A 111,686-nucleotide genomic window follows, 5' to 3' on the forward strand; every position below is an offset into this window, starting at 1 on the left:
TGCCCGCCCGTACTGTACCCCGTGTTATACAGTGACGGCCCTCTGCCCGCCCGTACTGTACCCAGTGTTACACAGTGACAGCCCTCTGTCCGCCCGTACTGTACCCAGTGTTATACAGTGACAGCCCTCTGCCCGCCCGTACTGTACCCAGTGTTACACAGTGACAGCCCTCTGCCCGCCCGTACTGTACCCAGTGTTATACAGTGACAGCCCTCTGCCCGCCCGTACTGTACCCAGTGTTACACAGTGACAGCCCTCTGCCCGCCCGTACTGTACCCAGTGTTATACAGTGACAGCCCTCTGCCCGCCCGTACTGTACCCCGTGTTACACAGTGACAGCCCTCTGCCTGCCCGTACTGTACCCAGTGTTATACAGTGACAGCCCTCTGCCTGCCCGTACTGTACCCAGTGTTACACAGTGACAGCCCTCTGCCTGCCCGTACTGTACCCAGTGTTATACAGTGACAGCCCTCTGCCCGCCCGTACTGTACCCCGTGTTATACAGTGACAGCCCTCTGCCCGCCCGTACTGTACCCCGTGTTATACAGTGACAGCCCTCTGCCCGCCCGTACTGTACCCAGTGTTACACAGTGACAGCCCTCTGCCCGCCCGTACTGTACCCCGTGTTATACAGTGACAGCCCTCTGCCCGCCCGTACTGTACCCAGTGTTATACAGTGACAGCCCTCTGCCCGCCCGTACTGTACCCAGTGTTACACAGTGACAGCCCTCTGTCCGCCCGTACTGTACCCAGTGTTATACAGTGACAGCCCTCTGCCGGCCCGTACTGTACCCCGTGTTATACAGTGACAGCCCTCTGCCTGCCCGTACTGTACCCAGTGTTATACAGTGACAGCCCTCTGGCCGCCCGTACTGTACCCAGTGTTATACAGTGACAGCCCTCTGCCCGCCCGTACCGTACTCAGTGTTACACAGTGACAGCCCTCTGCCCGCCCGTACTGTACCCCGTGTTATACAGTGACAGCCCTCTGCCCGCCCGTACTGTACCCCGTGTTATACAGTGACAGCCCTCTGCCCGCCCGTACTGTACCCCAGTTTTATAGTGTCACAACCCACTTCCTACAGTACTGTACCCCAGAATTATACAACAGTAACCCTATTCATAACAGTACTGTACACTAATGTTATGCAGTGACAGACCTGCCCCCCACCAATACTGCACCCCAGTGTAATACCGTGACTGACCTGTCCCCACCAGTACTGTATGCACTTTCTGCCCTCCCTCAGTTTAGCCTGTTCTTACATTATGATGAATATAAGAAATAGATGTGGTGAGACTTCAATATCTCACTTCATCTCTGCGTATCCGACACTTTCTGGTACAAAATCTTTATCGTCATCCCTTAATATATTTTTAAAAATAATTTATGCTCCGTTTTCAATATACTCAGCAGCTAAACCTCCACATTTCTGCAGAGAGAAAAGTCAAAAGATCTCTGTAACCTCAGCTGAAGTCTAGATACTGCTGAAGGCTGGACAGAGTGGACATTTCCATCGGTGGGAAATCCGAGGGCACAGTCTCATAACAGAGAGACGTTCCATTTAACCTAAGATGAAGAGGAATTTCTAACGACAGAGTCGGCAAATATGTGCTGCAAAGAGCAGTGTGTGTACTTACGGCAAAGATTGATAGGTTTTTGGTTGGTGCGGGGGAGGGCTGTTTAAGCGATAACGGAGAGAAGGCGGGAGAATGTGGTTCTAAAAATCAACGATGGCTGAATGGCGGAACAAACTCAATGCCTTAGTCACATAATTCTGCTCCTGTATATTATACTTTTATGAACTAATAATACAGATTAATCTCTCATTTCACGATAACCCTAATCTCTGCCATCAATCCACCTAATCTTGATTTGCTTTATTGTCAGATTTGTTTGCCGTGTTGTCACCACCTTCCTTGCGTGCAATTGGTTGGATTTTGAAGCAGACTGTTTGTGATTCGTGCGGCAACATGTCAGTCAAAGGATTCTGAATCAGGTAATGCTGAGAGTTAACATGGTATCGGAACAGCAGGCTGAGAGCTGGACCGAGGAAGCGACCTGTCCGGTATCACTGGAGTTTGAGCACAACTTCCGCCCCTTCTATATCACACGGTGTTGCGGAGAGAGACTTCTGCCTGGAATGTAGGGAGGAGTTCATGGGAAAGAACCCCAGAGCAAATTGAGCCTTAATGAGGCTGGCCGAAAAAGATCAAATTTTAAACCGGAGTCCACCACAGAAGGAAAATATATTCCTCGTCGAGAAACATCGAGAGCAACTGAAGCTGTTTTGTGAAACTAACAAAGAACTTCTGTCTGTGATCTGTAGAGATGCGCAGGTACGCAGGGCGCACCGCTTCCTGCCGATTAAATAAACTGCTGAATTCTACAAGGTAAAAAGGCGACATGATTAACCTCATACATTTTTATTCTCTAATACTGTTCTTCCATGATCTCCTACACATCCCAGGATCAGATCGCTCATACAGAAGAAACTGGCCATTGTCGAAATGGAGCGGCAGCAGAAAACGATTACACGAGAAAATCTGGAGATGCTGGAAATTCAAGCAACACACACAAAATGCTGGTGGAACACAGCAGGCCAGGCAGCATCTCTAGGAAGAGGTACAGTCGACGTTTCGGACAGAGACCCTTCGTCAGGACTAACTGAAAAAAGAGATAGTAAGAGATTTGAGAGGGGGAGGGGGAGATCCAAAATGATAGGAGAAGACAGGAGGGGGAGGGATGGAGCCAAGAGCTGGAAAGTTGATTGGCAAAAGGGTTACCAGACTGAAGAAGGGAGAGGATCATGGGACGGGAAGCCTGGGGAGAGAGAGAAAGGGGGAGGGGAGCCCAGAGGGTGGAGAGCAGGCAAGGAGTTATAGTGAGAGAGACAGAGGGAGAAAAAAGAGAGAAATAAAGGGAAATTTTAAAAATATATTAAATGAATAAGAGATGGGGTATGAAGGGGAGGAGGGGCATTAACAGAAGTTAGAGAAGTCAATATTCATGCCATCAGGTTGGAGGCTACCCAGATGGAATATAAGGTGTTGTTCCTCCAACCTGAGTGTGGCTTCACCTTGACAGTAGAGGAGGCCATGGGTAGACTTATCAGAATGGGAATGGGATGTGAAAAACAATTTCTGGGATTCAGGTAAGCCTCCCCGTCTGACTGTCTGGAATCTGTTGTTTTATCTCAGCTATTACATTATACACCAATTTGGAACACACAGAGCAGTTAGAAATTGACAGGTAAGACATTGGCATCACGGAGTCATCTCTGAACAAAGATCACAGTTAAACATCCAAGGGTGTACATTGTATACAAACGAAAAACAGGCAGACAGAGGGGGTGGAGATGCTCTATTGGTAAAGCAAAATGAAATCTTCAAGAGAAAACCTTTACCAAGAAGTATTGCAAGATCAGAAGATATAGAATGCTGTGGGTAGAGTTAGGAAATTATAAAGGTAATGGGAGTTATATATTTGCTTTGATTCACATTAGGGCAGGGTTTCCAACCTGGGGTCCACAGAGCCCTTGGTTAATGCGTAATGTAAGAGTGTACAGCTGTGCACACTGGGAGGAAGAATGAAGTTGTAGACAATTTTTTTAAATGAGGAGAGAATTCAGAAATCAGAGGTGCAAAGGGACTTGGGAAGACTCCCTAAAGGTTACCTTGCAGGTCGAGTCGGTGGTAAGGAAGGAAAATGCATTGTTAGCATTCATTTCAACAAGACTAGGATATGAAAGCAAGGATGTAATGCCGAGTCTTTATAAGGCATTGGCCAAACTGTGAGTAGTTTTAGGCCCCTTATTTAAGAAGGAATTTGCTGACATTGGAGAGAGTCCAGAGCAGATTTGTGACAGTGATTCCCATGATGAAAATGGCTAAAATATCAGGAGTATTTGACTGCTCTGGGTCTGTACTCCAGGAGCTTTGAAAGATCACATTGAAACCTACCGAATGTTGAAAGGCCTGGATGGAGCGGAATTGCAGGGAATGGCTCCAGCGGTGAGGGAGTCTAGGATCAGAGGGCACAACTTCAGAACACAAGTACATCCCTTTAGAAGAGAGTTAAGAAGAAATTTTGTTAGCCAGAGGGTGGTGAATCTGTGGAATCCATTGCCACAAATGGGTATGGAGGCCAAGTCATTGGGTATATTTAAAGCAGAAGTTAATAGGTTCTTGATTAGTTAGGGTGCCAGAGGTTATGGGGAGCAGGCAGGAGAATGGGGCTGAGGAACAAAAGTAAATCAGCCATGATCAGATACTATGAGATAACATTAGATGACCAATTTTTTTTCAGAAGTGTTGCTTCCTCAGATTTTTTAAATTTATGATTGATCACATGAAGCTGAATACAAATATCAGATTCTTGCATCATGTAGGAATTTGGAGAAACAAGGAATTAACTTTTATTGACTGCAATGCATTTAATTGCATAGTGGTGCTGACGTTTTGCAAAAGTTCAATTGAGCTAAAAATATTTTGTTGATGATTTTCATTTGTACACAGTGTCTGAGGCTTCTCACATAAGTGTCCAAGAATAATCAGCCAGTATTGAGAGATTCCAGTTGCCCCAAAAACCTTAAAAACAAGAGGCATAGGGTTAAGGTGAGAAGTAAGGAAATTAGTAGGGAATTGTTTTCATGTGGAGGGTGACTGAGATCTAAAACACCATCTAGATCTATAGACCATGGTAAGGCAGATACCATCACAGTGTTTAATGAATATCCAGACAATCACTGGAAACACTAAGCCACAGAAACCCATATACCAACCACTGGCAATTGGATTCATATAGATGTAGTCACAAAGACTTTGTTAGAACTTTAAGAAGATTTGGTATGTCACCAAAAACTCTTTGAAACTTCTACAATGGAGCGTGTCCTGTCCAGTCGTATGTCATGGGGATTCCACTGCAGAGGGTTGCAGGAGGCTGCGGAGGACAGTAGACTCAGCCAGATCCATCACGGGCACGATCCTCCCCACCGTCACAGACGTTTCCAAGAGACGGTGCCTCAAGCAGGTGGCATCCATCACCAACAACCCTCACCATGGTCCAATGCCCTCTTCTCATTACCAACAGAGAGCCTGATAATCCACTTTCAACATTTCAATAAGAGCCTCTTCCCCTCCGCCATCAAAGAACCCAAACACACTACACCCTTCTTTTACTTTGCACTGTTTATTTATTCTGCAGTTGATGGTAGTTTTATATTTCTGCACTGGACTGCTATTGCAAAGCAGAAACAAATGTTCACCATAAGGCAATGATAATAAAGCTGATTCTGATTCAGACTCTGGGGTACTTTATAAGCAGACATCCCACCCTGCAAAAACTCATTTCAGGGAGGTAGCACCATCAATTTGCGGGAGACTCCCGGAACTTCCGGGAGAGGTGGGATGTCTGCAATAGAGTACCTCCTTAGCAGCCAGCCAGCTAGTTTAAATAATGTTAGCTATGCTAATGAACGAATGACAGCTGTTAAACTCACCTCAACGTGTCTTTTACAGTCTTAACCTACCATGGGCAATAGAAAAGGCACTGTTGCAAACAGTGCAGCGAGCAACACTGTCATTATTTTGACCCCTACTAGGCAGGGGTACACTTCAATGTAGTCTGGGGTGACGTACATTTTATATATTTTTTGGAACACTCTGCCATGGCGCGCTCTCGCTCTCGCGCTCTCTCTCTCTCGCGCTCAAAAAAATTGATTTCCGTGATATTGTATATAATTTGCGGGCATCAGGGAGCCAATATTAATATGGGGGAGACTCCTGGAACTTCCGGGAGAGGTGGGATGTCTAAGTGGGGATGTGAGGGGTGAGATGCATGGCTCCACGACTCTCTGTAGTTCTATGAACTCTGAACCCTATGTTCAACATTGTCCTCATTTCTTTATAAGGATCTTAGTATTATGATTTTTATTTCCACAGTTTGTCATATTCTGCACATAATTACTTGACAGTCTTTGCTTACATACAGTTTTTTGTAAGTTATATTTTATTTCTTTATTTTCAAGTAAGTGCCTGCAAAACAAAACAACAAATTTGAAGGCAGTATATGGTAACATATAAATAATTTGAGAAAAAATTTTACTTTGACTTTTTATTAGCAATGGTTTTTCTGCATGGGAGCAAACTAGCTGGGATACTTGGTGCTGTGAATGGGGAAAGGGAAGGGAAAAGACAGATATGCTTTTAAGAAGCTGAGACTACCTGTGAAATTTGTAATTAGGGTAAAGTGCAAATGCAGGTTCTATGTGGGAACCTGTTGCGATCCCAGCTCTCTCTTCCCCTCTGTGGGATACGTGGAGCAATCCTTGTTTCAGTGCCTGCTGATCCCATGCTCACTTCTTTCCCCAGTACAGTGATGCACAGGTCAGTGTTGGCGCCTACTCTTGTACCCAGTTGGAAAGTTTCGTCACTCTCGCCCTCAAATTGCAGCAAATTCTCACTTTCAGCCACTCTATTTCTGAATCCTCACTTTCACTTGCTCTATTTCTGCCTCTGCCCTTCCCTAACTAGCTTTTTCCATCTCGCTGTCAGCGTCTCAGCTAGCTACCAGTATCCACTGCAAGCTCATAGATTCCAACAGTTACCATGAATGAATCTTTTCCTATTCTGCTCCCTTTGTGGACTCATTTCATCTAACTAGCATATGTGGTTCATTCTGTGTTCTGATGATGAATGTATGGAATAGGAGCAGAAGTCAGCCATCTGTCCTGTTGTGCCTGTCCACAAAGCAATGAGATCATGAGTGATTGGGCTGTGGACACAGTTCTGCCTATGCAAACTATGCAAATTTTTATCTAATGGTGCCTTAAACGTATTGAAGTAGACTCTACTACTTCCCTAGACAGAGAATTCTACTAAAGCTCTCTGGGGAAAAGTTTCTCCTCATCTCTGTCCTAAATCTATTCCCCAAAATCTTGAGGCTTTGTCCCCTAGTTCCAGTCTCAGAACGTTACGTTTATTTATGGAGCCTTGAACATCTCAAGAGCCATAGCCCCTCAGAACTACAGCCTGAATTTATAGCTTCAATACACGTGATTTGGAGATGTCTTCCTTTCTTGTCAACCATTGATTCCCCTCTAATGCAGCTGAAAGGACCTTCCCACTTTGACCTCTGTCTTTGTCTTGTGGTCTATTCCTACATGTCTCACCATTGCATCACATCTTCTGAATGGACATATTACAGTCTACAAGACTCAACTCTGAATTAATTTCTTTATGCTAATTAGTTAGTCCTCGTACCTCGCATTCCAGGATATTTGGTTTTCATTCTGACTCGCACAACAATTTCTAATTCAATTCCTCCTTCCTGTTTGCACTGCCGCCAAGTTCACCTTTATCATGCTCTTTCAACACCGATACGCACCATATGTCATTCACATTTCCCCAGGATTTGTCCTACCAGACCTTCCCCTCCGCCCCTTCCCTATTTCTCTGCAGCAGAACAGAAAATGGGTTTTCCCGGGATTCGTCCTATCACAGACCTTCCCCTCTGTCCCCTCCACCTTTTCCCTATTTCCCTGCAACAAAACAGAAAACGAGGTTCATTTCCAATTCTTTCCAGTTCATTGAACTGAAACATTAATTTCATCTCTCTCTCTCTCTCTCTCTCTCTCTTTCTCTAAAGTGGATGTGGCCTGATCTACTGGATATTTCCATCATGATTTTAACGGAAGAAGGCAGGTGCTTTACAATGTGGACCAAATATAAACTGTTGGGAAAACTCACTGGGGCAAGCAGCATTTGTAGAGGCAAAGGGATGGTGGATGTTTTGAATCAAGAACCGTCCGGGTGCAATATCTCAACCCAGAATGCTGAGAGTCCACTTGCCCGTATGGATGCTGCCTCTTTTTATTAAAACTACAAAAAAAAAGTTTTCTAAAAACTCCATTTAAACTTCATCATCTGCACCTTGAGTCTTCAGGAATTTAGGACTACCTGAGTCAGTGGATTTTAGGACCCAGTTTAGGGGGAAGATGACCCAGAGGTTCAGATCCCGCTGACTGTGGCTGCAGCTAAATACATGGAGCCCACAGGAAAGGCAATTGTTTCAATCTTTAAACGTTCAAAGAGTATTTCTCCTCAGTACAGAATGCAACTTACAGATTAAAGTCAAAAAAAAATCAACAGCTCCAATTTTAGTTACTATTTATTTTGATTCCCTACATTTCATTGGTTTTAAATTCTGCCTCTTTGGAACTGCAGAATCTCGGAACAAAATGGAACCAGTTCAGCCGCAACTTGTCAAAGTAGTTTCTGCTTGACAACTCCTGGACCCCGCAACCCTACACTTTTATGGGTCCAGATTAGAACTGGAGCAGACTCTCAGCCAGCCTTCATCCCCAGTGCCAAAGAAAGGATAAAGTGTCTCCATGAACTTATTCCCAGAGTAAGTGTGGAGATGGGTCTTGGTTTCCGCATTGTAAAATGAAACTGTGCCGGATTCGTAACTGAGATAAATTCCCACCCTCCCGGGGATGGGACCAGGAAGGAGGCGAGACACAGGGGAGGTGGGAACATAAAACTTGAAACCGCCCCGCCCAACAGTCCACACTCCAGTCTCTGGGATCACGTCTTCCTCTCCCTCTCTCTCCACAGACTCCGTGGCAACTCCCACACTCCAGCGCTGATTCCCTGCCACCTCCACCTCCCAGTAATGTCTCCCCGATGTGAATCCCTCCGACCCCAGCACACAACGTGCAAATGTGAACCTCTTCCCGGTGTCGGGGAGAGCCTTCAGCCTCTCGGTCCATCTCACACTCTTCCGATCTTCAGACACCTCGAGCCCCGGGCCTGCTGTTTCCACATCCAGCGTCACAGAATCTGGTGGGAGAAGCAGAGAATTAGAGAGTCTCCGGCCATCAGAGAGGGGTGGGACTCATTCAGCACAGCCTTGGATCTGGGAGAGAAATTACTCATGCAGCCATCTTCGCAGGAAGGTTGAGGAGTGCTGAAACCAGGGAAAGGGATGTTAGGGCTGAGTGATCAACTGAGAAGGAGAGTGGTCAATTGTGTTGGTTTTCACAGAACAACAATAAACTAATGACTTCTAGGTATTAGATTCATGGGCTCATATAGCAGGGAAACAGGCTATATGCCCCAACCATTCCCTGCTGACCAAGTTGACTGCCTGAGCGAGCCCCAGTGGCCCTTTTCCAACTAAACCATTCCTATCCATGTATCTATCCAAATTTATTTCTCAGCATTGCACTTCTACCCGACTCTAACACTTCCTCCAGCTACTTGTTCCACAAACCCACCTTTTTTTTTGAGGGAAAAAAGTTACACCTTATATCCTCTTTGAATCTTGCCTGTCTCACCTTCGGGTCCTAACACCGCAGGAAAAACGACATTCATGTTATTTATGACTCTCCTGATTTTATATAACTCCATAAGATCACTCCCCAGCCTCCTGCACTCCAGGGCAGAAAGCAATTGAGTGAATGTCAGCAGCTCCTGTCCTAAGCACTGATGGGTTGCCATTAAAAAAATATAGAGACAGCTCACAGGTGACTGACATCACTCAAGAATTTGTATGTCTTTGGACAGTGGGTAGGTCAGAGCACTCCACATTCAAATTGGAATTTGTCAATCATGCACAGCTGTGATGAAAAACTTCCTTGCAGTAACAACAGCACAGACACACAACATTAACTAAGCAGAAATCATAAGGAAAACGAATTAAACACAAGCTTAACGAAGGCAGAATCTTGGAGCCTGTCTATTCTTTAAATAATGCAGAGATTTTTCATTCCAGCAACCTGGACAGTGTTTCCTGTTTATGAACTCAACTTTCTTTGTAAAACTCAGGGCCCAAACCTGGACGAAGAAATACAGACAAAGAGGAGAGACTCTCTGAGCACCAGGGAGAAAATCTTTGGATCTGGAACTGACCTTCTGGGAGTTTGCAAGAGATGTTCACACCCCAAAGCCAAGCGCTGGGGCTTCCAATGGATCAATCAAAAAATAAGTCATAGGAAACATAAGACCATTAGGAGCATAACTAGGCCATTTAGTCCATCGAGTCTGCTCCACTGATTTATTATCCCTCAAAATCCCATTCTCCAGCCTTTCTCTCTGCGACCTCTGGCACCCTTGCTAATCAAGAATCCAGAAACCTCTGCCTTAAATATACCCAATGAACTTGGACAAATATTTGCAGAAATGGGAACTTCCAGCTTGTGAACTGAGGGGGAGGAGAATTATTACAGGAATGAAATATTCATGCCAGTTAGAGTTGACTTATTTTCTTTATTAACTTAATGCATGGACATTCAATATGATAATTTTAATTAAAATGAAATATATACTGTAATATACAAATATACAATATTTACCAGGCTGAATGTCATCAAGTATCTCCCACAAAGCTGTGAAGGATGAAGAATCGATGGATTTTTCCAATGATAGGGCCCCACCCGTGGCTGAGTCTGAAAGCTCGCCTCTGATCCTGCAAGTATTAAACAGATGGTTATAGAACATGGAACATAAAAGAGCTCAGCACAGTACAGGTCCTTCAACCAGAGGTTGTGCTGACACTTTACTACTCCAAAGTCAATCGAATCCCTCTCTCCCTCATAGGCCTACATTTTTCTTTCACCCATGTGCCTATCCAAGCATCCTCCCTCTGCAACTGGGTTCTTGACTTCCTAACCAGAAGATCACAATCTCCGTGGTTCGGAAGTAACATCTCCTCCTCGCTGACAATCAACACTGGCGCATCACAGGGAAACGTGCTTACCCACTGCTCTACTCTCTCTACACGCATGGCTGTATAGCTAGGCACTGCTCAAATGCCACCTATAAACTTTACAAAATCTACACCCATTGTTAAGTGCTGCGCGTGGCCAACTGGTTAGGGCGTTGGGCTCACGATCTGAAGGTCGTGGGGTTCGAGTCTCGGCCAAGGCAGCGTGTTGTGTCTTTGAGCAAGGCACTTAATCTCACACTGCTCCAGTCCACCCAGCTGAAAATGGATACCAGCAAATGCTGGGGGTTAACCTCGCGATAAACTGGCCTCTTATCCGGGAGGAGAGTCTTGTACTCTCAGTCGCTTCACGCCACAGAAACTGGCATAAGCACCAGCCTGACGGGTCACAAGGCTCGGGACAGACTTTAACAGCCATTGTCGGCAGAATTTCAGATGGTGATGAGAGAGTATACAGGAGCGAGATTTATCAGCTAGTTGAGTGATGTCGCAGCAACAACCTTGCACTCAGTGTCACTGAGACCAAAGAGCTTACTGTGGACTTCAGAAGGGGTAAGACGAGAGAACACACACCAGTCCTCATCGAGGGATCAGAAGTGGAAAAAGTGAGCAGTTTCAAGTTGCTGGGTGTTAATATCTCTGAGACTCTAACCTGGTCCCAACATATCGATGCAGGTACAAAGAAGGCGTGACTACAGCTATACTTCGTTAGGAATTGAGGAGATTTGGTATGTCAACAAATACACTCACAAATTCTGCAGGTGTACCAGGAGAGCATTCTAACTGGCTGTATAACTGACTGGTATGGGATGGGGGGGGGGGGCTCCTGCACAGGATCGAAGCAAGCTGCGGAGATTTGTAAAACTGAGTCAGCTCCTTCATGGGCACTAGCCTTCATAGTATCCAGGACATCTTCAAGGAACGATTCCTCAAGAAGGTGGCATCCATCATTAAGCCCCCCCCCCCCACACATCACCCAGGTCATGTCCTCTTCTGATTGCTACCATCACAGTTTTTTTCCTATTATCATGTACAGCATTCTACTGCTGCTGCAAGGTTAACAAATTTCACGACAGGTGCTGGTGATATTAAACTTCATTCTCATTTTAAATTATAGTAAAAAAAATAATAATTTATAAATATAAATTTAATAACATTATAAATTAACTATTATTTTCTCTGTTACTCTTTACAAAGTTCTACATTTGCAAAGGATACCATAGAACCATAGAACCATTGAAACTACAGCACAGAAACAGGCCCTTTGGCCCTTCTTGGCTGTGCCGAACCATTTTCTGCCTAGTCCCACTGACCTGCACAGGGACCATATCCCTCCATACACCTCCCAGTACATGCCAGTAAAGCAGCATCCATCACCAAGGCCCCCACCATCCAGGCCACGGTCTCTCCTCACTGCTGCCATTGTGAAGGAGGTTCAGGTTCCTTAGGTCCTACACTACCAGGTTCAGGAACAATTACTCCCCTTCACCATCAGTCTCCCGAACTGGTGTGGATAACTTCACTCACCTCAACTCCTGCTCACTTTTAAGACTCTGCAACTCGTGTTCTTAATCTTATTTATTCACATATTAGTTTATTTATTATCATTTGCATTTTTTTGTATTCACAGAGTTTGTCAAGTTGCATGTTGGTTGTGCATTAATTTTTGTTTGTGTGTAGTTTTTCATTGATTCTATTCTATTTCTTTGTTCTACAAGAATGTCCACAAGAAAATGAATCATGCTGATATACGCTGTACCTACTTTGATAATAAATTTGCTTTGAACTTTGAAGTTGTACAAAGTATAGGTTAAAAAAAACCTGTCTTACCTTCTCTTCTGTTTAGCTTCTCCCTGGAAGAAATAAAACACAAGCTGGAATAAGTGTGTATCGACTGCCCCCATCCAGGCAGTAGGATTTACATTACACTTTCTGTAAATTGCTGATAATCCCAAATTCTCCCCACCAGCAACAGATGGGAATGGGAATACTACAGAAGGAGTAGAGAAGTACAGGAGAATGTAAAAAGAAGATTTACAAGAATGATGCTGCAGGTTAGAGAATAAAACTAACAGGAAATACTGTGCAAATTTAAGGGAGGAAAGACTCATCTTACCAAAGTATTGATTGAAGACTTCAAAGTTATGAATGGATTTGATAGCATAGATGTGGGAATTTGCATGCAGCAGACGGGATAAATTGCAGAGTAAAGATATTTAAAGGTTACCTCTATTTGTCACATATACTTTGAAACATAGTTAAATGCATCATTTGCATCAACAACCAAAACACTGCAGCCCCCACGTGTCGCCATACTTATGGCATGAACATAGCATGCCCACAACTTACTAGCCCTAACCCATACATCTTTCAAAAGTGGGAGGAAACAGGAGCCCCCAGAGGAAACCCACACGGTCACAGGGAGAATGGACAATGTCCCGACAATGAAGAACATTGTCTGGAATTGAACCCTGATTGCTGTTCACTGGTGCTGTAATAGTGTTACACTGACCACTACGCCACCATGCCCCCCACCCCGAATGGTAACCTAGCAACCTGAATTAATGGTTTGGTGATGTATGCTCAAATCCCAACACAAGAGCTGAGGAATGTGAAATCTGTGAGTTGAATAAATGTGCGATTTGTTAGGTATAGTATATCTGCAAGGAGAGTGACGAAACTGTACCCACAATAACAAGGCCGTTAGACTGTGCTGACATTGTACAGTGAAACAGGCTTGTGACCACAGTCCAGAAACTGAGAAAAATAAACCCTCTGCATCATGCCTTGAGAAAAGCAAACTTTTAGAAGGCTCTGAGCAGAAATGGAGTAGCAATGCGCCACTTGGTTAGCCAGCCGGGGTGTTTGCCTAGCAAAGTATTAGGCTTTGTAGTTAAGTTTACAAAATACGTGCTCTAAGTTTGAATTTTGTCCAGGATAGACTTGCACAAAGTTTTGTCTACATATGATATGAGTTTAGCTTGTTTCAACAGTAGGTCCAGAGAACTTTAAGAGCTTTTCTTTCCTCACTTACAATATGCCTCCATTGTGCATATTAAGATTTTGTCAATCAGCTGACAGTCCTGATAAAGGGACCTGGCCCAAAATGTTGACTCTTTATTCCTTTCCAGAAATGTTGCCCGGCCTGCTGAGTTCCTCCTGCATTTTGTGTGTGTTGCTCTCGATTTCCAGCAGCTGCAGAATCTCTTATGTTTAGAGAAATGGCTCAGAATGGTTTGTTCAGGTCATGCAAGAAAGGGGGAATCTCAAAGACTAAAGGAAACAAAAGGAATTATGCTGTTTTTACTGGTTGTGAGGGTGGGAATTTACCTTAAAAATGACCCCAGGGTCAAACTTCCAGTGGTTAGATGAGATAAAATCAGGACCTTCTAGCCACAGTCAGGACAGAGGCTATAGGAGATCAAGGTTACTGCATTATTTAGGGCAGTGATATATATTATTAAATAAGTTGTTCAACAACAGCGAAAACAGTGAGGTAGTGTTCATGGGAAGGTTCATTATCTGTTTAGGAGACTGATGGCAGAGGGAGAGAAGCAGTTCTTAGAACATCAAGTGTGTGCCTTCAGGGTCCTGTACCTCCTCCCTGATGATAGGACAGATTGAGTATCCCTTATCCGAAATGCTTGGGGCTGGAAGTATTTCAGACTGCGGATTATTTTGGATTTTGGAAGATAGCTTGGGATCGCCATCATTTCTACTACTGAGTGTATGTGCTGCTGGTGATCAGTCTTTGTCTCACATTTGTTCATCACAAATATGTGCTGATGCAGCCATTTCCTTAGCGATGATCTTGGCAAACTCTTCAATGAACTTCTCTGCTGCTTCATGATCAGCAGATGCTTTCTCACCACAAACCTTAAAAATTTAATGCTATGCCTTTTCTTAAACTTCTGCAACCATCCAACTGAATATTCAGAATTAACCTCAATTTTCAGTTTGTCATGATAGGTATTTGCTTGTTTCACAATGAGCATACTATTAAATAGCATTATGTTCACTCTGATTCTGACAAATCCGCACTTTCAATACACGATCAAGAGCTTCATTTTTTGCTTTAAGCAGTGCTTTCTATTTTTCATTATACAAGTCAGGTCACTTCTCAGAATTGTCTGTGCTGCGCAGAGACTTGCACATCACCTGGGAACTTCCCAAGCACCTTGTGGAATTTTCCATTTGTGACATCATGTCAGCACTCAAAGAAATTTCAGATTTCAGAAGCTTTCAGATCTTAGATTTTCAGATAAGGGGTACTCAACCTGTGATAAGAAGAGAGTATGTCCTGGATAACAGGGGTCCTTAATGTTGGAGATTTATGGATTTTGAAATTGCAGATAAGGGGTACTCAACCAGTAATATGAAGACAGCATGTCTTGGATGATGGGGGTCTTTAACAAAGGAAGCCACCTTTTTGAGGGCATTGCCATTTGAAGACGGCCTCGATGCTGAGAAGGTGAGTGCACGTGATGGAGCCCTCTGCAGCCACCCATCATCTTCACCCGGACTTCACCACTCGGTTGCACCAGAGGCAATTTACAGCAGCCAATTAACCTACCATTCTGCATGTCTTTGGGACGAGGGAGGAAACTGGAGTACATGGCAGAAACCCACGTGGAGCTTGAAAACTCCACCCACACAGACTGGAGGTAAGAATTGAATTGGAGGACTTGCTGGAGTGGTGAGAGCTCATTTTAGGTCAGTCGTGGCACTGTGCCACTTAGGGTTGGTGAGCTGGTCAGTCAGCAGCTGGTGTCAAAGTTCAACAGTTCATAGCTCAAACTAAATTTATTATCAAATTATGTACCTGTCGCAATATACTACCCTGAGGTTAATTTTCTTTCAGGCATTCAGAGTGGAATAATGAAATACAGTAGAATGAATGGAAAAGTACACACAAAGACTGACAAACAATGTGCAAAAGAAGAGAAACGGTGTAAATAAAAACTAGGTAGGTAAATAGATAAGTAAATAAATAAACAGATGCAAGGGTGTGGGGATAGAGAGAGAGAGAGAGAGAGACAGACAAATAAATAAATAATGTTGAGTACAATTTGTAGTCTTTGAAAGTGCGTCAGTTGTGGAATCAGTTCTGATTTGAGGTGAGTGAAGTTATCTACGCTGGTTCAGGTGCCTGATGGTTGAAGGGTAATTACTGTTCCTAAACCTGTTGGCATGGGACCCAAGGCTCTTGGACCTCCTTCCCAGTGGCCGCAGTGAGAAGAGAAGAGAGCATGGCCCAGATGGTGGGAATGCTTGATGATGGATGCTGTTTCCTTGTGACAGTGCTCCTTGTAGAGGTGCTCAGTAGTGGGGAGGGCTCCTCCTGTGATAGACTGGGCTGTGTCCGCTGCACCACAGCAGCTACACCAGTGAGACAGTGCCTGTAGTTAGGGAGTCGAACTGCTCATTCACCCCATCATTGGAGGCTTTATTGACCCCTGGTTAGTCACAAGTATAAACAGTTGAAAGTGAGAGATAGAGAAATGAAAAAAAGTGAGATAGAAATGAAGATTACAGTAATCTCTTAAACACATATAAAAGGCATTTCCCTACAGAATAAGGAATTCTGGATTCTACAGGCAACGAAGCTGCAAATAAGAGATGTTCTCCTGCCACACAACCAACTTTCTCTGAATGGGACATGTGGCACATATCGATGAGCACGTGAATGGCTGGAAGAGGTAATCAGTCAGAATGTTGCAGTACATGAATTTTTTTTAAAAAAAAGATACTGGGAACCTAAACTAAGGACTCTCCAACTGAAAATTTTCTTTTCCACTTAAAAAGAAATCCTGATCAGGACTTTTGAGACAGCTGGCACACATTATATTACTGACCCATTCTAAACAAAAAAATGGTGGGAGAATCCAGCCCTACACCAAAACTGCTAGACTGTAGTAAAATTGCTCAGGGAAAGAAACCTAAAGCAGCATTGAGGTAAAGCTTCTGGTGCAGTACGTGAAAATTGTTACACGTCCCAGTCGTATTTACTGTAAAAAAATAGAGCAGCACATTTTCTTTTGGAAAAAATAATCAGACCTCATGTTCTTTGATCACTGGTTGACTGACCATCAAAACCGCCCTTTGAAATGGCCAAACCAGTCACTCAAAACAAGAGCAACAGGAATTCTGCAGATGCTGGAAATTCAAGCAACACACATCAAAGTTGCTGGTGAACGCAGCAGGCCAGGCAGCATCTCTAGGAAGAGGTACAGTCGACGTTTCAGGCTGAGTCCTCCCATACAGCTTGGCACCAGTGTCATCGCATAGCAATGTGTGATTAGGTACCGGGGCTCGAACTCACGACCTTCAGCTTGCTAGTCCAATGCCTTAACCACTTGGCCATGTGATCACACTTTCTTTACTAGCTACCTCCTAAACCTAATAAAGAGGCCACTGAGTGTATGTTTGTGGTCATCTGCTGCTGTAGCCCATCCACTTCAAGGTTCAACATGTTGTGCATTCAGAGATACCCTTTTTGCAAACAACTGTTGTGAAGCATGGCTATATGAGTTAACATTGACTTCCTGTCAAATTAAACCACACTGGACATTCCCCTCTGACCTGACTAATTAAAAAGATGTTTTTGCTCATGGAGCTGCCCTGGATGTTTTTGTTGCTTCTCACAACTGTTCTCTCTAAATTCTAGAGACAGTTGAGCATGAAGGAGGTCAGCAGTTTCTGAGACACTCAAACAACCCTGCCTGGTGCCAACAAGCCTTTCCCAGGCAGAGTCACTTGGGTCACATTTCATTCCCATTCTGATATTTGGTCTGAACAACAACTGAACCTCTTGACCAAGTCTGCATGCTTTTATGCAATGAGATGCTGCCTCATGATTGGCTGATTAGATATTTGTATCAATGAGCAGGTCTACAGGTGGACCTAATAAGATGATCACGTGTCGTATTTCTGCGCTCTCGCCCATAACAGAGCAGCCAACTGAAACGCAACCCCTCACCTTCAGAGATCCAAATTCATCCGTTTGCTCCATTTGCTCCTGCAACAACGAAAGTTCCACCTGAATAGAATTCAATTTTTCCTGAATTTCCCGAAGATTTTTCTCCATTTTATCTATGATCTTCTCCTCTTGTGTCCTGAGATCTCTGATCAAAAGCTGTTCTTTCTCAGCGAGTTTCTTGCGTATTACAGCAAAGACTGCTGCGACGTGGGATTGTAAACAGCGTGACTGGCCCTATTAAATAAAATGCAAACATGGTTATGCAGCGCCGTGAATGAAAGACCCAACCGATATCTCAGAAAATCAGGAGTTTACCTTAATCTCAGAAATCTTAATTCTTTGTTGCTTCTCCAGTTTTAGAATTCCCAGTATTTGCTGCGTAAGTGCTTTCAGGGAAGATTCCGCCGGATCCTGGAGTGTGAAAGAAAATTATCGAAAGAAAGAGTTCAAGAGTAAGTTTGACCTGGAAAGGTGATGAAACTCCATTTTACCTTGTAAGTTTCCAAAGCTTCTTTAATCGGCAGGAAGCGGTGCTCTCTGTGTTCCCTGGCGTCTCTACAGATCAGGCAGAGCAGTTTCTTGTCAGTTTCACAAAACAGCTTCAGTTCTTCCTCATGTTCCTCGCACTGAAGTTTATTTCCCTTCTCTTTCGGGTTCAGGTTTAAATTTCGAGCTTTCTCTGCCAGTCTCACCAAGGCCCGATTCGCTCTGAGGATTGTTTCCTGAAACTCCTCTCTACATTCCGGACAGGAGTTGTTTTCATCGCCTTCCCAGCACTGTGTGATACAGGAGCGGCAGAAGTTGTGTCCACACTCCAGTGACACCGGATCGGTGAAGAAATCCAGGCATATCGGACAAATTAATTCATCAATCCAACTCTCGACCTGTCCTTTCGAAGCCATGTTAATTTCCGGTAATGCAGTTTCCTTTGACTTTCGGGAGCTGCTGAACCCCTGCAGTACCGCGATTCTCCACTAAACATGCTGCAATACTGAGATAATCAGCACCAAATACATCATTTTGCAAACATCACACATCAAAGTTGCTGGTGAACGCAGCAGGCCAGGCAGCATCTCTAGGAAGAGGTACAGTCGACGTTTCGGGCCGAGAAAGGCGTGAATGTATCCTATTAAATCGCATCTAATCTCGGATAGGGGGAAGAATAGCGAAGCATTAAACAACCTTGAATATAAATGAAGCATCATGTTCCGGTAAATACACTTTCAGCTGGGTTACACCCATTGTCCAAAACTGCATGTTTCCAGGTACATGTAATAAATAAACCCTTCATTCCTTCTTTCTTTCACTTCTTTTCTTCCTTTCTTCCTCCCTCCCTGCCTTCCTTCCTTTCTTCCTTCCTCTTTTCCTTACTCCCTTCCCTGTGTTCTGCTTGTTCGTCACACCGATGGGATGTCCGGTTCATCTGATGAGATATTGGACCTGTTCGACACTGGAATCCTCTCTTCCGGTTCTGTGTTTGGAAACTGGCATGAGACAGTTTGACTGGTCCAGAGTTTTCCCTAGTCTTTTCTTCGGCCCCTTAATCCCCCCCACACACACACACACACCCCCACCTCCGCGCCCTATTTTGCATTCCTTCACTTGCATTTATTGGTGTAAAGTTACTTCAAAGTTAAAGTTATTATGAAAGTTAATGCAAAACTGAAATTCATTTTCTTGTGGGCATACTCAATAAATCCATAACGACCATAACAAAATCAATAAAGACCGCAGCAACCAGTGTGCAAAAGACAACGAATTATGTAAATACAAAAACAAAGAAAGAATAATAACAAATAAATGAACAATAAATCAAAGGTCCAATTTAATGTTAGAGAAATGATACAATATACACCCCGAAATGCTTTTTCTTCACAAACATCCACAAAAACAGAGAAGTGCCCCAAAGAATGTATGACAGTTAACCGCGAGAACCCCAAAGTCCCCCCCAGATCCCCCCTCCCATGCGTAAGCGGCAGCGAGCAACAATCCCCCCTCCCCCCACCGGCAAAAAAACAAGCATCAGTACCGCTACCGAACACTCAAGTGTGAGCAAAGCACATGCTGGAGCCTGAGGCGACACAGAAACCATATGGCTCCCTCATCTGCCTATCACTACCCTCAACTGAATCCCCACATTACCCACCAGCTCTTACTCCACCCATCTCCACCATTTTTAGTGGCTTTCTCCCCTCTCTCTTTCCAGTCCTGATGAAGGGTCTGGATCTGAAATGCCAGCTGTCCGTTTCTCTCCACGGATGCTGCCCGACCTGCTGAGTTCCTCCAGCAGTGTGTGTGCCTCTCCCACCACTGTCTTGAGGGTTTTCAGAGCCTGAGCCTCAACTGGCCTCTTGAGGTGAGAGTTCCAAATATTCCCTGTCTGCCAGTGAAGAAATTTCTTTGCATCCTAGTGCTTAATGGCAAATCCTCTTCTAATATATCATCAAGGATAAACAAAAATTACTTCATCCACTCTACATTTGGAAGCAGACCAATCTTCGGCCCGAAACGTTGACTGATCGTTTCCACAGATGCTGCCCGACCTGCTGAATTCCTCCAGCGTGTTGTGAGTGTTGCCCTATTCATCCATACTAATGTTTCTCTGTTGGAAGGGGTATGGAGGGCTATGGTCCCAAAGCAGGTCAATGGGACGAGGCAGATAAATGGTTCAGCACGGACTCGATGGGTTGAAGGGCTTGTTTCTGTGCTGTAGTTCTGCCTAATCAGAAATCTGTACTGGGAACAATCTGCCACTGTAAGAATAGATGGAGAAGTGAGTCAGTTTATGAAAATCAAGAGAGGCGTTAGACAAGGGTGTGTTTTCTCCCCTGATTTGTTTAATGTATACAGTGAACAATATTACAAAAATAAGAGACATCTTGGGAATCAAAGTTGGCGGTGAAAACATCAATAATTTCAGATATGCGGAAAAAACTGTGTTAATTGCAAGGATGGAGGAAGAACTACAAAACTTAATTGATATAGTTGTTGAAGAAAGTGCAAAACTGGGTCTATCTATCAATCACAAAAGGTGAGGTTGTGCTCATGGCTTTAATGTCCATTCAGAAATCAGATGTCAGAGGGGAAGAAACTATTCCTGAATCATTGAGCCTTCCTGATGGTAGCAATGAGAGGAGTGCATGTCCTGGGTGATGGGAATCCTTACAGATGGACACCGCTTTTTTGAGGTACCATTGCTTGAAAATATCTTGGATACTATAGAGGCTAGTACGCATAGCAGAGCTGACTAAGGTTACAAATCTGCAGCTTATTTTGATCCTGTGCAGTATCCCCCATATGAATTATTATGACATTGCATTAAATTTAGTAAATTTTGTGAGTGTTTTATTATGTCTTTTGTTTACTTCAGGAGGGATCCTGTCAGAAGAGGAGGTAGGACAGATTCTTAGCTGAAACCCTTCAGAACTTTGTAACATTAATGAAGGAACCTGTCCAAGTTAAGTCAAACCTTGTAATATTCACAGGGTTGGAGATGACCAGACACCTCCAGTCATGGATGGGGCTCTCATGATGGAAGAATTCACTGGATCATTACCATTCCCAGTGTGGAGGGAAATGTTCGATGACATACATTCTGGTAAATATCATATGATTTATTTAATCGGAATCAGAATCAGGTGTCGTGAAATTGGTAGTTTTATGACAGTAGTACATCGTAATACATAATAATAACACTATAAATTACAACAAGCATATATAATTAATTAAATAAGTGGTACAAGGTGAGAGAAAATACAAAGGCAGCTTTCATGGATTCATTGTCAATTCAGAAATCTGACAACGAGGAGGGTGGGGGAAGCTGTTCCTGAAACAATTAGTGTGTGCCTTCAGGCTCCTGTACCTCATCCTTGATGGTAGCAATGAGAAGAGGGCATGTCCTGGGTGATGTGGGTCCTTAACGATGGACACTGCCTTTTTGAGACATTGCCTTTTGAAGGTGTCATGGATGCTCGGGAGACTGCTGCCCATGATGGAACTGGCTGAGTTTACAACTTTCTGCAGCTTATTCTGATCCTGTGCAGTGGCCACTTCATATCTGCTGGTGATGCAAACAGCTAGAATGTTCTCCAGGGTACCTCTGTAGAATTTTTCAAGTGTCAACAGTTTTGGGCCCCATATCTCAGAAAGGATGTGTTGCATTGGAGAGAGTTCAGAGGAGAGTCACAAGGATGATTCCAGGAATGAAGGGGTTAACATATGAGGAGCATTTGGCAGCTTTGAGCCTGTACTCACTGGAATTTCAAAGAATGCTGGGTGGTGGAAATACGATTGAAATCTACCAAATGTTGAAAGGACTAGATAGGGTGGATGTGGAGCAGATGTTTCCTAAGGTGGGGGTATCCAGAACTAAAGGACCTCAAAATTGAGGGGGGGGGGGAACTCTTAGAACATAAGTAAGGAGGAATTTTTTTATCCATAGAGTAGTGAATCTGTGCAATGCTCTGCCACAGACTGCGGTGGAGGCCAAGTCCGTGGGTATACTTACAGCGGAAGTTGATAGTTTTCTAATCGCTCAAGGCATCAAAAGATATGGTGAGAAGGCAGGTGTATGGGGTTGGGTGGGATCCGGGATCGGCCATGATGGAATGGTGGAGCAGACTCGATGGGCTGAATGGCCTAATTCTGCACCTATGTCTGATAGTCTTATGGTCTTTGGTGACATATTCTCCTCGAACTTCTAATAAAATATAGCCACTTTCATGCCTTCTTTGTAATTGCATCAAAATGTTGGCCAGGGACAGTTCCTCAGAGACGTTGACATCCAGGAAATTGAAACTTCACTGCCTTTTCTCCTTCTGAATGGTGTGTGAACCATCGACTTCCCCTTCCTGAATTCCACTATCAATTGCTTGGTCTCACTGACGTTGAGTTCAAGGTTTTTACTGTGACACCACTCAAATCACTGATCCATCTCACTCTCATCATTATCTGAAATTCTGCCAACAATAGTTGTGTCATCAGCAAATTTATAGGTGGTATTGTGTCCTCAGCACATTTATAAGCTATGCCTAACCACACAATTGTGAATGTGGCAAAAGCAGAGCAGTGGGCTATGCACGCATCCTTGAGTTCACCAGAGCTGAATGTCAGTGATGAGATGTTATTTCCAATCCGCACTGACTGTGATATCCTGATGAAGAAATCAAGGATCTAGTTGCAGAGGGAGGTACCAAGGCCCAGGTTGTGGAGCTATCTGAGCAGAACTGAGGGTATGATTGTTTTGAACACTGAGCTGCAGTCAAAACAGCAGCCTGAGGTAAGTATTACAATTGTCCAGGTGATCCAGGGCCGAGTGGAAAGCCAGTGAGTTTGCACCTGCTGTTGACCTATTGTGGCAATAGGGGGTCCAGGTCCTTGCTTAGGCAGGACCTGGACCTGATTCTGGCCATGACCAACACCTCAAAGCATTTCATCACAGCAGACGTGAGCTACATTGTGGCGAAAGTCTTTGAGGCAGCTCATCCTGCTCTTCTTGGACACTCGTATGAATGTTGCCCTTTTGAAGCAGGTGGAAACCTGCGACTACAGCATTGATGATGTCCTTGAACTGGTTGGCACCGGTTTTCAGCAACCTACCTGGGTATACCATCAGGACCTAACTCCCTATGAGAGCTCATCCTCATGAAAGATGTCCTGATGTCTACTTCCGAGAGAGGGAGATCACAGGGTCAGCGGATGCTGCAGGGATTCACATAGATGTCGCTTTATTTTCCTTGCAAAGTGTGAGGATCTGCTTACTCCAGTGATCTGCAGGTAACTGTTGTTGGAAGACGCTCTGTTTCCAAGTGGGTTGAGAGCGTCTTAAAATATAGAACAGTACAGCACAGTATAGGCCCTTCGTAATGTTGTGCCGACCCTCAAACCCTGTCTCCTATATAACCCCCCACCTTAAATTCCTCCATATACCTGACTAGTAGTCTCTTAAATTTCACTAGTTTACCTGCCTCCACCACTGACTTAGGCAGTGCATGCCATGCACCAACCATTCTCTGAGTAAAAAACCTCCCTTTAATATCCCCTTGAACTTCTCACCCCTTACCTTAAAGCCATGTCCTCTTGTATTGAGCAGTGGTACCCTGGGGAAGAGGCGCAGGCTATCCACTCTATCTATTCCTCTTAATATCTTGTATACCTCTATCACGTCTCCTCTCATGCTCTTTCTCTCCAAAGAGTAAAGCCCTAGCTCCCTTAATCTCTGATCATAATCTATACTCTGTAAACCAGGCAGCATCCTGGTAAATCTCCTCTGTACCCTTTCCAATGCTTCCACATCCTTCCTCTAGTGAGGCGACCAGAACTGGACAGGGTACTCCAAGTGTGAAGTAACCAGAGTTTTATAGAGCTGCATCATTACCTCGTGACACTTAAAATCTATTCCTCGACTTATGAAAGCTAACACCCCATAAGCTTTCTTAACTACCCTATCTACCTGTGAGGCAACTTTCAGGGATCTGTGGATATGTACCCCCAGATCCCTCTGCTCCTCCACACTTCCAAGTATCCTGCCATTTACTTTGTACTCTGCCTTGGAGTTTGCCCTTCCAAAGAGTACCACCTCACACTTCTCTGGGTTGAACTCCATCTGTCACTTCTCAGCCCATTTCTGCATCCTATCGATGTCTCTCTGCAATCTTTGACAATCCTCTACACTATCTACAACACCACCAACCTTTGTGTCATCTGCAAACTTCCCAACCCATCCTTCTACGCCCACATCCAGGTCATTAATAAAAATCACGAAAAGTAGAGGTCCCAGAACCAATCCTTGTGGGCACCACTAGTCAAAATCCTCCAATCCGAATGTACTCCCTCCACCACGACCCTCTGCCTTCTGCAGGCAAGCCAATTCTGAATCCACCTGGCCAAACTTCCCTGGATCCCATGCCTTCTGACTTTCTGAATAAGACTACCATGTGGAACCTTGTCAAATGCCTTACTAAAATCCATATAGATCACATCCACTGCACTACCCTCATCTACATGCCTGTTCACCTCCTCAAAGGACTCTATCAGGCTTGTTAGACACGATCTGTCCTTTACAAAGCCATGCTGACTGTCCCTGATCAGACCATGATTCTCTAAATGCCTATAGATCCTAAATCTAAGGATCTTTTCCAACAGCTTTCCCACCACAGATGTAAGGCTCACTGGTCTATAATTACCTGGTCTATCCCTACTACCTTTTTTGAACAAGGGGACAACATTCGCCTCCCTCCAATCCTCCGGTACCATTCCCATGGACAACGAGGACATAAAGATCCTAGCCAGAGGCTCAGCAATATCTTCCCTCACCTCGAGCAGCAGCCTGGGGAATATTGCGGCAGGCCCTGGGGACTTATCCATCCTCATGTTTTTTAACAACTCCAACACCTCCTCTCCCTTAATATCAACATGCTCCAGAACATCAACCTCACTCATATTATCCTCATCGTCATCAAGTTCCCTCTCATTGGTGAATACCGAAGAGAAGTATTCATTGAGGACCTCGCTCACTTCCACAGCCTCCAGGCACATCTTCCCACCTTTATCTCTAATGGGTCCTACCTTCACTCCTGTCAGCCTTTTGTTCTTCACATAATTGAAGAATGCCTTGGGGTTTTCCTTTACCCTTCTTATGCCCTCTTCTTGCTCTTCTCAGCCCCTTCTTAAGCTCCTTTCTTGCTTCCCTATATTCCTCAATAGATCCATCTGATCCCTGCTTCCTAAACCTCATGTATGCTGCCTTCTTCCACCTGACTTCAGTGAATATTTCCGAGTTCTCACTAATTACCTTTCTCCTGGATCTCGCTGTGTTGATTTAAGTTTAAGAACTGCTTCTGTTCGAGAGACAGTTTTTTTTTGTTTTAATAACTAGGTGTCCGGTGCAGAGAGAAGTTCAAGAAAATACCGATCCTTTCTTACGCATGAACGGCGCAACCTCAGTGCAGTTTACAGCTCATTATCACGCTTGTATGCGCTCATGCGCGGGCACAAACATCCAAAAAAGTTGTATCTGTCTGACTCAGTCACTCACATGCAGAACTGAGTGGAGGTAATGAAGCCCTTGAGTTGTTTCCTCTTTTTCATTCCCAGCCTTAGCTAATTCTCTGCTTCTTTCCCCGCACCCTGAATTCGGCATTGTAAAACCCCAGTGAGCCAGGAAATAAAACGGGTGTAGATACAAACATTGGGAGAATTTCTTTAAAAGGCTTTGATATCGGAAATGTTTAATTTTATCGTGTTGACTACACCCGTCAACAGAATAGAAGTTCCTCTGTGAAAATACGGACTTTGAAACAATTCCCCTTCCCGCGGGCTCCGCTGATTCAGCAGCTGGGGCTGGTTGTTTCAACCTTTATATATTCACATCAGCATTTCTGATCCACAGCTTAGCTCTCCGGCTCTCCCGATTCATAACCACGTTATGAATCATTCTGAACTCCCTTGATTCATAACCACGGCAGCATCGCGGTTCTTAAACACTTAAAGGCGTGTTGATGCCTGCAATGCCCACTTTCTACAAATTAATTGATGTTATTTCACTTAGTCTCTCTGAATGTTGCGGAATGACGTTTTAAAGCGGCAGGTGTTTGAAATGAATTAAAAACCGAAGCACTCGCCAAGTCGTACGTTTTCTGTAAGGAGACATTAACGTTTAGATCCAGGACACTTCATTTAAATTTGGTAAATGAAAAAAAAAGTTTACAGTAGTTTTCCATTGCAATGAGAGGTGAGAACATCCCTGATGCCGTTGCTATGGTGATCCCTTGTTCAAATCATCCAGATGCCGAGGGCTATTCCCAAGGGAAAGCATGTACAAAATAGTTTGACATGACGGAAGCGGGGAAAGGAGAGAGAGAGAGAGAGATAAACGAAGAGAGGCAGGGAAGAGAGAATCGGAGAGAGAGAGGGAAGGGAAGAGAGGAGAGGGAGAAAGAGAGGGAGGGAGGGAAGGAGAGAGAGAAACGAAAAGAGGGAAGGGAGAGAGAGAGGGAAGGGGGAGAGAAAGAGAAAAGTAAAGGGGATAAATGATGTGAAAGGCGAAGCGGTAAAAATGCAGGGCAGCTCAGGAAAAAGAAAAACTGATCTAATACTGCCGATGGATGTGCTGCCGTCGTACTGTCCTCTCTGTCACACAAATAGTGTAAGTGAGTTACGTTAAATGGCGACCTGAATATAGAGTCCAGCCGGCTGTCAAGTGCAAACATCGCGCCTCATTATCAGATCAGGTCTCTGTCATCAGATCTAATATAAGGCACGCCCCCTACTCCCTTGCATCCAATCAGCGTGGCAGTCGGATTGTGCCTGATTGGCCGAATTGTGTCAACGGGCTGGAGTTTGGAACAGGGAGCGAGCGAGCCAGCCAGCCCCGGAGACCGAGAGCTGCAACTTGGGCAAAGGCTGGAACACGGGCCGGTGCAGTGGTGAGGTTGAAGAGCCTGGCGGATATTCCATGAGGTGTTTCAGCTAGACGGAGGGTGCCCACCTTTTCCCCTCCGGGGAACGGGGCCTGTGCTATGTTGCTGCCTTCTGCTGTTGGATCTCAATGGCAGACACACAACACCTGCCGAACACATCGCAGAACGAAAGGTCCAGACCAGAAAAGGCACCTTTTGATCCCAATCTTTGCTTCCTGCCAGTCAGCCAATCTTTAAATGTTCAGAGGCTCAAGTAAAGAACATCCACTGACTCTCCTTAGAATTCCAACAGATTTGTCAGGCAAGATTGTCCCCTAAGGACACTATGCTGACTTTGGCCTATTTTATCATGTGCCTCCAAGTACCCTTAAAATCTATCCTTAATAACGGACTCCATCTTCCCAACCACTCAAGTCAGGCTAACTTTCCTTTCTTCTGCATTCTTCACTTCTAAAAGATTGGTGTGACATTTGCAATTTTCCACTCCTCTGGAACCATTCCAGAATCTAGTGATTCTTGAAAGATCATCACTAATGCTTCCATAATCTCCTCAACTACATCTTTCTGAACCCCGCAGTGTAGTCCTTCTGGTCCAAGTGACTTATCTTCTTTCAAACCTTCAGCTTCCCAAGTATAGTAGTAGCAACTACACTTCTGCCCGCTGACACTCTCAAATTTCTGGCACACTGCTAGTATCTTCCACAGTGAAGATCGATGCAAAATACTTATTAAGTTCATCCACTATTTCTTTATCCCCTATTACTATTTTTTCCAGTGGCTGAATATCCACTCCCATCTCTCTTTTACACCTTGTATATCTGAAAAAAGGTTTTGCTATCCAATTTTATATTATTAGCTAACTTGCCTTCATGTTACATCTTCTCTCTCCTTATGGCCTTTTCATTGCATTCTGTTTGTTTTTAAGAACTACTCAATCCTCTAAATTTCCATTAATGCTTGCAATATTATATGCCCTCTCTTTTGCTTTTATTCTGCCTTTGACTTCCCTTCTCAGCCATGGTTGCATCATCCTCCTTCTTTGGGATGTATCTACGTTGCGCCTTCCAAATAGCTGCTCGAGACTCCAGCATTGCTGCTCTGCCGTCATCCCTGCCACTGCCTGCTTTCAACCATCTTTCACCAGTTCCTTTCTTATGCCTCTGGAATTCTTGTTACCCCACTGTAATACAGTATCTGACTTTGGCTTCTCCTTCTCAAGCTGCAGGGTGAATTATATCATATTATGATCACCAGCTCCTAAGGGTTCTTTCACCTTAAGCAATCTAATGAAATCTGGTTCATTGCACAATACCCAATCCAGAATTACCTGCTCTCTGGTGGGCTCAACCACAAGCTGCCCTAAAAAGCCATTTCATAACATTGCCTTTTTTACTTGCCTTTTCTATCTTGCTTTGTAATTTGTAACACAGATGTTAAAGCACAAATATCCACACAGTGATGGGGCAATGCAGGCCCTGTGCTCCAACAAGACCAGCCCAGCTGCAGTGCTCACCTACCTGGAGCTAATTTTCTGTGTTTGGCCAATATCCCTCTGAGATCTGCCACTCCAAGCACTTATCCAAGTGCTTTTAAAAGATACTGCCTCTTCCTCTGGCAGCTACTTCCATGTGCTCACCACCATCTGTGTCTTTCCCCTCATATGCTCTCTCGTTGTGGACTCTCAACTCTAAGGATAGATTGTCGCTGTCATCTGTTGGTCGAGTTTGGGTCCCCACCAGAGACTTCTTTCATTGTCACTGGCAAGTCCTGGGATTGATACCGAACACTGAAGCCCAGAAGTCCGGGTCTCGTGGCCAAAGCCCCAAATCTGTGAATCTCTGTGAGTCTGCTGGGGACGTCGAAGGCCCAACGTCTGCAAGTCCGAGTCCACTGGAAGCTGGGTGCCGAAGATAGCCTGTCCTGGGATTAGAGGTATGCATGTGAGTGGGTGGGACTGAGGAACAGGGCTAGTTTTGCTGCAGTTGCTTTGTCACTTGGTATGTTCTCTTTGGCTGTGTTCTGTGTTCTTCTGCTGAGCAATGTGCACATGCTAAGTGTGGCAACACTTGCAGGCTGCCCCCAGCACATACTGTTAACTCAAACAACGCATTTCACTGTATGTTTCAATGTACGTGTGATAAATAAATCTGAATCTACTTAGATCAGAACTGGTGACCAATTAAATCCAAGTTCCTGAAAAAGCTCTCTGATTCAAGATTATATAACAGCCTGTAGACTGGTGAGCGGTCCTCCCTGGGAGATGACCTGGATTGTTTCATCTGCAGCTGACCCATCGTGAGACGATCTGGATTGCTTTCATCTGTGATTGACTCACCACGAGACGATCTGGATTGCTTTCATCTGTGATTGACTCACCACGAGACAATCTGGATTGCTTTCATCTGTGATTGACTCACCACGAGACGATCTGGATTGCTTTCATCTGTGATTGACCCACCGTGAGACGATCTGGATTGCTTTTGTCTGTAGCTGACCCACCAGGAGACGACCTGGATTGCATTAGTCTGTGATTGACCCACCACGAGACGACCTGGATTGCTTTTGTCCGTAGATGAGAAACTGTTGAGTACTACTTACAGAAATGTGGCTCCAGGACAACATTTTATGTACCGCCAATCTTCAGGCCAGGACAGTCGGAGACTTGTGCTGATGTACCGTGCTTTCGCCTTGGCCCTGGAGGAATGCTCTTTTATTTAGCTGTATATATGTGTACAGTTGAATGACAATTAATCTTGAATAATGGTCCAAGAATTTGAATTTATTCTGAGCTCACAGACATCACCACTATGTGGCCTTTTCAGGAAACAATAAAACCCGGTTCAGCAGGACGGGCTGATTAACCTTGCAACCAGCAGTGATTACTGTCAGTTTGCCAGGCAGCCTTGAAGTTCAGCACAACGTGGAGCCTGAAACAAAGGACTGTCTCAGCATTTGGCACATCGACCCAGCGTGCCCAGTTCAAGGAGTTGTGTTGATCAGCAGCCAGCCACTCTGAGGCCAAGCCAACAGTCCTCAAGGTGAAAATAAATTTAACTTGTATACATTAACACATAGCGTAGTGGTTCGTGTGATGCTATGACGGTGCCAGTGCCACTGCTGTGTGTAAGGAATTTGTGCGTTCTCCCTGTGGCCCCGTAGGTTTCCTCCGGGTGCTCTGGTTTCCTCCCACATTCCAAAGACATACAGGTTAGGAAGTTAATTCAACACATGGGTGTATTTGGGTGACTTGGGCTCACTGGGCCAGAAAGGCCTGAATCTCTAAATAAAATAAATAAAGAAAAATTTACTGGTCAGGCCTGACCACTTTCCCAATCACATCATGTCACACGTGGTTTTAGGTAACAGTAAAACCAGGCAGATTTTAGCAAGTGGAGAAAGTTCCACCATTCAAAGCTGATTAAATTTTTCTATACTCCTGTCTTCATTCCTTGACTCTCACCAATCAAATATCAAATGAAAGGTCCTCTACCTGAAACATCGACTCTCACTCCAAAGATGCTGACTGCCAATATTTGTTCTTTCTTCCTTTGGAACTTCAGCATCTGCAGTATTTTGCTTTTGGAAGAATCCATCGCATTTTCAAATGTCAGCCAGACATCCCATTCCTGAGCAAATACTGAATTTGCAAGTATTTTCAATTACCAACATGGCTCGGAGTCTATTGGCTCTAAGCTGCTGGACCATTTTTCCATCTGAAATCTTGTCAAATGTCTTTCTGAAGAACATGTAAACTGCATCAATATTTTGCTACCTCTTCAAAACATTTTCTCAAATTGCTCAGACATGATCTTTCACTAGCAGTGCTTTGCTGACCATCTTTGATTCATCAAAGTTCAAAGTAAATTTATTATCAAAGTGCATATACGTTACCCAGGCGGGAGGCGAAGATGGCGGCGCGCCTGCGTGTGCACAGCCCTCCAGTGAAAAATGATATTGTATCTGTTAAATAGGGGCTGTGGACAATTCTGATTTGATGGAGAATGTATGTGAAAGCACAGAGGAACATCTGGAGAAATTTCTGAAACGCCCATTCGCTGCTGTCGTTACTGTGTGGTCGGGAATCTTTCGGAGGGTAGGCCTCAAAATCCCCGGCCTTGCCTGCTTCTGGCGACCGAGAAGGAGGTCGAATCGTTCGGACAGAGATGGCGCTCAGTACTCGGTGTCGGAGAGCTGATCAGAGCTCGAAGTTTTCGGATGACTCAGAGTCGGACCGTGGTCAGCGTGGCAGGGAGAGTTTTTCTTCCTTCTCCCTTCTGCGTGAGATGTGGGACATTTGAGAAACTTTGAACTTTACTGTGCTCATGGACTTCTTCATCAAGTTATGGTATTGTTACACTGTTTGTAACTATATGTTATAATTATGTGGTTTTGTCAGCTTTTTCAGTCTTGGTTTGTCCTGTGTTTCGTGATATCACACCGGAGGAAATAATGTATCATTTCTTAATGTATGCATTACTAAATGACAATAAAACAGGACTACGTGTCTTCATAATCATAATCATATGCTACCCTGAGATTCATTTATTGCAGGCAGTGGCAGTAGATACAAAGAAACACAGTGGAATCAATGAGAAGCTACACACAAAGATGAACAAGCGACCAATATGCAAATGACAACAAGCTGTGCAAAAACAAAAAGAAAATGTAATAATAAATAAATATTGGGAACATGAGTTATAGAGTCCTTGAAAGTGTGTCCATAGGTTGTGGAATCAGTTCAGAGTTGGGGTGAGGGAAGTTATTCGCACTGGTTAGATGGTTGAGGGTTAATAACTGTTCCTCAACCTGGTGGTGTGGGACCTAAGGCTCCCGCACCTCCTTCCCAATGGCAGCAGTGAGAAGATGGCATGGTGGTGGGGGATGGGTGTCCTTGATAATGGCTGCTTTCTTGTGGCAGAGCCCCATGCTGTCGTGCTTCATGGTTGGGAGGGCTTTACCTGTGATGGACTGGGCTGTATCCACTAAATTTTGTAAGCTTTCCTGTTCCTAGGCCTGAGTGTTTCTGTACCAGTCAGGATACTCTTCACTGTCCATCTATAGAAGTCTGTCTATTTAATATTAATTCATATTCTGTCATGCCTAGTTTAAATTTAACCCTCAGAGCCTTTGTTTTGCAGTAGCTTTTCGCCACTGATAGTTTTTATTGACTTATTTGTTTCTAATTTGTTTATTCCCCAATGCTGCTCTTGAATAAAGTTCTCAAACTAGCTGTCCTTTGGTCATCTGATACCTCACCTACTCTGACAGCAGACTTCAAGATCTCCCTTAGGCCATCAACAATCTCTGAACTCGATTCCCATAACTGCCGAGGATACATATTCAGTGGCCAGTTTATTAGGTACACCTGTTCGTTAATGCAAACATCTGATCAGCCAGTCAGGTGGCAGCAACTCAATTAGGTTCAATTGTTGGTCAGACCAAACAGCAGAATGGGGGTGGAGGGGAATGCGATGTAAGTGACTTTGATCATGGATTGATTGTTGATGCCAGAGGGAAGGTTTGAGTATCTCAGAAACTGCTAATCTAGGATTTTTGCGCACACAACAGTCTCTAGAGTTTACAAAGAATGATTCAAGATTCAAAGTACATTTGTTATCAAAGTATGAATGCAGTAGGTGAGGTATCAGATGACCAAAGGACAGCTAGTCTGGGAACTTTATTCAGGAATAGCTGCATTGGGGAAAAACACAGAATATTTCAGTTCAGCCCAGTGTTCATTATCTGCAGGGGGCAATGATTCATAATCGCCCAAATTAGCAACAAAAGAAGGAGCGTCCAGAAAGCAGAAACACATCGTAATGTGAACAACAAAGTCCAATCCACAAACTGGGTCGATTAAACCTCGCTCTGGCCTCATCCTCCAGCAGCATCGAGGGAGGGAGAGGGCAACAGATTCTTCCGGCAGCAGCAAGCGAGCGGCTGGTAGACGTAGCTGAACACTCACTCGCCTTCCACACTCGCCTTGATGACTCTTAGTTTTCCTTGCACTTTAATCGGTGAGATCAATGAGAAATTAGAGTTGATCATGGACTCACCCCCCCCCCCACCCCCATCCCCGTCTCCAGGCTTCTTGGGCTCTGGGGCACCGCACGCTTCGCTCACAGCCTCGTGGACCCCTCACGGGGACAGCAAAGTGCCAGATTGCTCAATTGGCCCAAAAACACACCACCAAAATGTAGATCACAGGCTCCAACAGCAGCAGAACCATATTTGAAAGAAAAAGAAGTGAAAGAAATAGCCTAGTGAACCGTCTGGAGGATGTCACCCTTAGTAGTGTTGTTCACTGGCATCATCTTCCACCAAAATCCAATGATGTGAAAAGCAACAAGAGACATCCAGTGAGGGGCAATTCAATGGATGAAGATGCGACAGTCAGGGGAGAATGGCCAGACTGGATTAAGCTGACAAGAAGGTGACAGCAACTCAGATAACCATGCATTACAACAGTGGTGTACAGAAGAGCATCTATGAATGCACAAGTTGTCAAATCTTGAAGTTGATGGGCTATAGCAAAGAAGACCATGAAATACACTCAGTGGCCACTTTATTAGATACAGGAGGTATCTACTAAAGTGGTCACTGGGTGTACCTTAGCTGTCCCTGGAACTGAATAAATTTTAAGCCTTCCAAGACCTCCCCAACTGTTTGCTTATGATGAAAACATAGAGACATTGATATAGAAAACTACAGCACAGAAACAGGTCTTTGGGCCCATCTAGTCCATGCCAGACAATCTGCTTAGTCTCATCACCCTACATTGGTCCATAGCTCTCCGTACCGCTCCCATCAGCGTACATTTCCAAATTGCTCTTAAATGTTGAAATCAAACTTGCATCCACCAGTTCTGCTAACTCGCACCACCCTCTGAGTGAAGAAATTCTCCCTCGTGTTCCCCTTAAACATTTTATCTTTTACCCTTAACTCGTGACCTCAACTTCTAGTATATCCCAACCTCAGTAGACAAAGCTTGCTTGCATTTACTGGATCAATATCCTCATAATTCTGTATTCCTCTATCAAATCTCCCCTCATTCTTCTACGCTGCAGGGAATGAAGTTCTAACCTGTTCCCTATAACTCACACCTCAAGTTCTGGCAATACCTTTGTAAATTTTCTCTGCATTCTATTGCCATCTTTTCTGTAGGTCAGTGACCAGAACTGCACACAACACTTCAAATTAGGCCTCACCAACATCTTATACAATTTCAACATAGCATCACAACTCCTGTACTCAGTACTTTGAGTTATGAAAGCCAATATGCCAAAAGTTTTCTATCTACCTGAGATGCCCTATAAATATGAATCTATATTCCCAGATCCCTGTCTTCTACCACAGTCCTTGGTGAACTTCTGCACACCGTGTTAGTCTGTTCTGGTTTGTCCTCCACACTTGTCTGCATGAAGTTCCACCTGCCATTTTCAGCCCATTTTTCCACCTGGTTTAGATACTGCTGAACTGTCCACTGCACCCCAAATCTTGCTGTCATCCACAAATTTACTGATCCAGTTTATCACATTATCATCCAGATCATTGATGTAAATGACAAACAACAACAGACCCAGCACCGATCCCTGAGGCATACCATTATTCACAGGCCTCCAATCAGAGATGCAACCAGCTACTACCAGTCTTTGGCTTCTTCCATGAAGCCAATGTCTAATCAAATTTACCACCACATCTTGAATGCAGTGCAACTGAACTTTCTTGACCAACCTCACATACATGACGTTGTCAAAGGCCTTGCTAAAGTCTATGTAGACACCCATCAGTGCCTCAACTTCATCAACTTTCCTGGTACTTCCTCAAAAAACTCAGTAAAATCGGTTAGACACACCTAGCGTGCACAATGCCACATTGACTATCCCCAATCAGTCGCCATCTATCTAAATACAGTGGATTCTGGTTAATTGGGACCAGTACAGTTGGCCTAAATAAGCAGCTGCTCCAATTAACCAAAGCTTCATGGTAATAGTTCAATATGTATTAAAAAACCAAATTACTGTTTGAGCAAACAACAGGAATTCTGCAGATGCTGGAAATTCAAGCAACACACATAAAAGTTGCTGGTGAACACAGCAGGCCAGGCAGCATCTCTAGGAAGAGGTGCATTCGACGTTTCAGGCCGAGACATTATGTATTTAAATGAAATACAGAGCAAATTAGAACATTACCTATACTACTACAAAACTGTGTATTAGTCCTAAATAGTTATAGATGGAGGAGTTCATCCAGTGTATGCTGTCATGATCTTTTTGATTGACTGTAAATTCACAAACAGTGCAGATAATGAACGGCCTTCATACAAGAGTTTCAACAAATGCATCCCCTAAATCTTTATTTTCATTGTAACATTGAAGATGATTGTTGATACCTTCAAATTCCTCACAGCTCCTAACTTGTTGAAGTAGTGAAATATTTTCATTTTCACTCCTGTCTGTTTCTGGCATCTCCAAGCCTGGAGGCTTGAAACCATAGTGAGCAAAACAGTTCTGAATAGTCCTGCCGCTTATTTCTCACCAACTATCAGTGACAGGCCAACCAGTAGTAGGCATATAGGAACATGACAGATCAACTGGTGGAGTGGTGTCACAATAACCGTACACTCAACATTAGTATGAACAAGGAATTGTTTGTGGACTTCAGGAAGGGTAATCGAGGGATCAGTAGTGGAAAGGGTGAGCAGTTTCACGTTCCTGGGTTTCAACATCTCTGAAGATCTAACCTCAAACCAACATATTGATGCAGTTACAAAGAAGGCATGATGGCGGCTTGATTTCATTAGCAGTTTGAGGAGAATTGGTATGTCACCAAAGACGCGCTCAGATTTCTACAGAGGTACACGGAGAGCATCCTAACTGGTTGCATCACCATCTGGTATGGAGTGAGCACTACACAGCACCAGAAAAAATCTCCAGCAAGTTGTAAATTCAGCCCGCGCCATCATGGGCACTATTCTCCCCAGTGACTACGACACCTTCAAAAGGCGATACCTCAAAAAAAGTGGCATCCATCATCAAGGATCAAGAAGAAGGTACAGCAGCCTGAAGACATCCACACAAGTGCATGCAACCGGTGCAGCCGTTCAGCAGCAGTGTCATCCCAATTAAGTAGCATAGTGTCCCAAATAAGCACAGGGGATCCTGCCTATTTTCTTGATTAGTTTTTGTTCTTTAGTCATAGTCATACTTTATTGATCCCGGGGGAAATTGGTTTTCGTTACAGTTGCACCATAAATAATAAATAGTAATAGAACCATAAATAGTTAAATAGTAATATGTAAATTATGCCAGTAAGTTATGAAATAAGTCCAGGACCAGCCTATTGGCTCAGGGTGTCTGACCCTCCAAGGGAGGAGTTGTAAAGTTTGATGGCCACAGGCAGGAATGACTTCCTATGACGCTCTGTGCTGCATCTCGGTGGAATGAGCCTCTGGCTGAATGTACTCCTGTGCTGAACCAGTACATTATGTAGTGGATAGGAGACATTGTCCAAGATGGCATGCAACTTGGACAGCATCCTCTTTTCAGATACCACCATCAGAGAGTCCAGTTCCATCCCTAGCACATCACTGGCCTTACAAATGAGTTCGTTGATTCTGTGTGTGTCTGCTTCCCTCAGCCAGCTGCCGCAGCACACAACAGCAAATATGATAGCACTGGCCACCACAGACTCGTAGAACATCCTCAGCATCATCCGACACATGTTAAAGAACCTCAGTCTCCTCAGGAAATAGAGACATCTCAGACCCTTCTTGTAGACAGCTTCAGTGTTCTTTGACCAGTCCAGTTTATTGTCAATTCGTATCCCCAGGTATTTGTAATCCTCCACCATGTCCCCACTGACCCCCTGGATGGAAACAGGGGTTCACTGGTGCCTTAGCCCTCCTCAGGTCCACCACCAACTCCTTAGTCTTTTTCACATTAAGCTGCAGATAATTCTGCTCACACCATGTGGCAAAGTTTCCTACCGTAGCCCGTACTCAGCCTCATCTCCCTTGCTGATGCATCCAACTACAGCAGAGTCATCAGAAAACTTCTGAAGATGGCACGATTCTGTGCAGTAGTTGAAGTCCGAGGTGTAAATGGTGAAGAGAAAGGGAGACAAGACAGTCCCCTGTGGAGCCCCAGTGCAAACTCTGTAATCCCAAAATTTCACTTTTGAAGTCACCCATTTACCAAGCACACCTTTCCTTGAAAACAACATGTCCCAATCTACACTTGCCAGATCCTTTCTGATATCATCAAAATTGGCCTTTCCTCAATTTACAATCTCAACCCAGGACCAGATCTATCCTTCTCTATAATTACTTTGAAACTAATGGCGTTATGATACATGAACTTCTGTCACCCTGTCTCATTCCATAATCTCTAGTATTGCACTATCTCTAGTTGGGACCTCTATGTACAGGTTAAGGAAACTTTCCTCAACACATTTGACAAACTTTATCCCATCCAGCCCTTTTACAGTATGGGAGTCCCAGTGAATATTTCGAAAGTTAAAATCACCCACTATCAGAAACTCATGTTTCTTGCAACAGTCTGAAATCTTTCTACAAATTTACTCTGCTAAATCTTGCAGACTGTTGGGTGATCTGTAATACGTATAATCCCACTAACATGCTTATCCCTTTCTTATTCCTCAGTTCCAACCCATAAAGTCTCACCAGATAAGCTCTCCAATCTGTCCTGTCTGAGAACTGCCATGATATTTTCCCTGACTATCACATCTAAACCAATGGAACCCTGGAACATTGAGCTGTGAGTCCTGTCCCTCCAGCAACCAACTCTGACATTGGCTCAATGGAAGAAGCCAAAGAGTGGTGGTAGAGAATTGCTTCTCTGAGTGGAGGCCTGTGACTAGTGGTGTGCCACAGGGATCAGTGCTGGGTCCATTGTTATTTGTCATCTATATCAATGATCTGGATGATAATGTGGTAAATTGGATCAGCAAATTTGCTGATCATACAAAGATTGGAGGTGTAGTAGACAGTGAGGAAGGTTTTCAGAGCCTGCAGAGGAACTTGGACCAGCTGGAAAAATGGCAGATGGAGTTTAATACAGACAAGTGTGAGGTATTGCACGTTGGAAGGACAAACCAAGGTAGAACATACAGGGTTAATGGTAAGGCACTGAGGAGTGCAGTAGAAAAGAGGGTTCTGGGAATACAGGTACAAAATTCCCTAAAAGTGGCGTCACAGGTAGATAGGGTTGTAAAGAGAGCTTTTGGTACATTGGCCTTTATTAATCAAAGTATTGAGTGTAAGAGCTGGAATGTTATGTTGAGGTTGTATAAGGCATTGGTGAGGCTGAATCTGGAGCATTGTGTTCAGTTTTGGTCACCAAATTACAGGAAGGATATAAGTAAGGTTGAAAGAGTGCAGAGAAGGTTTACAAGGATGTTGCCAGGACTTGAGAAACTCAGTTACAGAGAAAGGTTGAATAGGTTAGGACTTCATTCCCTGGAGCGTAGAAGAATGAGGGGAGATTTGATAGAGGTATATAAAATTATGATGGGTATAGATAGAGTGAATGCAAGCAGGCATTTTCCACTGAGGCAAGGGGAGAAAGACACCAGAGGACATGGATTAAGGGTGAGGGGGGAAAAGTTTAAAGGGAACATTAGGGGGAGCTTCTTCACATAGAGAGTGGTGGGAGTATGGAATGAACTGCCAGATGAGATGGTAAATGCAGGTTCTTTTTTAACATTTAAGAATAAATTGGACAGATACATGGATGGGAGGTGTATGGAGGGATATGGTCCATGTGCAGGTCAGTGGGACTAGGCAGAAAATGGTTCGGCACAGCCAAGGAGGGCCAAAAGGCCTGTTTCTGTGCTGTAGTTTTCTATGGTTTCTATGGTTCTAATGGCTACAGTGTCATAATTCCACATGCTGATCCATGCCCTAAATTGATCTGCCTTTCTTACAATATTCCTTACATTAAATTGAATTGAATTGAATTGACTTTATTCCTTATGTCCTTCACATACATGAGGAGTAAAAGTCTTTACATTACATCTCCGTTTGAATGTGAAATGTGGAAATTATAGTAATTTGTAATAAATAATATGTACAACAGGACAGTCAATATAGCACAGAAATACAATCGTATCAGCATGAATTGATCAGTCTGATGGCCTGGCGGAAGAAGCTGTCCTGGAGCCTGCTGGTCCTGGCTTTAATGCTGTGGTATCATTTCCCGGATGGTAGCAGCTGGAACAGTTTGTAGTTGGGGTGACTCGGGTTCCCAATAATCCTTTGGGTCCTTTTTATGCACCTGTCTCTGTAAATGTCCTGAATAGTGGGAAGTTCACATCTACAGATGTGCTGGGCTGTCTGCACCACTCTCTGCAGAGTCCTGCGATTGAGGGAAACATAGAAACATAGAAAATAGGTGCAGGAGTAGGCCATTCGGCCCTTCGAGCCTGCACCGCCATTTATTATGATCATGGCTGATCATCCAACTCAGAACCCTGCACCAGCCTTCCCTCCATACCCCCTGACCCCCGTAGCCACAAGGGCCATATCTAACTCCCTCTTAAATATAGCCAATGAACTGGCCTCAACTGTTTCCTGTGGCAGAGAATTCCACAGATTCACCACTCTCTGTGTGAAGAAGTTTTTCCTAATCTCAGTCCTAAAAGGCTTCCCCTTTATCCTCAAACCGTGACCCCTTATTCTGGACTTCCCCAACATCGGGAACAATCTTCCTGCATCTAGCCTGTCCAATCCCTTTAGGATTTTATACGTTTCAATCAGATTCCCCCTCAATCTTCTAAATTCCAACGAGTACAAGCCCAGTTCATCCAGTCTTTCTTCATATGAAAGTCCTGCCATCCCAGGAATCAATCTGGTGAACCTTCTTTGTACTCCCTCTATGGCAAAGATGTCTTTCCTCAGATTAGGGGACCAAAACTGCACACAATACTCCAGGTGTGGTCTCACCAAGGCCTTGTACAACTGCAGTAGTACCTCCCTGCTCCTGTACTCGAATCCTCTCGCTATAAATGCCAGCATACCATTCGCCTTTTTCACCGCCTGCTGTACCTGCATGCCCACTTTCAATGACTGGTGTATAATGACACCCAGGTCTCGTTGCACCTCCCCTTTTCCTAATCGGCCACCATTCAGATAATAATCTGTTTTCCTATTTTTGCCACCAAAGTGGATAATTTCACATTTATCCACATTAAATTGCATCTGCCATGAATTTGCCCACTCACCCAACCTATCCAAGTCACCCTGCATCCTCTTAGCATCCTCCTCACAGCTAACACTGCCGCCCAGCTTCGTGTCATCCGCAAACTTGGAGATGCTGCATTTAATTCCCTCATCCAAGTCATTAATATATATTGTAAACAACTGGGGTCCCAGCACTGAGCCTTGCAGTACCCTACTAGTCACCGCCTGCCATTCTGAAAAGGACCCGTTTATTCCCACTCTTTGCTTCCTGTCTGCTAACCAATTCTCTATCTACATCAATACCTTACCCCCAATACCGTGTGCTTTAAGTTTGCATGCTAATCTCCTGTGTGGGACCTTGTCAAATGCCTTTTGAAAGTACAGTTTCCATACCAGGCAGTAATGCAGTCAGTCAGGATGCTCTCAATTGTGCCTCTGTAGAAAGTCCTTAGGATTCGGGGACTCATGCCAAACTTCTTCAACTGTCTGAGGTGAAAGAGGCGCTGTTGTGTTTTTTTCACCACACAGCTGGTATGTACAGACCACGTGAGATCCTCGGTGATGTGTATGTTGAGGAACTGAAAGCTGTTCATCCTCTCAACTCCAGATCCATTGATGTCAATAGGGGTTAGCGCGTCTCCATTCCTTACATAGTCTGCGACTAGGTCCTTTGTTTTTGTGACATTGAGGGAGAGGTTGTTTTCTTGACACCACTGTGTCAGGGTGATGACTTCTCTGTAGGCTGCCTTGTTATTATTTGAGATTAGGCCAATCAACATAAGCAAATTTAATTAGCCGATTGGAGCTGTGGATGGCGACTCAGTCATGGGTATACAGAGGAGTAAAGGAGCGGCTTAGGTCACAGGTTTGAGGATGCTGTGAGAGCTGTGGCTATTGCATCATCTGTCGATCAGTTGTGTCGGTAGGCACAGTGTTGAAATATACACGTCAGCACATTAGTCCTGCCATGCTCAAACTTTCTTTTCCTGACCTTGTGCATAGGCTTAACAGCATCTTTTCCCATAACCACTCCACCCTCTGCTCTGGTATTCTGGATCTCACCCCCTGCAACTCTCGTTATCCTCCCCTTCCCTCCCCCCACGCAGCACTAGCAAGCCTTCCCACAAGGATTCTTCTGCATTTCAGGTGCAAACCATCCCTTCTGAACAGGTCCCCCCTTCCCTGGAAAAGAGCCATATGATTTAAGAATCTGAAGTCATCCCTCCGGTACCCATATCCTTAGCCACGTACTAAACTGTATGATCTTCCTATTTCTGGTCTCACTAGCACATAACACAGGTAGCAATCCTGAGATCAGAACCCTGAAGGTCCTGTCCTTTATCTCCCTGAACTCACTTTCGAGGACCAAATCACCCTCCCTCCCCATGTGACTGGTACCAACGTGTACTGGCTGATCACCCTCCTACTGAAGAATATTTTAGAATTTTACAAAACCCACTGAAAATTCCAACAATGATGGCCTCATTCATGAAAATGGATGCAGAATATTCACATCACCTCATTTAGATTTAACTGTAAAAGCTGCTAGTTTTTATTAAGAGAATTTTAATGAATTAATATCTTACATGTAATTTACCAAATTTGTTCAATATCTATTTTTGTTTGTGTTTCATTTACTTCAGAAAGAATCCTGTCGGAAGAGGAGGTAAGACATTGTTTGGAACCCTTTGGACGTTTGTAACATTAATTCGGAAAATTGTCCAGGTTCAGTTAAATTGCGTGTTATTTGCAGGGTTGGAGATGACTAGATGCTTACAGTCATGGATGGGGCACTGACGATGGAAGAATACACTAAGCAATTTCCTTTCTCAGTGTAGAGACAAATGATCGATAACATTCAGCCTGGTAAATATCATATAAATGTGTTTTTCCTGTTTCAGAACTTAGGATTTGATTCAGGTTATTCAGTACTAACAGAATAACAAGTGCTGATATGAAACATGCTCCAGTAAGACATAATTAGGTGCAACTTCCATTTCCCAACTCACTTATGGCAGGTGAGGATCAACCTGCCCAGTTGTGTCATGGTAACTCTAGGATTTCTCTCGCTTCTCGGGAGCCCCACTGTTTTAGTTTTGGTGGCTGTCCCCAAGATTCACCAAAAGTTCAGAGTGTCTCCCTCAAATCCACAGTGAATTTTTTTTAATGCTCCCAGACCGTTTCTGTCCTCAATCCTGTATCTCGATTTATCTTCAAGAAGAGTGACATGTATTAGACAGAGTTTTGTCTGTTCATATGCATGACTAGTTGCACAGTCCAGATATATTTAAAAAAGCTCAAGCGTAGTCTAAATTTTCCGGGACACAGACACACACACACAGAGTTGGTTTGGGATAAATACACCCTTCCCCAATGCATTCCACTCACTTCCTTCCTTACAGATTGCCCTAACATCATGCCACCCTCAAACCACCCCCCACCCCTGCTCAAATGTGCCTCCAAAATCGAAAGCTTCTACCCAATCTTCCTCAGTCATTTTTCAGTCCCTCACTTGCATTGACCAGCCCGTCTCTCCTTCCTTTGCTGTTCCCGGTACCTCTCCCTCTCTAGGACCCTCCACCTTTCCCTGTTTCCTTCTTCCCTGCCCCATGTACTTCACCTTAGCCACTACCTCTCCACTCCTCCCAAATCATTCACAATTTTCAAAGTAAAAGAGAAAGTCCTTGAATGCGTTTTGAAATCCAAGGAAGACCAGCAGCTGATGGAACAATATGCTTGTCTATGTGATGTTGTTGTCGAAAACCCAGGAACAGCTTCTGTCAACCACCCGACTGCGCCTGAAACCCAGCGGCCTCTCTCCTGGTCCCGTCCCAGGGCCGCGCTGCCCGAGTCTCCCCCCGATCCCCGGGGGCTCTCTAATTCTTTGCTTCTCCCCCCAGCCTCTGTCATCCTGGATGTGGAAACGGCGGGTCTGTTGCTCGAGGTATCTGACGATCGGAAGAGTGTGAGACGGCCCCGGCTCCCAAGGGATCTCCTTGACTCCAAGAAGAGGTTTACAGACCGGCCTTGTGTGCTGGGATCGGAGGGATCACATCAGGGAGACATTACTGGGAGGTGGAGGTGACGGGGAATCGGTGCTGGGATCTGGGAGTTGCTGCAGAATTCGTTGAGAGGAAGGAGTGGGTTGATCTGATACCAGAGACTGGATTCTGGAACATCAGGCCGACTAGTGATGAATTTAATGCATCAACGTTCCCTCGATCCTCACTTCTAGCGGGTCCCATCCCCGGGAGGGTGGGAGTTGATCTCAGTTCCGAGAACAGGACACTTTCATTTTACAACGCAGAGACCAAGTCCCATCTCCACACCTTCACTGGGAATAAATTCACGGGGAAACTTTATCCTCTTTTTTTTGACTGTGGATGAAAACCAGTGGCTGAGAATCTGCCCCGATTCGACTCCAGGTCTGCAAATGGGTCAGATTCTGGGACTGCCATCGTGAGCGGGTCTCAGGGGCTGCGGGGTTAGAAACCCCATTGACAACAGGTGCTTTGGATCATTTCATCCATACCCAAGCTGGTTGCTTATTCCTGCTCAATCTTTCCTGTCTATGTGCCTGTCCTGATGACAGGCCACAATCAGTAAGGATAAACAGCATCATCTCAGCCACAATAGAAGCTTAGGTCCCACACTACCAGGTTTAGGGACTGTTATTACTCTTCCACCAACAGGCTCCTGAATCAGCATGGCTAGCTTCACTCACCTCAAATCTGAACTGATTCCACAACCTATCAACTCATTTTCAAGAACTCTATAACTAATGTTCTCGATATTATTTATTCATGTACTTTATTTATTATTGGTTTTTTTCTTTTGCATATTGGTTTTTTGTCAATCTTCATGTGTAGTTTTTCATTGGCTGTATAATGTTTCCCTTTGTTCTATAGTGAATGCCAACAAGAAAATGAATCACAGGGTAGTATATACTTACTTTGATAATAAATTTACTTTGAACTTTGAGCAATTATTCTAAACACTACTGCTCCATAGGCTGTCCCTCGGCCCTCTACTCTACTCCCTGTACACTCTTGACTGTGTGATCAGTTTCTGCTCTAACTCCCAGTACAAGTTCCCAGATGATATCACCATATTTGGCCATGTCTCAAATAGGACCATAAGACATAGGAGCAGAATTAGTCTATTCAGCCCATTGAGTCTGCTCCACCATTCCATCATGGCTGATCCTCAATCCCACTCAACCCTTCTTGCCTTCTCGCCATATCTTTGATGCCCTGACCGATCAGGAAACGGTCAACTTCTGCCTTAAATATATCCACGGACTTGGCCTCCACTGCAGTCTGTGGCAGAGCATTCCACAGATTCACCACTCCCTGGCTAAAAAAATTCCTCCTTACCTCTGTTCTAAAAGGTTGAGGCTATGCCATCTAGTTCTGGATACACCCGTCATAGGAAAATTCCTCCCCACATCCACCTTATTCAGTCCTTTCACCATTCAGTAGTTTTCAATGAGATCCACAAGCACTCTTCCAAATTCCAGTGAGTACGGGCCCAAAGATAAGTCGGAGTACAGGACTGAAATAGAAAGCTTAGTAAGACACATAAAGTGCTGGAGAAGCTAAGCAGGTCAGGCTGCATTCATGGAAAAGAGTAAACAGGCGACTTTTCGGACGAGCATAAAACATGCTGTCATGACACAACATTTCCCTCACTGTCAATGAAACAAACTATCTGGTCATGGACATCAGGCAGGGTGCATATCTCCTGTGTACATCAACGGTGTTTAAGTTGGGAGAGTCGAGAGCTTTAAATTGCTCAGAGTGGATATCACCAGTGTGGCCTCTCCTAGTCCAAACGCGTAGACGCCACGATCAAGAAAGCTCACCAATACCTCTACTTCCTCGGGCTGCTAAAGAATATGGCATGTCCACCATTTTTTAAGATAGGAAGTATTCTATCGGGACGAGAATGGGTTGGAATGGCAACTGCTTCTACACATGACCGCAGAGAGTTGTGGATACAGCTCAGTATGTCACGGAAACCAGCCTCCCCTCCATGGACTCTGTCTATAGTTCTCCCTGCCTCGGTCAAGCAATGAGGATAATCAAAGACAGCACCCACCCGGGCATTTCTGTCTTCTCCCTTCTTCTATCGGGCAGAAGATGCAAAAGCCCGAGACACGAACCACCAGGCTTAAGGACCATGCTGCTCGCCGTTTTAAGACTATTAAATGGTTTCCCAGAACGCTGAGATGGTTTCTCGGGTTCACAACCTCAAACAAGAGAAAATCTGCAGGTGCTGAAAATCCAAGCAACACACACAAAATGTTGGAGGAACTCAGTAGGTCAGGCAGCATCTATGAAAAAAAAGCACAGTCGACGTTTCGGGCCGAAACCCTCACTAAAATATTCAGTGAGCGGCAGTTCCGCGGGCGAAAACGCCATCTTGATAAGCGAGGCCAGACGGCTTCAAGCTGACAGGAAGGTGACAGTAACTCAAATAACCACGCGTGACAACAGTGGTGTGCAAAAGCGCATCTCCGAACGCACAAGTTGAACCTTAGAGTGGACGAACTACCGTACTACAGCAGCAGACCAAGAACATATATCCACAGAGTGTATCATTCTGTCAAAAGTGGCTCTGATTTAAGCCTCGTTCCTGAACACAAGATCTATACTGACTTTCCCAGAGCAATACAAAACTCGTATTTTCATTCATCAACACTCACGACATCCTACAACTCACCTTACACACTGCGGCCGATTAACACCATCCTGCACGTTTTTACGGACCGGAGCACCGAGGTCCAGCGCGGTCACAGAGTACGCGCAAACTATACACACACACACACACACACGTTCGTGGAGCCGTCAGGCAGCAGCTCTACGAATTGCCGCCATGGTGGGCCTTCGTAGCGGCGATTAACCCAGTTCGCTGGTCGGGTCTGAAGCCACGGCGGGTACAGGTGTCAAAGAGGTCAGACTGATTGCACTGAAATCTCCACCCTCCTACCCCACCCCTCTCCCTCCTTATTCTCCTCTTCCATGTCCTCCGTCCTATCCTGACCCCCACCGCTGCTCCTCGGTGGAATTTACCCCACTCCCAGCCTTTCCGCGGTCCAACTTTGCTTCCAGGGCGGTGGGAGTGAACGGCGCGTCAAAAGCGATCGTCGCGGCGAGCCAAGGCTGACCGTTACTTCCTGCGGCTCGGAGTGGCGACTGCGAAAATGGCTTCCGCGGCCAAGGCCGACACTCTCACCGAGGCTTTGAAGTGTTCCATCTGCCATGATCTGTTTGCTGACCCGGTTTCCCTCGAGTGTGGGCACAACTTCTGCCACACGTGCGTCACCGAGTCCTGGCGGAACAAGGAGATAAAATCCTGCCCGGAGTGCGGAGAGGTGTTCCGGGAGAGGAACCTCAGGATCAACCGGGCCTTGGCGATCCTAGCCCAGAAAGCTCGAAAATCCAACCCGGGCTCGAAAAGGGCCAAAAGCAGACTGTGTAAGCAACATCGGGGAGATGTAATGCTCTTCTGTGACAATGACAGCGAGTTAATCTGTCTGAAATGTGTAGCAGCGCCCGAACATGGAGACCACCGTTTCATGTCCATTAATGAAGCTGTTGAAACTTACAAGGTAAACAAAAAAAGTCTCAGATTTTATTTTTTTAATCAGTGTTTGCAGGTAAATGTTCATCTGCTGAGTTTTTATTTTATTGTAATCCCAGGACCAGATGAAATCATCCTTTGAGACCCTCACAGTGAAGCAAACAGGGATTCTTGAAATGGAGTGGCAGCAGAGACTGAAGATTTCCCGAATTAAGGCAAGCTCTCCTATGCTAACTTTACCCGTGTTTTTGATGGGTATGATGCCTTTCCTGCAAAATGAAAGGTTGATTCGGGCACCAGTGGATTAGCAAAATGACAGATGTTGGTATGCAGTGGTAACACCCAGGCTTCTGAAAGGGGTAGCTGAAAGGATTATGGGGGCATTAGTAATGCCTTTTCTAGAATTACTAGATTCTGGAATGGTTCCAGAGGACTGGAAAATTGCAAATGTCACCCCACTCTTTAAGAAGGCTGGGAGACAGAAGAAAGGAAATTATAGGCCAGTCAGTGATTGGGAAGATGTTGGAGTATTATTAAGGAAGAGGTTTCGTGGTACTTGGAGGCTGAAGTCAGCATAGTTTCCTTCAGGGGAAATCTTGCATGACAAATCTGTCGGCAATCTTTGAGGAAACAGCAGGCAAGAGAGTCAGTGCATGTTGTTTTCTTGGACTTTCAGAAGGCTTTTCACAGGTGCTGCATATGGGACTGCTTAACAAGATTAAAAAAAACCTTTGGTATTACAGTAAAGGTACTAGCATGGATAGAATATTGGCTGATGTTCAGGAAACAAAGAGTGGGAATAAAGGGAATGGAAATAACTCTTCCCTGATTGGTTGCCAGTGACTGGTGGTGTTCCACAGGGTTGGTATTGGTCTGCTGCTATTAGCGTTACATAGCATTGACGTAGATGATGGAATTGATGGCTTTGAGTCCAAGTTGGTGGATGACATAAAGGAAGGTAGAGGGGCAGGCATTGTTGAGGAAGCAGGGAGTTTACAGAAGGACTTCTATAGATTAGGAGAATGGGCAAAGAAGTGGCAGATGGAAGACAGTATGGGGAAGTGTATGGCCATGCACTTTGGTAGAAGGAATAAAGACATAGATTATTTTCTAAATGGGGAGCAAATTCAGAAATCAGAGGTGCAAAGGGACTTGGGAGTCCTAATGCAGGAATCCCTGAAGGTTCACTTGTAGGTTGAGTTGGTAGTAAGGAAGACAAACACAATGTTAGCATTCATTCTCAGCGGACTAGAGTATGACAGTAAGGATGCAATGCTGAGACATTGGTCAGGCCACACCTGGAGTATTTCGAGCAGCTTTTGTACCTTAGGTAAGAAAGAGTGTGCCAGCGTTGGAGAGGATCCAGAGGAGGTTCACAGAATGGTCCAGGGGATCAAACGGTTAATGTATGAGGAACATTTGATGACTTTAGACCTGTACTCACTGGAGCTTAGAAGAATGAGGGAGAATCTCTTTCACACCTGTCAGACATTGAAAGGCCCAGATAGGTTGGATGTGGAGAGGATGTTTCCAATAGAGGGGGAGTCCAGGACCGGAGGGCACAGGCGCAGAATACTGGAACATCCCTTTAGGACAGAGATAAGGATGAATTTCTTTAGCCAGAAGATGGTGAATCTGTGGAAATTATTGCCATGGATGGCTTTGGAGACCACACCACTGGGTACATTTAAAGCAAAGATTGGGAGATTCTTAATTAGTTGAGGTGTCAAGTGTTACAGGGAGATGGCAGGACATTTGGATTGGGAAGAAAAAGAGATCAGCCATGATGACATAATGCCGAGCAGACTCGATGTGATAAAAGGCCAAATCCTGCTCATACATCTTAGGATAATTAGTTTGCTATTTTCACAGATAAGGAGATACAGTGAAAAGGTTTTGTAGCACACCATCTAGACAGTAAGTTCATCAAGGAAGCACAAGAGGGATAAATAAACAGTTGAAATATATAGAGCTACATTTCAAGAGACATTGCCATGCAGGTAGACAAATAAATACAAGGGCAAGACGAGATAGTCTGAAAGATCATGAGCTCATCTTTATCATATACTGGGGTCCAGTTAAGGGTCTTAAAACAAAGTAGTGGTAGTAGTAGTAGTCATAGTCATACTTTATTGATCCCGGAGGAAATTGGTTTTCGTTACAGTTGCACCATAAATAATAAATAGTAATAGAACCATAAATAGTTAAATAGTAATATGTAAATTTTGCCAATAAATTATGAAATAAGTCCAGGACCAGCCTATTGGCTCAGGGTGTCTGACCCTCCAAGGGAGGAGTTGTAAAGTTTGATGGCCACAGGCAGGAATGACTTCCTATGATGCTCTGTGTTACATCTCGGTGGAATGAGTCTCTGGCTGAATGTACTCCTGTGCCCACCCAGTACATTATGTAGTGGATGGGAGACATTGACCAAGATGGCATGCAACTTAGACAGCATCCTCTTTTCAGACACCACAGTGAGAGTCCAGTTCCATCCCCACAACATCACTGGCCTTATGAATGAGTTTGTTGATTCTGTTGGTGTCTGCTACCCTCAGCCTGCTGCCCCAGCACACAACAGCAAACATGATAGCACTGGCCACCACAGACTCGTAGAACATCCTCAGCGTCGTCTGGCAGATGTTAAAGGACCTCAGTCTCCTCAGGAAATAGAGACGGCTCTGTCCCTTCTTGTAGACAGCCTCAGTGTTCTTTGACCAGTCCAGTTTATTGTCAATTCGTATCCCCAGGTATTTGTAATCATCCAGCATGTCCACACTGCCCTAGAGCTTAGTGGTATGTGTTCTCAAGCATTTGTATCTTCTCCCTGCTGGGAGGGGAGGGGCGAGAAAAGAGTACGACCAAGGTGGGAAGGATGTGGAGGTTTTGGAGAGGGTGCAGAGGAGATTTACCAGGGTGCTGCCTGGATTAGAGAGCATGTCTTATGAGGAAAGGTTGAGTGAGCTCGGAGTCTTCTCTCTGGAGAGGAGGAATTGACTTGATAGAGATGTACAAGATGATCAGAGGCATAGATCAGGTGGACAGCAAGAGACACTTTTCCCAGGGATAGCAATGCCTGATAATGTGCATAATTTTAAGGTGATTGGGGAAACAATGGGGAGGATTTCAGAGGAAAACTTTTTACAGAGTGTGGTGAGTTTGTGGAAAGGACTGCTAGGGATGGTGATAGAGACACGTACATTAGGGACATTGAAGCGACTCCTAGGTAGGCACACAGATGGAAGAAAAGTTGAAGGCTATGTGGGAAGGAAGAGTTGGATTGATCTTGGAGTAGATTAAAGCACAACATCATGGGCTGAATGGCCTGTACAGTGCTGTACATTTGGGCTTTATGATAGTTGCTGAGATGAAAATGTATATATTGTCAATTATGCATGAAAGAGTTTTTATTTTTACTTTTTTATTCAGTCCTGATGAAGGGTCTCGGCCCAAAACATCGACTGTACCTCTTCCTATAGATGCTGCCTGGCCTGCTGCGTTCACCAGCAACTTTGATGTGTGTTGCTTTTTTATTTGAATCTAGATTCCCATTGACCCAGGCCTGCTTCACAGTATCTGTCTTAACTATTTTTGAGATAGTTCCACGGTTTAGAAGCCTTAGTTGCTGGCATACTATAACTAATTACAGATTAACACCGGATCTAATAATTACTGATTACTCCTTTATTGTCCTCCCTGCTTCCAGAATCCTGTTACCGCTCCTTTTAAGAGATCCTTGCATTCGTAGATGCATAAGTCTTGCACTGAAATCGTACATCATTTGTAATTCTCCACGTCTCATCTCACAGGAACAGTCCCTCAAACTGCAGAGCAACATCAAAAACGAGTACGCAAAAATGCACCAAATTCTCAGCGAGAAAGAGCAGCGTTTAATCAGGGAGCTCAAGAAACAAGAGGAGAACATTCTGGAAATGATGGGACTGAATCTTCAAGAAATCCAAGACTACTTAAGTACCGTTGATGTGAAAATATCAAAGTTAAACCAAAGGATGTATGTGAGAGACAGTGTGGCACTTCTGAAGGTGAGGGATTAGTTTCATTTAAGAGTCTGACAAACTATACACAATGACATGTTGAAGTCTGAGATACTTAAGCCCATCGCTGCTACTGGGGCATGGGCTGCTGACAGCAGCTTCCAGAGCCCTCTGTTCTGGGTCAGTTTTAATCTGTCCACAGGTGTAGCTCATCATTGAAGATCCTTCCTGTCCCTGGCATGAGGTCTTCAGAGCTTCTGCTGGCCTTTCTGTAGCTCTTGGTTGTTACAGGGATGGTGTTAGTATCCCCAAGCCCAAACCTCCTCCTTCATCAGCCAGGCTTGGGAGTGTCATGGAGGAGTCGATCTCCAGATCAGTGCACCACTTTCCTCAGTCATCGAAAGTTATCTAAACCAATCAATTGCTTCTACAGTATGTATGCTCTGGAACAGATAGGGACAGGTTGTTGCCACTTCCTTGCCCATTCTCCTAATCTGTCTGGTGAATGCAGCAGGCCAGGCAGCATCTCTAGGAAGAGGTACAGTCAAAGGGTCTCGGCCTGAAACGTCGACTGTACCTCTTCCTAGAGATGCTGCCTGGCCTGCTGCGTTCACCAGCAACTTTGCTGTGTGTTGCTTGAATTTCCAGCATCTGCTGAATTCCTCTTCTTTGCGCTCCTAATCTGTCTGTCTTTTTGCAGCCTTCCCTTTTCCCCAACACTACCTGCCCATCCACCAATTGACTGCAACATCTTCCCAGCCACTGAAGTCAGGCTAAATGATCTGTAATTCCCTTTCTGCTGCCTTCCTCCTTTCTTAAAAAGTGGAGTGACATTTGCAATTTTCCGATCCTTTGGCACCATGCCAGAGTCCAGTGATTTTTGAAAGGTCATTACTAGTGCCTCCACAATCTGTACCGCTTCCTCTTCAGAATCCTGAGGTGCAGTTCACCTGGTCTGGGTGACTTATGTACCCTCAGGTCTTTCAGCTTTTTGATTACCTTCTCCCTTGTAATAGTAACTGAACTCACTTCTCCTCCCTCACACCCTTAAACATCTGGCATACTACTAGTGTCTTCCACTGTGAAGACTGATGCAAAATACTCATTAACTTCATCTGCCCTTTTCCTTGGCCCCCATTATTATTTCTCCAACCTCATTTTCTAGCAGTCCTATATCCTCTCTCATCTCTCTTTTATTTTTTACATACTTGAAAAAGCTTTTACTATCCAGTTTGATAGTGTTTGCCAGCTTGCTTTCATATTTCATCTCTTCCCTTCTAATGACTCTTTTAGTTGTTCTCAGTAGGTTTTTAAAAGCTTCCCAGTCCTCAATATTCCTGCTAATTTTTGCTTTGTTGTATGCCCTCCCTTTTGCTTTGACATTAGCTTTTATTTCCCTTGTCAGCCACAGTTTTATTATTTTGCCATTTAAGTATTTCTTTGCTTTTGGAATACATATAACCATATAACAATTACAGCACGGAAACAGGCCATCTCGGCCTTCTAGTCCATGACAAACTCTTACTCTCACCTAGTCCCACCGACCTGCACTCAAGCCCATAACCCTCCATTCCTTTCCTGTCCATATATCTATCCAATTTAACTTTAAATGACAACATTGAACCTGCCTCGACCACTTCTGCTGGAAGCTCTATGCACACAGCTACCACTCTCTGAGTAAAGAAGTTCCCCCTCATGTTACCTCTAAACTTTTGCCCTTTAACTCTCAACTCATGTCCTCTTGTTTGAACCTTCCCCCACTCTCAATCGAAAAAGCCTATCCACGTCAACTCTGTCTATCCCCCTCATAATTTTAAAGACCTCTATCAAGTCCCCCCTCAACGTTCCTTGGTTGGGGGGTTGTCTTGGATTTCTTGAAGATTCAGTCCCATCACTTCCAACCTTCCAACATCTACTCTGCACCTCCCTCATTTTTCCCAGAAACTCGTGCCATTGCTGCTCTGTTGTCATCCCTGCCAGCATCTCCTTCCAATTTACTTTGGCCTAATCCTCTCTCATACTGCTGTAATTTTCTTTACTCCACTAAAATACTGATGCATCAGACTTTACCTTCTCCCTATCAAATTTCAAGTTGAACTCAATCATATTGTGGTCACTGCTTCCTAAGGATTCTTTTACCTTAAGCTCCCTAATCGCCTCTGGTTCATTACATAACACCCAATCTCACCACAGTCTGTATGGAGTTTGTATATTCTCCCCATGAATGCACGGGATCCCCTGTGTGCCTCAGTTTCTTTCCAAAGGCGTTTGCTTAGGGTTAATAAGTTATGGGCATGCATCAGCAGCTTTCCTCGTGTTTACGGGCATGCTGTGTTGGCGGCAGAAGTGTGGCAACACTTGCAGGCTGCCCTGGCATATTCCTCACTGATTTGATTTGACACAAACAGCATCTTTCACTGTATGTTTTGATGTTTTGATACACATGTCAGAAATAAAGCTGATCTTTATCCAATGTCCATCTTCTTGCTCCACCCATCACTTTCAGCCTAAGCTTCCCTTTATTCTGATCTTCGTTGATAGCTGACTGGTCTTTGCCCTTACAATCACTACTGGATAATGTAGTCACAAGCTTAAAGAGATTAGCTTTGTTGGTCACATCTACATTGAAGCGTAATGTGTCACTTTGCGTTAACAACCAACACAGTGCTGGGGCAGCCATCAAGTATCGCCGCATTTCTGCTGCCAACATAACGTGCCACAGCTCACTAACCCTAACCAGTATATCTTTGGAATATGGGAGGAAAACGAAGCACCCAAAGGAAACCTGCGCAGTCACGGACAGAATTCCTTACAGAGAGCGGCGAGACCGGAACCCCAATCGGTTGATTGCTGGCTCTGTGAAGTGATTGTGCTGTCTATTAGTTCCTGTCTCAGGTCTGCTATCCCAGACACACTCATATTGTCTGACTCTTGTTGCACTATCTCAGACACTCTCACATCGTTTGACCCTTGGTCCATTATCCCAGACACACTCACATTGTCTGACCCTTGATCCACTCTCCCAGACACTCACACATCACTTGACCCTTGGTCCATTATCCCAGACTCCCTCACATTGTTTGACCCTTGTTACACTTTGCCGAACATTCTCACATTGTTTGACCCTTGACCCAAGTTTCAGAAGAGAAAGTGCCAGCATTATAATCAGTTTATTTCATCATCAGAGTTCAGTCATTCCTAGCATTCTGTGGGGGTTGCTAAGAAAGATTACTTTAATGACAGTACCCTGTTTCACATATAAGGACCAAAAACAAGACGGAAAATGCTGAGCCAGCAACTGTGGAAAGAGAAGCAGAAAGTCAGGTTAAAGACCCTCGCATGGGTTGAGTGGAATAGTTTATCCTGGACAGACTCTGGCACGGCATGGTGGCACTGAAGGCGTGATGTTGCCTCACAGCTCAGATTCTGTGCTGATGTCCAGCACACATCCTCCTGTTGACCATGTGGGTTTCCCGGGGGTGTGGCTCACCCCCGCAGGGTGCTCACTGTAATACGAGCACCAGCCCTCTTCACCCGCCACCCCCCCCACAGTCGGGGGGCAGTTCAGAATCGGATGAAGTTGGTGAGAGTGAGTAGGATACAGGGGGATAAGTAGGGGAAGGGGGATGGGAATGGTTGGATTGCTATGAGAGCTGGCATAGAATCATGGGCCGAATGGCCTCCTTTGTCTGCTTGAGGCCGAAGACAGCCTGTCCTGCAGTTGGAACAGGGTTTGTTCTGCTATTGTGATTTTGTTACTGTTGTTGTTCCTTTGAACATTGTGGGCATGCTGTGTAGGCGTCAGAATGTGTGGAGACCTTTGTGAACTTCTCCCAGCATGTCCTTGAGTTGTGTCGGTTGTTAACACAAGACAATGCATTTCACTGTCTGTGTCAATGCTCTGTATGCATGTTAATTAAATGAATCTGAACCTGAGCTATTTAACTCACAATGTTAGAAACTTATGTCAGGTCTCCCCTCAGCATCTACCACTCCAAAAGCAACCCAAGAATGTGCAACCCCTCCTCTGTGGGATTGGGGAGTCAAATTGTTATTTTTCTTGTAGTTTAACTTTCCTGTGCTTTCTTGTATTTTTATATAATCACCTATATACATGAAACTGTTCAGTGAATTTTCCAGTAATTACGATACGGTTGCTTCTGTATTTTTTCAGAAGCTTCTTAGTTTTCAGTAGCAGGTTTCCCACCACTAGAATTTGGCTGTTTTATATGTTAATTTGGGTGGCAAAGCGGAGATACGTTTCTACCAAAGGAGGTGTAAGGCGCTCCTTCCCACCAATAGCCTGCAGGTCACCCTTGGGCAAGGTGTAGCGCCTGTTTAGTCCCTCGATCAGGGTCATGTGAAGCCCTGGGAGCAGGTGGTGGGTGGTCGTACAGTGTGAGCAGCCGGTGCATATCACAGTTCCTGGTTATGCAGCCACTGATGTCAGGCAGACCATCTCTGAAGATTATTGACAATGGTTGGGGTCACCCATCTTGTAAAGACACTGCCCAGAAGAAGGCAATGGCAAACCGTTCCTGTAGAAATATTGCCAAGAACAGTTATGGTCATGAGACCGTGATCATTACATCATACGACATAGCGCATAATGAAGATGAAGGGTTCATTGTCATCACTGGGATTTTGTTCTCTCTAGTCTGACCATGACTGCTTTTTCCTTGTTCGCTCAGCTTCTTTCTTTGTTCTTGTTACATCAGTCATACACCACAGGGTTTAAGCCTTTTGTTTTTGACTTCCGAAGGACCTTTGGATTGCAAAAACACTAGAGCCCAACAGCTGTGTGCTGTATGGAAAGATTTCAAAACTATCGATTCCATGTTCAGGTGATTAATGACTGTGATATTTGTTAGCATTCAATAATAGATACCTCAAGAAAGTTGTACAGTTAACCGTTCATGGGCTGTGGAAACGTGCAGTTATCACCCGTCACTGAATGCGTTGAGAAGGTGACACTGAGCCTCAGCAGTGCTTACAGACAGCACAACAGGTCACTTGGCTGATTGGGTCCATGCCAGTAGAGCAATCCCAGCATTTCCACCCACCACCCACCACCATTATCACCATGCATACAACTCATTCTCTCTCAGATGCACTCTGACTCTAATGGACTTACAGGGCAGCGTAGGGATCAACAACCCCGCGCTGCCCAGTTACACCAACTAACCTACTAACCCATACACTTTCGGAATATGGAGGAAACCCATGCAGCCACAGGGGAGAGCATACACACTCCTTATGGACAGTGCTGGAAGTAAACTCGGATGGCAGATGAAGCCACACTCAGGTTGGAGGAACAACACCTTATATTCCATCTGGGTAGCCTCCAACTTGATGGCATGAACATTGACTTCTCTAACTTCCGCTAATGCCCCACCTCCCCCTCGTACCCCATCTGTTATTTATTTATACACACACATTCCTTTTCTCTCTCTCTCCTTTTTCTCCCTCTGTCCCTCTGACTATACCCCTTGCCCATCCTCTGGGTATCCACCACCATGCTTCACGACAGGGATGGTGTGGGGATGCTTCATTGCAGCAGGCCCTGGTTGGTTTGTGAAGGTAGAGGGTAAAATGAATACAACTAAATACAGGGAAATCCTGATGCAGTCTGCAAGAGAACTGAGACTTGGGAGAAGATTTGTTTTCCAGCAAAACATAGCATTTAGCCTAATGACTTAAAAGCTCAATTTTGGTTCATCAGACCATAGAACCTTCTTCCAGCTGACTTCGAAGTCTCCCAGATGCCCTCTGGCAAACTCTAGCTGAGTTTTTTCAACAGTGTTTTTTCATGGGAGTTTTTTCAACGGTGGCTCTCTCTCTCTCTCTGCCACTCTCCCATAAAGCTGCAACTGGTGAAGCACCCGGGCAACAGTTGTTGTATGCACAGTCTCTCCCATCTCAGCCACTGAAGCTTGTAACTCCTCCAGAGTTGTCATAGGTCTACGCCCGCACTTCAAGACTGAAAAATAGCTTTTTCACCAGAGCTATAATTGCTTTGAACCAATCGATCAAGCATCGTCCATAAATTGTTATATTGCTATTTTAATATTGGTTTTATGGCTGTCATGCATCTGAGTTGCGCTTTTGTCCTGCTGGACATTGCTTGTACTGGCTGGTTACTTGATTTTATTTATTCATTTATTTTATTTGTTGTTTTATAGCAAGTTTTATTGAGTACGAGAGTTGCAAACTCATTTTCGCTGTATTGGTGCATGACAAATTGTGCTATGCAATGACAATAAAGATATTTCATCATTTCATTGTCTCTTGGTGGCCTCCCTCACTCGTCCCCTTCTCACACGGTCACTCAGTTTCTGAGGATGGCCTGCTCTAGGCAGATTTACAGCTGTGCCTTATTCTTTCCATTTCTTATGATTAACTGTACTCCAAGGAATATTCAGTGACTTAGAAATTTTCTTGTATCCATCTCCTGACTTGTCCTTTTCAGTAGCCTCTTCATGGAGTTGCTTGGAGTGTTCTTTTGTCTTCATGGTGTAGCTTTTGCCAGGATACTGACTCACCAGCAGTTGGACCTTCCGTATACAGGTGTATTTTTACTACAGTCAATTGAAGCACCTTGACTGAACACAGGTCTGCAAAATCAAATCTCCATTTAACTAATTATGTGACTTCTAAAGCCAATTAGCTGCATCAGTGATGATTTGGTGTGTCATATTGAAGGGAGGGGGGTGTTGAATACTTATGCAATCAATTACTTTGTGTTTTATAATATTTGAATTAATTTAAATATATATCTATCTCAAGTAGTTAAGTTAAAATCTGTAGTGCAAAAAAGACAGAAATAAAAAAGAAGCAGGGAGGTGCTGTTCATGGGTTCAACATCCATTTAGAAATCGGATGGCTGTCTCTCGTATCTCCCATTCATCTTTGATTGTTTCTTTTCCCCACTTGCCTACACTGCCTGTTGCCCTGCAGGCATTCAATTTCCCTGCATGTCTCTGGGTTGACAGAAACTCAGCTTGGTGATCTACACCCTTTGTGGGCAGCATGGCGGCGTGTTGGTCAGCGTAAAGCTTTACAGCGCTAGCGACGGGTTCAGTTCCCGCCGCTGCCTGTAAGGAGTTTGCACGTTCTCCCTGTGACCGCGTGGTTTGATTTCCTCCCTATTCTAAGTGATGTAGGGAATCGGAGGTGCTTTGGTCGCATGGGTGTAATTGGCTGGGGTGGTCTCGTTGGGCCAGAAGGGCCTGTTACCATTCTGTAAATCTAAATAAAACATAAATACAGACTCCTCAGAATACCACTTACACCTCAACCTCCGCTTGCAGTGCCGTTGTATTTTCGGTGTGTCCTTGGTAGAAATAATTCGAATGTCCGTGTAATTCCTGCTCTCGGTGTCACTCTGGGTCTAATTTTTGTGTTTATTGTTTATTTCAGGACGAAGCTCTGCATAAGACAAGGTAGAGTCTGCCACTCACTGAAACCCTGAGCACTTTGGTTCAAAGAAAGCAGTAGAAACGTGCTTATTACTCACTACTTTGTTTCTCTATTTGCACTATTTAATGAATTTAACTTTATATGTACTTACCGTAATTTACAGATTTTATGATTATGCATTGCAATGTACTGCCTCCACATCATAAGAACAAACTTCACGACGTATGCCGGTGATATTAAACCTAATTCAAAATTTAAAGATTCACAGAATGTATGAATTATACAACTTTGAGATGTGTTTGCTTACAGGCAGTTGCAAACCTACAAACCAGAAAGAACCCAATTTTTTTAAAAAAGCCAAAGTAAATACCAACCGCCCAATGTGTATAGAAAGAAAGAGAAAAAAACACAGGTCATGCAAACAATAGAAGCAACAACAACAGCATTCCGAACCAAACTGAGTCCTTGGATCCCACTCCCTGGAGCAGGAGTAGGCCCAAATCCTCATCATATTAGTGGGGTAAACGGTCACAAAGTTCACAGACACGAAGCACAGCAGCCGGAGGTAGTCTCACAGCCTCCGTATCGCAGGGAGAGGAGTAAACATCGTGGGAGAGTGAGCAAAATCAGCCCGACTCGCAATAGCCTGCCTTTGCGATCTATCTGGGATGGCTTTTAAATTGTCCAAACAACAGATCGTATCTCGCATTAGGACCCGGGCTCCGCAGCAGTGAATCGCTCCAGGCCTAGAACATGCCAAGAACATGCCACCCAGCGATTCACTTCAGGCCTAGATTTCACTGCCGAAGAAGCCATTCTTGGCCTCTCCAAATCAGCTCGGAGCTTAGAGTGATCCAACCTTGCATCTGGGTTAGTTGGACGGGCATCAAAACCCCTCCGTCTCAACTTCTCTCCGACTTGCTCACTCCAACTCCATCTCCATTCTCATCCAGTTTTCATTCTATCACAATCGTTTATTATCACTGACATACAGTAGGTTGTGAAATTTGTTGTTTTGGGCAAGCTGTACATGCAAAATTACCGTAAGTTACATTAAAAAATGAGGTACTGTTCATGGGTTCCTGGTCTGTTCAGAAATCTGACGATGGAGTGGTGGAAGACATTCCTGAATCTTTTGAGTATGGGTCTTCATGCTGCTGTATTTCCCCCCGGTAGTAGTGATGAGAAAAAGGCGAGTCCCAGATGGTCTGGGTCCTTAATGACGACTGCCACCTTCTTGAGGCATCACTTCATGAAGACTTCCTTGATGGTGGGGAGGAGGGTTGTGCCTGTGATGAAATTGGCTGAGTGTGGAGGCCAATTCTCTGGATTCTTTCAAGAAAGAGTTAGATAGAGCTCTTAAAGATAGCGAAGTGAAGGGATATGGGGAGAAGGCAGGAAAAGGGTACTGATTGTGGATGATCAGCCATGATCACAGTGAATGGCGGTGCTGGCTCGAAGGGCTGAATGGCCTACTCCTGCACCTATTGTCTATTGTCTTTCGATCTTCTATATTGGAACCTCAATACCAGGCGGCGATACAACCAGCCATAATACCTGCCACAGTGCATCTGTGGCAATTTGCTATGGTGACGTACCAAATCTAAAATTCCTAATGAAGTATAGTGTCTTTGTCATGATCTCATCAATATGTTGAGCAAAGGACAGATCCTCTGAGATGTTGATGTCAGCATCCTTTGCTGTCAGATTAGCCCTGATAACTCTGCAATGCCCAGCTATGGCGTTAAAGGTACATCTAGGATTGGATATCATTGTTCTGTACTTCAATAACCATCTTTCTGATGTTTGCAGGACGGCTGAGGAAGAGAACCAACCAGCACTGGTGGAAGTTGGCCTGGCTATTGAAAAATTCAACGGCCCCATACAGTACGTCACATGGAAAGAAATGATTGATTCCTTGAATCCCGGTAAGACTCAAACATTCCTGCTTCTGTCTGATCACTTCTCTTGCACTGCTGGTGAGGTTACATTAGCGAGACAGAAAAGTCCACAAAAAAACTGTATACAGCCCAGTCCGTCACAGGCAAAGCCCTCCCCGTCACTGAGCACATCTACAAAAACTCTGTATACAGCCCGGTCCATCACAGGGAAAGCCCTCCCCATCACTGAGCACATCTACAAAAACTCTGTATACAGCCCGGTCCGTCACAGGGAAAGCCCTCCCCGTCACTGAGCACATCTGCAAAAACTCTGTATACAGCCCAGTCCGTCACAGGGAAAGCCATCCCCATCACTGAGCACATCTGCAAAAACTCTGTATACAGCCCGGTCCGTCACAGGCAAAGCCCTCCCCGTCGTTGAGCACATCTACAAAAACTCTGTATACAGCCCAGTCCATCACAGGGAAAGCCATCCCCATCACTGAGCACATCTGCAAAAACTCTGTATACAGCCCAGTCCGTCACAGGGAAAGCCATCCCCATCACTGAGCACATCTGCAAAAACTCTGTATACAGCCCGGTCCGTCACAGGCAAAGCCCTCCCCGTCGTTGAGCACATCTACAAAAACTCTGTATACAGCCCAGTCCATCACAGGGAAAGCCATCCCCATCACTGAGCACATCTGCAAAAACTCTGTATACAGCCCAGTCCATCACAGGGAAAGCCATTCCCATGGTTGAGCACATCTACAAGGGCACCGCCACAAGAAAGCAGTATCCAGCTTGACCATTCTCTCTTCTCGCTACGACCATCGGGCAGGAGGTACAGGAGCCTTAGGTCCTACAGCAACAGGTTCAGGAACAGTTATTACCCTACAACCATCAGGCTCCTAAACTGGTGTGAATAACTTCACTCACTTCAATGCTGAACTGAATTCACAGCCTACCACTCACTTCTGCACTCTACAATGCAGTATTATCTCCTTACTTTTTATTATTTGCTCTGTTTTCATTCTGTTGTACAATAGTTATCTGTCAGGAGGGAAGGATGAATACAGGGCCCTGGTGGAGGACTTTGTCAAAAGGGGCAAGCTGAATCATCTGCAGCTGAGCATCAGTAAGACAAAGGAGATGGTGATGGACTCCAGGAAGACCAAGCCTGCACTGCTCCCTGTTACTATTGATGTTGAGAACCTACAAGTACCTGGGGGTGCACCAGGATGACAGACTTGAGTGGAGCACCAACACAGAGGCGGTGTACAAGAAGGGCCAGAGCAGCCTCTAATGAGGTCCTTTGGAGTCTGCAGGCCTCTCTTTACATATTCTATCAGTCTGTTGTCACCAGTACAGTCTTCTATGTGGTGGTGTGTTGGCACAATGGCATCAACACGGGTGATGCCAACAGGCACAATAAACTGATTGGAAAGGCTGGCTCTGTTATAGAAGTCAAACTGGACACACTGGAGGCTGTGGTAGAACAAAGGACCCTCCTGGCAATTCTGGACAATGTTTCTCACCCTCTGCATGCCACCTTGGCTGAACGGAGGAGCACTTTCAGTCATATACTGAGACAACTGCACTGCTCCAAAGAGCATTATATTCTTACCCTCGGCTATTAGGCTCTATAATAAGTCAACCTGTAGCCAGGGAATTAATGACCCCCTACTGTTATTCAGCTCTTTTTACCAGAGCTCTGTTTAAGCTCTGTTTACCACATCCTGCTATCGGGGAAACATTGTGCAATACTCCATCACCTTCTTATCTAGTTGGTGTGAATGTGCACCCATTACTGTATAATATTACAGTAATTCTTATTTTTAAGGTAACTTATTTTTTATTCTTTCTTTCTTCTAAGATTTATATCTGTGCATTTGTAATGCTACTGTGACACTGCAATTTCCAATGTGATCAATAGAGTATCTATCTATAAACTTTAAGTGGGAGAGAGCAGGCACGTGTTAAAAAGTGGCTCCCTTCTGAGACTGCGAATTTCAGAGGGACGTAGTGCCTCGGGTCCATGTGGAAGGGTTAGAACCAGAGTTTTCCTTCTCCTAGATCAGCTGCTAACCATGACTGGCCAGCCCCATCTGCCCAAAGCAACTGGTTTTAAGGTGCCAGCAGCTGCCTTTGCCCCTTCTCCTGACTGCAGAAATGGTTCCACCGGGCTCAGTACCTAAGCCACACGTGAAGGCCAGGAGCTGGACTTGGTTGTCAGAGGCTGTTGGGAGCATTTACTAGGCAGCGGGAGCTTATCCCCAGTACCTTCCCCTGCTCTAACAACCTTAAGGAACCATGATCCCCGTAAACGTGTTTAAGTTTCCCGGGGTGCTCCAGTTTCCCCTCATTTGCCATGGGCATATGGTTGGTATCTTAAACATTTCTTCCCCCAGGATGTTAATCTGATAAAACATTCTAGCTCGACCCTCCCACCACACCCTCTCTATCTATTACCTCAGTCACTGCGCTGCCCTGTAAACACTCCAATCCACTTGTTATAATGCCGTTTACATGTTGGTTTTTATATATTTATGCACATTTTGTTCCACATCTGCTCCTTTAACCTCTAATTTTATACAATCCTTTATAATTGGTGAATGTTGTTGCTTTTCGTTGCATGTTACATCTGGACCAACACACCACAGCAACTTGAATGTAGTCTATAATGTAAGTAAAATTGATCCTGTTAGCCAGCCACTCTGAGTTGCCCGGGGCAACACTGGCAGAGCTCAGTGGAGAGAGTAAATCACAAACACAAGGAAATCTGCAGATGCTGGAAATCCGCAGCAACACACACAAAAGGCCAGGCGACACCTATCGAGTACAGTCGATGTTTCGGGCCAAGACCCTTCTTCAGGACTTCTTCTGTCCTGAAAAAGTGTCTCGGCCCGAAACGTTGACTGTTTACTCTTTTCCATCGATGCTGCATAAATTGCTGATTTCCCCCAGCATTTTGTGTGTGTGTTGGGCCAGATTCTGCAGAACCTCTTGTATCTTCACTGTGAATAACCTGCGGTGTAGACAAGTGCCAGGATTAGGGCGGCTTGGTAGTGCAGAGGTTAGCGTGACAGTATTACAGCTCAGAGCGTCAGGACAGTTCAATTCCAATGACATCTGTAAGGGGTTTGTACATCCTCCCCATGAACACATGGGTTTCCTCCAGGTGCTCTGGTTTCCTCCCACAGTCCAAAGATGTGCTGGTTAGTCGGTTAACTGGTCATTGTGAATTGTCCTCTGATTAGGACAGGGTTAAACGGGTGGTGTGTGGCTGGTTGGGCTGGAAGCTTTCCAGGTTGTATCTCTAAGTAAATAAACAGCTGCAGAAGTGCAGCTGATGTACAAATGCATTATGTGCAGCAGAGCTGGCAGTCACGCAACTCGCATGCAGAGATTCTGGCAGGGGCTCGCACCTGAGTGCCACGCCCCTGCGTGGGGCAGATCGAGCCCCTCGGTCAGGAGAGAGCAACAGAGGGGGAGGTGGGAGGGAGACCAGTAAAGGCTTTTTCAGAAAACTGTAAAGATTAGCTTTTTTTTTTTTTGCCCCGTATACATGGAAGCGTAGGGTAAAATGCACTATCATGTCAATGACAGATAGACTGAGTATGTGCTCACTTCCGGTGTCATCACAGCAAGCCCACCATTCACTGACCCTGACCCGTACAGCTTTTGAGTGTGGGAGGAAACCGGAGCACCCAGCGGAAACCCACGCGGTCACAGGAGCTGTACAGGCAGCAGCCGTAATCGAGCCTGGGTCACTGCCGCTGTTAACCGCTGTGCAAACGTGCCGCCCGCTAAGGCCAGGGGAAGGCGGCCCAGTTGGGACGTCGACGGGAGGTGAAAAGGTTGAAGAAGAAGGGGAATGTGGGGTCCTGGGGAGATGGTAGGTACTGGAAATCATCACGGGAAGGGAAAGAATTGAGGCCAGGATGGTAGCACAATGGTTAGCGTAATTGCTTTACAGTGCCAGTGAACACTGATCGGGGTTCGATTCCCGCCACTGCCTGTAAGGAATTTGTATGTTCTCCCTGTGACCGTGTGGGTTTCCTCCCACAGTCCAAGGGTGCACACGTTAGGGTCGATAAGTTGTGGGAGTCTATGTTGGCTAAATCCCTGCAGATTTGATTTGATTGGGTGCAAACAACACATTTCCCTGTAGGTTTCAATGCTTTGATATACATGTGACAAATAAAGCTAATCTTAACCTTAAACCTTTCCAATCCATGTACCACACATAAAAGTTGCTGGTGAATGTAGCAGGCCAGGCAGCATCTCTAGGAAGAGGTACAGTCGACGTTTCGGGCCGAGACCCTTCGTCAGGACTGACTGAAAGAAGAGCTAGTAAGAGATTTGAAAGGGGGAGGGGGAGATCCAAAATGATAGAAGAAGACAGGAGGGGGAGGGATGGAGCCAAGAGCTGGACAGGTGATTGGCAAAAGGGATACGAGAGGATCATGGGACAGGAGGCCTAGGGAGAAAGAAAAGGGGGAGGGGTATAGGGGTATAGTGAGAGGGACAGAGGGAGAAAAAGGAGAAAGAGAAAAAAAGAATGTGTATATATAAATAAATAACAGATGGGGTATGAGGGGGAGGTGGGGCATTAGCAGAAGTTTGAGAAGTCAATGTTCATGCCATCAGGTTGGAGGCTACCCAGACAGACGGACTTCTGCTAATGCCCCACCTCCCCATCGTACCCCATCCATTACTTATTTATTTATATACACACATTCTTTTTTCTCTCTCCTTTTTCTCCCTCTGTCCCTCTCACTATACTCCTTGCCCATCCTCTGGGCTTCCCCCTCCCCCTTTTCTTTCTCCCGAGGCCTCCTGTCCCATGATCCTCTCATATCCCTTTTGCCAATCACCTGTCCAGCTCTTGGCTCCATCCCTCCTCCTCCTGTCCTCTCCTATCATTTTGGATCTCCCCCTCCCCCCCCCACTTTCAAATCTCTTACTATCTCTTCTTTCAGTTAGTCCTGACGGAGGGTCTCAGCTCGAAACGTCGACTGTACCTCTTCCTATAGATGCTGCCTGGCCTGCTGCGTTCGCCAGCAACTTTTCTGTGTGTTGCTTGAAATTCCAGCATCTGCAGATTTCCTCGTGTTTGCAATCCATGTACCGATCTGTCTTTTGAAAGTGGTGTTATATCTGCCTCATTCAGTTTCTCCGGCAGCTTGTTCCACAAATACTGAATACTGTCCCTCGCGTTCCTATTAAATCTTCTCGCTAAACCTGTGCCCTGTTGAACCACTAGCAGGGAGAAGGACCAGGAGAGAATTCTGACGCCCATATGGCAAGGAAGTAAAGAGCAACCTGGGATATAATTTCCCAGATCCTCCGGTCTGCACTAGACAGGGCAAGCAGGATGAGGGTGGAGGGGGACCCACCGATCACTGGTGCCCTGAGGAATGCTTGGAACACACACTTAAAGTGGTGGAGATTTTCGTCAGATCACTCACCATATTTACCTTTCACCCACTTCAGCTCCAGCCCCGTTGACTCTGGACCCGAGGACTGCCAACCCTTGGCTCATTGTGTCCAAGGACCGGACCAGCGTCTGGTGCGGAAAGAGGCGGCAGGAGCTCCCGGACACCCCGACCAGGTTCGACCGCAGAGCTTACGTCCTGGGGTCGGAGGGATTCACCTCGGGGAAGCACTACTGGGAGGTGGAGGTGGGCGACAAGATCTGGTGGGGTGTGGGGGTTGTCAAGGAGTCAGCCAGTCGGAAGGGCAGCGGCGAGCTGAGGCCTGAGACCGGATTCTTCACCGTGTGCTGTCTGCCTGGGAAAGGCTACGTGGAATTCTCCTCCCCCTCGCGCGGCTCCCTCACTCCCAGCACAAACCCCAGGAACATCGGCGTGTTCCTCGACTATGAAGCCGGGCAGGTGTCATTTTACAACGCTGACAACATGTCCCATCTCCACACCTACACCCACACTTTCGTCGAGACGGTCTTCCCCATCTTTAGTCCAGGCCGGAACGACGCTGGGGATAACTCAGCTCCATTGAGAATCCGCAGGGTGAAATCCCACTGAGAGCACTCCCTTCCCTAACTACACACTGCAAACCTGCCTCTTGGAAGTGTGCAAACTTCTTGTTTGACCCCTCTGCAATGTTAGATTTAGATTTAGATTATGAGAACACTCAGTCCTCTTTTAGTGTCATTTAGAAATGCATACATGCGTTAAGAAATGACACAATGTTTCTCCGGAGTGACATCACAGAAAACAAGACAGACCAAAGACTAACACTGATAGAACCACATAATTATAACATATAGTTACAGCAGTGCAAAGCAATACCATAATTTGATAAAGAACAGTCCATAGGCACAGTTAAAAATAAGTCTCAAAGTCCCAAGTCGATCGACTCCTGAGTCCCCAATAGCAGGCGGCAAAAGGGAGAAACTCCCTGCCATAAACCTCCAGGAACCGTCAACTTGCCGATACCTTGGAAGCAGCCGACCCCAGCCGACCCTGAGTCCATCCGTCTGAAAACTCCGAGCTTCCGAGCAGCCTCTCCGATACAGCCTCCCGAGTGCCATCCTCTGCCGAGCGCCTTCGACCTCTCCCCGGCCGCTAAAACATGCAAAGCCGAGGATTTCGAGGCCTTCAGTTCCAGAGATTCTGGTTACCACACAGTAGCAGTGGCAGCAAAATGGGCATTTCAGAAGTTTTCCAGATGTTCCTCCGTGCCCTCACGTCTGTCTCCATCAAATCAGGATTGTGCACGGTCCCCTACTTGACAGATAACAGATATTCATCACCGAAGTGGCCGCGCGTGCTGCCGTCACGTCGCCATCTTCTCCTCCTTCCTCCCGGGAGGATTAGGGCAGCACAGTGTAGCGTATGGATTACTCGTGCAATGCTATCAAAGTGCCGGTGACCAAGGTTCAATTCCCACCGCTGTCTGTAAGGAGTTTGTACGTTCTCTCCGTGACCTCATGGGTTCCTCTGGGTGCTCCAGTTTCCTCCCATATTCCAAAGACGTAAACGGGTTAGTGGGTGCAATTGGGCAGTGAGAGCTTGTTGGCCAGAAGGGCCTGTCACTTTACTGCATCTCGCAATCAGGGGGTCCCAACATGGGGTCCACAGACCCCTCAGTTAATTAGACCATAAGATATAGGAGCAGAAGTAGGCCATTTGCCCCTTCGAGTCTGCCCCGCCATTTAATCATGGGCTGATCCAATTCTTCCAGTCATCCCCACCCCCCTGCCTTCACCCCATACCCTTTGATGCCCTGGCTAATCAAGAACCTATCTATCACTGCCTTAAATACACCCAATGACTTGGCCTCCACAGCCGCTCGTGGCAACAAATTCCACAGATTTACCACCCCCTGACTAAAGTAATTTCTCCGCATCTCTGTTCTAAATGGACGTCCTTCAATCCAGAAGCCATGCCCTCTTGTACTAGACTCCCCTACCATGGGAAATAACTTTGCCATATCTAATCTGCTCAGGCCTTTTAACATTAAAATTGTAGGGGTCCGTGGCATAAAAAAGGTTTGGAACCCCAGCTCTAAATAAAATCTGTACAGAATGGTGGGGGCACTTCATGTCTCTCCTGGGGTGGTGTTTTCTTGTTGTTCAAACAGTATAGTTGGGATCAATTCTCAGCAATACTCCTCTGAAATGAAATGAGAGTTCAGTCATATGACTGGGGCCCTGAGGAGTATTTAAATACAGCACAACACTGCTGTTGTAACCTGGAGGTAACCTCGACAGCAAGGAAAAGGCCAGGCTGTAGGTTTACAGAGCACTGGAGCTGTACTACACAGTAAACACGCTCCTCGCCCACTCTCACCCATGCTGAACAACAAGCCTAGCCAAGCTATTCCCACCTGTCTGCATTTGGCCCATATCTTTAGGGGACCCCAGGGGCAACATCTACACAGAGGCTGGTGGGGAAGCTCAACAAGCGGGTAGGACTAGAACATTTAAAAGACATTTGGACAGGTACCTGGATAGGTAGGGCTTAGTCTTTTAACTACCTCCCCCCACTTTAAAGCTGAGGCATCTAGTTTTCAATTCCCCTGTCCAGGACTTTTCATCTTATCTCTTCCCCTTGAACCTCAGCAGCTTTTCTTAAATAAAGTCACACTACCCACCCTGCGGTCGTCCGGCATCTCCCCCGTGGCTGGTGATGACACGAACATCTCCCTGAGGGGCCCCGCAATTTCTTCCTGCACTTCCCACAATATCCTGGGGTACACCTGGGGTCTTATCTGCCTTTGTACGTTTCCAGACCTCTAGCATCACCCCTTCAGTAATGTGGACTCTCTTCAAGACATCAGTGTTAACTCCCCTACAAGCACCATGTAAGGTGGCAGTCGGTGCATCACCTTACAGAATCAGCATTCACCGACCCGGGCTCAATCCCCACCCCGTCTGGAAAGAGTCTGTGCGTTCGCCCCATGACCACGCGAGTTTCCTCCGGGTGCCCTGATTTCCTCCCACGTTCCAAAGATGTACCAGTTAGGGTGAGTGAGAGAGGGCATGCTACACTGTTGCCAGAAGCGTGGTGACAATTACGGGCTGCCCCCAGCACAATCTGTGTTAGCGGTCCATGCAGAAGCACTATATGTTTCGAGGTACATGTAACAAATTAAAACTAATCATTATCATTAACTTTTAAACAGACTATTCGGCCTAATCTGTCTATGCCAACTGTGTTGCTCAGTAAGATTTAACATAGAATATAGAATAGTAGAGCACAGTACAGGCCCTTCGGCCCACAATGTTGTGCCGACCCTCAAACCCTGCCTCCCATATACCCCCCCACCACCTTAAATTCCTCCATACACCTGCTAGTAGTCTCTTAAACTTCACTAGTGTATCTGCCTCCACCACTGAATCAGGCAGTGCATTCCACGCACCAACCACCCTCTGAGTAAAAAACCTTCCTCTAATATCCCCCTGGAACTTCCCACCCCTTACCTTAAAGCCATGTCCTCTTGTATTGAGCAGTGGTGCCCTGGGGCAGAGGCACTGGCTCCTCTTTGCTCCTTCTCTGGACTAATTGAGAAATTGTTCCTGAACACAGTCAACATCTCCTCCCTCACAAAACTGTACAGAGGGAGCAGCTGACATTTAGAAAGTTGAAATCCCCACAATCCTATTATTCATACACTTATCTCCAATCGTCCTAAATCAGCTCTTCTGATTCACACTGTCTATCAGGGTTATGCAAAAATCTCTTTCAAAAGGCTTATAGATCATAGAACAGGAATCAGCCCCTGGGCCCACAATATGCCGAATCAATTAAACTAGTAATTATACAGTGCCTATACAAAGTATTAACCTCCTTTGGAAGATCTCATGTTTTTTTGTTCTACAACATTGAAACACAGTGGATTTAATTTGGCTTTTTTGACACTGATCAACAGAAAAAGACTCCTTTGTGTCAGAGTGATCTAAATTAATTACAAATATAGAACACAAAATAATTGATTGAATAAGTATTTAACCCCCCCCCCCTTTTAATATGACACACCAAATCAACACTGCTGCAGCCAGTTGGTTTTAGAAGTCACATAATTAGTTAAATGGAAATCTGTTTTTAGAGACCTGTGTGCAGTCAAGGTGTTTCTATTCACTGTACTAAAAATATACCTGTATCTAGAAGGTCCAACTGCTGGTGAGTCAGTATCCTGGTAAAAACTACACCATGAAGGCGAAAGAATACTCCAAGCAACTCTGCAAAAAGGTATTGAAAGCACAAGTCAGGAGGTGGACACCAGAAAATTTCCAAGTCACTGAATATTCCTTGTAATACAGTTAAGTCAATTATCAAGAATGTGGCACAGCTGCAAATCTGTCAAGAGCAAGCAGTCCTCAAAAGCTGAGTGACTGTGCAAGAAGGCCATCAAGAGACCTATGACAAATCTAGTGGGGGTTACAAGCTTCAGTGGCTGAGAGACTACATATACAGCTGTTGCCTGGCTGCTTCACCAGTCGCAGCTTTATAGGAGAGTGGCAAAGGAAAAAGCTACTGTTGGAAAAAAAAACACATGAAATCTTGGCTAGAGTTTGTCAGAAGGCATGTGGGAGACTCCGAAGTCAGCTGGAACGTTCTATGGTCTGATGAAACCAAAATTGAGCTTTTTAGCCATCAGACGAAACACTGTTTGGCATAAGCATAACGCTTCACATAATCAAAAACACATCACCCTAGCGTGAAGCATGGTGGTGACTGCATCATGCTGCGGGGATGTTTCACTGCAGCAGGCCCTAGAAGGCTTGTGAAGGTAGAGGGTAAAATGACTGCAGCAAAATACAGGGAAATCCTGGAGGAAAACCTGATGTAGTCTGCAAGAGAACAGTGACTTCAGACAAAATTTGTTTTCCAGCAAGACAATGACCCCAAGCATAAAGCCAAAGCTACATAGGAATGGTTTAAAAACAACAAAGTTAATGTCCTGGAGTAGCCAAGTCAGAGTCCAGACCTCAATCCAACTGAGAATTTGTGGCTGGACTTGAAAGGGGCTGTTCATGATCCCCATGAAATCTGACAGAGCTTGAACAGTTTTGTAAAGAACAATGGGGAAAAATTGCAGTGTCCAGATGTGCAAAGCTGATAGCGACCTATCCACACAGACTCAAGGCTGTAATTGCTGCCAAAGGTGCATCTACTAAATACTGATAAAGGGGTAAATCCTTATGCAATCAATTATTTGGTGTTTTATATTTGTAATTAATTTAGATCACTTTTTAGAGACCTGTTTTCACTTTGACATGAAAGAGTCTTCTTTTGATCAGTGTTTAAAAAAAAGCCAAATTATATCCACTGTGTTTCAATGTTATAAAACATGAAAACTCTTGGTGGGTGGGAATGTAAACTAAATGCCATCAACCCACACAACGTCCATATCCCTCCATTCGCTGGAGATTTATCCACCTGTGGAAGATCCGTGAGCAGCAGAGCAGCGTAGTGGTTAGAACAATGCTTCACAGTACAGCCGACCCAGGTTCGATTCCCACCCCCGCTGTCTGTAAGGAGAGTGTACTCTCTCCTCATGACTCTGCTGTCTGTAAGCAGGTGTACTCTCTCCCCGTGACTCTGCTGTCTGTAAGGAGGGTGTACTCTCTCCCCGCGACTCTGCTGTCTGTAAGGAGGGTGTACTCTCTCCCCGTGACTCTGCTGTCTGTAAGGAGGGTGTACTCTCTCCCCGTGACTCTGCTGTCTGTAAGGAGGGTGTACTCTCTCCCCGTGACTCTGCTGTCTGTAAGGAGGGTGCTCTGGTTTCCTTCCACAAGGGTCTACCAGTTTGTGGTTAATTGGTCATTGTGAACCATCCTGTGATCAGGCTGGGTTTAAAAGGAGAAATTGCTGGGTGGAGCATCTCGAAGGGCCGGAAGGGCCTATTCTGCCTTGTATCTCAATAAGTAAAAAAAATAATTTCTCTTCAACAGGTCTTTTGTGTTTTCATCCACCATCACTCCTGGCATTGCATTCCAGGCACCCACCACGCTCTGTGAAAAAGCTTACCCCACACATCTCTATTAAACTTACCCCCTCTCACCTCTGGTTAAACATTTCAACCCTGGGGGTGGGGGATACCAGATGACTACCCTATCTGCCTCTTCTAATTTTATAAATCACTGACATGGGTTCCCAAACTTTTCTCATGCCATGGACCCATACCATTAACCGTGGACCCAGGTTAGGAACCCCTGCTCTATGGGGTCTCCCCTTAGTCGGCTACTCCAGAAGAAAACAACCCAGATTTGTCCCACCTCTCCTTACGGCACATGCCCCCTAATCCAGGCAAGCATACTACATGCCTGTCAACTTGAGCAGCCTCTTTCTGGAGCCCAATAACCCACATGGAAGGAAAGGGCTTCCGGCTGGCACTCCACAAGTCTATAACCCTATGATTAGTTTAAAAGACAGTTGATTACCTCAAAAAATGACACTTTGTTTAATTTAGCTTAGTCAGTAATCTGCCAGAGTTTTGTTGTAACAACCATATCATATTAATAAAATAGTGACTTGATTGAATTGTTGCCATTAATCTGTTCTTTGTTGGGGACTGAACGATGGCGTTCAGAAACATAGAAAATAGGTGCAGGAGTAGGCCATTCGGCCCTTCGAGCCTGCACCGCCATTTATTATGATCATGGCTGATCATCCAACTCAGAACCCCGCCCCAGCCTTCCCTCCATACCCCCTGACCCCCGTAGCCACAAGGGCCATATCTAACTCCCTCTTAAATATAGCCAATGAACTGGCCTCAACAGTTTCCTGTGGCAGAGAATTCCACAGATTCACCACTCTCTGTGTGAAGAAGTTTTTCCTAATCTCAGTCCTAAAAGGCTTCCCCTTTATCCTCAAACTGTGGCCCCTCGTTCTGGACTTCCCCAACATCGGGAACAATCTTCCTGCATCTAGCTTGTCCAATCCCTTTAGGATCTTATACGTTTCAATCAGATCCCCCCTCAATCTTCTAAATTCCAACGAGTACAAGCCCAGTTCATCCAGTCTTTCTTCATATGAAAGACCTGCCATCCCAGGAATCAATCTGGTGAACCTTCTTTGTACTCCCTCTATGGCAAAGATGTCTTTCCTCAGATTAGGGGACCAAAACTGCACACAATACTCCAGGTGTGGTCTCACCAAGGCCTTGTACAACTGCAGTAGTACCCCCCTGCTCCTGTACTCGAATCCTCTCACTATAAATGCCAGCATACCATTCGCCTTTTTCACCGCCTGCTGTACCTGCATGCCCACTTTCAATGACTGGTGTATAATGACACCCAGGTCTCATTGCACCTCCCCTTTTCCTAATCGGCCACCATTCAGATAATAATCTGTTTTCCTATTTTTGCCACCAAAGTGGATAATTTCACATTAATCCACATTAAATTGCATCTGCCATGAATTTGTCCACTCACCCAACCTATCCAAGTCACTCTGCATCCTCTTAGCATCCTCCTCACAGCTAACACTGCCACCCAGCTTCGTGTCATCCGCAAACTTGGAGATGCTGCATTTAATTCCCTCATCCAAGTCATTAATATATATTATAAACAACTGGGGTCCCAGCACTGAGCCTTGCGGTACCCCACTAGTCACCGCCTGCCATTCTGAAAAGGTCCCGTTTATTCCCACTCTTTGCTTCCTGTCTGCTAACCAATTCTCCACCCACACCAATACCTTACCCCCAATACCGTGTGCTTTAAGTTTGCACACTAATCTCCTGTGTGGGACCTTGTCAAAAGCCTTTTGAAAATCCAAATATACCACATCCACTGGTTCTCCCCTATCCACTCTACTAGTTACATCCTCAAAAAATTCTATGAGATTCGTCAGACATGATTTTCCTTTCACAAATCCATGCTGACTTTGTCTGATCATTTCACTGCTTTCCAAATGTGCTGTTATCACATCCTTGATAACTGACTCCAGCAGTTTCCCCACCACCGGCGTTAGGCTAACCGGTCTATAATTCCCCAGTTTCTCTCTCCCTTTTTTAAAAAATGGGGTTACGTTAGCCACCCTCCAATCCTCAGGAACTAGTCCAGAATCTAACGAGTTTTGAAAAATTATCACTAATGCATCCACTATTTCTTGGGCTAGGTTGGATTTGGGTTGGGGGAGCAAGGGGGGATCTTATTGAAATCAACCGGATACTGCAAGACCTGGATAGAGTGGATGTGGAGAGGATGCTTCCATTAGTGGGAGAGTCTAGGACCAGTGGGCACAGCCTCAGAATGAAGAGATGTCCCTTTAGAACTGAGATGAGGAGGAATTTCTACAACCAGACGGTAGTGAATCTGTTGATTTCATTACCACAGATGTCAAGTCATTGGGTGTGTTACGTACCAGCAGCAGTAGATTATACACTGAGTCAGGTTTTAATGTTAAAACCACCATCTTTATTAGTATCTACTTAAAATATAGTAACTTAAACGAAATAAACAGAAGTTAACAGTGTTACGCGTATATATTAGTGTGTATATGTAGCTCCCAAACTATCAAGTTTAGGAACAATTCTTAAGGTCTTAAAATGGCAAGTTAATAAGATTCAGTAATCCACGAAATAAGTGAGTGAGGGGAGAGATCTGTAATCCACATAGAAGTACGTAGAGAGAGGGCGATATGAAGAATCACAGGTTCCACGCTGGGTAAATGAAATAACAATCTTCGAGGATCTTGTCTGTTGAGTCATTCCAAAATCCACTTAGAAATATCCCCAGGTGACCGTCACAGGAATATCGTCTTCAGGTGGTTACTGCAACACCCCGATTCCAGGTAAAGGACCAACAAAAGTGGTACCACAGGATACTCCAACAAATCCACATATATGGATTATACGAAGTGACAGTCTCACATCCGTTGTGCACTACGTGCCGATGATCCACCCAACCTTTTGGGCAAAGGGAGAGTATGGAACTCCCAGTCTTACGATGACAGCAACAAACTGAAGTTCCAACAGCTTTTCCAGTCAGTCTGTCTGTCTCTGTCTCTGTCTGTCTCTCTGTCTGTCTGTCTCTCTCTCTCTCTCTCTCTCTCTCTCTCTCTCTCTCTCTCTCTCTCTCTCTCTCTCTCTCTCTCTCTCTCTCTCTCTCTCTCTCTCACTCTCTCTCTCATACACTCTCTCTCTCTCTGTTTATCCACAGCAGGCTGTCGCAGTCTGTGACTGACAGCGGAGTCCCGCCTCACTCAGGCGCTCTTAAAGTAACACTCACAGTACAAGCCCGCGCGTCTCGTAACAGTTGTATTCAACGCAGGGGTTGATCGGTCATTGAATGGCGAGGAGGTTAAAAGTTAGAGGGAGAATGGGGGTGGGAAAATAAAATCGGTCATGATTGAATGGCAGAGCAGATTTGATCGGCTAACTGGCTTAATCGCACTCCAACACTTTATGTTCTTATGGAAAATAAACCCTTACATGCACAGATCTCACAGCACAGCCCTCCCTACAGGAAGAAGGCAACGTCCACCGTCAAAGATCCCCACCATCTGGACCATGCCATCTTCTTGCAGCAACCATCAAGCAGGTGGTTTCACACTGTGAGGTTGAAGAACAGCTACTTCCCATCAACCATTCGTTTCTCGAAGCAACTGGCAAAATGTTTATCATCAGAACAGGTTAACACTGTGCACACAAGAGCAAGTGTGTACTGCTCTGGATTTCCAGAATCTGCGGTACATCTTGTGTCTAACACTGTGACAGACCATTCTGATCATTTTGCACTAAAGTCTATTTTGTTTTTTTTTCAAGTTCAGTGTCTTTTTTCTTGTAACCATTGTGTATGCTTTGTGTTTTTATTGTGAATGCGGCGTATCTGACTCTATGCACCTGCAATGCCAGTGCAAGCTTCCCACTGCACTCACGCACCAGTGCTTGTGCACATGACAAATTGGTCTTTGACGTTCAAATGTTTGGCGGTTTGACTGTTGGACTGTTGCCAGGGAACTGGCAGCTGTAGAGTGTCACACCACAAAGTGGTTTAAAATAGAGAAAAACACACACAAAATGCTGGAGAGTTCAGTAGGTCAAGCAGAATCTATGGAGAGCAATAAACAGTTCAGCCGGGACTGGAAGGGGAGGGGGTGAAGCCAGAATAAGCTGGGGGTGGGGGTGGTGGGGGGTGCAGTTGGCGGGGGGGTTAGTGCTAGCTGGCAGGTGATATATGAAACCACAAACAGGAGAAAATCTGCCGACACGAGGAAATCTGCAGATGCTGGAAATTCAAGCAACACACACAAAAAATGCTGGTGAACGCAGCAGGCCAGGCAGCATCTCTAGGAAGAGGTACCGTCGACGTTTCGGGCCGAGACCCTTCGTCAGGACTAACTGAAGGAAGAGCTAGTAAGAGATTTGAAAGTTGGAGGGGGAGGGGGAGATCCAAAATGATAGGAGAAGACAGGAGGGGGAGGGATGGAGCCAAGAGCTGGACAGGTGATTGGCAAAAGGGATATGAGAGGATCATGGGACAGGAGGTCCGGGGAGAAAGAAAGGGAGGGTGGAGGAACCAGAGGATGGGCAAGGAGTTATAGTGAGAGGGAAAGAGGGGGAAGGGGGGGAATAATTAATTAATTAATAAGGGATGGGGTACGAAGGGGAGGTGGGGCATGAATGGAAGTTAGAGAAGTCGATGTTCATGCCATCAGGTTGGAGGCTACCCAGACGGAATATAAGGTGTTGTTCCTCCAACCTGAGTGTGGCTTCATCTTTACAGTAGAGGAGGCCGTGGATAGACATGTCAGAATGGGAATGGGATGTGGAATTAAAATGTCTGGCCACTGGGAGATCCTGCTTTCTCTGGTGGACAGAGCGTAGGTGTTCAGTGAAATGGTCTCCCAGTGTGCGTCGGGTCTCGCCAATATATAGAAGGCCGCATCGGGAGCACCGGACGCAGATGCTGGGATCCAAGCAACACACACAAAATGCTGGAGGAACTCAGCAGGCCAGGCACTCCGGGAACTCTACAGAAAAGTGTAAATAGTTGACATTTCGGGCTAAGACCCTTCTTCGGGATTGGAGAATGAAGATGAGAAGTCAGTGTGTGAAGGTTGGGGGAGGGGAGGAAGAAGTGCAAGGTGAAACCTGGGGGGGGGGCTGGTGAAGAGTTGGGAATTCGTTTGGTGAAAGGGATACTGGAGTAGGGGGAATCTGATAGGAGAGGACAGAAGGCTATGGAACAAAGGGAAGGGGGAGATGATGGGCAGGTAAGGAGAGAGGGAAATGGGAATGGGGAATAGTGAAGGGGGGCAATTACCATTAGTTAGAGAAATCAGTTGAAGGGGAAGGTGTCTGATTAGGGGAGTGGGAGTTGAAGCGAGAAGCTAAGAGGTGATTGGTGGAAGAAGTAAGTGGCTGAAATGGAAGGAATCTAGTAGGAGAGGACGATGGACCATGGAAGAATGGGAAGGAGGAGGGGCAACAGAAGGTGAGGAGAAGAGAGGGGATAACAGGGGAGTCAGCACACCATTGAATACATCTACACAGGGTGCTGTTCCAAAAAAGCGGCATCAACCATCTCGAACCCCCACCATCCAGGTTACACGCTCTTCTCGCTGCTACCTTCAGGAAGGAGGTACAGGAGTCTCAGGTCCCACACCACCAGGTTCAGGAACAGTCATTATCTTTCAACTATCAGGATCCTGAACCAGCGTGGATAACTTCACTCACCTCAACACTGAACTGATTCCATCGCCTATGGACTGACTCCGTTTCAAGGACTCGACAACTCGTGTCCTCAATATTTATTATTTATTTACATATGACCATAATACCATAACACACGGGAGCAGAATTAGGCCATTCGGTCCATCAATCTGCTCACCTTTCCATTATGGCTGATTTATTATCCGTCTCAACCCCATTCTCCTGACTTCTCCCTTTGATACCCTGATTCATCAAGAGCCCATCAAACTCCGTTTTTAATACAGTGACTTGGTTTCCACAGCGTCCGTAGCGATGAATTCCACAGATTCACCACCCTCTGGTTAAAGAAATTCCTCTTCCTCTCCGTTCTAAATGGATGCTCCTCCATTTCAAGGCTGTGCCTTCTGGCCTTGGACTCCCCCACTATAGGAAACATCCCCTCCTCATTCACTCCATCCAGGCCTTTCAATATTCGACGTGTTCCACACCCCGCCCCTCCGTTGCTTTTCGCGGGCAGTACAAATCCAGAGCCCTTAACACTCCCCATACGTTAACCCTTTCATAACCGGAATTATTTTTAAATAAGAGTCCCAAAACCTCTCACAATGCGAGTATTAAAGTATCTGAGAAAAACAGTATTAAAATATTAAGTTCAATGATTAAAATATTTAAATAATAATTTTATTTGTGTATTTGCGGACCTTGTTGTATTTTGCACATTCATTGTTTGTCTTGCTGTGTGCGGGTTTTTCTTTGACCCTTGTGTTTCTTTATATTTACTGTGAATGCCCGCAAGAAACCGAACCTCGGGGTAGTATCAGGTGACATATTTGTGCTTTGATAATATGAAACACTTGAATGTGGAACGGAAAAGGGGAGAAGTGGGAGGGTGAGAAATGAACGGAAGTTGAAGAAGCCGGTGTTCACGCCGGCGGGTTGGAGGCGACCCAGGCGTTATGTGAGTTGCTGCTCTCCAGCCTGCGTGCGGCGTCATTGTGACATGTCGGGACAGGAACGGGCAGCCGAATTAAAATGGGTGGCCACCGGTAAAGCTCGCCGGCAGTGGATCCCGTGATCCACCGGTCAGGCTATTTGGTAGCTTCTTCCTCGCCCCACCTTTCGATAGGGTGACTGATCCGAATGGGACGTCAGTCAGGACAGGCCAACAAACTACTCCCTTTTCCCTGCCACCGTTAACCCTCCACAGAAATTCACCTGCTCTGCATACTTCATTCTGCCCCTCTAGACGGCTCTGGCTATGAATGTACTTTCTCGTTGGTTTATTGTAATAGCGCACTGCCTATTTGCAACAGACTTGATCGGGGAAATCGTTAACACGAACACATTGGCCCCCCGCCTTACAGACTACAAAGTGAAAGTAGTTTGAATCAGGAAGAGGTCGATTGCAAACATGGCGGTTAGGACGGACTGCTTCGCCGATGAGTTAAGCTGCCCCGTCTGCCTGGACTTCTTCAACAATCCAGTGACACTGGAGTGCGGGCACAACTTCTGCCGCTCCTGTATCACAGAGTGTTGGGAAACAGACAACAGAAACTCCTGCCCCGAATGTAGAGAGGAGTTCCAAGACCGAAAGTTCCGGGTGAACTGGGCCTTGGCAAATCTGGCCCAGAAGGCGAAAATGTTGAAGCGGGATCCGCAAGAGCAGGGAAGTGTTTTTGTTTGCCAGGAACATAACGAAAAACTGAAGCTGTTCTGTGGAACGGACAAGAAGCTGATCTGCTTGATCTGTCGAGATGCGCGGGAACACAGAGACCACCGATTCATGCCGATTAAAGAAGCTGTTGAAATCTACATGGTAAAAAAAAGGAAACAAATTGTAACGTCCGGTTATGTTGTTATAGTTTAATATTTTTATTCTGTGGTTTGTCTCTGATACCCAAGGATCGGATTAAATCTTCTTTCAAAAACCTGACGGAGGAGCAAGTGTCGGCTGTGAAAATGGAACAGACGCAGAAGCGGCAGATTTCTGGAGTGAGGGTAGGTTTATCTTGCGGTGATGTCCCGCTAAACTAGAGTCTTGTCCATTTAATCCTGAAGGTGATGGTGTTTGCCTTTGGCCCGGCAGGAACAGTCGTGCGTTCTGCAGTCCCAGGTCTCATCCGAGTTCGCCAAAATGCACCAGAGCCTGAGGAAGAAAGAGGATCGTTTGACGGGAGATCTCAAGGGACAGGAGCAGAGGATTGTGGGCGCAATGGAGAAAAACCTCCAGCAGATCCAACAGTATTTAAACTCCATTCAGGGGGAGCTCTCGACGCTGGAGAAGAAGATGAAGGAAACCGACGGAGTGAAGTTTCTGAGGGTGAGGGGCTGCAACCAACAGAAATAAGAGTTGCGGGTTGCAGAAATCGGGAGTCTCTGGGCTCCAACCGCACGGTGGCGCTGCTGCCTGAATGAGCGGGTTTGACCCCGACCCCTTGGAAATGCACATTAGTATCAGCAAAGCAGAGGTTAAGTGTGTAACCTGGGAAAAAAATCAACCGAATGTGGCAAGAAAGATGGGACAGGGAGGGGAAAGGGAGGCATTTATATCAAATACAAAAGAGTGTTGCAGTTACTAGGGTAGGTAATGGAAACAAGAGAGGAAATTGTGTGGACTAGGTTAAGGCTGGGGCACTGTGTACTGAACAAAACATTGAAAATGATAGGGAAACACCAGACAGGATTGTGTGAGGAATGTCAGGAAGAGGAGTCAGTAGAACATGTCGTTTTGTGTTGCAGGAAGTATGGGATACAGAGAGAGATGATGAGAAATAAATTAAGGGAGTTGGGGATGCAGGAATTCACATTAAAAGGGTTGCTGGGCATGGGTGAGAGAGCACAAGTCCGGGTGTTTTTAGCGTTTTTAAGGGGTACAGGGGTTTTTTATAGAATATGACGAATAAACAGGAATAGGATACTAGGATGGTCAAAGATGGGAGGGTGAAGTGTAGGTGTGTGTGTGTGTGTGTGTGTGTGTGTGAAGGGATTTAGAATGTATGTCTAGTGCACATTCTGGAGCAGAGGGTGGCGGTAATGCACCATTAAGCTGGATGCCAACCGCTGTAAAACAAGATACAGAGAGAGAGAGAGACCCCGACCCCGGACCCCGCCTGTGCGGATTGCAAAACTCAACAGAACCTCTTGTGTTAACATAGAACATAGAATAGTACAGCACATTACAGGCCCTTCGGCCCACAATGTTGTGCCGACCCTCAAACCCTGCCTCCCATATAAGCCTCCAACTTAGATTCCTCCATATACCTGTCTAGTAGTCTCTTAAACTTCACTAGTGTATCTGCCTTCACCACTGACTCAGGCAGTGCATTCCACACACCAACCACTCTCTGAGTAAAAAACCTTCCTCTAATATCCCCCTTGAACTTCCCACCCCTTACCTTAAAGCCATGTCCTCTTGTATTGAGCAGTGGTGCCCTGGGGAAAAGGCGCTGGCTATCCACTCTATCTATTCCTCTTGTTATCTTGTACACCTCTATCATGTCTCCTCTCATCCTCCTTCTCTCCAAAGAGTAAAGCCCTAGCTCCCTTAATCTCTGATCATAATGCATACTTTCTAAACCAGGCAGCATCCTGGTAACATGGTAATCACATGTTAACCTTTTCATTCCTGGAATCATTTTTGTCTTGTTTTATCATTCTTCTGGCCTTGTTTAATGTCTTTTTCAGCAAGCTAGATTTTTGCATATAGACATTTAAAAGCAGAACAAAAATGGAAAGTGCATCCCTTTAGAACAGAGAATAGGAAGAATATCTTTAGCCAGAGGGAGGTGAATCATTTTGCCACATACGGCTGTGGAGTCCAAGTCATTGGGAATATTCAAAGGAGAAGTTTTTATAAGAAACACTAGAGGAACTCAGCAGGTCAGACAGCATCTATGGGAATAGATCAACAGTTGACGTTTCAGGCCGAGTCCCTTCATCGGGAGAAGTTGATGAGTTCCTGGTAGGTAAAGGGTGTCAAAGGTTACATGTAGACGGCAGGAAAATTGGGGTTCAGAGGGTTAATAAATCAGCCATGATGGAATAACAGCAGACTCGATGGGCTGAACTGTCTAATTTTGCTCCGATGTCTTATGACAAGTTGGGCAGCATCCGTGGAATGGGAAGCAATTAATATTCTTTGGTCTGATAAACATCCCTCCATCTAGAAATGTTATCGGTTTCTCTTCCCACGGATGCTGCCTGACTTGCTGAGATGTTCCATCATCTTCTGCTTTTGTTCAGATTTAGAAACATCACGGCTTTGTAATGGTTTCATTCTGCTATCCATGCAAAGACAATTGGTGTTCATTTCCCTTTGTTTTTGTTTATTTTCTTTCAGGATGAAATCAGAGAGAATAGAAGGTGGGTCATGTCCTTTTATTACAGTACTGAATGATTGGATAAAATATCTCAGTAAACAAATACGCTGATTTTTGTAACTAATTGTTTGACATTTGCAGAGTTATTTCTGGGAGTGTTACACTGTCATTGGTAGACACTGCATTGTCTAGTGAAAAGCTGGGTGGTCCTTTCCAATACAAAATTTGGAGAGAGCTAATCGATGCTGTTGAACCAGGTAACACTTTTAGTTTTCTTTACAAAGTGTGTTAATTATTACAAGATTGTAGACCTGAACCACCATTACAGCTGGCATTTCCTCCCCTCCCCCCCCCACCCCAGCCTTGCAGCTTGTTCTCTCTCACATGCCAAAACTCTCTTATTTTATGGTCACTTACCGACATCAAGGGGCAATACACAGCAGTCATCAGCACAACTTTGGGGTGTGGCAGGAAACCTGGGAGAGGCCCACGTAGTAACAGAGACCACGTGATTCCACACAGATAGGACAGTATACTGACTGGCCGCATCACTGCCCGGTATGGACCCACCTACGCCCTTGAACAGAAAGTCCTACAAAAAGTAGTGGATATGGCCCGCCTCCAATAAAGCCTTCCCCACCATTGAGAACACCTGCATGGGGCATTGTCGCAGGAAAGCAGCGTCCCAACCACCCAGGCCGTGCCCTCTTCCCACTGCTGCCATCAGGAAAAAGGACTCACACCACCAAATTCAGGAACAGTTATTACCCCTCAAGTATCAGTCTCCTGAAACAGTGGGGATAACTTCACTCAACTTGTTCCATCCCTGACTTGCAATAGACAGTAGGTGCAGGAGTAGGCCATTCGGCCCTTCGAGCCAGCACCGCCATTCACTGTGATCATGGCTGATCATCCACAATCAGTAACCCGTTCCTGCCTTCTCCCCATATCGCTTGACTCCACTATCTTTAAGAGCTCTATCTAACTCTTTCTTGAAAGCATCCAGAGAATTGACATCCACTGCCTTCTGGGGCAGAGCATTCCACATATCCACCACTCTCTGGGTGAAAAAGTTTTTCCTCAACTCCGTTCTAAATGGCCTACCCCTTATTCTCAAATTGTGGCCTCTGGTCCTGGACTCCCCCAACATCGGGAACATGTTTCCTGCCTCTAGTGTGTCCAATCCCTTAATAATCTCAAACAACAGGAATTCTGTAGATGCTGGAGATTCAAGCAACACATATCAAAGGGTCTCGGCCTGAAACGTCGACTGTACCTCTTCCTAGAGATGCTGCCTGGCCTGCTGCGTTCACCAGCAACTTTGATGAGTGTTCCCTTAATAATCTTATATGTTTCAATCAGATCCCCTCTCATTCTTCTAAATTCCAGTGTATACAAGCCCAGTCACTCCAATCTTACAACATATGACAGTCCTGCCATCCCGGGAATTAACCTCGTGAACCTACGCTGCACTCCCTCAATAGCAAGAATGTCCTTCCTCAAATTTGGAGACCAAAACTGCACACAATACTCCAGGTGTGGTCTCACCAGGGCCCTGTACAACTGTAGAAGGACCTCTTTGCACCTATACTCAATTTCCCTTGTTATGAAGGCCCGCATGCCATTAGCTTTCTTCACTGCCTGCTGTACTTGCATGCTTGCTTTCAGTGACTGATGTACAAGAACACCTAGATCTTGTTGTACTTCCCCTTTTCCTAACTTGACACCATTTAGATAGTAATCTGCTTTCCTGTTCTTGCCACCAAAGTGGATAACCTCACATTTATCCACATTAAACTGCATCTGCCATGCATCTGCCCACTCACCCAACCTGTCCAAGTCACCCTGCATTCTCGTAACCTCCTCCTCACGTTTCACACTACTACCCAGCTTTGTGTCATCTGCAAATTTTCTAACGTTACTTTTAATCCCTTCATCTAAATCATTAATGTATATTGTAAATAGAACTTATCCTGCACCTTCTGTATTATTCCCAGAAATACCTGCCATTGTTGTTCCACTGTCATCCCTGCTAGAGTATCTTTCCAGTCAACTTTGGCCAGCTCCTCCCTCATGGCTCCATAGTCCCCGTTGTTCAACTGTAATAATGACACTTCCGATTTTCCCTCCTCCCTCTCAAATTGTAGATTAAAACTTATCATATTATGGTCACTACCTCCTAATGGCTCCTTTACCTCGAGTTCCCTTATCAAATCTGGTTCATTACACAGCACTAAATCCAGAATTGCCTTCTCCCTGGTAGGCTCCAGTGCAAGCTGCTGTAAGAATCCATTTCGGACTTCTTCCAACAACCTTTGGACTTGCTTTTCAAGGACGTATTACCTCATGTTCTCGATATTTATTGCTTATTCATGTAATTATTTTCCTTTCTTTTTGTATTTGCAGTTTGTTATCTTTTGTACACTGATTGTGTGGTCTATTATGGTTATTGGCTTTATTAAGTATGCCACAAGGAAACATGTCAGGATTGTATATGGTGACAGTATGTACTTTGATAAATTTACTTTGGGGTGGCATGGTGACATAGTGGTCAGCACAACGCTTTACCGTTTAAGTGACCCAGGTTCGATTCCCACTGATGCCTGTAAGGAGCTCGTACCTTCGCCCTATGACCGCATGGGTTTCCTCTGGGTGCTCTGGTTTCCTCCCACAGTCCAAAGGTGTACTGGTTGGTAGGTTCATTGGTCATTGTAAATTCTCCCATGATTAGGCTCAGATTAAACCGGGGATTGCTCGGCGGTGTGGCTTGAAAGGCCGAGTTGTGTCTCAAAAGATAACGAAGCTTTGAATCTCCAGACGTCAGAATTGAGCCCTGCTATTTGGAGCTGTGAGGCGGCCACACCACCGGCGATTGCTAAACGGAACAGAGTGTGTTTTCATAGAGCAGCCTTAAAGAAGATCTTGGCTGACCTCTTACACACTAATTCAACAAAACTGCACGAGTCACACGATTTTGGGACCACAAAATCCCTGCAGCACCTTGTGTCTGGGGATACATTGTTCTTACTTCAACACTTCCTTCTCTTCCTGTGCTTCCTACACTAATACTTGTGCCAAAATCACATTGCGGTCCCTTCACCTGCTGCTTTCTGTGGCTGAGAAGGGTGTGGGCAATGCTCTGTGTTTCTGCATGGGACTGATAGGACCAAGAGCAATACAACACAGTACAGGCCCTTCAGCCCACATGTTGTGCTAGCCTTTTAACCTACTCTAAGGTCAATCTAACCCTTCCCTCTCACCACACTCCATTTTTCTACCATCCATGTGCCTAGCTCAGAGTTTCTTCAATGTGTCTCATGCAGCTGCTCCTATCACCACCACCCTGGCAGGGTGTGCCACACACCCACCACTCTGTGTGTGTGGGGGGTGGGGGGAATAATCTTACCTCTGACATCCTTTCCTCCAGTCGCCTCAATGATATGCCCCCCTGGATTAGCAATTTCCACTCTGGGAATGTCTCTAGCTTTCAACTCAATCAATGCCTCTTATCTTGAGGTGTATTTCATAGAGTTCCTAAAGCATTATGTGTGTGTGCGTGTGTTTGTTTTACTCAGGAATTCCAGCATCTGCAGAATCTCTTGTGGTTAACATATTAATCCTTTTATTCCTGGGATTATCCTTGCAAGCCTCCATTTAAAACGTACGAGCAGGAATTTTCTTTAACCAGCGGGTGGTGAATCTGTGGAATTCATTGCTGTGGAAGGCTGTGGGGGCCAAGTTATTGGGTATACTTAAAGCAGAGGTTGGTAGGAGTTTCAAAGGTTACGGGTAGAAGGCAGGAAAATGAGGTTCAGAGAGATAATAAATCAGCCATGATGGAATGGCAGAGCAGACTCGATGGGCTGAATGGCCCAATTCTGCTCCGGTGTCTCATAGGCGTAACTCCAGTGTTGGCCTTCTTTTGTAAAATGACATGAAGTCCAAGTCCGTACCTCCCTGCAGGTAGCTGCACAGGTTGGTGGGCTGGGCAAGAAGGTGTATGGCATGCCGGCAACTACAGGGCACTGAGGTCAGGAGTCAAGAAGTAATGTTACAGCTTAATAAAACTCTAGTTAGGCCCCGTCTGGGGTATTGCATTCAGAGCTGGTCAGCCCTTTATAGGAAAGATGTAGAGGCCTTGGAGGGGGTGCTGCCTGGATTAGAGGGCATGTGCTTTAAGGAAAGGTTGGACAAACTCGTGCTGTTTAGTCTTGAGCGGTGGAGGCTGAGGGGAGACCTCACAGGTTTATAGGATGAGAAGCTCAGAGAGAGTAGAGGATCTGAATCCTTTTCCCAGGGTCAAAATATCTAATTACGCATTTAACCCAAAAGGGCGTAAGTTCAAAAGAAATGTGTGGGGCTATTTTTTGACACGGAGAGTGGAGGGAGCCTGGAATGTGTGCCAGGTTGGTAGTGGAGGCAGATACGATAGAGTGTTTTAGATAGGCAGATGAAAATGGAAGGATATGGGCATTGTGTAGGCAGAACTGATTAGTTAAGCGTTGATTTACTAGGGTGGCATGATAATGTAGCAGTTACACCTTTTAGCGCCAGTGATCTGAGTCTAATTCCCAGCGCTGTCTGTAGGCAGTTTGTACATTCTCCCCATGATCAGTTGCTCTGTGCCCCACTCTCTTCCTTCTTTCTTTGTTAATCTTTTTATTGATTTAAAAGGAACATAAATACAAGCAAGAGGAGAATTAGCTCAAATATATATATATCAATAACAATACTAACCGAGATTGAGATAGACATTATCAACATCATACATAGTGTTAAGCTAGTATATAATAAAAAAAAAGAAAACAGCAATTCTCCTCTTATCAGTTCATAAGGAGAGAAGAAAAAACTTTGGATTTTAAATGAAGGAAAAAACCCCACTACGCTATACAAAACAAAAGAAACAATAAAGTCGAAAAGGCTATCATACGTTGAGCGGAAACAGGAGTGTTTCCTGCTTCCAATGGGATAATCCCAAAAATTGCCGTAAGCAAATTATGTTGTAAATCCAGATCCAAGACTTTTGATTCTCCAAAAGTTATCTAGCTCTATACAAGACCAATACATTTGAGTTAAAGTGGCCACCTCAATATTACATCTGTCACAAATAGGATTGATATTGGGAAAACCACTCTCATTCCAGACACACAACATGCGTTGTGGGCAGGAAGTGTGGGGACACTCTGGGCTGTTCCCAGCTCAATCCTTGGACTGTGTTGGTCGTTGACGTAAAACTTGCATTTGCAAATACTGTAGAGCTATTCTTTTATCTTCCTCAAGTTTAGTTAGCTTGGCACATCATGGCTCAAAAGGGCTCATTTCTGTGCTGAAATCACTCATTGTGTTAATTTTTTTTTGCCAGCTCCTGCCTCCCTAACTCTGGATCCAGATACAGCCCATTTCAATCTTATATTGTCCGAGGACCGGACCAGCGTGAGGCTTGGAGACCAACGCAAGGAGCTCCCCGATACTCCCAGGAGGTTTGATTTCAGGGCTTGTGTCCTGGGATCTAATGGTTTCACTTCAGGGAAGCACTACTGGGAGGTGGACGTGGCGACTAAGACCTCATGGGAGTTAGGTGTGGCCCTGGAGTCAGCCCAGAGGAAAGGGCGAATCAACATGAAACCGGAGATGGGATATTACGCCATTTGCCTTGTATGTGAAAATTCTTATGTTGCCCTCAGCTCCCCAAGGACCACCCTCACCCCCGGTGTGAGACCCAGTAAAATCGGAGTGTACCTGGACCACAAGGTTGGGCAGGTGTCATTTTACAATGCAGATAGTATGAGCCTTCTCCATACCTTCACCCACACTTTGAGGGGCAGGGTCTTCCCCTTTTTCAACCCAGGATTGAATAACGATGGGAAAAACTCAGCACCCTTGATAATCCGCGGGGTTCAGTAACACTAACAGACCCATGTTGCCCACCCGATGGCCAGAGGAGTGGCAGTCACACATCACCTCAGGTCAGAATCAGATCAGGTTTCTTGTCACTGCCATCAGTCGTGGAATATGTTGTTTTCTTGGCAGCGGTACGGTGCAGGCATGACAAATTACTGTAAGTTACCATAAAGTTATAAATCGTGAGATTGTGTTCATCGACTGGTCAGTTCTTTGCTCAGGCTGGCTTTGACTGCAGGGTTGTTGTTGTGACACCATTCGAGCAGCCTATCTATTTCGCTGCTGTACGCCTCCTCATCACCGGGTCAAGTTGGACGCCACTGGAGTCACACAGAGTCAGAGAAAAGTACAGCACAGAAACAGACCGTCGGAACCGTATAAACTGCCGACTCCCATCGATCATTAATTACCCAGGACATTCCCTCTTCTCATTGCTACCATCAGGGAAGAGGTATAGGAGTTTGAAATCACTCACTCAATAATTCAGGAACACCTTCTTCCCCTTCCTCATCAAATTTCTGAATGGACATTGAGTCCATGAACACGACCTCACTACTTTTTTCTCCCCCTTTTTGCATTACTGATGCCCTGGATGCCGGAGAGGTTAGTGCCCACGATAGAGCTCGCTGAGTTTACAACTTCCTGCAGATTATTTCAATCCTGTGGAGTAGCTCTCCCCTACCCACCCCCAACACCAGAGAAGTTAACAACCAGGAACAGGAACCTGCTCACCCTTTCCCTCTGATAAGAGCCTGGAAGGTCAAAGCTGGGTTCATTGTCACATGCACCAATACATGCGTGCAGTGTTTGCAATGGAGATCATTCTTGTTACAGCATCGCAGGCACATCAGATAAGTGGCAATCGCAAGAAAAACGTAAACATAAATTATAAGGATTTTTATAAGAAGTCAATTTTAGTGCAAAGGGGTCCTAGTGTCACTACCCTGAGGCAGTCATTAGGGTTGTACAATTTGGTTCAAGAATATAATGGTTGAAGGGAGGTACCTTTTCTTGAACCTGGTGGTGTGGGACTTCAGGTTTCTGTACCTCCTGCTGACGGTAGCTGCAAGAAGATGGCTTGGCCCAGATGTTTGGGATCTTTTATGGTGGATGTTGCCGCCTTGAGTTTGTGCCTCCCGTGTAGACACTTACGATGATGGGGAGGGATGTGCCCATGATGGATAGGACTGAGTGACCACTTTCCGTTGCTCTTTTGTGTTCTCGTGCGTTCGAATTGCCATATCAGACCATAACACAACCCGCCAGGATACTTTCAACGGTGTATCTGTAACCCTAATGCATGGCAGAGTTTGTGGTAGCAAATCAAACTTACTTAGCTTCCTGAAAATTAAAGATGTTGGAGCACAATCCTTATGATTGTACCCATGTGCTGGGCCCAAGACAGGTCATCTGATTTATTTACGTCCAGGAATTTAAAGTTGCTGAATCTCCCCACCACTAGTTCCCTCCCCCCATGTAGAATGTGCATGTTCACCCTCTCCCACCTTAAGTGAAATTGCTGCCAGGGGAACTGGTGGAAGCAGATATGATAGCAACACTTAACAGGCATTTAGACACCCATATGAAAGGACAGGGAATAGAGGGATTGTATTGGAGGGGTTGTGACTGTCACGTGACAGCACTGCCCATTTGCCTGGTCGAGAGGCACGCCACCTACCAATCAATGTTTGACCCCCCTCCTCGCCCATCAATGCACAACTAACCATTGGCCCCTTTACTTCACCTTGTACTTGGCCTCGTCAATTGGCCTTTGTAATCAGCTTAACTCGGCTGGCACCGAGCCATTGCCTCCCCCGTGAAATACCTGGGTAGGACCCTCCGGCCCTGCTGCACTACAAAGGGTGCCACGTGTGCTGGACCTTTTCTCTTTGCCATGGGAGGGATCACCTTGCTTCACTCCAGGCTGAGAACCGTGGAACAGCGCTGGAGAAATTATTGGTGAGTTCTGCAGTGAATAGGGTTGGGAGCGTTGGTTATTGTCCCTAAGAGCAGAGCGCCATGCCTGCACAGAGTCAAGGGGGGGGGGGGGCAGGTATCGTACTGACTTTTCCCTTGGTTGTATGTGTGTGTGCGTGTACTTGTTCCCAGGCGATTTTGCCACGTTTGTTATTGATTGTCCGCGTGTGTTTTATTGCCGATCCGACTACTGTAAGTTGTGCGCGTGTGCGTGTTGCTATTTTCCCACGTTTGCCTTCTGTAAATAAAATCCTTTACTACTAAGACTGTGTGTCTAGAGTCCTCGCCTTTGAGACCTACCGAATCTGTTTCCTCCTTTACAACAGGGATTTAGATCCCATTCAGACAGGTGTGTAGGTTAAATTGGCATCATGTCCAATTATAGACATTGTGGATGGAAGGATCTGTTCTGTGGTCTCGGACTTTTTATTACAGCGAGTGGTTGGGGTCTGGAAAACACTGTCAGTGGTGCCAGTGAAGGCAGATTCAATTGTGTTCATAACAGAACTGGATATGTGTCTGAGAGGGAATAATTTACAAAACTTTGCAGAGGGAGACTAACTGGACTGTTGTTACGCAGAGCTACTATAGAATAAATGGGGTAAACACCCTCCTACTATCCCATAGCTTTTCTGTAAATAAAACAAATAGGGAGAGTGCAGTCAGTGAGCTGGGACCATTTTGGGGGATGGTCCACAACAGCAGCTGTTAGTAAAATCATCGCCCTCGCTTTATTTTCAATTTGTCTGCTGGATAAACTATTCCTGCTGGTGAATTAGAGAATAAATCAATGCTCAATGGCCTCTTTATTAGATACTGGAGTGGAACCCAGTGTGCTCTTTTGCTGCTGTAATCCATCCACATCAAGGTTCAATGTGCTGTGCATGCAGAGATAATCTGCAAACCACACGTGGTTATCTGAGTTACTGTCGCCTTCCTGTCAGCTTGAACCAGTCTGGCCCTTCTCCTTTAACCTCTCTGATCAACAAGGTATTTTCACCCACAGAATTGCTGCTCACTGGATTTTTTTGTAAACGACAGGAATTCTGCAGATGCTGTAAATTTAAGCAACACACATCAAAGTTGCTGGTGAACGCAGCAGGCCAGGCAGCATCTCTAGGAAGAGGTATGGTCGACGTTTCACACCATTCTCTGTAAATCCTAGAGACTGTTGTGCATGAAAATCCCAGGCGATCAGCAGTTTCTGAGATACTCACACCACCCCGTTTGGCACCAACAATCATTCAACAGTCAAAAGACACTTGGATCACATTTCTTCCCCATCTGGTGTTTGGTCTGAACAACAACTGAGCCTCTTGACCATTTCTGTATGCTTTTATGCATTGACTTGTAGCCACATGATTGGCTGATTAGATATTTACATTAACGAGCAGGTGTATCTAATAAAGTGGCCTCTGAGGGTATAAACTGTAGGAGGAGAAAGAAGGCTTCTCATGCTTCAGGAACAAGTGTCTAAATGTAGTTGAGGAGCACTTAAGGCAATGTATACAGCTAACTAAAATGTAAATAAATTGTGGGCCAAAAGGCCTGTACTATTCTATGTTCTCTGTTAAATCTCAGCTATCCTGTTCTGGAGGAATAAGATTAAAATGTGTGCTTTGTTTTTAAATCTGTTCCCTCTACGCTGCATGGGCACACTGCCTGAAATGTAACTGAAATGCTCCCGCACACATAGACTTTGTTGCTGCACAGCAGGAATTTTCTTTTATGTCATGTTAATATAATTTTGAAATTCTGTTCATACAGTATAATTTTGAAATCTATGTTAATATAATTGTTGAATAACCTGTAATTATGTGTTGATGAATACAATCTGTACATTTTCTAATAAATGTACTACAGACTTCACTTTGAAAATTTTAGAGCTTCAATATATTTACATTGTCCATGTTTCAAGTTGCAACACTGTTACAATTTGTAACAATAAACACAGAATGGAAGTTGGTAGCTCATAATTAATAAACTGCCAGCCTGCTGAACACTGACCCTGTCAAGTCAATATTCATAGTATACAAAAACAAAACATTTAAAGTGGTGTGTACTTTTCAGGCCGTGTAGAAGTTTCCTGCTCAAAGCAGTGGTCCATGCAGCTGTAAAAAAAAAATAGATGGAATATTAGCAATAGACATCACTGCCACTCTATTGCCCATTTTTACTGCCCCTTTACTCGAGGAGGCAGTTAATAGTCTCCTTTATTGGTCACACACAGATTGAAGGAGGAACATTAGTGAACCTGGTGGATTTGCTTTAGGGGAACACAGTAGCGTAGTGGTGTTGTGTCAAAAGCTAAGGGCTATTTGCAGATCCGATAGAAATAAGCCTTCCCCTCGTATTGCTGCACACAGCACAGTTTATTGCGAAGGTACTTAACTCGGCAATGTGCCTGAGCCCACCTGACTGCAGCGCCTCGTTCCGTTTGGTCCACAGCGTCAGTCGTGACCTAACCTGTGGTGAGCCGGAATCCAAGAGACCTCACCATCAGTGTGCTCATTCCCGTACGCTCTGGTCACTTCTCTCCACCCCAGCCTGGGTCGATCCTGTGTCCAGGTTGACCCATCACATGACCATTGCCTCAGGCACTACAGGCTCAGTTCTGCAGAGACAATGCCTTGGTCACCTGGCACCCAGGTCACCCTTCCCCCACACATCACATATTTGATCCCAGCAATTATTCCTTGATCTGTCTGGCCAACATTTCAGGATTCTTACTATAAGTGGTTAGCACACCGCTTTATAGCGCCAGTGTCTGGAAGATCAGGGTTCGATTCCGGCAACCGTCCGTAAGGAATTTCTACATTCTCCCTGTTATTGCATGGGTTTCCCCTGGGCCCGCGAAAAAGACGTACAGAGTTAGTAAGTTGTGGGCCTGCTATTCTGGTGCCAGAAACATTGATCTTGGAGCAGGTTAAATATCATGGTCCAAGGGCCCTGAGCTGTTCCGTGTTCTACAGTCAGAGTATTCTTTTTTTAAATCAGATCCAAACATTTGATGGTCATTTAAGAAACATGTTAGTTACCACGGGGTCAACAGTTGGATGTGTTTGTCTGCACTTGGACTTGGAGGCTTACTGTGGAGCAAGAAAATAGGTCCACTGTGGTAGAAGCTCTGGGAGTGTCCTTTCTTTCTCAAATGATAATTAACAGCCACAACATAACGGTGGAGGAAATACCTTGATGAAGTAATCTCCATGGTCCCATAATAGCAATAATTTAAGAATCAGATTATCTTTCTTTCTTTTTAAATCTTTTTATTGAATAAATATACAAAAAGGTAAGCCATACAGGCACTAATACACTGTTAGAATATAATAAAATTACAGGAGATATTAATACAGGAAAAAAAAGTGATACAAACAATGTAACTTAAACATAACATACTAAGGTAACATAATAGTGTACTAATTTATATATATATATATCAATAGAGAAAGGAAAAAAAAACCCACCGTGCAACTAAACTAAAAGCAAAGCAAAGCAATGGGCTAACTTGGAACCGAGTTAAAGAACTTAAAATCACGTCCTCAAACCCGACCTCCATTAAAAACAGTAAAAAAAACAAGAAGGGTATATAAATATGGAGCAAAAAAGAGAAGGAAAAAAAATTACATTAAATGAAAATATTGAATAAAAGATCTCCAGGTCTGTTCAAATTTAAGTGAGGAATCATAAAGATTGCTTCTAATTTTCTCCAAATTCAAGCATAATATCATCTGAGAAAACCAAACAAAGGTGGTTGGATCATTAAGCTCTTTCCAATATTGTAAGATACATCTTTTCGCCATTAAAGTAAGAAATGCAATCATTCTACGGGCTGAAGGAGAAAGATTACTGGAAATTTTAGGTAGTCCAAAGATAGCAGTAATAGGGTGAGGAGAGATATCTATATTCAATACCTTTGAGATAATATTAAAAATGTCTCTCCAAAAAGTTTCCAGAGTAGGACAAGACCAAAACATTTTAGTTAAAGAGGCTATCTGCCCCAGACATCTATCACAAAAAGGATTAATATGAGAATAAAAGCGAGCTAATTTATCTTTGGACATATGTGCTCTATGAACAAATTTAAATTGAATTAGGGAATGTTTAGCACAGATAGAGGAAGTATTGACTAATTGTAAAATCTGCCCCCAGTCATCCACGGAAATGATAGACCCCAAGAATCAGATTATCAAACGTGGCACTAAGACATCTTCGTTAGAATACAAGCAACACACATAAAATTTGCTGGTGGACGCAGCAGGCCAGGCAGCATCTCTAGAGTCGACGTTTCGGGCCAAGACCCTTCGTCAGGTCTAACTGAAAGAAGAGATAGTAAGAAGAGATATATCTTCTTTCAGTTAGTCCTGACGCAGGGGCTCGGCCCGATGCTGCCCGGCCTGCTGTGTTCACCAGCAACTTTTATATGTGTTGCTTGAAATTCCAGCATCTGCAGATTTCCTCGTGTTATCATTAGAATACATTTAGTTTAGTTTATTTCTATTGTTAGCATTGATTTAATCAACAGTTTTCAGAATTAAAAAATTATATGTCTAGATTAAATATTTCACAAAATAGTTACAGCACAGAGGAGGCCATTTGGCCCATCATATCTATTCTGACTCAATGTATGGACAATCCAGCTTGACCCATTTCCCTGTGCTTTCCCATAAGCTTGCTACTTTGTTCCAATACTTAATCCATGGCTGTTTGAATCCTATAGTTGAATCTGTCTCCACTTCTCCCCAGGCAGTTCATCCCAAACCCTAAACACTCACTGAGTACAATAAAGTGCTGCCTGTTTATTTTTAAATAACGTAGATGCGCTTTTGCCTACTGGAATAAAATTTCCTTTTAACAACTTTCTGCATGTACACATGTATAGAAAGCAGTTGGATTGGGGTTTGGAGCTGCTAGAATTGTTATTTTCCTATTTTTCTTGTAGCTTAACTTCCCATTGCTTGCTCTCATATTTATATAATCACACGTATACATGTAATTGTTCAGTGAATTTTCCAGCTGCTTCTCTATTTCTCCTGAAACCGCTTAGATTTCAGTAGCAGATGAGATGTTACATGAAATGGCTACTTTAGAGGTCAGTCGTTGTCGCTGAAATTTTGTTATTTCTTCTCCGAGTATGAGACAAACACAACTCCTTTTTCCTTTGCCTCTTATTTATTCCCTCTGCTCGCTTATTCATTGTCTGGTCTTGTCATGGACATATGTAATGTTTTATGCCCCATGCTTGACTTCCGAAGAACCTTTGGAAAGCATTATCATGCTCTGCTCCTGACCTAACCCCCTGTTCCTAAAGCTACCTAAACCCCTTGCGTACCAAATATTGCAAATGCACAAGCCTCAGCTTCTGCTTGGGCCTCCAACTTGAAGGATCTAGGGGTCAGACATCAGCTCTAGAACCCTCAGCACTAAGCTGGGTTATTTGATCTGTTTTTAAGTTCCTGGGCTATATTGGCGTTCACACCATTGAACGGCATCAGTTTGGCGTCAGAGTCAAACACATATTTGTGGATTTGGAGTCACATTAGGTCCATCCAGGTAAGGTTGGCAGACAGGATTTTATTCGCTGGAGCACAGGAGAATGATAGAGATATACAGAATTATACAGATAGGGAGACACTCTTTCCACTGGGGTCGGGTGAGACTACAACTAGGTTAAGGGCAAATGGAAAAATATTTAATGAGAACCTGAGGAGGAACGTCTTCACTGAAAGGGTGGTGTCAGTGTGGAACAAGCCATCAGCAGAAATAGACATGGGGCCAATTGCAACTACTAAGAAAAGTTTGGAATGGATGGGTATGAAGGGCTATGGACCAGGTGTGGCAGAATAATCGCTTGACATAGACTAGGTAGACTAAGGGGACTGTTTCTGTGCTGTGGTGATCAATGACTCTATATCCTCTCCTGAAGGACATTAATTAAGCAGATTTTTACAACAATATAATGGCTTTGTCATCATGGTTACTAATGACTAGTTCAGACCTAAAACCTTGGCATTGAAAACTACAGACACAAGAAAATCTACAGATGCTGGAAAGCCAAACCAACACACACACAGAATGGTGGAAGAACTCAGCAAGCCAGTCAGCATCTGTGGAAAAGAGTAAACAATCGACGTTTCAGGCCAAGACCCTTCTTCAGGTCTGGAAAGGAAAGGGAGAAGTTAGAGTAAAAAGGTGGAGATGGGGAGGGGGTGAAGTAAAGATCTGGGAAATTGATTGGTGAAAGAGATAAAGGACTGGGGGGGGAGTCTGATAGGAGAAGATAGACCATTGAAGAAAGAGAATGAGGAGGAGCACCTGAGGGAGGTGATGAGCAGGTAAGGAGATAATGTGAGAGAGGGAAACAGGGATGGGGAATGGCGAAGGAAGCGAGGAGAGGGAACAATTACCGAAAGTTCGAGAAATCGATGTTCATACTACAGCCTGGACTATTTCTAACTATTTTACTTCTCCCCAATCCATCAAAGCCAGATTTTCCAAACTAATCTTTTCTCCATGACCAACCCAGTCGTATCACGTCTTAATGCCGTGGAGTTCGATCAATAACAGCATCTTCTACGTTCCTGGTACTTCCCCCACCTTTCAATGGGGGTGACCGTAATCTGCCAAGTCCTGTCCTCCGTCTCCCATGTGATCGGCCACCTCCATGTTTTCCGCGTTAGTACAGTATGGATTCTCATTGAATCTTTCTCCTCACGGAAAACGTGGCAATATCAGAAGTAGCCGCAAGACATTAGTGTTCGAGTTGAACTCCTCCCAGACAGAAACAGCGCAGCTTTATGAGGGAATTTCATAAGTGGATAATAAAAAGAGACCAACGTATCCAGCAAAAATACAGGTATTATCTTCCGAGAATGGAAAGTTCTTCACACAGGACGAGCATTGTAGACTGTTCCGCAATCCCATTCAATCCCCGAGACGACTTCGACTTTTCCCACTGTCTTTATACGGGGAACCCCTACAGCTGGACGGATTGTACAATAGAATACAAATAGATTTCTGAATGGACTCTACCTTACTACTTTAAATTTTCTTTTTGTGCTACTAATTTAGTTTAACTTTTTAAATTTATGTGTATGTGTATATATATAGAGAGAGATAGAAATAGATATATATGCAAACAACAGGAATTCTGCAGATGCTGGAAATTCAAGCAACATACATCAAAGTTGCTGGTGAACGCAGCAGGCCAGGCAGCATCTCTAGGAAGAGGTACAGTCGACATTTCAGGCCGAGACCCTTTGTCAGGACTAACTGAAGGAAGAGTGAGTAAGGATTTTGAAAGCTGGAGGGGGAGGGAGAGATGCAAAATGATAGGAGAAGACAGGAGGGGGAGGGATAGAGGATAGATATATATTCTTACTTCAATTTAGCTTTTAATTATTATGTACTGTATTGAAATGTACCGCTGCCTCGTAACAACAAACTTCACGACACATGCCGGTGATATTAAACCTGATTCCGATTCTGAAGTGTCCCAACTATTGAACTGATGATTTTTATAGAACGTAGAGGCAGTTTAACCCACGATGTCATGCCGGCTGTTTTTGTAACCTACTCCGAGATCAATCTAACACTCCTCTCGCGTATAGCCCTCCAGTTTCCTATCATCCAGAAGGGGGACGCCAGAGGTAGGTTTTTCACACAGAGACCGGTGGGTGAGTGGAAAGCGGAAGGCACTGCCGGGTCCGTGGAGAGGCGGTTAGAGGCTGATACATTAGATGCGCTTAAGCCTTGGAGAAGCATATGGATGATAGAAAATGCGTGTGTGTGGGGCGAGGGGGGAGGGTTAGATTAATTAATCTTTGAGTAGATTAAAAAGTTAGCACAACATCAGGGCCAAAGGGCCTGGGCTGGGCTGTTCTATGCTCTATATCAGACGGAAGTCACCCCCTCTTTGAAATGGCTTTATAGTTCAGCGGACCACTGTAAATTAGCTCAGCTATTTTACTTACGTAGTTTGAGCCGAGGAATTTGTTTCCTTTTGATTACTCGTTAATAGGATGCTTGGATATCGGCCAATATAAAAAACGTTGCCTCCCTGATAAGGACAGTGTTGGCAGCGATTTTTGAAAGTCTTTAATTTTTAAGAGTCTTTACCATGATTTGTGGATGTGGCTTTATTGGCGTCTTTCTCTCTCTTTTTATGTTTGTCTGAACCATTGTGAGTAACAGCGATTGACGTAAATTATCGCCATATGCATGGTGAGTGCAGATGCGGGAATCAGGAGCAACACACAATCTGCTCGGATTGAGCGGCGTCTGTGGGGGAGGGGGGTTGTTGTCTGAGGAAATACCGACGAATCGGCTCGAACCTTCGCATCAGGACCAGACCCGAGACGGTGAACACTACGCGCTATGCCAAGTCTCGCTAATATCCATAGAGGGTGGTAGGGTATTGTAAGGAATAGCGGGAGAGTAGGTTATAGGAAAATTAGTGTGGGTGGGTTTGATTGTTCCGCGCTCAATGGACTGAACTGCCTTCTCCTGTTATAACAGAGTACGACCGTGAGACCTAGAAGCAGGGTTAGGCCATTCGGGCCGTCGATTCTGCTCCTCCCCATTCCCTCATGACTGGTTTATAATCCCAAATCTCCTGCCTTCTCCCCGTAACCTTTAGTTATAGAAATATGGATCAAATATGGTTATTGACCAACTATGAAACAGACCTAATAAAGTCACAGAGAGGGAAACAGGCTCTTCGGCCCAAGGACGGCGGGCTACCAGCCAAACGCGGGCAGCGCTGACGGCCTCGGTGGACAACACATTCGGCATGAACGAGTTACGCCCAGACATCTCCCGCTGAATCCTACTTTAATTCAATGTCCTTGTTAAAGGAACGCTCACAGGCTCGAAGAAAAACGGAGCGCGATTCCAATGAGTTTTACAAGAGCCGGTCCCCACATGGCATCCGAGTCTCTGTTAGAGATTCTAATGTAACACGCAGAATGCTGGAACAACTCAGCAAGTCTGACAGTATCAATGGAGAGGAATAAACTCTCGACGTTTCTGGCTGAGACCCTTCATCAGGACTCGAGTTCCCGTGAACTTTCCCTAGACATACTGGCTTAGGCTGGTGTCTGCCTGAGCCGGGGTGTGGTGGCCCAGCTGAGTATCTCGACCTCTGCGCCTGTAACAGGACACCCACAAGAAGCAAGCGTCGGCGATGAAGAGGACTCCGGCGGCTATGCCGAGGTACAAGGAGGGTCCCAGTTCCTTCTTGGCGTGTTCGGGGACGGAGTCGCCGTAGAAGTCGCTGATGATGCTGTTGGCTGTGGTGGAGACGGGGATTAGCTGCAGGACGCCGGTCAGCAGGAAGATGAAGCCGGCTGCCGAGGTGAGGCGGACCTTGCAGGCCGGCCCGCGAATGAGTTCGGTCCAGCTGGCGCCCATCACGGACATCAGGATGCCGAGGGCCGCCAGCGCGGCCGCGGTGGTACTCAGCGCCCTGGCTGCCTGCAGTTTCCCGCCCAGGCTCAGCACAGAGTTGAAGGGGTTGCAGACCAGCTGGCCGCTGCTCTGCCAGATGCAGTCCATCCACAAGCCCTCCCAGGTCTGCACAGCGGTCACCATGTTCGCCCCTTGAAAAGCCGGTACCTTCCACAGGGGCAGCGCGCAGCTCAGGATCGAACAGACCAGCCCGCTCACCGACAGAAGGAGACCCACGATCTCAAGGGCAACTGGCGCCATCCCAACTCACCCCACCCCACCAACCAACCACTTCCTCACCGAAACAGACTCTTCGGCCTAGCCAGTGCGTGCTGAACATCAAGGATACATTTCCACTAATCCTATCCGGACAATCCCACACGCACCTCCTTCTCCCCCCGAGATTTCTACCACGAGTCCGCACACGAGTGGTTAACTCAGCGGCCAATTAACCTGCCAGACCGCTGGTCTTTTGAGTGTGAATTGCGGTCCTGGGGCGAATGTGCAAATTCCACGCAGATCGTGCCCGATGTCGGGATCGAACCCAGGTTGCTGGAGCGCTGCGCTGTCCGGTCTTGAACTGCTTTTTCAGCTAAACACTAACCAGCAGGATCTTGTCTGCCACTGTTGCCGACAAAGCGAGACTAGATACAGCTCGTTACAAATCCACAGAACGGGAGGGAAGGGGAGCGTTAATCTCGCTGGTTTGAGTGGAGTAATGCGGTCGGTAGAAAGAAGTCAGTAAATTTAAACCTACGGGTGATGCGTTTAGCCGGTAATCTCCCGCTGGACGTTATCACGGCGATTAAAACGCCCGCTTCACGGTGTCACCCGCCGGCTGAATGTCCGCTTTAATTCCGAAGTATTGGTAGGATAGGATTAAGTCAAAATTCTCCAAGTTAGTTCAATCACCTCGGATTCGTCTACTTCTCTTGACACATTAGAGCAACTTATTCCACAGCGAATCGCAGTCCATTCAATACCATTGCGCTCCCGATTATTATATTTTCAGCGCACCTCTTGAATCCATTACCCGCGACATTTCTTCCTTCGCCTGTTTTCTCGTCGCAAAATCTGCAAGTCCTCTTAAAAATGGACCCCAATATAATTTGTTGTAGTTCGGCAGCGCGCAAGTCCCTGCGCCAAGTTATGTCCTATCGTGTTTGCGGATAGGAAGTATTGTGAAACAAACCAGCAATGTTTACAGTACTGGCGTGTACAGCCTCCCCCGTCCCTACTCTCTAACAAAATCCCAGAATAGAACTGATTTCCCTGGGCGCTCCTTCAGGGAGTAACACGGACGGAAAAGGTCCTTCGGCCTCTCTGGTCTCTGACCACAGCATTCTCCCCACTAGGCCACGTTTGGCCTATAACCCTTCAATCCCATCCCCTCCATCCACCTATCGAAATGCCTCTTAAATGTTGCATTTGTAACCGCCGCTTCTTTCCAGACACCTCTGTGTAAATTCACCTCTCGGGTCTCTTTTAAATCTCTCTCCTCTTATCTTGTAACTGTGCCAGGCAACTTCCTATAGATGCTGCCTGGCCTGCTGCATTCACCAGCAATTTCTATGTGTGTTGCTTGAAATTCAAGCATCTGCAGATTTCCTCGTGTTTGCATTGTAACTGTGCCATCTAGTTTTAGAGTTCCCAACTATCACCTCCAACCTTATTGATAACACTCAGAAGTTTATAAACTTCTTGGGTGTACTAAGAGGTTGAGCTAAGTTCTAAGTTTAAGGTGTAGACTCCTCATTCTCTAGCGAATAAAGATCCAGTCTACCCAACCCCTGTAACTCAAGCCCTCCGGTCCCTGCAACCCACACTCCCATTCCACATGGGGAGGAAAATGTCTGCCCTTTGTCCCCTCCACCTACCGCCACCCAGTCTCTGTTGTGATAGCCACACTCTCCTCTTCCATCTGCCTGTCACCCCTCCTCATCTAGATCCACCCCTCACCTCCATCCCTTCTCCTCATTTCTTGATACCGTCTGCTGATACCATTGAAGCAGGCACCCCAGTGGTTCTAATTCCTGAGGAGTTTGAGAAGATCAGGTATGTCAACAAAGACTTTTGCACCTCCCAACTCCTTGTATAGTTCCTATTCTCTTCCATCGCCTGGATCCATCCATCACCTGCCAGCTCTTGCCCCACCCCCACATTTATATACCAGCTACCTTCCTTCTTTCCGTCCAGTCCTGGAGAATTTCAATCCAAACATTGACTATCCATTTCTACGCCTAGGAGCTGAGTTCCTCCAGCATTTTGTGTGTGTGTTGTTACTAATTTCTACAGATGTACTGTAGAGGTGGGGCTCATCAGCCGTGGTTGGCAGCTCATCTAGGAGAAGGAAAACTCTGATCTCAAACCCCTGCTGCCTTGCAGGTAAAAACCCATTCATGGGGAAGGCTTCAGGAGTAAACCCCAAGGGGAAAAAATCCGAAGCTGGAGTCCCTAAGATGGACTTACATTGAGTTCAACACGGACTGACAACTCCTGCGATGCTGTTGGTACCAAAATGTACTGGTCTCTGCTGACCCTTTGGGTTCATCAGATGCATGCAGAGGGGGAGCTATCTGCATGGGGAACAGCTTGTTCTCCATAGTGTACTATCCAGGGTTGCTTATCTGGACAGCTGAGATGCAGCATCCATGGTCGCCCCTGACTGATGGGAGCCTCACTCATTCACTGTGGAGAGAGTGGCATCACTGTCTGGTATGTCGGTGCCACTGCACAGGATGGCAAGAGGCTGCAGATGGCTGGAGATTCAGCGGGCTCGCACGGGTACAAGCTTCCCTGCCTTTGAGGACATCTTCAATAGGTGGTGCCAGCATGCATCATTGAGGACCCTCGCCTTCCAGGACATGTCTTCTTCTCATTACTCCCAGCAGGGAGGAGGTACAGAAGCCTGAAGACTAATACTCAATGTTTCAGGAACAGCATCTTCCACTCCACCACCCGATTTCTGATCAGTCCATAAATGTAAACCCCACTTCAACAGTTTTTGCACAATTTATTTATGTTTGTAATTGATAGTTATACTGATGTCTTTGCAATGTACTGCTGCCACAAAACCACAGATTTCACATCACATATGTAAATCTGTGATAATAAATGTGACTCTGATTCACCCCTCTGCACCTTCAGTCTAGATCAGGGGTTCCCAACCTTTTTTATGCCATGGACCAATACTAATAAGCAAGGGCTCCATGGAGCCCCAGGTTGGGAACCCCTGGTCTAGATGAAGGGACTCAATCTGAAATGTTAACTGTCCACTTCCTTCTAGAGATGCTGCCCGATCCACTGACTTCCCCTACTTTTAGTGCATTGCTCCAGATTTCTGCATCTGCAGTCTCTTGTGTCTCTGAAATGTTGATAGTCCATTTTCCTCCTTGGTTGCTGCTCCACCCACAGAGCTCTGCGCTGTCATTTATTTTGCTCGGAATTCCAACATTTGCAACCTCTCATCTCTCCAGCATTGTTATTGCCTGAGAAAGGAAGTCACGGCCTTGCAAGCCACCCATGGCTTGGCTTGTGCTGACCCCACTCAGTGTAGGGAAAGTCCCACAGGTGGGCTACCCTCCCAAGCTCTTTAAAAACTTAAGGTATTCAGATTCAGACTCATTTGTTTATCGCATTTACTTCAAAATATGTTGTTTGCGTTAACAACTAGCACAATCGAAGAATGTTCTGGGGGCCTCCCACAAGTGTCGCCACACATTCTGGTGCCAACATAGCACACCCAAAACAAAAACGAAACAAGCCCCTTTCCCACCCTCTCACCCATCCACTCACACATATAGGTGGGTGAAGTTCAGAGCTTTGTACATAACATCCAAGAGACGTGGAAAATGCTTACAGAATGCTGGCTCAGGAATATGCACTCAGTAGCTACTTTGTTAAGTACACCTGTATGTCGGCTCATCCGTGCAATTATATAATCAGACAATCCTATGGCAGCAACTCAGTGCAAACATGGTCAAGAAGTTCAGTTGTTGTTCAGACTGAACAACAGAATGAGGAAGGAATGTGATCTAAGTGTCTCTGACCGTGGAATGATTATTGGTACCAGACTGGATGGTTTGAGTATCTCAGAAACTGCTGGCTTCCTGGGACTTTCATGCACAAATCTCTAGAGTTTACAGAAACAAAAAAAAACATCCAGCGAGCAGCAGTTCTGTGGGTGAAAATGTGTTGTTAATGAGGGAGGTCAAAGGAGAATGGTCGGACTGGTTCAAGCTGACAGGAAGGCAACAGTAACTCCAATACAACACTGGTGTGCAGAACATCGCTGAACACACAACACATTGAACCTTGAAGTGGATTGACTACAGCAGCAGAAGACCATGAACATACACTCTGGCCACTTCATTAGTTACCTCCTAATAAAGATTTTAAAGAGGGTGAAGAAAGAACTTACTAAAGTGTTTCCAAGGATGAAGAGAAGTGATTCCTTCAGCCAGAGGGATGGTGAATCTGTGGGACTTGTTGGGTGCATTTAAGGCAGTGATTGATAAGTTCTTGATTTGTAATGGGGTTAAGGGTTATGGGAAGAAGACAGGGGAATGGGGTTGAGAAACAAAAAAAACTGGGGTCATGGTTGAATGCAGGAGATTCTGCAGACACTGGAAATCCAAAGCAACACACACAACATACTGGAAGAATTCAGTGTGCCTCCTTTCAGATTCCTTCATCAAAATTTAACCTCTTCCACCTATTGCCTCCACCTTCTTACTTTGTCCCCCTGTCCCTCACCTGTTTTCACCCATCACATGCCAATTTGTACTCCTCTCCCCTCCCCCATGCTCTTATTCTGGCTTCCTCCTCCTTCCTCTCCTGTCATGATGAGGGTCTTGGCCAGAGACATCGATAGTTTCTTTGTGCTACCTGACCTGCTGAATCCCTCCAGCATTTTGCGTGTGCACTGCCATGATTGTACTCCAAATGGCCTCATTTTGACTCCTATGTCTTGTGGTTTAATTTCATTTCCTCTGTGGCTTTGCTGAGACAATTCAACTTTCTGCTTTGCCTACCCTGCACTTGATCTATCATGAAGTATGGAGATTTGATAGGATACCACATCCAAACTTCATTTCAATTTTCTTATTTCCCTTGACAAATTATTCCTATGGTATCAGACTCCTTATGAAACATTTCTTGTGACCGTAAGTCGTAGAAGCACAATTCAGTCATTCATCTCATACTCCATACACCTGCCTTCTCGCCAGATCCTTCGATGTCCTGACCAAGTTGGAAACTATCTTATATACCCTCGGACTTGGTCTCCACTGCAGTCTGTGGCAGAGCATTCCACAGATTCACTATTCTCTGGCTAAAAAAATTCCGCCTTATCTCTGTTCTAAGGGGTCATCCCTTAATTTTGAAGCTGTGCCCTCTAGTTCTGGATACCCCCACCATAGGAAACATCCTCTCCTCATCCACCCTATCTAGTCCTTTCAACATTTGGTCGGTTTCAATCATATCCCCCTGCATTCTTCTAAATTCCAGTGAGTACAGGCCCAAACCTGCCAAACGCTCCTCGTATGTTAACCCCTTCATCTTCACTGAAGGAGGCCGCAGTATTCTTACTTATTGTTGTTGTTCTTTTTTGCTCCTTGTGGGACACTGGGCTGCATTGTCTTGTTGTTTCCTCAGCATTTTGCCTGTTTTTTACGAGGCTGATTTGCAAGCTCGACCCCCAGCCCAGCACGGTTGGAAAGACGGTGGGGGGCGGGGAAGGATTCGAACCCGGGACCATTTTCACCTGGAAGTCCAGTGCTACACCACCTTGTAGAGCCCCATATTTCATCAAAGTGTGAAAATCAACCAACTCCTGTTGCTAAAGTAACAAACCAAGTAAAGAATAGAAACTGTTAATCCATTTCTTCCAATTCATGGTATGCCATTGAACAGCCCGTTGCATACAGTCAGCATTAATCTTTCAAACCTGTCTACTTGTTCCCAGATGTATAAGATACACTCAGTGGCCACTTTTTTGGTACCTTCTGTACCCAGTAAAGTGGCCGCTGAGTGTAATTCTGTTTGTCTGTGGTCTTCAACTGCTGTAACCCATCCAGTTCAAGGTTTGACATGTTGTGCATTCGGAGACGCTCTTCTGCAAACTAAACTCTTCTATTGTAACGTGTGGTTACCAGAGTTACTGTTGTGTTCCTGTCAGCTCGAACCAGTCTGACCATTCTATTCTCTGACCTCTCTCATTAACAAGGCATTTTGCCCACAGAATTGCCAGTCACTAGATTTTTTTCTTTGCTTTTCACACCATTCTCTGTAAACTCTAGGCTACTGCGCATTAAAATCCTTGGAGATCAGCAGTTTCTGAGGTACGCAAACCACATCATCTGACACCAATTCCACAATTCAAGAACACTTAGATCACATTTCCTCCCCATTCTGATGTTTGGTCTCAACTTCTTGACCATATCTGCATGCTTTTATGCATTGAGTTGCTGCCACATGATTGGCGATTAAATATTTGCATTTCAATGTATGTTTCAAGTTCAAGTTTATTGTCATTCAACCATACAAATGTATACAGCTAAACGAAACATTGTTCCTCTGGGGCCACAGTGCAAAGCACAGTGTATATAGTCACACACAGCAGATATAGTTACAATCCAGCGCATACAGTCTCAAAATAACATTAGCATAGGCCCCTGAGTCACCTAACCTGTAGATTGACAGCTTGACCTACAGTGTGGGGTATATGTTCTAAGTTCAAAGTAATATTTATTATCAAAGTACATACCTGACACCATATACAACCCTGAGATTCATTGTCTTACAGGCATTCACAGTAAATATAAAGAAACACTATAGCTTCAATGAAAAACCAAACACAGTGAAGACAGACAAACAACCAATGTGCAGAAGAAAGCAAACTGTGCAATTACAAAATGAGAGGAAAAAACAAAATAATAATAAATAAATGAGCAATAAATTAGATTATTAGATTAGATTATGAGGACACGCAGTCCTCTTTTATTGTCGTTTAGTAACGCATGCATTAAGAAATGATACAATGTTTCTCCAGAATGTATCACAGAAACACAGGACAAACTGACAGAAAAACTGACAAAAACCACATAATTATAACAGATAGTTACAACAGTGCAAAGCAGTACCGTAATTTGATAATGAACAGACCATGGGCACGATAAAAAGTCTCAGTCTCTCGAAAGTCCCATCTTCTCATGCAGACGGTGAACCTCCAGCGCCACAAACTTGCCGATGCAGCATCCCGGAAGCACCCAACCACAGTAGCAATATCAATGATGTGAGTTGTAGAGACCTTGAAAGCAGACCCACAGGTTCAGTTCTGGGGTGAGTACGGTTGGGTGGTGTTTCCCTTTGGTTGAAGAGCCAGCTGGCTGTGGAATAATAACTGGTCCTGAACCTGGTTGTGTGAGGCCTGAGGCTTCTGTGTGTCCTTCCTGATGGCAGCAGCGAGAAGAGAGCATGGCCTGGATGGAGGGGGTCCTTGATGATGCAATTGTGCTTAATGGTGGGGAGAGCTTTCCAGGGATGGTCTTAATGATCTGTATACACTAGTTTTTGTAGGCTTGTCCATTCAAGGGCACTGGCCTTTCCATATCAGGTCGTAATGCATCCAGTTACGATACTCTCCATTGCACCTCTATAGAAGTTCGTCAAAGTTTTAGATGACACGTCAAATCTTCACAAACTTCTAAGAAAGTAGAGACGCTGCCGTGCTTTCTTTGTAACGTCTCTCCTGTGCTTGGATGCAGGACAAATCCTCTGAAACTATAACACTGACGAATTTAGCGTTGCTCACCCTCTCCATCTCTGATGCCCTGACGAAAACTGGCTCATAGAACTCAAGATTCCTCCTTCTCTAGTCAATAATCAGCTCTTTGGTTTTGTTGACATTGAGTGAGAGGTTGTTGATGTACCACAACTCGGATAGATTTTCATTCTCCCTGCTTTATGCTGCTCCTTTGCCAACAACAGTCAGTGGTGTCATCAGCAAATAGAAATGGACCAGCCTAAAGTGAGGCACTCACAGTATAAGGCGAGAAGAGCAGGTGGTTAAACACACAGCCTTGTGCTGCATCTGTGCTGATGGCGATTGTGAAGGAGATATTTCAATGTAAATGTGATAAATAGATGTATTTAAATCTATCTCTCATCCACAGCCTCCTTAATTCATGGAGTTTTAATCTTGTCAATAAATCAAAGGGCAAAAATAGAAGCTGATAAGCACAGCCAGGATTTGACAGAGCAAAAGAGTTCAAGATCAGGGCAGGCAGTCAGGAGGAAATAACATAATGAGCAAACGTACAAGAATGTCAAACATCTACGCTCAGTCTTGTCTTAATTATTATAAATAATATCATGTGGGAGCCTCGAGTCATTTTTTCCAACCAGTGAGTTCTAAGCAGTGGCTTCTTCCCAGAAAGGAATGCCAAAGGTAATAAGTCACACCTTTGTTGATTAAAACCAAGGCAAGCGAATCAAACAAGGTTTACATTTATTGCTGAGACAGTGCCAGAGGAGGAAAAGCCTCAAGACGTTTCCTTCACGTTCAAAAGTCTAATTATCTGTTTGTCTTTGTGGACATTTTTGAACATGGGACATAGGGTACAGCACAGGAACAGGCCCTCAGGGCCTACAATATTGTGCCAAGTTAACTTATGCTAATTACACTAACCCCTTCTGTTTTATCAATGTGCATATCCATACCTTTTCTGCTTATACATGTTCCTGTAAATGCCTCTGTCGTGTTTGAATCCACCACCACCCCGGCAGCAAATTCCAGGCACCCGATTCTGTGTAAAAAAAAAACTTGACTTGTTCCTCTCCTTTGAATTTTGCCCCCCCCCCCCACTAGTATTAGGCATTTTGATCACGTGGAAAAAGATGCAAATAACTGCGTCTCATAATTGTATAAACTTGTGTCAGGTCTCCCCTCATCCTCCAATGCTCCTGAGAAAACATCCCAAGCGTGTTCAACCTCTCCTTCGTTGGATCAGGGTGTAGAATTGTTTTGCTTGTATTTTTCTTGAAGGTGAGCATCCTAGGCTTGCTTTTATTTTTATATAATCACCTATCTACATGTAATTATTCAGTGAAATTTCCAGTAATTGCAGTACAGATACTTCTGTATTTTTCTGGGAAGTTTTTCTTCTGCAGCAGGTATCTATTTTATAGGTTAGCCGGCCGGTGGTGTAGTGGCATCAGCACTGGACTTTGAGGTGAGCGGTCCCGGGTTCAAATCCAGCTGGATCCTTGCATGTTTTCCATCCGTGCTGCATTGAGCGTCAAGCCAAGAACTCAGCCTCGCAAAAAAACAGACAAATGCTAAAGGAACGGGAAAGTTACCGCCCGATGTGCCACAAAGCATGGAGAGGAACAACAATATCATAGGGTCATCGTTATCACTGGGAGGTTGCCATCTTTTCAGTTAAAGTTAGTTTTTGTATGAGACAACCACTACTTCTATGTTCTCTTCCCTGCTTTCTGTGTTCGTTCTTCGTTCTTGTAACACATAATCAAATGGCTGTAGGCAGCAGGTTTATGACTCATTTTTGACTTCCCAACCTCTGGATTTTAAAAATCACCGAGATCTAATACCTTATAACACCTGCTCTCTAATCCAGGCAGCATCCTGTAAGCCTCTTCAGCACCCTCACTTTTGCTTTTCAAACTGCATCATGTTTTTTGAAAATATTTTTTGGTATATATTGCTCATCATTAAATGCCTTGATCTGATAGACTATCAAGCCTACCAGGCCAGGCTGGGATAAAGGCTTTCTCCACTAAAGGATGTCAGTAAATCAGATGAGATTTTACAAAATCCCACTGTCTTATGGCCATCACTATCAGTGACTAGGTTTACAGTATTTTATAATTCCTATAGTTAACTCAATTGAAATCCCAATATTGCCATGGCAGGATCTGAACCCTAGGTCTTTGATTCACAGCTGGACAATTAGGAGCAGGAGTAGGCCACTCGACCCTTGAGGTTTGTTCCGTCAACTAATAAGTCCACGGGTGATCTGACTGTAAAGCTAGTTCCATGTCCCTTCCCACCCACTGAAACCTTTCACCCTTCCCTTATCAAGAGTGTATCTACCCCTGCTGTATGGATACTTGCTTACTGCCTGTTACGCCACCTGCATTTAGGGCAGCAATGAAGGTCCTCTATCTCTGTCTGTCCTTGGCCATCTTCTCAATCGTAACACAACTGACAGTGATGGACCCAACCTGGGGTGATGCACTCTTGTGTTGTTTGAGGGGCTTCCCCTTCGATTCATCTGCAGAACTTTATTTTTAACTTTAAAGATAAACTTTATCTAGCATGTCAGGGAAACCAGCCTCCCCACCATTGACTCAGTCTGGACGTCTCGCTGCCTCAGTATAACAGCCTGCCAGATGAGGCAACACTTCACCTGTGAGCCTGTTGGGGTCACTTACTGTACCTGGTGCTCCCGGTGTGGCCTCCTGTATATCGGTGAGATGTATATCGGTATAGATTGAGAGACCGCTTCACTGAGCACCTATGCTCCATCCATCCGCCAGAAAAATCGGGATGGACCCATTTCAATTCCACTTCTCACTCCCATCCCGACATGTCGGTCCATGGCTTCCTCTACCGTCGCGATAAGGCCACACTCAGGGTTGGAGGAGCAGCACCTTATCAAAAGCTCAAAGTAAAATTTATTATCAGAGTACATATTTGTCACCACTTACAGCCACAAGACCATAAGATACAAGCGCAGAATTAGGTCATTTGGCTTATCCAGTCTGCTCCGCTATTTCATCATGGCTGATCCAATTTTCCCCTCGGCCCCAATCTCCTGCCTTCTCCCTGTATCCCTGCACGCCCTGACCAATCAAGAATCTATCAAACTCTGACTTAAATGTACATAAAGACTTGGCCTCCACAGCTGCCTGTGGCAAAGAATTCCACAGATTCACCACTCTCTGGCTAAAGAAATTCCTCCACATCTCCCCTCTAAAAGGACGTCCCTCTATTCTGAGTCTGTGTCCTCTGGTGTTAGACATAGGAAACATCCTCTCCACATCCACTCTATCAAAGCCTTTCACCATTCGATAGGTTTCCGTTAGGTCACCCCTCATTCTTCTGAATTCCAGTGAATACAGGCCCAGAGCCATCAAACACACTTCAAATGACACGCCATTCAATCCTGGAATCATTTTCGTGAACCTCCTTTGAACCCTCTCCAGCTTCAACACATCCTTTCTAAGATAAGGGGCCCAAAACTGCTCACAGAACTCCAAATGAGGTCTCACCAGTGCTTTATAGAGTCTGGACATTACTTCCTTGCTGTTCTATTCTAGACCTCTTGAAAAGAAAGCTAACATTGTATTTGCCTTCCTCACCACAGATTCAACCTGCAAATTAACCTTTAGGGAATCCTACAGAAAGACTCCCAAGTTCCTTTGCACTTTAGTTTTTTTGTATTTTCTCTCCATTTAGTAAATAGTAAACCCTTTAATTTCTTCTACCAAAGTGCATGACCAGAATCAGAATCAGAATCAGGTTCATTATCACCAGCGTGTGACATGAAATTTGTTAACTTAGCAGCAGCAGTTCGATGCAATACATAGTATAGAAGAGGAAAAAAAAAGAAATAATAAATAAATAAGTGTACGTATATTGAATAGATTTTAAAATGTGCAAGAAACAGCCTGGGAACAGCCTGTGGATCAGAGAGTCCTGGGGATGAACCAGCACATGGATCCCTAGCATCCATTTCCACACCTTCCTCACAAAACCACAGTCCGAAAAGAGCTGGGTAACCGTCCGCTGCCAGCCCAGGGGCAGTATACATTGGAGGTTAGATGTTGTCTGTACAGGACAGTTCTGACTGGTATGGCACCGGTCACCACCAGCCAAGCGAGGTCTTGGTGCTTGTTGGTGCGATCTGGTGATAAGGCATTCTGCCAGATGGTCTGGACAGAATACTCAGGGAACCACCCCACTGAGTGCATTGAATCCTTCTCCCACAGTGTCTGCAGGATATTCCATGCTGCCCATTGTCTGATGGACTTGTGGTCAAAGGTATTGGTCCACTGACTGGGACGTGGCACAGTAATGGGACCAGACCCATCCTTCGCAACATCAGGGCCAATTAGGACCTCAACATACTGTGACATTTGGTGCCTGGGGTCCACACACCACCTGCTGCAGCCACACATGAAGGCGGTCATCTGGGTGAGGACAATGCTGAGTACACTTTTACTCCCATTCTCAGGGGATTTGGAGATCGTGACCCATCTAATTTGCTCCATCTTAGATCCCTAGATAAACCTAAGGACATCTGGGGTGATTTCAAAGCAGGGCATGGGCCACACCTGCACCAAGGTCCGGCAGCCCTGAGAGCATCTCGCACCTGATCACTAGGTTCTTCCCAGGTATTGACAGGGAGGACTGTTTCTACAGGCCCAATTCTCAATCTGCTCCCACCATGTTTTTATTGCACAATTCAGCTCTTCCAAACCAGATCCCCAGATCATCTGCAGATCCACTCTGCCAACATCATTCATAATGTGGATGGAAAGAGGCCTTTGGGCCCATCATGTCCATTCTGACCATCTACCTTCCATATTGCAATGATTCTACGTTAATCCTATTTTATTCTCCCACCTCCTTATCAATCTTCCACCATACCCCCAGATTTTATCACTTCCTACACAGTA

General features: G+C 45.1%; 3 protein-coding genes and 1 long non-coding RNA gene across 4 annotated transcripts; 2 read left to right on the plus strand and 2 right to left on the minus strand.

Annotated features, from left to right (window-relative positions):
• Positions 1-5,718: 5,718 nt before the first annotated feature.
• LOC134346585 (nuclear factor 7, ovary-like) lies at positions 5,719-18,613 on the minus strand. The gene is made up of 6 exons (XM_063048017.1): positions 18,197-18,613; positions 18,021-18,116; positions 17,706-17,939; positions 12,557-12,579; positions 10,356-10,468; positions 5,719-8,841 (listed from the first exon to the last, which is right to left on the minus strand). Exons 1-6 carry the CDS (start codon positions 18,605-18,607, stop codon positions 8,312-8,314), a joined length of 1,407 nt encoding a protein of 468 aa, XP_062904087.1. The 5' UTR covers positions 18,608-18,613; the 3' UTR covers positions 5,719-8,311.
• An 11,475-nt stretch (positions 18,614-30,088) lies between these two features.
• On the plus strand, positions 30,089-42,131 carry LOC134346103 (uncharacterized). The gene is made up of 3 exons (XR_010017830.1): positions 30,089-30,162; positions 41,969-41,991; positions 42,079-42,131. It is a non-coding gene; the product is annotated as an uncharacterized LOC134346103 (long non-coding RNA).
• Positions 42,132-46,056: 3,925 nt separating this feature from the next.
• LOC134346443 (uncharacterized) lies at positions 46,057-91,519 on the plus strand. The gene is made up of 12 exons (XM_063047813.1): positions 46,057-46,938; positions 47,030-47,125; positions 50,720-50,953; positions 58,325-58,347; positions 60,137-60,252; positions 65,704-66,251; positions 78,728-79,153; positions 79,240-79,335; positions 79,424-79,657; positions 81,677-81,699; positions 81,798-81,913; positions 87,019-91,519. The coding sequence occupies exons 1-12, from the start codon at positions 46,531-46,533 to the stop codon at positions 87,558-87,560; spliced, it is 2,862 nt and encodes a 953-aa protein (XP_062903883.1). The 5' UTR covers positions 46,057-46,530; the 3' UTR covers positions 87,561-91,519.
• A 1,358-nt stretch (positions 91,520-92,877) lies between these two features.
• On the minus strand, positions 92,878-99,242 carry LOC134346104 (claudin-9-like). The gene has a single exon (XM_063047402.1). The coding sequence runs from the start codon at positions 99,240-99,242 to the stop codon at positions 98,607-98,609; it is 636 nt and encodes a 211-aa protein (XP_062903472.1). The 3' UTR covers positions 92,878-98,606.
• Between the last annotated feature and the right edge of the window lie 12,444 nt (positions 99,243-111,686).

The sequence above is a fragment of the Mobula hypostoma genome, chromosome 5, assembly GCF_963921235.1.
Source record: "Mobula hypostoma chromosome 5, sMobHyp1.1, whole genome shotgun sequence".
Classification (NCBI taxonomy): Eukaryota; Metazoa; Chordata; class Chondrichthyes; order Myliobatiformes; family Myliobatidae; genus Mobula; species Mobula hypostoma.

Excerpts from the sequence above, each read along its gene's own strand:
- LOC134346585 (XM_063048017.1), bottom strand. The coding sequence starts at position 18,607 with ATGGCTTCGAAAGGACAGGTCGAGAGTTGGATTGATGAATTAATTTGT. Across the intron at positions 18,117-18,196 it reads AAGCTTTGGAAACTTACAAG|GATCCGGCGGAATCTTCCCT; the intron begins GTAAAATGGAGT and ends TTCACACTCCAG. Across the intron at positions 17,940-18,020 it reads TTAAGATTTCTGAGATTAAG|GGCCAGTCACGCTGTTTACA; the intron begins GTAAACTCCTGA and ends TTTATTTAATAG.
- LOC134346443 (XM_063047813.1), top strand. The coding sequence starts at position 46,531 with ATGGCTTCCGCGGCCAAGGCCGACACTCTCACCGAGGCTTTGAAGTGT. Across the intron at positions 58,348-60,136 it reads GAAGCTCTGCATAAGACAAG|GACGGCTGAGGAAGAGAACC; the intron begins GTAGAGTCTGCC and ends TGATGTTTGCAG. Across the intron at positions 81,700-81,797 it reads GAAATCAGAGAGAATAGAAG|AGTTATTTCTGGGAGTGTTA; the intron begins GTGGGTCATGTC and ends TGACATTTGCAG.
- LOC134346104 (XM_063047402.1), bottom strand. The coding sequence starts at position 99,242 with ATGGCGCCAGTTGCCCTTGAGATCGTGGGTCTCCTTCTGTCGGTGAGC.